Source organism: Strigops habroptila, chromosome 16 (genome assembly GCF_004027225.2).
Source record: "Strigops habroptila isolate Jane chromosome 16, bStrHab1.2.pri, whole genome shotgun sequence".
Taxonomy (NCBI): Eukaryota; Metazoa; Chordata; class Aves; order Psittaciformes; family Psittacidae; genus Strigops; species Strigops habroptila.
The window spans coordinates 6,127,912-6,229,589 of record NC_044292.2 but is presented as its reverse complement, the minus strand read 5'-3'; the positions used below and the strand labels follow the sequence as shown (position 1 = coordinate 6,229,589).

Below are 101,678 nucleotides of genomic sequence, written 5' to 3'. Positions count from 1 at the left end.
GAGAAAGCATTATGGTGTAATGCTGGGATGGAGCAGTGCTCTGTCTCCTCCAACCCTCTTCTGTGCTGCAATGTGAACGGCTCTAGAGCGGATGGATGGATTGTGGGTTGGTCCTGCTGCAGAGAGGGGAAAATGGCATTTATTAGAAGGGGAGTATCTTTTTCCTTTGGTCTCATAGACTAGTGCAGCTTCCCTGCCGCTAGCAGCAGCCCTCCTGGGGGACTCACGCCTTTTCCCTTGTATTACATCCTTGCAGAATTTCTCTGAATTTCTGGTCCTAAGGGGTTAAAGCAACCTATGTCTGCAGACATACCCATTAAAAAAATCCAGGTGCCCCCCAGTTCTTTGACCAAGCTCGGCGACTTTCCCTAACCCTGCCCTGGACCAAATCCCTGCCGGCCCTGAGACCCGGTGGCCCGGGAACCTTCCCGAGCACCGCTGTCCAGCATCTCTGCTCAGTGCCTTGACCCGCGTTCGCCTCATCCCTTGAGGACGCGGTTCCGGGGGCTGCCCGGCGCACTTGGGAGGAATGGGGGGGGGCTGAGCCGACTCCGTGCCGGCCCTTGCGGGGAGCGCAGCACTCGGGGCCCCGAGAACCGCCCGCCGGGGGCTGCGGACCCCCCCGCACGGCGGGGCCGGAGCGGGTGCGCGTCCTGCGTGCGCTGCCCGGCGCGGCGGGTGCTCCGCAGCCCAGCGAGAGTTAACGGCGGAGCCGCCTCTCCATTGGCGGCCGGCGGAGCGGCTGCGGAGCCCGCGTTTATAACCGGCGCACGGGACGCCGCAGCCCTCCGCCGGCACCGCGGCTCGGCTCCATGCCGCGGCGGCCGGCATGCCCAGCCTGCTGCCGCCCTTCCTCGCCCTGCTCTGCCTCGGGGCGCCGGCGCCCGCCCTGAAGGCACCGCCCGCCGCGGGGCCAGACGGGTCCGGGTCGGAAGAGCCGTGGTGCCCCTACAAGGTGGGGGCCGAGGGAGCTGCGGGGGGGCGGCTGTGCTTCCGCACGCCGGCCCGCGGCTTCCAGTGCCAGGCGCGGGCCTGCCGCGCTCACCGCTCTCCGGGCGGCGCGCTGGTGGCCAACGTGCTGCGCAACGGCAGCGTGCTGCTGCAGTGGGGGCCGCCGCGCCCCGCCGCCGGCCTCCGCGGCTTCGCGCTCAACTGCTCCTGGGACGGCACCTACACGCGTTTCCCCTGCGACAGCGTGGAGCTGGGCGCCGCCTGCCGCGACTACCTGCTGCCCGAGGCGCACGGCAGCGTGCGCTACCGCCTCTGCCTGCAGCCGCGCTACGCGCCGCCGCGCCCCGCGCCGCCCGCACAGTGCGTGGAGTTCCGCGTGGAGCCGGCCGCCATGCGGGACATCGTCGTCGCCATGACGGCCGTGGGGGGCTCCATCTGCGTCATGCTCGTCTTCATCTGCCTCCTGGTGGCCTACATCACCGAGAACCTCATGAGCCCGGCGCTGGCCGGGGCCGCGGCCGCCGCTCCGCGCCGCGCTTAGCCCGCAGCGCTGCCCGGGAGCGGAGCGGCTCTCCTCGGAGCTCGTCCAGGGGACGGCACGGGGCGGGGGGGGGTGGCTCCAAACTGCGCTCGCAGCCAGGGCTTTCCATTCCCAAACTTGCAGGATTTGGGTTTTCCTCACTATTCGGAGCTTTTCTTCCTCGCAGGGTGGCTTTTTAGCCCTACGTGGTTCCTGAACTCGGTGGATTGAACGTAAAAGGTCCACAAGTGCCAGGGAAATGTGTGTTTTTAAATCAAGCAGCAGATCTCACAGAGGGCCTGCTTGAGAAGACAACAGAACACCCCAGTTTTAAGCCTGAATCTCCTCGCTTGTAGACATGCGCTTGAATTTTTTCCTGATGGGAAATGTTGTGTAAAGGCTGTGGGAGAACAGACCGGTTCCCACACATAGCTAAGTGGGTGTTTGATCCAAAGCCCACCTAAATCTTGTGACTTAAGTGGGTTTTGTATCGTGCCTTATGCTGCTGACAAATTCTGGGACCTGGGCTGGCTGCTGTCCGAAACAACAGGGGTTTTCTGGTCAGCTTGAGCGACCATCAGCATCTTACACCTACTCAACCCGCTTTTCTCCCATTAGAACTGTCATAGCAGTAGTTTTCACAAAGGGCAACGCTAAAGGGATAAATTTAGCCTGAAAATTCTGTTTTGTTGTGCAAGTATAATCTGATTCTTAATTATAAAGTAAGTACAGTGTGAGCACCATCACTGCCCTCCAACATCCCACCTCTTAGGAATGCTGCGTGCAGCTGCGCTGACCTAACAGCATCTTAAACACAGAACTCAGTGATGTTGTAGCCCAGCGTTTTGAGCGTAGGAACACTCCCTGTTACCTGCTCACCTAATGCTGTAGTAAGTAAGGTTTTAGCCATACTCTAGTATTAATTCTATTGTGCCTTAGTGCTGAAAATTTGTCCCCTTTATAGCAGTATCTCTGTTCTTGTAGTCTTCATAGACAACTGTATCTCCCCTGGTGTTCTTGTCTCTGAAACTAGTGGTTGTTGGTTGTTCGGTTGCTTGGGGTTTAAAACCCACAAACTTAGGCTGATCATTACTTGAACTTTAATATATACCCAAAATAGAACCGGTTACTATCTGAGAGGTATTTATTTAGTGAGCTAGTTTTTACTAAGTGTTGTTTGTGTGTAGTTGACTGCTGTAACAGAAAATGACTTTTTATCAGCAAGCACCTAAAGCTAAAGTAGGGGAACAGCTTTTCTGTAAAGGGGTACTGTTATTAAAATACGTCAGTATTGTATGCAATCTGTTTGTGTAAATGTTCATCCCTGGTGAATGACCCCCGTGCTTCTCTTTGTGAAAGTAGTTTGTGAAGTAGAAACTTGCTAGTAGAGGGTAAATATAGAAAGTGTATGGAATCCTTCACCAAATGCAGTATTTGTACTAATAATCCCTTCAATAATGTGAGAGTGGCTGAGAAACCGAAGGTCTATGTTTCATCAGGCAAAAATACCTTTTACTCATGCATTATTCTTGCTTTGTTTTCTTTCTCACATGCAGCTGACTCTAAATTTAACAGTGTTCTCTCTGTATTAACTCGCTGATGTACTTGATTTAAGCAATATCGAGCAACGTGGCAACAGGAGGATGGTGTCCTTCATTGCTATTGAAGGACAATGTCATCATTTTTACATGAAGACAAATTGTACCTAGTGGTTTTGTTCAATGGATTTAAACACAGAGTAACTTTGGGGCAAAGGTCTTGGGTCAGTCTTTCCTGTAGCCAGTTCTGCACAGGGCTATTAGAGCAGCACTGATTTTGTATATCTCTGTCAGCTTCTGTCAACCAAACATTACTGTTCTGTTCTTCATCTTGTTGTGAACTGCCAGATGTGAAAATGAAATGTATAAACAATGAGCTTTGTACCACCTTGGCATTCACCTTAATAAATGAAGAGAATAATGAAAAGAAATGAAGACATCACAAATATTTAATGGTTCAAGATCTGGTTTGACTCGAAGTGAGCAAATCTGCCCAAAGACTGGTCATAATGATATTTATTCCATTGCCTACTGTAAAATTACAACAACATTAATGGGAAAATGAAAAGAGGTTTATTCTCTGAATACTTGGTTTTTGTTTGCGAGAGGTTTAGATGACAGTAGTTCAGGTTGGAAGGGACCTTTGGAGGTCATCTAGCTCAGCCTCCTTTGGGACCAGTGTCAGCTTGGGCTAGAGAGGTCCATCTGGTGCAGCTTAAAATATTCTTATCAGCCGGGAGGTCACAGCGCCTGGTATGAGAAGCTCCTGATTTTATGTGTCAAAAAGCAGGGGAAAGAGGCACAACACTCAAGATGATCACTTCAGTCTTTCAGATGTTGGAAACCTTGTGAAATTTTGTATGAAAACTCACTGACCCAAACCCATTCATTACAGTAGCCAAGTGCCTTTGGTTTGGAACATAAATGATCCCTATTTGACCTTTAGCTCCTAACCCCATCTTTGTTACCAATTCAAGCTACTTCCTTTTGTGTGCAGCCACCGCTGTTCATTGTGGTAACACTGATGTAAGTCTGAGGAAACCGAGCACCAAATCTAATTTACAGTTCTGAATGTGACTGTCTTCTATAGACACTTCTGCAGGTATCAGTAGGATACAGTTACCTGCTAAAACAGCAGCTGGCAGATAAACCAGAGATGTTATTTGTAGTCATCTCACATCTTCACACATCTATCTCTGTGGATTGCATTGCAGCAGCATGCTGGGCAGAGGAGAGACAAGACCAAAATAGTAGACAATGTAGATCCTGATGGAAGAAATTCTATAACTCTCTAAAGGATTGTTTTTATTATTTTGTTTTTCCTTATAAATGGGATGTGTGAAACACTATCTCACAGTTTCTCATTCATTTTCAGTGGATTAAGGTTTAATTTGATGTATCTTGGTGTCTGGAAAAGAAAAATCAGAGTATTCCCTATTTCATTTTATGTGATATTAAGCAGAGAAGTTGCTGACCCATTGATAACTGTGTTTTTTCCTCCATCATGAGTATAGACATTTCTTTTTGGCAATAATGGGAAAATCACATGTACAGAGACTTGCTTTTAATTTGACTCCCAGAAGCCTTTGTGAGACTGCACAGTGAAAGAAAGCTTTATCCAGTATTTGCAGCAATTCCGCAAACATGCAGAGTACCTGGTGGAGTTACCATCAATCCTGTAATCAATCAATCAGGTGGCAGTATGCTGATTTATAAGTGCCAAGAAGCTGGCTGCTAATGCTTTGGGGAAAAGTGGAATTAGCTTCTAAGGCAACTACTACGTATTACTTTACAAGTACCTGGCTATTAAAAATCCATATGGTATACATATGGTTCTGTGCTTGGTAATTTCCAGCCCTATTTCTGCAGGAGTTCAAATAGAGTGATACACTTGTTAACAAGCTTTTTTTCCCTTGCTTTGTGCTAAATATGAGCAGCCAAGTTCAGCCTGACCCGAACTTTGAATCTTCTGGAAGAAACAGTCTGTGCCTCAGGCAAAGAATCTCTCTTAATTCAATTATGATGGGGGTTTTTTTGTGGGACATGAAAGGAAAGGCTGGTTAGCTTGATTTAGAGGTGCAATGAAAGCTGGTATTTTGCTTCCATGGAGACCCGGAGTCTTGCAAGACTTCAAACTACTGTTCTCTGCCAGGATGTTCCAAAAGAAAGGTTAGGAAGAGGGAGCTGAAAGGAGGAAGAAGTGGCAGGTAGCAGTTATCTATGTCACATTCCTCTTAAAGGCTTAGGAATTACAGTAGTGATGCTTGGATGGAGTCTTTTTAGCCTGACCAAATCTACCCTGACTGGTCTTGCTTCATCATAGATCTGGTCACTGCATCTCCTGTCTTTATATATTAATCTCATCCAGGAAAAAATTGTCCCAATTCCTTGTTTTGTTTTATTTTCACCCAAAAGAATCAGATTTTGATGCAGAAATTTTCATATCACATATTTGGCTTTTAAAATTCACTGGCAGTATTTTCAGCCTGCTTTGCCAATACATATTTACATTTGATTTAAATTTTATGTAAATTTGATCATCATTTGATGCCACAGTGTAGTACAGTATTTATACAACGTGCCAAGAAAGCCCCTCCAAAAGTGATTCTGGTGGGAGACTTTTCCAGAGGAGATCTCTGGGCATTGGATGCATAGACCCTTTGTAAATGTAGACATAACACATTCGGGTAACTACTAACTAAATATTCCAGAACTACCAGCTGATTTGCAGGGTGCCTTTGCAGAGTAAGAAGTAACAGAAGAGCCGGCATTGCAGCCAGCAGGAATGGCTGAGAGGAATGGCTGACAGGAGACTTGGAGCAAGCGGTTTTTGCAGAAATGGCCGAGCAGAAAGACAGATTTCAGTGCAGAGGGGGGAAGGATGGGTGGGTAATGCTGAAGAACAGCGAAGGAGAAGAAGGAAAAACAACGTTTATCCGTGAGGGCGGCAGGCGCTGAGGGAGGAAGGGGAAAGGCTTTCCTCATGAGGCGCTGAGGGGGCGCGTTTAGGCGGGAAACGTGAGGCGGGAAGATGTGAGGGGAGCGGTTTGCCTTAACGGCTGAGGGGAAGATTCTGTCGGGAAAGTCGAGGGAATACTGAGGAAAACAATGGGAAATTCAAGAGGAAAGTGGGACAGATTTTTTCAGGCGCTGAGGAGGGCCAGGCTTCTCAGCGAGGTGCTGTGGAGAGAGCGGCGGGTTGTGTGAGAGGGTGCTGAAAGACGGGAAAAGGCTTCGTTGGAAGAGCTGAGCTGAGGGAGAGAGAAACGATCTGTCGGGAAGCGCTGGGTGTGTGAGGGAGGAGGTGTTCCGTAGGGAAGTGTCCCCACAATGGGTTGTGGGGAAAGGCTTTCTGTGGAAGGTGCTGGAGGGAAAAGGCTTTTGTGCAAAGCATAAGGGAAGGGAGGAAAGAATTACCTGGGAATGGGGAAAAGTATTAATGGGAGAGCGGAAAATACTGTTAGGAAGCACTGAGGAGAAAGCATGCCTTTCTGGGCACAGGAGGGGGATGGGGAATAGAGTTGTTTCTTCAATGTCCTGATCTTGTCTCGTTTATTTGTCTTGCTCCCAGTTCTTTTATACTCAAGAGATAAGCTTCCACCTCACCAATCTGCTAATGTGCTCTCACTGCTCAAAAGGACCTTTTCTGGAATGAAGGAGGAAACTTCTGCATCCTGCTGAAGTCTTGGCTGCTCATCTCTCCTGTTTCATTTCTCAAACACTGCAGAGTACCAGAGTGCAAAATTCCATTATTAAGCATAACGAAAAGCATATATTCTTTTGCATTATCTTCTACAGTCCTCAGCACTGAGTTTTTTGGGCACAGACGTGAAGATGCGATTGATCCGGGCTGTCAGACCCAATTTATCTCTTAGGGGTGATTCAGCTTTCAATCCAAACGCTTTTTAACCGGGATCTGTCGTCATGGCCCAGCAAAAGGGACTCACTGCAACATTCGGTTGCCATCTAGTGCCGAGAAGGAAAACTGGCCACAAGACTGTTTTTCAGGAATAAAAATAGATTGCTTGAATTACATAGTTCTGAAAACAAGAATTACATTGACTGGCAAACGGGAATTACATTAGTGTGAAGTGTGGAAATAGGGCACATTTTGGAAGAAGATGGGAAGACCCAAGACCTTACATTGTAAATTTGAAGCAATTTCTTTCCGGATGTTGGAAAATTGCCTGTGTACTGAATGAGACAGGGTTGTCTAGCAGCTGAGTTAGAGGACTTGGAACTGGGGGCGACTAGAATGTATAACCTGAGGTCACAGCAAATTGCTGCATTTCTGTGTCTGTGTTTGGCATGTGCAGATGAAACCTAATAGCACGTGAATATGTGTACATGTGCCTGAGACTCTTTGAACCGCAGAAGTAGTAAGAGAAGCTGCTGTTGTCTCTGCTGGGATTATTTAGATGTTGTATTCAACGCAGAAAGAGCCACAGGCTGACACAGCAGCAGTACAAGGCTGTGGTTAGTTGTGAAGACACTAATCCAGACAGGTATGTCACGGGACATTTCCTACATCGTTCATGCTTGGTTTACATGAGGCATGTGAATGTTTATCCAGTAAAATACTATATATATGCCCTTGTTGACAGTAGAGTAGTACAAACCCACAGCATTTAATGGCGGTTGATAGCAAAGCTGGACCTTTTCTCACAGCCACCCCCTGTTGTGCACCAGCCCTAAGGTAGTTTCATACAAGTGCCTTTCTCTGCTTCACAGCTGCCCCTGTACCAGTGGAAAACACCCGGTAGCTCCATCAAGACAAAGTTTTATCATTTAGGGATAAGAAGCTGTGTGCTAATAGCTGTGTCCTGTGGGAAATCAGAAGGTGGGTCAGGAACCGTTTGTGCAGCGCTGTTTCCAGCCTCTTGCTCCACTTAGAAAACTAGGAACGCGGCTGGATGGAAGGAAATAAATGGAGTGCTTGGCTCCGGGTCGCCAGGGAACAGCCGTGTGGTGACTTTTCTCCCCCAGCAAGCGGCTGACAAGTCAGGTGGTGTTTTTAGTTCAGCAAGATCCACGAATTCACGCTAAACGATCTCCTTGCTTCGGTGCACACTTAAGCCCGCCGCTTCTGCCCGGGAAGCTCCGGGGGAAGCGGTGTTTACTGAGAGGAGCCCTGGGCCTGCCCATCGCCGCTGGGCACAGAGGGATGCGAAACTGGTTGCGCAAAGGATCGGGGCCGCTCCGGAGGCGACACCCGCCTCCAGCCGGCCCCGCCCCGCCTCTCGCTCGGGGCGGCGGCGGCCCCCGCCCCTGACGCCCGCTCCGCGGTTGGCCGCGGCGGGGCGGCGCGGCCCTGGTGACACGTCCCGGCACCGCCCGCCGCCGCGCTCTCGACGCCATTTTGTGCGAGCCGCGGCCGGGGCCGAGAGGGTTTGGGAGCCGCAGGGAGGGAGCTGGGCTCTTCCCTGCGCCGCCATGCCTTCCTCGCCGCTCCGCGTGGCCGTGGTGTGCTCCAGCAACCAGAATCGTAGCATGGAGGCGCACAACATCCTCAGGTAAACAGGGCCTGCCCGACCGCCCTCCGGCCGGCGGCGGCGCGGCCTGGCCCGCTGCTGCCGGGCCCCGCGACTACGTCTTAGGCCCCGGCGGCCGCCTTCCGTTGCGGGCCGCCCCTCCGGACCGCATCAGGGTCGCTTCTTTGGCCAGTGTGGTGCGGACGCTGGTTGCCGCGCTTGCCCTGGAGCCGGGCTCGAGTGGGCTGTCAGAGCAGCGGGGCGCCGCGCCGGCTGCGGCCCGAGCCTGTGCTTGGGGCCCGCGCCTGGCCCTGCTAGGCCCACGAGCCTGGGGACTTCGTCCTGTTTGCATCCGGCCTCGTCCGGACCCTGCTCCAGGCTGGGTTCGCCAGAATGGCCGGGGCGGTGGGCTCCAGATCCAGCGCTGCAAAGCACGAGCTGGCGAATTCGATAGGCGCAGAACAGGCCCCGTGTTTCGGCATCTGGAAACTTAAATGCTTCCGTCCACCCCGAGGCTTTTTTTTCTCTCTCTGTTTTTTTAATGCGTATGAAGACTGCAACCGCTCCATGCACTGAAACCTTTTCCAGTTGCAGGAAGACTGGACAAAGTGTGTAGTTCAGAATACTAAATGTCTTTGAGAATATGAGGGTCCATCTGTTTAGCACTACAAATATTTTCAGCTTGGCTGAATTCAAAAGAGGGGAGGCTGGGGACAGACTGATGGGCAGGAGAGACCTAAACCTTGTTCTTAAGCCTTCCATATACACTGCAGGAACGTGATGATGTTTTGGTTTTGCTACAGTTACACAGCATACCATTCACATTAGGAGATACATACTGCTAGCATAGTAAGCTGAACCACTGCGTGTAAATTGAGTGCTACATTTTAAATAAAACCAGCAGCCTTGAAAGGAATAAATAATAGAAGCATCTGGTCTGGCAGCCATCTTACTGTGAGCAGCGTATGAGGCTCTTAATGCTCAAACGTGGCATCAGATGTTACCGGTAGTAGTTCGATGCAAACACCGTGTTACCAGTGGCTGTTTCGGGGGGAAAGGTGCTATTTTCCTATTGGTTTCTTTCTGCTGATAATACTGGAGCTGAGTTTGAATCGAAACCTGAGTACTAAGGACAACATTACGTTTACTTCTAATGTCTGGCCTTTTTCTTCCTCTCTGTTTTTGCAGAAGTAGATCGCTTCCGGTGTGACTGATGTTCCTCTGGCAAATGTGACAGGGAAATGTGGTGGTGTTTTTTAAAAGTCTCTTCTTCCTTACGACTTTAATTCAAAAGTAACAAAACATTTGCATTTGGAGAATGTTTATTTTCAGTGACATCCTATGTAATTATAGCAACAATAGCATAAATAGCAAAACAGAGATTAATTGCTCTTCTAAAGAAATAACTGGCCCACACAATAAGAATGGTCATTTGCCAGTGAATCTCAGGGAAAGGCAGGCTTTGAGCCAATGCAGGCTTCAGTTCAGGGTAATCTCTTGCTCTGTGTTGCACTGTAGTTGGAAAGAACACGATTAAAGAGGAAGGAAGGTTAGGAAGAAATGAATCTTAAAGGTATTTCTTAACAGATTACAAGACTTTAAAAGATAGGAATCCTATAGAACTGCAGGTGACTTTGGAAACAGATTCTGGAGTCCAGCCTTCAGTGTGAACATCTTAATGAACATTCATAAACAGTGCTTTGTAGTGTGCAGCCTAGGATCTTGCAGAAGTATTTTATATGGGCTTTTAGTTTTGCAAGTACTTTTTTGTTGAGGTGATTGTCTTGAGTCTTCTAGGTTTCTGTAATGCTGTAAGCCAGGTTTCAGGATTAACTCCTCTGGTCTATTCAGTGTTTTAATGAATTACAGGTTTTAGTGAAGCCAAAGTTTTCATGTAGAATTTTATCAGTAACTGTGCTTAATCCCTTCTCCAGTTTATAGAGAAAAATATATATCAGTAAGGTGAGCTTCTTTTACTTTCCAAATGTTAGGCCTGCCTAATGCCTACCAAAAGTTGCACTGAATTGGATGCTAATGCCTTCCAAAGCAGAAATGGTCTTGCAGAAATGTCTGCATTTTAACTTCTGATCCATTTATAAAACATAAAATTTAGCCCTCAAATAGAACATCCAGATGAAATGTTCCACTTACCTGGTAGGCATTTCTTGGAAGTATCTGCAGCCCATCACTTCTTGCTTTTATGTTTCTTCTTGGTAGTTTATTCTCTTTAATGTACAATCTTACGAAGTGGTTTAAACAGGCTTGATTTAACATCTCCATGTACATTTTACAACATCCTGGTGGTCTTTCTCCTTTGGAATCAGAAAAGCAAACCTGTAATCCTTCCTTCACACACTTCAGCAGTTTGGGGGGTGGTGGTGTGTGTTTAGGTTTATTTTTCTTTCTTTCAACTTGTGCCAGATAATAAGAGTTACTTTTTTTGGACGCTTACAGACTTTTTGTCCTAAATTGCAGTGGTTCATTCCAGCGATGAGTCTCATTTCCAACCTGAATTTCTCACTCATCCTTTCTGTACTTGCTGTTTCCATGTGGCCACTTGTGCCTGTGGAAAAGAAGCCCATGTGCTGGATCTCTTTCTTATCTACCAGTTTCTGGTGCTATCTCGTCTCAGTAGTTCCCATGTGCTTTGTAGTGTGCTTACATATTTTCTAATTAACTAGGTTTTAAACATTTTGTTCTAATATTCCAACAGAATTCAGAGTGAAGGTCTTTTGAGGTTTGTTGATAGAATTGTTACCATCACCATAGGGGTATTTTGAGACATTAAAGCAAGGGAAAAGAGGAAAAGCAGTAAGGGCCATGTGGAAAGACATAATTCTTCCTTAAAAGCTGTCAAACTGGATGTCCATCTCTGACCAGTTCCTAGGTCAAATCTTACTCATCCAACATCGCTTGCCATTATAAGTGTGATTATAATTTGTGTGTAGGGTTTGGTTTGGGGTTGGTTGTTTTTTTTTTTGGCTATACATTAAGCAGACTTAGGCCACAGTTCTACTTCAAACATAGCAGAAGGTAGAAGACTAGCACTACTCTTATTACCAATCTGTATTATACATCCACTTTGACATTGCTGGTTGTGTATGTTTATTTGGGAGTACACTGATGGCCTTTAAAAGGAAGTTATCATTTCAAACTCTCCCAGTGTGTAGGAGGTGCTCTGATAACTTTGTATTTTCAGGCTCTTAAGGTATAGATACCATATCTCAGTCTCCTGAGTTCAGGGTCTCTCTGTTACTGCTGATAATGAAAACATGAAGGATACTGATACATGCTCAAGCTACATAAATGTTCCTTTGTTTTAGGAAACGAAGTGTGTTAAGTTAGGAGTGTGAATGAGATCTGCAGTGACAGTAACTAGATTTAAATACTGAAACCCTCGTAGCTGAAAGTTACATTTCGTATTGGTGCCAGGATTTGTAGTTCAACACTGACCACGTAACAGAATTTGCAGCCCTCACAGTTGACGTAAGTCACTAGACAGCTTCTCCACTGACGTTATCTGTCAGCAGCTGAATGCAGTGAGGTATTGGAATTTGTATTCCTTGATTTTAGAAAGCTTAAATTGTATTAATAAACCCTCAAGAAGAAGGAAACGTTTTAACACTTCTATATTAAAGCACTTCCATTTGACAGCCTATCACTGACAATGCGAATTACAGCAAGGTGTTAATGTTTTAAAGATTTCATAGTCAAAATCAGTTAGGAGTGCTTGTGCTCCTGCTGTTTAGTACTGTGGGGCTTTTTTGGGGGGGGGTTGGTTTGTTTTGCGGTGTTTTTACATTGAGTGGCACAAGGTATTTTTGAAATGATCTACAAGGAGAGGGGATTGATGCCAGTTATTTTCCTGCTACGTGTTATGGAAGGGGATGTATTAAAATTAGTGATTTGTCCTGAAGATCTTCACCACTCCCAGCTGTGGTGGTCCTGCAGGGTTTGCTGCTTTTGCTTTAGTGTTTAGTAATAATTATTACTGGCCATTATAGGAAGAGAAGCAACTCTGTCGTGTTAGTTCTTTGTTAGTGTAGTCCTGTGTTGATCTTTGCTTTCAGCAGCAGTCGTGGCCCACATTAGAAGCAGTATTTGCCGTGAGCTCTGGGGTTCTTTGGAAGGTAATGCAGTGACTGTTTACAGGTTCTTCAGTTAAAAGTCTATAAAACTCATGGGCACGTGAGTAGTGCAGGTGATCTCATTGCAGTGAGCTTTGGACTTAAAGTGAGGTGAGCATACCTGCTGAAAACGAGATCTGTATGCTCTATTTACTCACTATGTTGGCAGTTTACACACATTTGGTCTTAACCATGTTAATAGAAACACATTCCCAAAATCTTACAGCATTTACAGATCAATGTTGAAGCTTCACATTTTCAGGAATCAGTGCTAGGACAGGGTAGCAGTGTATCTTACCCTTTACTATTTGTAGTAAAGCTGATGCTCATTATTTTCCATCTTCTGGGTAGTTTTGCTAGGCCAAGAGCAGCAAACACCACATAAACATTGTCTTGTAGGAAATGTTCATTGTTAAAGGCTGTGTGCAACATGACAACAGATCCTTAATGACTCACTAAACTAGATCTGTCCAGCTGCTTAATAAGAGCAGGCTCTGTTGAATATGGTTCTGTGCATTCTTCCCTCTCCTCCGCCCCCAACTGTTGCAAGAAATGTGTTGAAACATCTTCAGAACATTTCATAATAGTACAGCTGGTGCATGAACAGTGTAAAAGCTGCACCCTGGCAACTGCTAGTGTCAAAGCATGAAATTCCACATGAGAAATGCATATTGCTCAATTTGAAATAGCAGTATTTTAGCACTGCCGTTTCTTCTGTGTGTATCGTGGCTCTTTCCACGTCCAGTAGAAGAGTAGAATAAAAACTTGGGTCTGGAAGTATTGCAGGGAAGATAAATGGAATTTTGTTGATGGGGGTGAGGGGCTGTGGGTTGTGTGCTTGCTTTTTCATTTGACATTGTTTGCTCTTTTCAGTCTCTGCTAAATCACTCAAAGTGTGAGTCTAAAATGAGATTAAATTGTGGTCTTGACCTGTTTCAGAAGTAACATCATCATTACGAAGCCAGATGTTTTTTACCATGTGACTTTGTCCATTAGGCCACCAGAAATAAATATCATTTTTTTCCTGTTATTCAACAAACATATTGCAATGTTTTTTAATACTACTGAAGGATTTGTTGAGGGTCAAGTAACTGTTTATAGGTTAATCAGAATGTTTTAGCATTATCCCTAAAGACAGGCAGATTCCTGCCTCTTGTTTAATTATAATTATTAAACATATAATTGTTCATAAGAATGGAATGAAGCTCTCCCTGGCGTTAGCTACCAGCCAGCAGAATACCTGCCCCACTTCTGCAAATGACATGGCATATTTTTCAGTTCACTTGAGGCACACAAATGTTTGTACTCAGCTAATTAAATGACATTAGAGGTAGTTTTGGCAATGTAGTGAGGGGAATAATGTAGTTAGTCCAGCAACTTAGCAGAATACATAAGTATTGAGTAGTTGGTATTGTTACTTTCTTCTATCAAGACAAAGCCATCGCTGCCTATACTGTGTTGTCCGAGAGCGAATACAGAACACATGCTTGTTGCAAATCCAAGATGCGTGAAAGCGCAAAAGAAACATCCGAAATGCTGTGTACAGTAATTCTAAGAAAATGTAGTATTTTATATAAGTTTTCTTTGGAAGTGGTGTGTGAGTTTCGATGGTAACTGCAAAGACATATGCACATTGGGTACAATTGGCAACTTAGCTGATGAGTTGTCCATTTGTTTGGTTTTGGCTTGGCTGATTGCTAAGAGGTGTTTCTAAAATTCAGTATGCATTCTTCAGTACTTTGATGTGTAAAGTTCATCCAGTCTAATTGCGTTTTCTCTCCCCCCTTCCCTTCTGTCTTTCAGCAAACGAGGATTCAGTGTCCGATCCTTTGGAACAGGGACTCATGTGAAACTGCCAGGACCAGCACCGGACAAGCCAAATGTTTATGATTTCAAAACAACATATGATCAGATGTACAATGATCTGCTTAGGAAAGACAAAGAACTGTATCCCTGTGGCATGGCCTCTTTAAAAAATCCAATATGGTTCATCATTGAAAGGTGTAATTCATTATTTGGCATTATGCATTAGGAATATATAGTTTCTTGACTGGAGAACTTAAAATGTTTTAAGTTTATAGGAGTTTTTTTTTTTTTTTACAGTGGGCCTCTAATGCTCCCTTGTAAATTGCTGCTGAGTTACAATGCACACATTCAAAATGCTCTTTTGTAGTGTGTTACCATGTTTAGCTCTTGAATGAAAGCACATTAATACCATCACAGATTGTCCATTACCTCCAGTGCACTGTGGATCATATTTTCTCAGTGCAAAGACTGCCCTGATAATGGATATGTGAAGAGCGACCACCTCGCCATTAGTGTTGTATTTAGCTCAAACTGCCAGGTAAGGTTTCCTGTATACTTTCTCTGGGAGAGAGGATACTTTCATTAAAGAGCTCACCCTTCTCACTGAGAATTTCTTGATACATTATTTGATCTATGCACTAAAAAACCCAAACCCTGTAGAATATGATAAAGACCGGGTATAGGAGAGCTCAATAACATGTTTAATCCTGAACAGCAGAGGTGATCAAGGTTATTCACACTACTTCAACCCATGACTAGTGTCCAACTGCATGTTTAAATTGATTTTTCATTTGGTTTTAAGAAAACCCACAGACTTGGGGGACTCATTCTAGATACTCTTTCCTCAACAAGGGATCTGATTTTAATATTATTTTGCAATGTTAAATATGAAAGAGAAAACTTACCCAAAATAAGGGATACGCTGAATTTCTACTTAAAAGATAGAAACCCTTTAGAGTAAAGAATCCCAGAACTGGATCTTGGGAATTTAACAGAGCAGCCTCTGCACTTTTTAGTGCTGCAAGGTTTTTCTCTAAAATCTTGGATATGGCCATCTGGAGATCCAGCAGGAATGTTAATATGGTTTAAATATCTTCATTGTGCTCAAACAGCCCAGTTTTCTCACATGGTTGGGGGGGGGGGGCGAAGTATGGAGTAAGACTAAACAGGTTGTCAGAGACTAGAAACCTTGGCACGTGGTAGAAACTAGTTCAAGCTGTACCCTAGGAGTCAGCAAACCCAGGAAAGCTCACTCTACAGTTGTTGGGTAGCACAGATGATACTGTGGCTTACTCAGCAAATTCTTTGTTGTATTTGCTGACTAGAAATAGTCAATTTGAGCTCCTGATACTCCAAGGGTGGTGAAGGCCTTTCCACTGGGCATCAAAAGAGTCCTGTTAAGAAGGGCTGGGCTGTTAATTAAAGCTGTAGAGCACAGTGAGAAGTGATGGAACATTGGAATACCTTTCTGCATGATGTTCCGCACAAATAGTGTCCCTTGCAGGGTGTTCGATTCCTAATACCTAAGTAGAAGTCATCTTAAATAGAAAATCAAAATATAGGGTGTAGTCTTAACGAATCACATGTGATGTGCTGGGGTGTTTGGGGGTTTTGTCCGTCTGCCTACAAAGGAAAGGCAAATCTTGCAAACCCATCTTAAGGTGTGCCATATCTTGATCAAAAAAATTGCTTCGAGAGGAAATTATTTGAATTGAGAAGTAATTTTGACAAGTGCTAACGACTTGTAAATTCCTTGTTGCATTCCTCATTGCTGCTGTACTGAATATGGTAATGCTTTGAGATAAAACCACCAAAAAAACTACCTACTCCCCCTCTCCCCCCCCAGCATATTTTGGAGTTACGATTTTTGTTCTGCTCCATGCTGGAGATAGTTGCTGCATTCCCCAAATGTATTTGCAGTGTTACAGTTAAACCTTTTCTCAAGATAAAAGAAAGCAAGTTTAAACAATAGCTGTTGCAAGGGAAACAGGGCAAGAAGAACTGCCTCTACATCTTTTCATTTTTGATTCTCGGATAATACAAGTTAAGGTTTCCAGAGTGAAGACTGTCAGTACAGAAAGCAGCTCCATTGCCAGAAATAGGTATTGAGGATAAAGACTTCTACAGTAACCAGAACCAGCCCTATTCTCATCACGGGGTTGCGGAGTAGGTTTTTTGTGAACCAGGGTCATGGGGGCTCTCAGGGGGTTTTGGGTGAGCATTCCTTCATAGAGGTGATGGGCAATGCAAGTGCTACCTGCTGAAGGGTGGGAGGGTCTGCTCTTCTGATGGGCTCTGAGTAGGATGGAGAAACAAAAGGTGTGGTTCTTCATACAGTTTAGCAGCTTGTTCTGTTCCCCACCCTTGCTTCCATCAGCTCAGTGGAGATGACTCAGCTGTAGCCCTTCCATGGGGTTTGAAATAGTATTTCTTGATGACAGCTCTCTCTGTGTTCCCGTATTCCAGTGGGAGTGCCTCAGGAGTGATGTCCTTCGTCCAATTCTGTATGCCAATAGGGGCCTAAAGATGCTAAGTACTCCATGAAGTTATGGCTGCGAGAAGCTTTGAATGTTCTCTGACCAGCCAAGTAAACGACCCCTGTTGTAGAAACCAGTAGTCTGGAACAGAAATGAGCTGCTGCAGTGTTGGATATTAGAGCAAGGTTAGGGTGAAAAGATTCACTGGAACTCTCCTATTCGCTTGTGGAAATGGGGGAGAACTATAAAAACCCACTCTGCAGAGACTAAAAGCACCTTCATTGCAGTAATTAGTGAAATACAAGCTGACATATCTTGAAGGCATATGTTGAATTTCAGAAGCACAGGAATAAGGGATTAATGGAGCCAGGCGTACAGATTCAGTTGAGTAGGTGGTTGCAGTGTATCTAAAATGGAATTACTTAAGCAATTTAAGATGTGGTAGTTAAACCTTACAGTTAAAATAAGTATCCACATCTACCACTGCATCTTTAGAATATAACATTTAAATTCCCCAAGTCCTAATAGAGGGCTGTGACAAAGCCATTTAAGGCTGTTCTGAATGTGACTTTTGGATTCTTTTTAAAATCCTCCTTTTTTATTTCTAGAACAGCAGAGGGTTCTACTGCTCACCTGCAGGAGGCATGACCACACTCTGTGGTTATCTTTGGGGCTCTGTGTGTGTAGTACAGATACACTACCTTGTATTTGCATGACCTCTTTGAGGACAGGCCACTGATCACTTGCCCCTTCCAGCTGTGTAAAGGATTTTAAGGACTTGGTTCTAATTATATGGTGGGGACTTTAAAAATGAAACAAAAAATAGAGGAAAACCTAGTGGACTTTGCCTTCAAGTGAATGAAAAAACTAGTCAGGGAAGGAACTTTGTAAATGCCACCTTAAATCTGTGACAGCAGTTGCTTTTATCCTCAGGGATAGGAACTGTTCAAATGGAAATGTGACCAGAATTCTGCAGCAGGAGCTGCTGGGTTCTTTATCAACATTAACTAACTCAATGATTGATCGCTTTTATCCCTTTCTCAACACTGATCAATGTGGGACCCTCAGCTGGAAGATCCCTAATGATTTCCATAGGTAGGATTTGTAGGCAGCCTACCTGTGCAAGCTTGGCCTCCTGCTCTGGTTCCTACTTTAACCTCCTCTTTTAATTTCACCTGATATCTAACTGTAGATAGGATTCCAGTTTTAGCTCCATAGTTACATGATGATACAAAATTGGAGGGAGGGGGTTGGAACATGCCTCCAGAAGTTACTAAAGGTGTGCTTCAGTTAGAACAAAAATGTTTGGGAAATGAAGCAGCAAAACTGGCTTGGTATATCTCACTCAATATCTAGGCGATCCGGATCTAGTTTTCTCTGTGTGAACTCCATCATATTTAAGCTGGATGGCCATATGGGAATGTTTGTGCTATTGCTGATGTGTGGTGGTTGGTTGGTCGGCTTTTTTAATAGTACCCTTCACATTCAGGACAAGTGGAACGGTTTTTCTCTGCTATATACAGACCTCTTTGCCAGGAAATGTTTGTGGCATTATGGTCTTTCCATAGCTGATGGTTATGCCTCGTTTATCCCTCATCCTTCCATCTTCCTGAGATGATGTTCTCTATTAACTGGTGAGATGTGTTGTGGTAGAACATCAGTAGAAGAAAATGTCTTGACTTTGGAGCAAGTGTAGGTTTGAAGGGACTGTGTACAGCAGTTCCAGAATTAAGGGGAGTAGGAATCTGAGGGAGGTTCTGACACACGGGGTCTTCATAGGGTTTAGATTAACAAATTGGGAATCTTTATTTCCCTACAGAAGATGAGGAAGGCCAACAGAAGTACATTGTTGAACTGGCCTTGCTGTAGAACTGTGTAGGAGAGAGATTCTGTGCCTTTCCCAGAACTTTTCAGTCCCACTTGAGACACCATCTCCTGTGCCCACAAAGAGGAATAAACACAAAGAGGATTGGGATAAGCTGAGAAGAGGGGGCACCCAGCAGCAGTGAGGCTTTACTGAGGAATAATCTGTAGGGTGGTGATGAAGGAGGATCCTTTGGTGCTGAAGTCAGGCATCACTGCAGTTTGGCTTTTCTTGCAGAGAAACTGCATTTCCTGTCTTGGAGTCAGGCTTAGCTCCATGCAACAGTTGGAGTATTAAGTAATCTCTTCCAGAGGGTTTCCTCTGCTTTCCCTTAACATCCACATCTCTAAAGTTTTTCGGTTATGTAAGATCTTCTTTCCATTGGGCTTAAACTTTCATTTCCTTAAGAGGGTTCTAGTATCAAATAAGATCTTGGATCTTGCTGCTTAGTTGTGCTTTTCCACTTTCAGAAAGTGGCATAAGATACCGATACCAGATGATTCATGGCCCGAGCTAATGAGCGCAGGCACTGATGGGGAAAAGCTGTTGGAAGGAAAGTGGGCAGCGACAGGAATATCTTGCTCTGAACCACTTCCCAGTTTCTTTTGAACACCATTCGTTTGTTGCAGAAACTTCTGCCACCTGTAACAAAGCTCTAGGATCCATAATACTTGAGTAGTAATTCCTAACATTTCTGGATCATTGAACTATCCTGGTACATGGACCATTTATATTGGACCACTTTGCTGGAGGCTGTGTAAAGCAATCTTGAGTTGCTTGGTGGGGGAAGTCACCACCGTGTGGGGGCACAGGAGGACTAGTGAGATGTGTGAGCATCTGCACCCAGCTTGTTGGGGCCATGTAGCTTAGGCTTAAGGAGTAACTTAATGAAATTCCACTTCAGGTAAGCTCTTTGTGCATGTATGTATCTTACCTTTCCATATGGTTTTCTTCCTGGATTTTGAACCAAGAAACACTTGTCATCTTCTGTTCCGAGCTATCATTCCAGTGGTCAGTGGGAGAGCAAGTGAGAGTTTGGTGCTTCATCGTTTTTGTTTAATGATTCTGATCTTTACAATTTCTCAGTACTGCCAAAGATACAAATCATAGAAACGAACCATGTCAGTCTTTTCTGATAATCTACATTGGAGATGGCTTATGTCACCTGCTTCTGTGAAACATTTTGAAAGCTCACTTCTGTGTAGCTTCCCACATAGCATGGCAGAAAACATCTCTCAGCTGCTTACAGAGGAGCGCTTTGAAAACTTCTAACAGGTAGAAACGGAAGATTGTTTGGATGCTTTGGATGTGTTTGGAAACATGCTCAATAACCCACATCTTGATAGAAGGAAGATCAGAAAAAGGTGAAAGGTAAGAGGAATCCAGATAAGGTGGCTGTTACCATTTTACACTGGTCATACTCCTTGTACTCTTAGAGTGCAGGCACGTGCTTCAAGTGTTGGCAGAATTATTTGGGTCACTGTTGTGTGAAGGACAGCAGATCTCCTTCTATATTTCAAATAGAATTGTTTTGGCAGTTGGGGATCCAGGTGCCAGATTTATTCAAGTGGAGTAAATACAGCCAGGTTTCAGCAATGGCCCAGCATATAAAGAAGCATTTAGCATGGAAATTGGAAGTCTAGCATGGGAATGGCAGGAGAGGTCTGTGCCAGTTTCTTATTTTCCTTCTCTGTAGAAACAAGTTGGCTGACACAGCTGTATTTATAAAATCCCACTCAATGTAGAGAACAGTTACTGGCATGGAAATCTTGTTGGAAAATCTTGTTTATGTGTGCTGCTCATGTTCATGCAGGAAGTGTCTGAAGGGCTTGATATCCCAGGTAGAGCTCTGGCAGCCCTGAGAAATTCATATGCATGAGAGCTCTTGTCAAAAAAAGCCTGCAGTAAGTTTCTGAAAGTCAGCAAAAGGAGGAATTTACTAGAAATACACATTTAGATGCTTATCTTCCCCAAACGTGCTGTTGCTGCTTTATGGGATACTTTATTTTGACTGATTTGGTATGAGGTAGTGAAAGTAGTGTTAAAATCAAAAGTAGTATTAATTACTGAAATCCACTTTCAGGATGTGTGAATTAAGTTCAGACTGCCTTGCTGCCATGTACCTGTGATTGGCATAGCACAGAGATCATCTAATGAAAACCCCTGAAGTGACTCAAGTGCTGTATTTTGCACAGGTAGTAAGTTGGGGTTGAAAGCAGAAGCTGTTCCAGCTTTGTTGCTGCCCAGTGACAGAACTGGCAGCCTTCAGGATCTTTGGTGCAGGAACAGAGCCATCCTAATGACCCGTGTGAGTGTTTGCCCATGGCACACAAGCTGTGTCTGTGTAAGCTTTGCAGAGCTGGTTGCTACTCAGACTGTGGATTAACCACATCCCTCTGTTCTTCAGTCTCCTGTTTGTAGTGTTGCACTAGAAGACCTCATCCAGCATGTTTCTTGCTCTGCATGCTGCTGTTTGAAAGTGGCCCTGCTGTCTTCATGAATGTGTTCTCCAGTTTCCCCAATGTGTTAAATGAAACGGCTTAATTGATTTCAGTTTGTAATGCTTGTGTTTGGCTTTATCCGAGTTACTCTCTCCAGCTACAACTGTTATTTACTTGAAAATTACCTTTGAGTTTTGCAGTACAAAGCAATGGCAACAGCAGAAACCAATTTGAAAATAGTTGTTGCAGACCCTGTTTCTCTGAGACATGAAATGCAGTGACTAATGTTTTTCTCACAGACATGTCTCCTCACAGCTACCTCAGTGCTTCCCCCCACCCAATCCTACAACATTTGCTGCTCATCTTCTGAAATCTGGCACTTGTTTCTAAGCCTGAGAAGAGCATCCAAAAGTCAAGTGTGATACTTAGGAACCCTCTCACTTGCCTGCTGGTCACGATAATGATTTCTGTATTCCTTTGTTACATGTCCATGTCATGTACTGGACTTGCCAGTACTGTGAGCTGTCTTGCCAAGTGACCAGACACTGCAGATTCCAGCAATCCAAAGCAAGCTCCTCTTTCACACTTGGATCAAGTGCACAGGGTTTGATGGCATAGCCAAACATGCCGCATCTTTGAGGCCGTCTTGTGTTCTATCTCTGGTATCCCTTCAGTAAGTCTGTGATATCCCTTCTCCAGCTCTTTGGCAGTGGACTTGGCCATTGCTCCCATTCTTTTCCTCTTTGACAGCTTGTAGTTTTACAGTTTCATCCTCAACTACAGTTTCAGCTGTTCAGCACTGACAAGTCATTGTCTGTCTCTTGAGCTCTAGGCTAAACTAAGGATGTTTGGTGCTTTCAGTGATGTGTGGGTATGTAGCCTGCAGCTTTGGAGCCCCACCAGACTTGAGGAAAAGTCAGCAGCTGTGAAAGCCTTAGGGGTTTAATCTAAACACACACATACATGTATTAAATAAGCGTAATATCTTCATCAATACTTTATTATGGGATATCCTTAAGTAAACTGAGAGAATGCACAGTCAGTAACAGCAGAAATAGCTGGGGGTAGCTGTCTATGTAAGAATGAGGAACAATGCCATGTCTATTGGCAAAACTCAACTTGAATTACACCATCTCCTTTTTATACCAAGTCTTTCCAACACTGAGTTGTCATGCATACATTTCATTATGTTATAGATCTGTTAAGCATAGTTACTCCAATAAAGGTGATACCTGAATTGGACTCACTTTAAGAATGTCATGCATTTACTATACCAATAGTTTGCAGTAGGTCATAAATGGATGGAATTCTGAGCATGGTAGTGTTAAGAAGGCTGTTGTGGCCAGACAACAAAGCAGCACTGAAAGTCAGGGGAAGATTTTGTGAGTACCTTCTGAAGAAATGACTGCTGAAAGAAAGAGCAGAGGTGCAGAGGGCAGGGAGCATGGAGCTGAAACCTGTTGGAAGGAAAGCAGAGCCTCACTTAATGCCTCAACATCTGGTGCTATAGTGGAAACCATTAATAAGTTGTCTTATCTTTGCATTCACCTGAGATCAGGAAGAGAAAGAAGCTGGGTTATGATTATGCATTAAAAACAATGATGCAGATCACATCCCCCTGCTTGCTGCATGGATGGTATGCTGTTCTTTTTCCAGGTGGAAAAGATTCCAGAGAACCAAATATGAAAGTGTCATGAATCTTAACTGCTTATTTCAGTCTCCTTTTATAGGCAGATGGACCCTTGGAGGAAAAAAAATAGCTGCAAGTTGGCAGCAGCAAGCTCGACTGTGTGAAGCAGCAAGCTTGACTGTGTGGGTTTCCTGAATATGCGTAATCCTGTCTCCAAGCTCAGTCAGGAAAGCTGGGGGACAGATGCCAGCAGTGTTATATCCTAGAAAGGGAAAAAAAGGAACCCAGAAAACTGTGTGGGACGTTGTGGATTTTTTTCCCTTGAGCTGCATGATGTAGAAATGAGGCCTGTAGAGCCCAGGCAGGGCTCACCTTCAAAGTGAACAGAGAAACAGAACCAGATGTTTGCCAGCTGTTTAAAAATGGCTGTTGCAGTCACTTTCCTGCTTTGCAAATAACCAGAGTTCTGCAGTTGCTACATTGAGGTGGGTTTTTTCCCAAGCATGACAAACCCAGTGAGAGTTTTACAGGGGTGCTGGTGTGCAAGAGCTGCTTGTGAGGTAGCTTTGGGCTATAAAAGACAGTTCTTTATTGTATAGGGAGAAATCTTTTGGGAAAGAAGATAAAAGGCTTGGGGGGGACCTGAAGAAAAGAAATGCAGTAATAGTCAGTTGGCTGAGAGAGAATTGACAACATATTTGTGATAAACAGCCTATTGTTCAAAACTGAAATGTTCTTAAGAAGTTAAAGTGCAATGGTGCAGACACATAAAAGAACTGAACACATTTTCCATATCAAGTAGACTCTTACAGGTAGAAAGATGGGTTTAATTTTGAATGGAGCTTAAACAGTTGAAAGATTTAAAAGCTCTGGAGGCCGTTTGCTTGAAAACTGTTCAAGAACACTTTGAAGCGTAAAGATTAGCAGGGCCAGATCTGCCCAGGGCAGTAGAACCGAGATACCAGAGGGGGACTGCAAACAGGGAGAAAAAGTTGTTGGCCTTTTGTTACAAACGATTAGGACTGTTCTCTGTAAAGAATTAAGATACCTGCTAGGTACGTATATGGCCTTTTCAACAAGGAAATAAGCCAAGATGACCTCTTACATATATGCTACTAATGGTGGAAGGTTTTTTACTCAAATTCCTTCTGTTATCTCAAGAAATTAGGCTGTTATCCTTACTGCTATTTTAATTTAAAACTATATACTTAGATGGCTAAAAATACTGCTGCTTCAAAGCAGGGAAGAGATGCATCAGTTTCCAGGCTCTCTTATTCAAAACCTTTCCTGGTATTCCTCATTTACTCAGAAAACTTTGCCCTTACAGTGAGTTTGGTTTTGGTCAAGTGAGTAGATTTATGTGACAGTCAGCCCTGGTGTGCTCCTAATGAACTGGCATGTCCTGGAAGGCTGAGAAGACTGGGATAAGTGAATCCTGTCTGAAAGGGGGATACAGGATGTGAATTTGGGCCTCAAGGTTACAGTACCAGCATAAATATAGCTACCAAGCAGCATAACAGATTCCTTTCACACAGTGACTGAAGCTCTGACAGGCACAAAGTCAGTGTTTTTCTTCATTCCCATTTATATATATCTTGGGATATTTTTAAGGGACTATGCTCCTGTGATTTATTTAGCTTTCTTTGGAAGCTCAGTTGCATAAAGCTGGGGCTTGAGCAGGACTTCATGCAGATGTGCAGTGGACAATGGAAACACCATATAGCTGACTTTGAAGATAGAGGCCCCTGGAGTGAGGGGCAGTGACTTAAATGAATGTAGGACATTCTGCTCTCACAAACAGTGAAGTCTGTGTCCTAAGCATTATGGATATAAAAATAGTTGCCCAAGGAAACTTGTTTTTCAGAGGAACTCTGCTCTTATGAGGGCCTTTAAAGCTGTCTCTGCTGTTGTACTAATGACAGTGACAGGGCTCTGAAATCCAGAAGCTGCATGAATTACCCTATGGGCATTGTGCTGCCTCCTTAGAATCTATTTTTAGCAGTCACTGATCTTTATATTTGCAAACATAAATGATCTGGCTTTAAAGGTACAGTAATGATTTGACTTGTTCTGGTCATTTGCTCAAAAACATGACTTTTCTTAAAGTAAAGGTACTTTACTTAACTCAAGCAACTTCAGATACACACAGAATGGGATTTTACACATGTTGGACAGAAATAAGAGAATCAAGCCACGACCAGAAAGATTCCAGAACTGCAAAGATGTTTTTGATTTGATCCTAACGTGTGAAGAAAGAGTCTATGATCAAGTAGTAGAAGGTAAGGACCTTGAACTGATAAACCAAGTTAACTTTGAGTGCTCCCCCACCCCCCCAAAGTCCTTCACAAATCTGGAAACATCTCTCTCCTCTGAGTACTGCTGCTGAACACCAGCAGGGACATGAGCTCGCAGTTCACTGACGTAGACTTTATGTACCAGAGAAGTGGTGGCTGAATACTTATTTCTCAAAGATGCTGGTGTTGTCAGCTACACAGAATGTGTATGTGTGGCAGTTACAAGGAAATGGCAAGCATTTGGAGAAACTCAAATACAGTTTTGCTTGGAAAATGCTCATGGATCTAGAAAACTAGCAAGTTGTGTGTGATGAGCATTCTTCCACCCTTGTTTGATGGAGAAATGAAGTCTAACCTGTGTTCCTTATGCCATGCCTTCCCTTCCCTTCTCTGCAGACTTTTGATCTACCAAGCAGTTTATCCACAATAAAATTTTCCTGTACAGGTAGAGAAACTGTTCTTGAGTGTGGTTTACACTCTGCAAACATGCTGCAGCTTCACCATTATAAGAGTCAGTGGGAGATACGCCAGAAGAATCTCAGTTGGGGTTTGGGTTGTGCATGAAGACAATGCAGCAACCTCGATGTGAACTCACTGAAAGTTATGAGGTTCCAGCAGTGATTGAGCTCCTGGGCTGAGAAGCCTGTCTCTCTCTGGAAATACAGGCTTATGTGAGGTTTAAGGTGTTTCCTTCACTTTGAAAGACCAGCCAACTGAATTAGTATCATGCACACAATTTAAAAGGCATTGCCTTTTCAGTCCTTAGTGGTCATGTCACAAGCAATACAGAGCACGATCCGTTTGGGTTTCTGCAAGCTGAGCAATTAGTGTTCTGGATGTTTAAGTAAGTGAAGTGTTTGAAATGTATTAGTAAGTTCTGAGAGCAACTGCCCTGGTACTTGAATGGATCCTCAGCAAGGAGAGCATGTCTCACATAGAAAGCAGCTTTCACTCTAATGAGTATCCTGAGGAAGGGGAGGTGAAGAGCAACCACTTGCTAATGTTCCAGTGGTGCATCTCTCTAAATTCATGATAATGCCCAGTTGACCAGTGAAAGGAAGAACCCTGAGTGGTTCTTAGACTCAAGAAGGAAGATGTGCACAATGTCTATGTACTTTTAAAAGTCTTATGGATACTCTGTAAAATATGATACCATTCCACCCAAAAGTTTGCTGTTACATGTATTTTGTTTTCAAATAGATTTAAATTCCAGAGAGCAGGAGACATGTCAGCCAGTACATGTGATCAATGTGGACATTCAGGATAACCATGAGGAGGCAACGCTGGGTGCATTCCTTATCTGTGAGCTCTGCCAGTGTGTAAGTAGAGAGGGCTCATTGCCTACGGCTTCCTTGGACCCAGCTGACTGCACAGGGGTTGGGCTTTGCTTAGTAATCTTTAAAGATGCTGCATATTGCAAAAGTGAAGTAAAATCCTTGTCAAAAGATATAAGTTTCCAAATTCTTGAGGTTATTTTTGGAGCTGTTGTGCAAACAGAGGAATTGTGACCGAGTTCACGGCTTCCAAAGTGGACTCTCTGTGTGTGCATTCAAACCAAAGCACTGATGAAAAGCAGTATCACAGAGCACTGTGTGTAACTATGGCACAGGTCGAGCCTGTACTCAAAACACTGTTTATGGGAAAAACAGTGTTTCAAAAGCAGTTGTGATACGTGGGGTTTAAACATCAGAGTTGCATTCTGAATCATGATACACTTGGAAAAACATCCTATGTAGGTGTATTTTGTAGTACCACTCTTGCATGTATGATGTGGAAGAGAAGAATGGTGCCTTCTGTCATCCACATTCAGGGCCCTAGTCCTTGAAGACTGGAATAAGCTGCACACAAAGCAGTTGATGTAACCGTCAGGAGACCAGAGGAAGGATCCGAGTCCTTTTACAGTGTTCAAGTTGCTGAGTTCACCTATTTCAGTGTGGCAGTAGGCTTTGGTTTTTTTCACTCTAGCCTGTTTGATCTATTCTGGTCTTAAATCCCTTCCAGATTCAAAAAGCCTAAAAGAGTTCAAGGACTTGCAATTTCAACCATCTGTTCAGTGTGCTTGTAGCTATTCTGAAGCTTCCATTTGTTACCTAGCGAGGATGGATGTTGCCTACTCAACAAAGTACTAGTTAAGTGCCAGTTCAGTGGGTTGGAGGAGGAAGGATATGCAGATAAACATGATGCAGAATATATGTATATTTGGGAATCTCACTAAAGCACCCAGTTTAGATTGCACAGTAAGCCACAAGCATTGAATTATTACAGTTTTCTAAGCTACATCATGTCCTTGGAGTCTGGTTGCTTAGTATTTTTTTTTTCTCTTCTAGATACAGCACACAGAAGACATGGAAAATGAAATAGATGAGCTGTTACAGGAATTTGAAGAGAAAAGTGGAAGGACTTTTCTTCATACTGTCTGCTTTTATTAAAGCACGTCTGTCTATTAGGCCTTAATAGAAATGAGGGAAGCATGTGTTTCAAGTTCTGACTATACTGTATTTTCCTGGAAAATGAATATTGTTCTTTTTGGTTTAAAAACTCCTTTTCAGTGTCTTTTTGTTTTGTTTCAGGTATTCTGTCACAGGGAGGCAGAGATACTGGTTGGCGTTGTACATATGAGATGATTAAAAAGTATACGCAAAGGCCGCCTATTTAAAAATGCAAATCAAGTTTTTCTTTAAATCCTACTTCAGTTATTACAAGTAGGGTTTTAATTATAAAGAGAATGTTCCTTGAATATAAGTTTATAATGGATTTTTCCAGCTTACAAATTTCTTTTATTTCAGTTGTGCTTTTCTGGTTTTTATTTGAATGTGACAGAATGGCTGAACTCCGTGAGGATCTGAATGGAACAATATAAAAATGAGTATCTGTATATTATTAAAGTTGGAAGCATCCAATAAAACTGAAAACCCTGGAAGTTTGTCTATTTTCAAAGCAGCAGCTAAGTGTGACTGTTGTCTGGGAGGTAAAACACACAGTAGCTGAAATAGCATAAGAATATTTGTTCCCGGTGTCTTGGTAGTGACAACAGGAAGATCTTGATGGGATTCAAAAGACCCAAACTGCATCCTGTGTTCAGAGAGGCTGTGGATTTGGGCAGCTCCTAATGATTTCTGATCCTGTGTTGAACCAAAGTGAGCTGCTTTCTCTGCATGAATTTTAGGGCACTACCAGGAAATCTTTTGGGGTCTTAATCACTTTTGAATTATTGTGTGTGAAATTAATAAGACCGTGAGGCTGGAACTGTAGCAGTCACGGCCAGTTGCGTAAATGTCTTCTATAAGGAAGGGGGGGAGAAATGACAAATTCCACTGTCAATAGAAATAGTTTAAAGTGTTTTTTACTGAGTTATCTTTTGAATAGAAGCATTTTCCTCCCATACAGCAACAGTAAACGTGCTTGTCACAGCTCAAACTCGAGAAACTGAGTATGTGTATACAGAGCAAAAGGTCAGATTTGTATTTAGCTGATGGAAGTTAAAAGTGAAAACAAACCAAATCATTAGACATTCAAAATGTGAATGTTAATATGTTACTGCTTACAGGCAAGAGCAGATCTTACAAGTTTTGTTAAAGGAATGTGTAAACAACGTGGAGCAGATGAGGTCTGGGTGCTCTTTAATACTTGGATATGTGAGGACAACTTTTTAAATATGTTAAAAGTGAAGTAGCATGAACTGGGCTTTGAGCTCCTGACTTCTCTCTTATTCTGTCACAGGCCTGTGACATCACATGAATCACTTAATTTACCTTAACTTTAATTGTTTTGCACATGTAGGAAGTTAATGTGAAGTATTTTGCCTCGATTTAGGGCAACGTTACCCATCTATGTGGACAACTGCTGCTGTGTATGCAGTAAGTTATATGGCAATGCTGCTTAACCTCTTGCATTCACATCTGTTAAAAGGCATCTGCTTCACACCTGAAATCTGAAGGTCTGTATCTGAAAATACTTCTTTGCAGTTGCAAATCCTGAAGTCTGTTGAGTCAGGCCCCCAAAAAAACCTTATATGTCTCTCTGCCCCTGGGATCTGGGGATTGGCTGTGATTTTGTCTGCCTTGGGGGAAAACTTAGACCTCTGCCAGCTCAGTCCGTGTCCTGGACAGTGTCCAAATGGGTCGTTGCATCATACTTGGGTCCCAGGAATGTTTAATATCCCTGAATTACCTGTGCTGGTTTTCTTGTCTGTTAAAAATACTTAAAGCAAAAATTTGGTGTAGAGTGAATGACTAGAATAGAACAGTTAGGGGATGGGGAGCTCAAGCAGCAGCTGGGATAAGGTTTGCAGAGTTCAGGTTTTCTGGGTGGCTTGTCCTGTCCCATTTCGTTTCTGGAGACTCTCTATCTGAAGGATTTCATTCAGCCTCCTCTGCTTCTGCTCGTTTGTCTGATAGCATTGCTTGTTTCCATGGGGATATTTACAGCCAAAGGAAGAAGATGGTTCTGTAAGGACTGAACTGCTTTAGTCGATCTCTTGAAAAAGATATTTCAAGCAAGAATGATACAGAGTATTTTGAGCAGAGTTTTCCTTCCCTGTACAGTGTCAGTGCTGAAGTCTACTCTGTGCCAAGGTGAGAGTTAGAGTCTTTGAAAATGTTTTCTGCTTTCAACTTAATCCATCCTAAACAGACCTCTTTGTTGTTATTTTATAGAAATGCAGTACAAACCCAAACAGGATGCTTTAACCTGTGTATATGGAGATTTACAGCAGTGTCATTTCTATTGCATAAACTTTATACTTTCTACGTGTGTAATTGGCAGAGGATTCTGGTTGCTGTAGTGCCAAGTATTCATTAATAGAACTTAAGTTCACTGCATCTCCTCAAATGAAATGAGAAGTCTTGATCTAAAACCATGATATAACATACAGGATGTTACAGAATTGTTCTTTCCATCCTAAATATTCTGTTCATAAGCAAAACCAATGCTTTGAGCTGGTCACTTGTCATTTTGTTTCTTTACCAGTGTGTGGGTGGGTGGATGGATGGATCACTGACCTGGCTGGACAACCAAGTATTCTGAAAGATCTGCAGTCCAGTTCAAAGCATTTCAAATTGCTGTGAGCAAAACTGCTTCTTCACCTAAAGCTGTTGTTACTCTGCCACATTACTTCTCATTTAACTTACAGCTTAGTGAAAAATGTATGTATTTATATAGTGGCTTTGTCTCTATAGGCTTTGTTTGTATTGAAATCCACAATGAAGCTCGGTTTATAAAGAATCTTATGGGGTCCTAGTCTTGTTTAGGAGAAATATATTTATACACATACAAATATATATGTGGGTATAAAATAAAGTTATTTTCTGTGTCAAAAAGAAATTCCAAGAGAAACTTTGGTTTAAAGGAAATGGGGGAAAAGAACGTATCTTTCCTTTATATGCCAGCCTCTTAAGAGTGGGGTGGCATATATATGCTGATGATTGCTTATCCCTGCCTTGTAGATACACTGACACTCCTTTTGATAAGTATTAGTACTGAAAGTTGGTCCATTTCTTTTGAAGTCCTCTTAAAAGTCTTCTTAAGTCGTCTTCTTTTGGCCTTCTTCCTGTCTAATGAATGAAGGAAAGCAATGAAGGGTTTAACACCTTCTGAACAGAGTGTGAGTATTCAGAACTTGGCTGTGATGGGAGAGTGCTGCTGTAAATGAGTTTTCTGCTGTCGAGGCTGCTCTCACATTCCCATAAGGCTGGCAAAGGTGGCTTCAAAGTGTTTTGTCAGCATTTCTCTCTTTTTTTGACTGTGAAAGGCCACATTGATTAACAAACAGCATCTATTGAAGTGTGTTTGTAAGGTTTTGCTCTCTTCCTGCCACTTCCTGTGTGGGCAGATCTTTGCCAAGAACTTCTTGAGGTTCCCATCTCGCATCCCAGCCCTCTGCTGATCCTGTCCATAAGGTATGGAGCAGTAGAGCACTGTTCACTTCTAGTTTGCAGCCTGTTTTTCTTTCACCCAAATCACTCTTAATTTTGTGTCCAATTTCTGGGTTTCTTGTCTTGCTTAAGACGTTCATAACATTCATGAACATTCTTTTGTCAGAGACATCAGCACATCTTTATATGAATAAAAAAACCCTGGTGATTTAAGAGCACTGCTGGTGTCTTATCTCTAAAGTTCTCTGCTTGTTGGCTTCCTTCATTTGCTGGTAACACTCAGTGCACAAAGTGGTGCAGATAATGCAATCAGGCTGCATATGGTGGAGAAGAACATTCCTCCCTCGGTTTTGATATTGCTGGATCTGACTGTGCAAAGATCAATGATCCCAGTTAGATTTCCCCAATGCAGCAGCCTAATTAATTTGTTGCTAGGCAGATTACCCAGCTTCAACTTCTGTTTCTCATACATGTAGGAGCTTAGAAGAAGGTATCAGTTAAGGACACACGTAAATGTTTTTACCAGAAACTGTGGAAAGAACAGGGGAATAAAAAGTGGAGTATAGAGAGCGTATAGGATGTAGGTTCTTATGGAAGAAATGCTAGCTCTAGTTCTTGTTTAGACTCTATATCTGGCTCCTATGAGCACCCCAGAATGCCTGTTGAGGTCTGCTCCCTTCAAGAGGAAAGTAGAGGGAATCGGTTCCTGTGGCTTGTGATAATATTCCTACCTGGACTGCATACTCACAGTGCAAAGCCAGACCTGAGGTGGTTCCCATATAGGTGTCTCTGATCTTTTTTATCCTTTTATTGCTGGGGCTTAGAAGATATTTTATAAGGAGGGAAGGATATGTTCACTGTCTGCCCTCAAATGCTAGAGGCTGGGTGGCAGCACCAGGTCATTCTTGGGTTAAAACAAAGGAAAGAGGCAGCTGATCCCTTGTGGCCAAATACTACCCAGGTCTTGTAATGTGGCCTATGAACTTGTCTGCATGAGGATAGTGGTGACAGGACAACGTGGGACTTGAAGCCGAACAGGAGCCAGAGGTAGCGTGGATGTGGATGCTTGTTTCCCAAAAGGAGCAGCTTACTTCTAGTGATATTAAAGCGATTAGGAACAAGTTTAACAAATGTGTTGTAAACTATTGTGGTAGGAACCCAAAACTGAGCATTTCTTAGCACCTACAGTAAAAAAATCAGTCTTTGCTCATGCAAGTGTAATGTCACTTTGCTCAAGTACAGTCAGTCCCTGCTGCCTCTTCGCATTAGGTGGAAGTTCCTAGAGAAACTTTTCTCAGCTTTCTTTCCCTGAGACATTCGAATGTGCTGAACACCATGCACAGCCTCGGGTTCTTCGTGTGTCTCTAACCAGGCTGTGAGCAAGCCAGAGTTCACTGTGTGCTAGTGCTGAAGGGATTTCAATGTTGCTGGTTTGTTTCTGCTGAACAGCCAGCCTTCCAGTGCCTAAAAGGGCAGGCAGGAAATCTGGAGAGGGATCTTCATCAGGGACTGTAGTGATAGGACAAGGCGCAATGGGTTCAAACTGAAACGGGAGATTTAGGTTAGGTATAAGGAAGAAATTCTTTACTATAAGAGGGTGAGGCGCTGGCACAGGGTGCCCAGAGAAGCTGTGGCTGCCCCATCCCTGGCAGTGTTCAAGGCCAGGTTGGACACAAGGGCTTGGAGTAACCTGCTCTAGTGGAAGGTGTTCCTGCCTGTGGCAGGGGTTGGAATTGTATGAGCTTTAAGGCCCCTTCCAGCACAAACCATTCTGGGATTCTCTGACAAAACCTTTCCTTGGTGCCCCAAGCCCAGCTGAGAGCTGACCCAGCCCAGTTTGTGGTGATGGCTGGAAGAGCTGATTGACTTCAGTTACACAAAATTCCTTGACACTTCCCTTCAGGTCGTCCATTCTCTCCTGTGACTTCATTTGGCTGTTACTTTAAAAATGCCTGTGTTTTCTACCACTGGCAGAGTAACCAGCTGCATTATCTCTGCATTACTGAGGTCTGCATTCAGACAGTAGGAACCATCTCCTCGCTCAGTAAGAAGTGACAGCAGCTCAGGGAAGAGGGAACCCTCAGGGGTTGGATGGGATCGTGGTGATGGGCACCTTCCCATCCCTGCTGCTCTTTGGCTTATCAAATGCTTCATGTGTGTGACTTCATTTAAGCAAAAAAGATCTGCACTGCAATCTGTGCTCTAATTTGAGGGCACCATTTAGTGGTTTTAATTGTGTGACAGTATTTTGGTATTTTCAATACCCGGTAGTAGGTTAATGACTGTTCCTTGAAGAATGGAGTTTATATAACCCAAGTCATTACATAAGGCAGCTGGTTGTGGCCTGAGGAACAGAAGGAAAAACAAACATGTGAGGATGCAAAACCCAGAGCAAGCAAACTCCATGCTGATGACCCTGAGCAGCCTAAACTATAAATGATACTTGAGTTCTAGCAAGGTGAAACTCACCTTGAGGAAGGCTGAGGGCTGGGAGATAAAGGCACGACACGATGGCCATCAAGCTCTGTGCTACCACGCATTTCCCATGTGGTGGCTACGTGGTTTACATTAAAACAAACAGCAAACAAACAAGCAGAAACTTATTCCTGTGCTCTCTTATTTTTCGCAGAGCTCCGAACCATGGCCTGAGGTGGACTGACCCAGTGGTGAAATAAAACCAGAGGAGAACCTCAAGCACAACCTTTTGCTCAGACCTTCGATCTTAGGTTTGATAGGATGATGTAGTGTGGGGTAGTTTTAGTTCAGTCCCAAAAGTGAGTGGGTCTCCTGCATCCACATCACCCCAGCTATTCTTAGGGTGCTGAGATGTCCCAGGAGATGGTGGGCAGAGGCGAGAATCATTCCTGGCTCTGATGCCAAGGAAGGGCTGGGCGCCCACAGCCTTCCCTGGGTGCCCTTTTGGGCATCTTCCTTGGGGCAAGCGCGTGCTCGGGCCTCGGGATGAGCAGAAGGGGCAAAGGCTGGAGCTCCTCCGATGGGACCGCGGCTCTCGGAGCGGGCAGCGGCTGCCGGAGGGAGTGCGGTGGCACCGAGGCTGCGGTGTCCTCCTTCCCCGCACCCCCGGTTTGGGGGGGTCCCGGCGGTGCCCCGGGGCCGGCCCCGGGCGGGAGGAAGGGCGGGGTGAGGATGGCGTGTGGGACTCGAAATGCGGCCAAGCGCCGCTGCCGGGGCTTCTTCGCTGGGGAAAAGCGAGTGTGTGCGGGGCGGGGGGAGCCCCGCACGGGCAGGTCCGCAGCGCCGCCGCCCGCCATGAGCCGCTCCCGGAGCTTCGCCTCCCCGCGTAGGTAAATGCCCGGGGTGGGGAAGGGGCGGCCGGTTCCGTGGGGTTCATCCCCCTCCCCGTGCGGAGCCACCCGGGTCCGGAGCGGAGGGGGGGACGGGCCGGGGGCTGCCAACGCGGAGCCAAGCAGCGAGGACACGCAGCCCCGAGCCGGGAAGGGGAGGGGGGGGTGGTGGTGTTCGATGGGTTATTTTTGGGTGGCGTTTTTTTGACGTTTGAGGTATTTATTTATTTATTGTATCTTTTTCATTGCACCGATCGGGAGGGGGGTTGATTTCGGCGAAGAGGATGCAATGAGGCTCCCTCGGACTGGGTGATTTTTGCAGCCTGCCTCCTCCTCCTCCCCTAGCCTTCCTCTCCCCCCCCGCCTCCCCTCTTTCCTCCCCGTTTTTGGCTGGCTCGCTTTCCAGTTGCTGCATGAAGGGCTGTGCTTGTGGCGGTGCCTGCCCGCTCCCGGAGACGTGGCGCACCCCCCTCGGCCGAGGGGAGGCCGGGGCCAAAGAGAAGGGGGGTGGGGGTTAGGAAGGGGGGGGGTGTATTTTTTTATGATTATTTTTATTTTTTATCTATCACATTTGTCCTAGAAAAATAAAAACATAAAGGGGGCAGGGCGCGGGAGCCCGCGGCATTCCCGGCGCGGGGAACACGCGTGTGTGCGGGGGGCCCCCCGCCGCACCGCAGCGTGCGGGCGCCGAGCGCGATGCGCCCCGGGCTGAGCTCTGCGGAATAGCGCGGCCGCCGCTCGCCGTCCGCGGGCTGGACGGACCCGACCGCTGGCAATTCCCTATTGATGTCCATGAATGCAAACACCATGATTTTCATGATCCTGGGCGCCTCTATCGTTATGGTAAGAGATTTTGCTTATTTCCCTCCCCTCCATCCCTCCTCCTCTTCCCCTCCCCGCACTGTCCCTCAGCCTGTGCACCTCTGTGTGTGTGCGCGTGTGCATGTGCCCCATTAAACACCAAAGATTATTTTTCTTTATGACTGCTTCAGCCTTTGGCAATCAAACTCGAGTCAATGTTTTATTCCATCATCCAGAGTTGACCAGATGCCTTGGTTATGGGCTCTTACAGGCAATAGCTTGCTTGATGGACATGAATGCGTTGTTGGACAGATTTCACAATTACATCTTACCGCATCTGAGAGGGGAAGACCGAGTTTGTCACTGCAACTGTGGAAGGTAAGTTCCCTGCATTAGAGCTCTCACCCGGCCCCCCCAGCCCCTTCCCACCTCATCCCATTGGAAAGGCACAGTGAGGTGGTGGCCAGCGGCGGGGTGCTGCTGGCTGGGCTACCATCTTTGCATTCTGGCTGTGTCTCACCTTCCTGCATGAACACGGAGGGGGGGGGTGTTTGGTTTTTTTACAGAAGAAGAGTTTTCTGAGGGCCTGGAAGTCCATTTTCCTTTGTGTGCATGTTGTGTATGTGCATCTGGGAGCCCTGGGAAAGTAACTTTGATTTAAACGCTCGTGATTCTGCTGTTGTCGTCACTGGCTGCGTTGTTTCTCAGTGTGTTTGTGGTCCTGGTGTTGCAGTTGGTGGCTTAAATGGAATGGGTGTTGGAGGTTCTGTGTCCAGGAAAGAATGTTGCTGTCTAGGACAGAGTCACTTTGAGGCTTTGTAGTCTTTGATCAGCTTTTAATTCTCTGTGGCTTTCCTCCTGAGAGTTGTGATGGTGCTGGACAGGGGTAGCTGTGCTGTGCTTTGTGGAGCATTGAGTTAGCTCAGAGCGTCGGGGTGGATCCTGTGCCAGGAGTGATGCCTTTGCTGCGTGCGAGTTTATGACTGGACAAATACCCACCTCTCCCCACGGCTGTTTGGCAATGCTTAATCCTCCTGAACAGGGTTCACTTCTTGAGTCGTGTGTGAGCGCTGGAAAGCTCAGCTGGGCTTTGGCTGCTCTCCTGTTAGAGCCTGGGGACTGAGTGCTGGGGGTGAATGTCTCTCTTTGCTATGGGGCTCCTGTCAGTGATCCCTTCGAGGCCTTATTCCCCTCCTGTGCCTGGGTACTCGCTGCCTGCTGCTGCTGGAGAGTTTCTTCTCCGTGGGGAAGTAAAGCAGCACAAGGCTGTGCCAACCAAAGGACGTGCTGGGGGAGCCCTCCCCTGTCACATCCAGCATTCAGATCGAGCCTTACCCCTCTTCGAGCATCCTCTGGAACCAGCTGCATCCTGTCTCCCTGGTGTCGCATCCCTCTGGTGTCCCTGGTGTGGAAGCTAATCTGAAACTGGAATGTGTATAGTTTAATGAAGGGAAACTGCTTTGCCCTTCCTCTCTGCTTCATTCACCCACGGCGATCGTTACCTTTCTCCCCATGGTTCCTCCTCACGCTCCTGTGGCAGAACAGCAGAGAAGGTACAAGCCTCTAGGGCCAGATGCAGCCAGGCCTGAGGGACCTGGTGAGCAAACCCCCAGTACTGACTCCTTGGGCACCTCAGGCACCCTGTGTTGGGGTCAATGGGGAAGACTGTGGGCAAGAAACATCCACAGCATCTTTGGCTTTATTTTTTGGCAGGGATTGTCTTTTTTAAGGTAACATTTTGGAGTCATCTTGATGTTTTTCACTAGTTTAAGAGTTTTCCTCTGCCTCTTCAACCCATTTCCCTTTTTGCTTGTTGCAGCTGTGTTCAGAGGTGGTGGAAATTGGCTGCTGGTAACAGACTTACACACTGGAGTGGCTGAGGAGCGTCAGGTCTCACTGGTGGTGTTGGCAGTGTCCCCTCTGCCCAAGGCTGAGGAGATGGCAGAGACCCTCCTCTCTCCTCTCACTGTATGTCAGTAGAGATGCTGCTGAGCAGGTGAATTAGCCATGGCCCTCTCCCTGTAGTTAGGTCCTTTCTTAGAAAGAGCACAAACCAGCTTCCAAATTGTCACACATGAATCTGAGAGGAGGCAAAAAGCAGAAGTTTACCACTTACCTTAGGTGTGTAGAAGCAATGGCTCTTGCCAACAGAAAGAGCATGCCAGTCTCTGCCCCTGGGCATCACTCTGGTGAGCATGAGGGGTGGTTTCAACATGTTCGTGCTCTGATGGAGAAGACCCTTGCACAAAGCATCACTGTGCTGTGGGACTTGGGTAGCCTCGTGCTAAAGCTTGGTCTGTGATCCTCATTGTGAGCTCTGGCTGCTGCTCGAGTGCCAGTGTTTTGAGTTCTCTGATTTATAAGGCAGGTGATGGTGAATGTGCCTTTTTGTCAGCTGTCCAAGTGCTCTGGGTGCAGCTCTTTAGTGCACATAGATGAGCCATAAGCAATTCTGCCTTGCACTAGGCAAGGATGCATCTGTGAGCAGTGGTGCCAGGGATTGATACAGGACTCTTCATTTGCCAATAACCAAAGGGAGTCCTTGGAGGAGGGAACTGGCTGCAGTTCAGTGTGTTGCAGGAGGAATGGGGAAAATGAGTAAATGGTGCAGAAATGGAAGGAAGAACTGGAAAAAATTAAGATTGATGTGCAATAGGCTGAGCTGCTGCGATGACTGCTCTTCCCTCATGCCCTAGTCTAGGTCTTGGTGTCACTGACCCCCTCTAATTCATTCAGAAATGTTTTCCTACTCTCCTATCCTGGTTGTATCCTTCCTCAGGGTATCGGAGTGGACTCCTTCCCCAGGAATGGTCTGAGCATTCCAGGCTGGACTGTGAGTACCTGGCCTTGGGCATCCAGTGCACAGCAGGATGTGCTCTGCAGGAGAAATCAGAATCTGCTCTGAGCTCATGTTGGTGTGAGGGGCTGGGAGCTGCTGCCTTGCTGGTGGTGGCTGTGGACAGCCAGGGCTGACGCTGTGTATCTCAGTGCCAGCTGAAGCCAGGTGTGCTGGGGATGTGGGGCTCTACCATGTCCCACCTCATCCCTGCAAGGCTCCAGGGAAAAGCCCAGACTTCAGCCCTTGGCTGTCCCTGCTGCTCTTTGATGCTGGAGTGCCCTTCCCAGGCAGAAGGCTGCAGGCAGCCCTGGAATCCTGGCTCCGACCATGGCTGCAGAGGGGCAAAGGCAGATGTGTCCATTAATGCATCTGCAGCTGGATCTCCATTCCTGTGGCAATCGGATGGGGGCCTGGCTCTTTTCAGCTCCCTCTCCTCACTGTTTTCTGCCCACGCTTGCTGCTCCCCCAGGAGGGGTGTCTGTCTGGGATATCCCTTCAGTGTGGGTCTCTGGTGGGAAGCTGGCAGGCAGCAGCATGAGCTGTGCCATGGGGTGCCCCAGGCTCTGCCCAGGTTTTGGTGGCTCTGGGCTCACCAGAGTCACCTGTGTGCATGGACAGCAAGGCAGAGTGGCCTGGCTGCTCCTCAAAGAGCTCTTCAGGTTGCATGGAGGCTGTGGTTGTGGTCTCTCCTCATGGTCAGTGAGGTCTGTGCCCATTTTCCTCTCCATGGGCCTAGCAAGAAGATACCAGGACAAGTGGAAGGAAGTGATGGCTTATGGCATCATGCCTGCTTCTTCCTGAAACACCCTCTGCCAACCCTTGCCTCATAGACAGGGCCTCATACCCTGCAGCTGGGGACTATACTTTGAGGTTTTATCATGGTCCTAAGCACTTGGCGTGTGACTGGGGAGAGTCACTGGGGTCAAGACATTTGGGGAAGAAACCCATTCCCATCTTCAGGTGCTGCCTAATGCTGGACACTGCTGCCCTTGCTGTGCACATCCCTGTGGGTCAGGCTCACCAGAGCGGTTTGAGGTTGGACCTTTTCAGGTCTGTGATGTGGGAAGGGAGTTGTGGCTGTGCTGCGCCAAGGTTTGAGGTACCGCCTGTGGCTGCAGGGACCAGACCCCTTGGTTGGCTGGGGGTGATGCTGCTGGAGTTTCGTGTCCAAGATGCCCTTCTGCCCAGTGCAAACAAGCAGTTGGTCAAGGCTGGTGCATGTTTGTGGTCTGTTCAGAGCCATTCTTTCCAGTGTGAGTGAGCCTGGGCTGGGCAGTGGCATTGCCATTGGAGTGGTCCCACTCCCAGAGCGGAGCCGGATGGTCCTTGTGCTGTGAGTGGGAGCAGATATGCTCATCTGTGCAGGGGGAGTGCTGCTGTTAGGCTGGACCGGGGCTTTCCCACTCGAGCCAAGGAGGCCAAAGCTGCCAGAAGCCCTGAGGCCAGTCAAAGTGCATCCACAGCTGCTTGGTGGGAAGGGGAGCTCATGTAGTGATGGTGCATGGAGGGAGAACATCAGCAGAGACAGAGCTGGCCCTGGCACCTGGTGCTGACACCAAGCATGCACAGACATGCTGGTATGACAGGGACTGTTCCTCTCTTAACATCTGCCTTCTCGCTGGAGGAAGAAGGGGTGACAGCCTCATTTACACTCCTGCTGGCTCCTGTTGATGCTGTGCAGGAATGTGCCTGCTGGAGCAGATCCCTGGGGGAGCTTGGCACTCCTTGTCCTCAGCATGTGAAGATAGTCAGGCTGTCCAAATCACTATGTTGGGGCCTGCTTGCATGCAGGCGGCTCAGCCCCTCTGGTTGGGGATGTACCTATTCCCAGTAGAGAGCAGGACTATGGGGCACTGCAGGAGTGTGGCACTGCCCTAGCCCGAATGTCTCTGCCCCAGCCAGTAAAGGGTCCTCTCTGGAAGCAGAGAGCTGGCAGGAGATCAGGAGCTGGGTGATGTCATGCAAAGGAAAAACACCAAAGGGCGTCCGTGGAGGCAGGGTGAGATGGAGAGAACAGATGACACCTGCATGGAGCAAGGGCCGGCCAAAACAGCCTTGGGGGGCTTGGAAGTCCCGTGCCTGGGAAAGGACAGGGACCTCAGGAGCTCTGGCACGTCCTCTCCTTGCCACTGACCTTCTGAGTGACCTTGGCTGAGTCTTTCCCTCCCAGACAGTGTCTCTCCCCGTGAGCTGGGTTGGAAAGGACTGAGAGGGGTGTCAGCCTTACCTGATGCCAGCACCCTGCAGCTGAGCTGCGAGCCCATCTGTCTGAGGGGTGCTTCAGCCCTGTTCCCAGTGGGCTGGGATCCAGGATGGAATATCTCAGGACAAGGCTATGCCAGACCCCTCCAGAGCAACTGGTGCACATGGAGTCCCCGCAGTGCAAGGGGCTGCTGCTTCCCAGGAGCATGGCAGGGCACAGGGTGTTGATGTGTGAGGTGGCTGTTCCCTGGGGCTCTGCCCTGGTGCTGGGTCACCAGCAGCACCAGTGACCAGGGAGGATGGCTGGTGGTGCTGGAGCTGTGTTATTTGGTGGCATCAAGGGTTTGGATAATGCTGCTCTCTGGGCTCTGTCCTGGGCTAGCAGCACTGCTCTTGGGGGTACACAGTACATTTTTGCCCTGATTCCTCCTTTCCCAACCACTCGGGACAAGTCATTAAACCTCTTTGTCCCCACATCCACTGTGGATGTGCTGGGAGTGCTCATTGCCTAGTGCTAGAGACCTCCAGGCCTTTCTTAGCCTTCTAATAACTGCTACAGTGCCAAGGGTCCCGAGGAGGTGTTGTCACTTGTGCCATGGTGCCATCCGCACTGGTCTGCAGACTGGCTTTGCTGGCAAAGGCTGGGAGAGGCTGCTTGGCGCGTTTGGGAAGAGGCTGCAAGGTCAGACAGGGATGCAGAACAAGGAGGGCTCTTTGCTTCCCTCTAGCTCTGCTTGCAGCCTTGTGTAGGGCACGCCTGGGTGCTGGCTGTGCCCGGGGGCTGGCAGCAGGGCACGATAACCCACATTCCCCCAAACCCTGCTGCTGCTGGAGGTGGGGAACGGGTCACTCCAGGCTGTGACAACTGCAGCGTGAGCCTGGGAGATGTGACACGTCTGCTGAGGCTGACACCTGCCTGGGAGGGAGCCGGAGCATCAGCGTGTGACATCCCCATGGCAGGGGAGCAGTGGAAGGTGTGGAGGCAGCGATGGGCTCTTTGCATCTCACACGACAGCTCAGCAGCGCTTGTTTTGCAGGCTCCGTGCTGTGCCTTGGCTGCAGCAGCCAGCACACACACAAGGTCACTGGAAGGGACAATAGCGCTTGGGGCAGCTCTGTAGGGAAACTTCCCAAGGCTCTGCTCCTCCTGGCACAGAGGAGGTCTCCCCCGTTTGTCACATAGACCGGGAAAGGGGACAGGGATGCTGCAGCTCAAGCACACGTGCACAGAGACACTGCACTGCCTTTGTCCTGCAGCTTCAGCTTCTCACCTGAGCCTGGTGCTGGGCATGGACCAGCAAATCCAGTCTCTCCCTTGCTTCAGGCCACCACCAGCCCCTCCTGCTTTCGAGGCTGTTTCTGGCCTGAAGAGGGGTTACATTTACTTCCCTACCATTACATCAGCTCCACCACACCAAGGGTGGGCATCACTGTGAGGTACTGCTCAAAGCGCACAGCATGTGGAGCGGGGTGGCTCATGAGTAACCTGGTAGGAGTAATTTGAATCCTGGTTCTGTTGTGAACAAGTGGTACAAGCTTGAACTGCCTAGGAATTAGCCCTCAGGTTACGTGGTACATCTTGTTCTTGTGAAGAAACACGGTCAGGGCATGGATTTACCTTTGAAGGACCACATGTACTTTGTGACAGCTCTGTGCTGTGAACCCCAGAATCCTCACACCCACGGCGAGGTCTGGCTGCTGGCTAAGGGCAATGCAAGGCTGAAGGAGGTTTTTGTCTTCTCAAAAGCCTTTGGTTAGTGAAACAGGCACTGGCTGGAGGGTTAGGTCAGCCCCTGGATGGCCACGTTCTGAACACAAGGTTTGGCCAAAAGCATTTGCTCCAATAGATGCGTATCAGAGCAAATAAATATGTATACTCATCATATCATATATATCTCATCATGTACATATATATACAGCAGCTGCTACAGCTGCCCTGCCAGGATGTGGTCTCCAGCACTGTCTGCCCTCCCTGGAAGTGCACTGGCCTGGGGCTGGGGGTGTCTTGCACCCACGTTATGCTCAGCATAGAGGTGATACGTTCCCCCACTGGATGCAGCCCCCAGAGCCATCCAGGCCACGTTCCAGTTTCCAATTCCCTTGGTGCACAGTGGGGACACTGGACCTTTGTGCACTATTAATAACGTGCTGAGCTGATGTACCCGTGTCTCTGAATCACTCCTCTAACGTACCCAAGGACTTGAGCTGCAACAGAAAACTGTTGCACCAGCAAGAAAAGTCCATCTTCCCTGAACCTTGCTAAACCCTTTCCAGTGGAAACCTGGGATTGGCATTCCACTGCACAGGACTACTCTGGTCATGCGGGGTTCCCAAAAACTGCCTGGAAGGTGGCAGGGCAGGGCCTCAAGTGTTTTCCTGGGATGCTTCAGTGACAGGAGGGTTTTCTTTTAGGGAAATTAGTATCCGGGATCCAGCTTTGATGTCTGAGAGTTGGAAAATTCAGTTGCCAAATCCAGACAGGCCAAAGTTTCTGCTCTCTGTTGAATTTTGCCTCCCATGTATTGCCTTTGGACTTCTTGGTGGCTCACCATACAACAGGGCTCACTCCTTTCTCCCATAAGACTTCAGGCTGTACAAGCACAGGGGTGACACAGGAATGCTGTGAGGACTGAATCCTTCCTTATGGAATGCTGGAAGCCAATGGTCTCTTTGTGTGCCCAGCCCCAGCCCGTTGTTTTCTGTCTGCCGCATCCCATTGTAGCCTCTAGATCTAAGTGACCTACAGACCCAGACTCATTGTGCTGTGGATCCTGGAGAGGAGAAGGCTCAGGAGGGATCTTAATGTATATAAATACATGAAGGGAGGGTGTAAAGAAGGCAGAGCCAGGCTCCTTGCAGTGATGCCCAGTGACCGGACCAGACACATGGGAGGTCCTGCTTGAACATCAGGAAACATGTTTTTTCTGTGAGGGTGCCTGAGCGCAGGGACAGGATGTGCAGAGAAGTTGTGGTCACCCTCCTTGGGGATGTTTAAATGCCATCTGAATGTGGTGTTGGGCAACTGGCCCTGCTTGAGCAGAGGTTGGACCAGATGACCTCCAGAGATCCTTTCCAACCTCAACCATCCTGTGATTGTATGGAAGCTACAGCACAGAAACAGGGACTCTGAGATCACCAGGCTTTGGGGCCAGTCCCCTGTGCATGGGAAGGGAGCTGCAAACACAGGAGGAGTGTCAGGCCCTCACTGCTTCCCCCAAGGTGCCATTCAGCCCAGTGGTGACCAGGGGAAGCCAGGAGAGCTGGAGGAGATCCCACTGCAGTGTGCAGAGTCAGCCTGCACCGGGGAGAGGGACGAGGCAGGGAAGAGGTGACTGTGTCCCTTCCCTCAGTGCTCTGCAAGCAAAGAACAGGAGCTATGAAGGAAACAGGGTGTGTGGTAAGAAAAGCCTCTTGTGAAGCATGAGGAGAGTCCCATGTTCCTTGCACATGTGTGTGTGTGCACATACAGGAGCGCTACAGGCACATCCCTGCTCCTGAGTGCTGGGAGAGGTTTGGCAGTGGGAGAACTGTGCTCCAGGACTCTCTTCTGCTACAGACCCTCCATGAAAACACCTCGTGTGGAGAGAGGTCCCCATTCCTAGGAATGGGCCTGTCCTGGATGTGTGGGAAGTTTTGCTCTCTCAGCCCCAGTGATGCTCTGCATGGGGAGGCTTTATCTAGCCCTGGGGGTTGTGACACAGCGATACAGAGGAGACACATCCCAGCTCCTGCTCAGGCACTGCTTGATCATTTCAGTCCTGGTTTCTGGAGGTTTTTGTGGACTCAGGCTCTTTCTGTACTGCAAGAAGCAAAAGGGATTCAGTTATAAGATATCCCTGGCAGTGATGGGAAGCATGGCACATGGGAGGTATGTGTGAGGCTTGCCTTCTCCCCTTCTGCAAAGCTGCTTGGCTATGTTCATTAAATTAATGGGACCCCTCCCATTCATGAATAAGAGCTCCCTTTTTGGGAGCCTCCCTCACAAAGCCTCTAGATTGTTCCCTACCCAAATTAAGACATCCCTGGTTACAAACCAACCAGCAAGAAGCAGCATGAGCAGGGCCTGCCCTAAGCCTTTGAGATCACTTTGAGCTGCCACCGGAGCATCTCCTTCCTGCTACTGCCCCAATCTAGTCCCTAGTCCTGGGGCCTTTGCTGAATGCAAATGGGGAGCAGTACCAGGCAGCCAGGGCATGACTAGATGGGTTCCCATCCACACCCCATGGCACCAGGTTGTCCACCAGCCCTGCTCTGCTGGGAGCTGGTGCCTCTGGTGCAGGTGGCCTCCATTAAGTCATTGCTGAGATTAGGGCTGTTTTCAGTAGGTTCCTTTGAGTGGAGGCTTGTTTGTGTAAATATTTGGACGTTTCTCAGGATGATTATGGAGCAACCTGCACCTCATGCATATTCAGAGGCCTCCAGCGATCGCCTCCTCTCCTGCATGTGGGAGCAAGGCTGGGTCCGTGGATGTGGGAGAGATGTGTGTGTAGGTGATGCTGGTATTGGCAATGCTGAGGGAGCCCATGTCACTGTGTCCTGTCCTTGAGCCAGCCCCTGCCCGAGCAGTGCTGCCCCCAGAGCAGGCAGTGGGAGGAGGTACGGCGGCTGAGCACAGAGCCTGGGCAGCCTCATGGCTCCTGGCTGCTCTCAGCGAAGGTTAAGGGCCATTTAAAGCAGATGCAGAGGCTCCAGAGCAGCTTGCTTCCAGTTCTGCTTTGCACCCTGCATCCCCCATCATCTGGGATCCTCCTATCCCACATGTTCAGCCCACACGGACCTGCCTTACTTTTTCTACTCTACAACTCCCCCACTCCATCCCTGCCATTTTCCCGCTTTTCCCAAGTTAACCAGAGTCTTTCAAGCAGTTCAGTATCATCCCAAGCTTGGTCTCCATCACCTCATTGCACAAATGAACCCGGGGGAGGCTTCTGGCTGCTCCTGTGCTGAGATTTCTTGCTATCTGCTACAGGCAGTAACTGCTGCCTGTTTCTTGACAAGGGTAAGGAAGGATCCACATCCCAAACCACCCCAGCCATGCAGTAGGAGAACCTGAGATGGTCTTAGAGCTTGCATGACTTTTTCAGGAGCGGTACACTTCAGGGTCTCTGCTATCTGCTCTCTGAGGATGAATTCAAGGCATGCTTTTAGGTACTACCTCCATGGCTGTAGACATGCTCTGCTCTAATATAGAATCATAGAATCCCAGACTGGTTTGGGATGGGCAAGACCTTGAGATCATTCAGTTCCAACCCCCTGCCACGGGCAGGGACACCTTCCACTAGAGCAGGTTGCTCCAAGCCCCTGTGTCCAACCTGGCCTTGAACACTGCCAGGGATGGGGCAGCCACAGCTTCTCTGGGCACCCTGTGCCAGCGCCTCAGCACCCTCACAGGGAAGAACTGCCTTATATCTCCCCTGTTTCAGTTTGAACCCATCACCCCTTGTCCTATCACTACAGTCCCAGATGAAGAGCCCCTCTCCAGCATCCTTGTATGTGAAACAACATGTGAAAGAGATGATTCGTGTTTTGCCCTGAGGGAAGGGACACTAAACAAAGCAGCACCTCCTGGAGCAGCCCCATGAAGCCATCAGCACGGGCAGTGCTGCAGAGAGAGGACTTCTCTCACTCCTGTGAGGCACCACGTTCCGATGGCGCTTGCAGGGTGCACGTCTGCCCTCAGCCTGTCTGTACTCACAGGAGCAGAGCGTTCCTGACCTCTGCCTGCAGACATGAAAGCATTCGTGCCCTTTACATCTCTGGGGAGTGACAACTCCAGCCTCATGCTGCCCTAAATATTATCTCCCATTTTACAGATGATGGGCTTAGGCACAGAGATGTGTCCGGAATGCGACACGAGTCCCAGGCATGATTTCAGGTTTCTGTTCTTCCCTACCTCACTCTTTGCCAATTCCTCTGCTGACTTAAGCACAAAAAAGCCAAAATAGCACTTCTGCTCTCAGGGATGCTGGTAGGAACTCAAAGGAATGGTGTTAAACCAGCCATGAGAGCAGGCGCTGGATGGACAAACTCTGCTCTTCTCCACTGATGCTTTTCCTTCTTTCTGTTCCCTGCAACAGGCATCATGTCCATTATGTTATCCCATACGACGGGGATCAGTCAGTGGTGGACTCCTCAGAGAATTACTTTGTGACTGACAATGTAACCAAGCAAGAGATTGATCTGATGCTGGGACTTTTGCTGGGCTTTTGTATAAGCTGGTTTCTGGTGTGGATGGATGGGGTTCTCCACTACGCAGTGCGAGCCTGGAGAACCAGCCGACGGTATGGTAAGTGCAGCCTGATGGGCTCCCTTCTCCCCCCTCAATCCCTTCCCTGTCCTCTGACCCTGGTGGAAAGGGAGGAGGTCGTCTTGTTCCATGGGGATTTGGCCTGAGCAGCCACATCCCAGCCCTCTTTATCCAAGCAGGAATATTTCCATGGATACAGCCAGATCCTCGCCTTGAGGGCTGTGCTTTGGGAAGTGTGAAGTATGTGTTGGTGCAAAGGGGGGGTTGATGGAATCCAACATGTTTACCCATCAGCAGGCTGGCAGATGGTGGCTCTGTGTGTCTGCACATGTGGGCAGGATAGTTTCAGGCCAGACAAAACTTCCCTAAAATCTGGATTTTTCCATGCATATAATTTGCAGCCAGGCACACGCTTATGGATTGCAGCCTCTGGTTGTTTGTATAAACTGGGAACAATGTGATGGCAATGACAGACACTGCTGTGTTGTGGCAGGAACATGTCAGCTGAGGGTTCCTCATCCTCACTGCTGTTCCAGATGTGTCTTCTTTTAAGTAGTGACATCAGCCTGTATGTTACTGTGTTAGCTGTACTGGTTAGTCTTCGGACCAGTTAGTTGAACTAACATCCTGAGAATGACCAACAGATGCACCTTCGGAGGCCCTCTCTGCCCTCTGAGCATCGACATCCCAGGGACTTTAATGGTTATAGGGGGAAAAAAGACAGAAAAACTATTAAAATAGCAAATTACTTGAAATTCCATAAGAGTGTACCTACAAATCTCAGCCTCTAACTCTGACTGATGGTGGCTGTTAAAGTACAACTCAGAGGAAAAGGAGAGTGAGCAAGAGAAAGACGTATCTGTAGGAAATTCTAACTAGGGAAGGAGACAATCTCTTTCTAAAAACTCAGATCAAAATGCTATTAATTCCTCATTAGTCTTCCCAAATCCCCAGCAGCTCGAGCAGCTCCCGAAGCAGCGCTCTCCTGAGGCTGTGCTGCTGGCATTGCCCAAGCAGAAGGCTTACTGCCAGGGTTTCCAGTGAGATTAAAGGTGTTGGAGCCACTCTCGAGGCTGGGACACCTGGTTGTCACCAGACCACCCGTGGCTGTGATCTCATCCCCCTCATGAAGTCAGCAGGGCCTTGGGTGAGATGCTACAGTGAGTGCAGTGATGTTGCTCTTTAGTGCCTTTCCTTATGGAGTGGTGAGCCATGGTATCACCCTCTAACCTGCCTTCTCGTGAATGATACTGCATAGACTTTTAGTTTTAATAATTAATGGCAATGCTAGTAATTAATTTAGTGTTTAAGCTGAATGATCTTTTTTCTTTCTCCCTCTGCATGCATATTCTAAGGGTTTAAGAAGAGGTTGGCCAATATGCTGTGCAGATACATCTTTACACAGAATGCAGCTTTACTTTGCACCCAGCTTTTTCCTCCCTTAGCAACCCTGTTGGCAATGCCCCTTCCATGATGCAGAAGGCTGACACCCCTTCTGCTCTGAGGCATTGTCTCTTCGTGCTGTTTTAGGGGTGTTGCACCAGCCACATGGGCCCAGTCTGCTCTTAAACCAGGTTGGTTGTGCCACAGCTGTGTGCTTGCGCTGTCCCAGCTCTATTAACAACCCTGTGTCCTCACAATCAAATATGTGGTAGAGGAGACCCTCCTCATCTGATCTGTGGGTGAGATTTTCAGTGGGACATGATGTCTCTTTCCAGTAAAGGTTTTTAGATGCCTTGAACTGTTCTGTCCATAGAGAAAAGCACGTGCTGGTGTGCTGGGCTGGGTGCATTTCACTAAAGACAGGCTGAAAAATCACTGGGTAATCTGAAGCTAAATAATGCACATTGAGCTTTTAGGTATTGCCTGTTCATTCAAACCAACTATGCAAATCCAGCCGTTTTAAAGGCAATAAGCAGAAAGGATACCTATTTCTTTGTTGAACAAGTACCTAAGCCAAGATTTCCTTCTAAAGAAAGAAATGATGCTTGTGACTGAGAGCTTGGGGCAGGGGGAGTACAGAACACTGTGCTGGTACAGGATGGAGAGCCCTCCCTGAAAGACGTGAGTACCACTGAGCAGTGACTCAAAGTCACATTGTGGCCTCATCAGCTTAAATTTTGGTCTGTTTGAATAACCTATAGCTCCTTCCTGATGGAAGAGATGGCTTAAAATAGAAAATATTCCTTAGAAACTCAGATGTCAGATTGTACCTCTTGGTAACTGCAGTGCTGGTCAGAGCAGTCACGTATCACCTCACGCTGGTTGAAATAGTTCAACTTCACACAACTTATTGGTCGTTGGGACTTGCAAATTCTCCTTTGTGGGTGTATTCCTGGGTGGAATGACCCAAAGCTCTCATGACACTGAATGGCAACTGAAACATTACTGCAGGGAAAGGCTCATGGGCTGGGAGCTGACACTGGCTGTGGCACAGAAGGTGGTTTGTGCTGCTGTTGTGTGAAATTGGCCCGTGTTCCAGAGGACAGAAGCAAGGAGCTGGGGTGGAACAAGGGTGATGATACATGTACAGCTTGGTCCCCAGAGCTCCCTGCCAGCCACGGCGCCGAGCAGCAATCACTGTGAGGTTACTGCCTCTGCTGAACCTTGTCCTCACTGTCAGCCTGACATGAGAGTGTGAGTAAGGCACAAAGAGGGCTGGAGAATAGGGTTCAGCACAAAGGGTCGGTTCCTACCACGAGTGGGAAGCTGGGGTTTGCCTGTTCTAACTCCCACCCTCACTGTCCTGATGGGGCTCTTGAAACAAGCTGCTCCTATAGCAGGCACAGCCAGGGCATGTGCTGCCTGCTCAGGGTCATGTCTGAGGGGTGGTGGATGTGATCATGTTCAAGGCTACAGCCAAGGCATGAAACCTGGCTGGAGAACAAGGGCCTTGCCATTCCTGTCATCCCTCATCTCCCTTCTCCTTTCTGCCTTCCAGACAATTCCTGGTCTTGGATTCCCAAATTTTGTAACTTAAAGGAGTTCAGAAAACGTCACCACAGGCAGTACGAGGAGGCGACCGGGAACATGGTGCACATCAAACAGAAGCTGTACCACAACGGGCACCCCAGCCCACGGCACCTCTGAGGAATGCCTTCCCCTCCAGAGACTGCAGTGAGCTTTTAAAAAGGACTTTGCTCTTCTTCCAGGGGAACAGCTACAGGTTTGCTCCTCTGTGGAAGCCAGCCGAGGACACAATTTTACTCATCCATCTCGTGTGTCCCTGTGGCACACCAGGATGCACAACTAAGCCAGTCCTGGATGCTACGCAGCCAAGACATTGCACTGTGTTCCACATTTTATTGTCAGACTTGTGTATATATGTAAAAAGCAAACAGACACAAAAAAAGAGAAAAGAGATTTGCATTATACTTTCAACCCCCTTTTCCTGCCATCCACGGCTGTCCTGCACATCCAGCTACCCGACAGGGAATGTTGGCCGAGGGTATGGAGCTGGGACAACATGAAGAAGATGCAGAGTTTCTCATCCAGGAGCTCAAATCCCCCCGTTTCTTTGGTCCTTTGGCTTGGTTTTGCTCTGCTCTGTTTCTCCCCTTGCTAGAATGGCTTGGCTGGGCCCAGGTTTGGAAGGGGACTGCTGCCTGCTGGTTGTGAAGGCACAGTGTCCCTTTTGCTTTGGTTCCTGGTTTGGGGAGTTGCTGTGGGGGAAAGGAAGTCCTGGGAATATATAACTGATCTGTTGTTTGCATTGCTGTACACTGAAACCTGCCTTAAGCAATCCAAGACATCTTAGCACCAGGGGAACAGTACTATAAGGGATCAGTCTGTCTAATGGGGCTGGTGCTGCCTGGTTCCCACCACTTTTATACTGGTGGTACCTGGCTGATGCCAGTGCTGTTGTTCTTCACCAGTGCTGGAGAGGAGTTGCTCCTGGTACGGGGGGAGAAGTGTATTGAGTTGAACAATGCTAGATCTGACTTGCACCCTGACCATACCCCTCTGCTGCATAACCACCACCCACCCCTTGCCTGGAGGAAAGGAGCTGCTCTCCCCTCTTCTTAGAGGGTGAGCCTGAGGCCCTGGTTCATACCACCTTAGGAATGCTGCTGATGCACTGAGAGGGTCCTGTTACCACCCTCACTCTTCCTGCACATGAACAACCACCTTCTTCTTGTGTTACTGCTCCGAGCTGAAATAACATCAGCAGCAGGCTGGGCTTGGCTTGAGGCACACAGAGAGATGTGGGCCTGAAGCTAAACTCATCCACAGAGCCCAACGTCCCCATAATGGATGGAATCAAAGTGTGAGGATGCTCTAACATGGTTTTGCCTTTGCTTCCCCTGGTCACAGCTTATGTGGGGGTTTCAAGGTAGCTCTCAAGTGTCTGAAACCAACCTCAACATCCAGAGACCTCCTTCACTTGCAATAAGAGATGCTTGAACATGTCGATAAAGCCCATGTGCACTAGGCAGCGTGGTGGTATCTGACTCCTGTAGCAGTCATGTTCTGCTGCAGGAGAGAAGCAAATGCCCCCAGCCTGCATTGCTTTGGCACAGGCTGGGCAGCAGACAGCAGTATCCCTGCTGACTGCAGTGGGTAGCCCTGAATCCCAGTCATCTCTCCTTCATTCATCATTCTGTATTGAGTGGGCTTGTGTTTAAATGGGGAAAACATCCAAAACAAAAGGATTATGAATATTACCAGAAACTGCTGTTTTCTTCTACGGATTCCTTGACTCTGTCAATGGCCTCCTATTGTCTGATTGCAATGGCTGTGAAGGGAAAAGGACACCATCACTACCTGCTCTCTCTCTCCCTGCTTCACCTTCTGTGTCTTGAGTTTGTTTTTCATTCTCTCCTATGCCCAGGATCAGTTATTTACAAGCCCCAAAGCTGGCCAAGAGCCACACATACCTGTTTGCCATTCCTACCTTAGCTATTCCCTAGTGCCTCTTGTCTTGGAGCCCCAGTCTGGGCCTAAATAATTGCCTGGTCTATACTTATGTCTGTCTTGTCCTTCAGGACTTCCTCTGGTTGTAACCTCTGCAGCCACTGTTAGTACCTAAAGAATGACTTTTCCTTAAGCAGCTCCTTTCCAAGACACAGCCTCGCAACCACCCTCCCTGTATGAGCTGTGGCAATGTGGGCTCATCCTCAAGGGGCATAAGCTGCAACCTTCACTGGAGTGTTGCTCATGCAGTGCCAGATGAGGTCTGGCCAAGCAGCAGTTCTGTTTGTGATGGCACACACTTCACTGACAGCAAAGAACAGGGACCATGTTACACAGCACATACATGTCATGGGCATGTCTTCAGATGGGATGACATTTTGCAGGGGGGAACATTCTGTCATGAGAAGGACAAATCCTGAGTCTCTGGACTGGTTGCGGGATTAAAAGCACTTTAAATACTCTTTCCACTTGGGGCATCTCACAAGAGAGACTTAAAGTTGTGGCCTAAACTCAGACTGAATTGAAAGTCTGGTTCTGCCCTGCTCTAGCAACTGACCTTAGTTGAATTATCATTAAATAGGAGCCTTCCATCTGGAAAGAGTGAAGGGATGGTTAAGTCTTATCCACACCAGAATTTCAGAAGAACAGGAGGCTCTGGAATAGAGGGAAGAAATCTTACATGATATTCCCATTGGTTAAGAACAGATTGGATTCAACCTGCTGTGTCAGCAGTTATTACCCTCTCTCTTGTTTGCACTTAGTCAAAACATCAACCAAAACATCCTCTTGGTGCAGTTGGATTTACTGCGAGTAATTCACTGGTCTTAAATTCAAAGAAATCAGAAATATTCTCATAGGACAAGGTTGTCCCAGCACACACTAAACCAATGGGATTAATCCTGGGGAACTGACCAGGGCTTTGATTCTTATCCTTAACGAATAAGGGACAAAGTTCCTTCCTGTGCAATAAGGTCAGGTCCTATTCCTGACCCAAGAGATCTGGTGCATCTTCTGTGCAGGGAGGATGTCAAACAGCTTAACGGAGACACAAGGTCAAATTGTTTGAGGTGCCTTTTCCTCCGAGTTTAGGAAGCTACTGTAGATGTGACCCTCATCATAGAGATCAGAATATGCCAGTTGCTGGGATGGGATAACCTTGCACACCGAGTAAGGCTGCAGTGATGAGAGGCCAGGTTGGACAGGGCTTGGAGCAACCTGCTCTAGCGGAAGGTGTCCCTGCCCATGGCAGGGGGTTGGAGCTGGATGAGCTTTAAGGCCCCTTCCAACCCAAATCATTGTGTGATTCCATGAGATCTCCCTGCACAGGGGCAGCCCAGGCCCCATATGCCATTTAACCTGTGGTGGTGTGCAGGAGACTCTTGTTCCCAACAGCCAAGTGTCTGCCATGTCTTCTCTTTGGGGAACAAAGCCCATGGAGAAACAGAAGGTAAAAGAGGCAGCAGCTTGTTGGGTGTTGCAGAACCCCAGTACCAGCACTGCATCCTGCTCTCTCTCTGCTTCACATCAGCACTCCTGTCCCTACCCCGTCCTGCTTGAGGTGTGAGCCTCACCAACCCTGTCTGATGTGTGGTCTCTTGTTCCTCTGTCCAAGTGAGGTTGCTCCTGTTGCTCGCAGCACGGTTGTCTGTAGTCTGCTGTTGCACTGTCTCCTGTGCATGTGTTCGTTTTGCTTTCGTCTGGTTGTGGGGGTGTTTTCTCCTTGTTTAATTGTCTGAGATGTTCTAGTGTTGACTCGTTTGTTGTTCTCTTGCCTCTGATCCAGTCTTCACACACAATCAAAAAGAACATAGATTGAAACAACAACAACAACAACAACAAACCCCAAACCCAGCAACAACCCCGAACAAGCAAGGGTTCAGCTGGGAGGAAGTGACTTTGGCATCAGGGAGTTGACACAACAAGGTCAGGGCTAGGCAAGCGCGTGGTCAGAACCTGGGCAAGAGACAACACAGGGATGCAAAGCTTCCAGCTGGCAGCTGTGTCTGCAAAGGCAGCTCCATAGGGACAAAGGAGTGGGAAGCGTGCGCCACGTCTCAGCACTCATCCAACCAGATGCTTTGAGGGAGGCTTCTGCAGCCTCGGGTAGTGGAGGGGGGGGTTTGTGCCGCCTCAGGAGGGGCTATTTTTAGAGCAGAGATGGAGCTTAAAACTACATCCAGAGCTGGGATTGGCATTGGGAACGTTCTCCTGCACGTTTGGTGTGAGGAGCCCAGGTTCGGCTGCCTGCACCCCCAATGGCTGCGTGCTGGTGGCTGGGATGTGCTGCAAAGGAGAGGTGTGGGAAGGCAGGAAGAGAAAAGCAAAGGCTCATGGAATCCATCCTGTCGAGCTGTAGCTCCTTGTTACCAGCACTGCTGAATAAAGCCCTTACCCCTCAGTGAGGTCCCTGAGGGTATCATGGAGCTAAACCCATTCCACACCAGCCTCTTTCTGTTCTTACCACCTCCTTCCTTCTCAGTCCCAGTCCTGTGTGTGGTCACTGCGTGTCTGTGTGTTTAGATCCGTGTGTGTCATCACGTGTTCACTGCATGAAGCCCATTCCTCTTCTTTAGAGCCTCCCCTTCATTTCACTCATGTCTTTCCCAATGGGGTTGCCAGTTCCCATCCCCTCTCCAAGCTGAGCCCTGGGATTTCCATGGAGGGGTGACACCAGAGGGATGGCTCATCCTGTGAGGCACTAAGCACCCGCAGCTCACAGTGACCAAGGCAGTGGGAACCCTTGGAGGGCAGAGCACATAGATCAGGAATAGGTTTCAATAGTGTTCTGCAGTGGGAATACAAGGACAGAACTTGGGAATGCTGTTTTCCCTCTTTGTTGATCCTTCTTTACTTTGTTCTGCACTCAGACCAAGTTTGCATGCATCAGACAGGAAGAGCTACCACACGTTGATACTAACAGGGAGGGAGATTATACTCTGCTCCGAGTCTAATCACAGAATAATCTCTCCTGTGGTTGAAAAGCAATAATGGCCAATTTCTCTTATCAAATACACTTGCCCAGGCAAAGGTCACCTCCAGCAGTGTGTGCTGGGGGGTGACAGTGCTGTGCTGAGGCGAAAGGGAGCAGCAGAGAGCTTGGGGGTGGCGGGAGGCAATAGAAAAAGCACACTGTGATTTCCTTTGGGTCAACGAGCGAGTGTGTTTCAGCCATTCTTTCCCTTTCAGTCAGATGTTTGTACAATAGAGGAACCACTTCAGCTCCGGAACCTTCAGCCCCGTCCTTTGCTGTTTGTCAGTAAAATAGTTTTTTGCATGTTTTGCATCTGAGTGGTTTTTCCAACCCTTTGGGGCGGGTGATGCTCCTGGCGGGGGGGGGGGGAGCCTGGACGGGTGCTCAGGGCACTGCAGGGCACCAGCTTTGGGGAAGGGGTTTAGGAGAGGAGGAGGCACAAGCACGGCTTGGATGGTGCAGGGGAAAGCTGTGCCCAGCCTTGCTTTGTGTGTTCTTTCCCCCAGGTTATGTGACATTCTAGGACACTGTCCCAGATTTTCACCTCACTGGGAATGTAGGGAAGCTCTAAGGTCCAAAACTGATTTAAAAAGAAAACATGTTTTGCTGTTAAAACCAATTCTGGGTGCAAGCTGCCTCCGGAGGGGAGTGTGGCTTCTCTTGCCTATTGCCTGCAAGGGTAAGCACGAGAGGTGGGTGCAGGAGACCTGGGAGAGGTTGGGCTCATTTCCTATTCTAACAGTACCAAAATCTGCCACCAGGAACCTGTCCTTTGACGTCCTTCATCCTGCTCCTTCCTCTCCTGGAACAGGACCTCACATACACAAACAGAGCAAGTCTGACACTGAGTTGAACTGAGTCCTTATGCACAAAGATGCTGATGTACAAGTTGTTCTGCAAGTCTGGGCACATCTTACTCAGGCTTGGCGACGACGCTACATGAAAGCAGAGCAGCAACAACAACCCCAAACCCAAGCAAAGAACCCCCACAACAAGCATAATGCCCACAGCAGCAGCAGGAGAGAGATAAAAGCACCCAAGCAGCAAGGCAGGGAGCTGTTGTCATGGAACTGATTGGTAGTTGCAGGCACTGGCATCTCAGATTATGTCTGGGCGTGAAAAATAGCCAGCAAGAGAGACAGACGATCTGATCTGCTGAGGTGAGAACAGTGAGAGGCAGGGCAGAGCTGCAGGACAGCCTGGGCACTTCTCTGAGCCACCTGTGTGCTGCTCCCCTTACAAAACTAATAATGTCACACAGGCTGGTGATGCTGCAGGAGCTTCATTGCAGGAGACGCCATTTATCAGGAGGTATCACCTTGGGTAAGGCTGAGCTGCCTCGAGGAATCAGGGGAAAGAGAAGGAAAAGGACTGCCCCAGTTCATGCAGAGCAAGATCTGACCCTACCTGTCCTTCACCATGCGCCCAATCTGCTGTCGGAGCTTGATAGGAAGAGACAACGGGTAAAGCTTCCTGGTGGCACTTACTGAGCATCCAGTTGATTAAAGTCCTTTGGTTCCTCTTCTGCTGCAGCTCAGATGGGCGAACTTTGCCTTATCCCGAGGCCTGAGTGAATCCTGGGGTCCAGCAGAGTACCAGGAGCCTGTGGAAGCACTGACTGAGGGATGCACATCACAAGAGGCCTGGAGGTTGCAGGAGAAGCAGGGTGGGGAGGGGTGTCCCCTGGCAGAGGACGCGCAGACCTGGCAGGCTGCTCACCAGGGAACACGGAGACAAGCACCCACGGGACTTTGCAAGCTCTGGCATGTTTTAGTTGGGATCCCTCCAATAGATCCCCATCACTCACATCCAGGTGCCAGCAGCAGTCACCTGAGAAGATGGGCTGCCTTCCATCAGCGAAGAACCTCCTGGTGCAGCAAGGGCAGAGGTTGCATTACAGAATGCACAAATTCATCAAATTGGCCACTTTTCACATAAAAAACCACATAGGGACAATAGTAATATTGTAATAAAATGGGAACAGCCACAGACAGTGGATGATAAAAGAATCTGAGTGTTTCTTCTCCATCCAAAACCCAAACACAGGTGGACAATGCACACTGGAACTTTCCTCCCAGTGTATCACATTGAAAAGTAAATACTTCAGTGATGGCAACAGAGGATGGATAGATGGCCACGTCGTAAATCTGCCTCCCAGCTGCCGTGCTGGAGCCCAGAGCACGCTGGCAGTGGCAGGGATGGGGGTGATGGATCACTTGCTCATCCATCTGCTCTTAGATTTGCTCTCCAATAGAAAATACTATTTTAGTAAAGTGCTATTAGCTCATAACTCAGCGGGTGCCATGGAGAGAACCTCAGCCTGGGGTTGCTCCCCTCCATCCCTGCGTGGAGCGTTATCAACTCGCACGCTGGGTGCCACCTCCACAGGGACATCATTCATCCCGTGGGCTGACAGCAAAGCGAACGTGCCGAGGAGGCTGGGAGGGGTGTCAGGGCCCTGCATTGAAATCGGTGCTGAGGCAGGGGCTGAGCGGTGACAGGTTGCCTTTTCTTTCCTTCCCTGCCGCATTCCACATGAGCCGCGGCACTGACAGCGACTGGCACAGCCATTCAGCAGGGCATGAAATCACCCAGCGAGAGGGGCAGGGAGTCTCTTTTCAGAGGCAGGATTCAGAGCTGGCTTCATCAGCCCAACAGGGCACATGATGTGAAGGAAGGAAGAGTAATGTGCAAGTAGTGGGAGAATGGATGGGGAACTTTATTTCCTGTCACCATTAAGAGAAGCAGCACTTTGAAGCCTGACATCTACAGTAGTTCCAGGCTGCAGAAGTGCAGAGCACATCAGCTACCCTTGTTCCCAACATTCCCTATGCTACTAACCAGAGCACAAGGATGTTGAGCTCCAACAATGGGATTATTTGGCTGGAACCTATCCCACCAGCTCCCAAAACACTGTCAGGGAAGAAGAGGCATCAGCTTGTACAAGCAGAACCCTGTGCCACTCGCAGTGCAGTGGGAAGAGATGGAAACAACTGGGTTGGAGGATTGGACCCAAGCAGAACAAGTTGTCCACATCACCTCTGCCACTCCTTCCTCATTGGGGTTTGATAAGTGATTATCCATAGTACTGGGCTGGTGCAAACAGACCTTCTCCTGCTGCCGGGGGTAGAAGTGATGGTGGACTTCCAGGCATTGCATTAATAGGGATGTCTCTGAGGGGGACAGGGAGATGTGCCTGCTCTGCACAAAGGCTGCTCTGGCAAGGAGGAGGAGACTCACTGTGCATTTCAGACACAGAGATGCTGTCCCATCCTGCAGAGAGGAGGAAACAAGTGAGCTCTGAAGTGCTCCACTCCTGGGATTTCAACCAGCACCGGGGCTGCACTGAGCCTGCAACACAAAGCATGAAGAACACGGATGTGCAGAGCTCCAACCAGCTGATTGAGGATTCTGAGGGTGAAGGGAGGTCGAGACACACAGGAGCAGTTCTGTGTATTAAAGAGGCCTCTTCCTAGGAGTAAGTTCCAAGTATAAAGTATAGAAACGTCTCTATTTATCCCTCCCCCACTTTTTAAAGAGAAATAAAGGAAACAGGTTTCATTCAGGAGAGAGCATCATCCCCTGGGATGCCCAAGATGTGGAAAGAACTTTGCCCCTTGGGATACAAACAGCACCAGCTACTGAGCATCTCATCGCACACCAGAACCACTAAAGCATCCACGCGTTCCCAAAAGCACCCGTGCGTCTCTCTTCAACACACACAGCCCTTTCCACCGCACGAGGCCCATGCAGCAAAGCTCAGGTGAGGACAGTGACATCCATCCTTATGAGTGGCCATTAAAAGCCCTTGAAACCTCACTGAAGAGCACTTCTGTCCTGCAGCGAAGAGCGGCCCTGAGGGCAGCCCCTGCTCCCACTGTGCTCCCTGCAAGAGCCCACTTGCAGCTCATTGCCCTCCCAGAGCTGCAGTTCATCGCTGCTGCCCAGCACAGGGTCAGCGCTGCGGGACGAGCACCGCGCTCCCTCTGCTTCCGTGCAGGGACCTGGTGCAGTGTGAAGCAGGAATCACACGGAACAGCTGAGCCAGCAACTGCCTCTCCCACAGCTTTCCAGCAGGATTCTCTTTCCCAGCTATCCGCAGCAGCAGAAGCACAGGGGAAGGACAAGACACGGTACCTTTCCCCTTCCTCCAGCTCCTTTTGCGCTCATGGAGATGATTATGGAAGAGAAGGGAAAGGTATTGAAGGTGTATGTCACAATTGGAGATTTCAATCACATGAAATCAGGCTGCTCCCTCACATAAGGCATTAGGAAGGGGCTTTTAGCAGAGAGAGGCTCTGCTTCCCTCCCTTCCATCTCTTGGGGCTTAACAGCAATGTAATTCCAGTAAGATCTCAATAGGAAAGGGGAAGCCTAGAATCCTATAGTAAATCAGTGGACAACTACACCTCAGCTGATGGGGAGGGGGACAAAATGGCATTCAGGTTTATTTCAGTTTATTCAGCACACACTGGCTGGGGGATGCCTGTCCTTAACAAAGGAGCAGCTTCTAAAATGCACCTTCAAATTCTCCCTTGGCATCCAGGGAGAACATGAGAACCATTTGGAGAGAAGATGGTGGCCCAAGACAGTGACTATTTGCAGCCTCATGGGTGGTTTCATTCCTGGTGTCCCCAAGGCTGCCGGTTGTGAGGACCCTGGTGACCAGCCCTGTTCTGCTCCCAGGCTCACAAGCTGCTGTCAGGGTGCATCTCCCAGAGCTCTGTAACAACCACCAGTGGAACAGCCAGAGCAGAGGCTGCTGTCGGCTCCTGTCGGAGGAGAACATCTCAGCAGGGCGCTCAAGGGCACAGATCTGGGTCAGGCAAATGTGTTTGCACAGTGGTTACAGAGGGGCACTCAGAGCTCAGAGTTCAAATCCAGTTCAAACTTACACGCAGAGCAAATGTCACCTGGTCCAGGCTTGTGCATGACCTGATGATGGCACGTTTCTGTTGTTCCAGAAACGCAGCAGGACCCGTGTAGCACGAGCAGCCTGATGCCAGCACCAAGCCCCACTCTTCTCTCACTGTCAGACCATGCTGGACACGGGGATGCCAGGCACTGAGCATTGCCTACCCACCTCCTTCCAGAGAGACATCATTCTGTAGGGAATAAAGTGCCCAGGGCTGCTCCCAGACTGGCCGTGGCAGCAAGGACCAAGCAAACACAACATTGTGGCTGTGGAGTCACAACGGACCCATCAGAGCCTGGGGAGCAGTGGTTCCTGCTGCAGCTCAGCAGTGGCTGAAGGGTTATGTAGCATCCTGAGCAGTGGGAAGTGCCAGTTGCCATCCTCCAGGAGACCCAAGCACAGGGAAGGCAAAAAGGCAGCAGCCCAGCCCCAGCAGGAGTAGCCCCATCCCAAGGGAAGTCCCAGCGGGTATCAGCCAACCCACTGCGCAGCTACAGCAGCTCCCAAGTGTTGACTCCAAGTTAACCAGGTGCAGCGTGAACCCCCCCAAATACATCTCTCTAACACAAAGTGTGTCCCAAGTCTGTGAAGGGGGAACAAGAGAGGAAGGAGTGATGCCACACACAGAGATGTGAGCAAGGAGGTGGCTCATGGGCAGAGAGAAATAGCTCTGCTGGAGCCTAAACCCTGCGAAGTTCAATATATGGGAAAACAGGCTTGGACACATCCTGGGTTCCTGCAGGCCCATGCCACTGGGACACTCCAGAAGAGTGTCAAATGGCTGAAGAGGATTTGGAGTTTGGGTCTCTTTAACAGGACAGGACACAGACTAACAGAGTCACTGGTATTTCAGCAAGGGGGTCTTTTAATACAGTTGCTTCTGCCTTATTGAAACCAGTTTGTTTTCTGGTGCACTTTAAGCCACGAATCAGAGGCAGACTGAGGCAGTGCCCCCCCCTTGCACCAAAGGACACATTTCTCTCAACAATGATTCCACCAAACATTTGCCCCAAAGCCCCTCCCGGGTTCCTCCCATGCCCATGGCCCCACATGTGCGGCTCTGGAGCCTGCAGCCTTCTCACAAGGGGGCTCCTTTGGGGAAAGGCAGGAGTGGGTTTCTGCCAGCCTCTTTGCTTGCTTCAGCACCTTCTGTTTTCAGCCACTCCATCTTCTGTTTGTGTTGCTGCACAGCATCAGCTACCCGGGCATCGATCATGGCCTCTGTAAGAACACCATCCTCTGATGCATAAGCTGCAGCCTGCAGGGGCAAAGGCAGAAGAGACCTAAGTTACTGATGTGATCAGTGACCAATTCCTAGGATCAGTGAAGAGCTGAGGCTGGTCCCTCTCTTGTCTCCTTCTCCATGCACGTTTGTCCCCACACGACCTAAGACAACATCCAATCTTGTTCTAAGTCAGTGCTGGTACCCAGAGCCATCTGGCACATCATCATGGCAAAGGTATTCCTTGATGCACTCAAGTCTCTGTCTCTGAGCTACTAACAAGCACCTTTCCCTGCCTCTGGATTTCCTGGGAGACAAGATCTTTGCATTTGGAAGAGACAAGGCCACAGGTTCACACTGCTGAGCGTTGCCAGCAAGGGCAGGCTGCAGCCACACTTGGCTTGCTTCAATTTCCTCCCCTGCTTTAAAAGCACTGCACGTATGAAGCCAATAAAGAGTAATAGGTGCATGTGGTGAGTGAATGACTCCATCCAAGACAATGGAAAATGTTTAAACACTTACACAGAACTAACAGCAGTGCCAGGGTGAATAGGGGCAATGTGGCACCTCTAAAACCATGTCTCATGCGCATTCATCTTGCTTTCCTGGTTCATTCTGCTAGGAATCTCCTCTGCATCACTTCTGTGCTGTGTCAGCTCCCACACCACAGTGGGTCCCACAGTGGGACCTTCCCTTTTCTCCCTGCTCCATTCATACCCCAACTCCTGTCTCTCCAAGGCTGTTGTCAAATGAACACTTGCTGGAGAGGCAGCACAAATTCATCACGGCTCCTTGCAGAAAGGGCTGAGAGCTCCTGCCATCCTTGCCAAGCAGCCCACAGGACTGCCAGCAGCAACTCAGGGGAAACAGGACTGGTGCCACTGCTCTTCAGCTGCAGCAAAAGGCTTGTCACTGTTGTCCAAACAGGCAGGACAGAGCCCATGGACAATCTGCAGATGACAACACAAGCAGCAGTACCCTCCGAGCAAGGGGAGGATGCTGATGCTGTGAGCTGTGCCCATCTCCAAGGTAACACGGCAACTCCAAGCTACAGATTTCTAAATCTGGTTACTCCCTGTGCAAGTGCTCCTGTGGCAGCTCAGTCCTGTGGTTCCCTGCACGGCTACACTAAGGAGGAAGCCTGATGCTAATCAGGGTGGGATCCCCTCCAGCTTCTCCCGTGGGTGCTGCCTGTCCCAAACAGCCCCACACTTCTGTCCACAGCTCCATCACATCACAGAATGGTTGGGTGGGAAGGGACCTTAAAGCTCAACCAGTTCCATCCCAGGGACACCTTCCACTAGAGCAGGTTGCTCCAAGCCCCTGTGTCCAACCTGGCCTTGAACACTGCCAGGGATGGGGCAGCCACAGCTTCTCTGGGCACCCTGTGCCAGCGCCTCAGCACCCTCACAGGGAAGAGCTTCTGCCTCAGAGCTCATCTCAATCATGGATTGTCACAGGCCAACCCTCCTGCCCCCCTAATCCCGGTTGGGAATATAAACTGTGGCTTTCACGACAGGCTGAAGTGTGCTTCTAAGGGCTCCATCAATCATTAATGGTGCAAAACATCAATTACACGAAGCAATGAGGTTTCCTGCAACAGCACCACAGAAAGAAACTACAGTGTGACCACTTTATGCACCCACTGATGCAGATGGAAGACAAACCCCAGGATAAGCTCTTACACTGATGTGTAGCATCACGGTAGGGACTAGCCCAGCACAGTGGGTTGTATCTGCCTGTTAGATTAGTGCTGCCTCACTGCAGGAGGAATAATTATGTCAAGAAATGAGCAAAGAGTTACCCAGGTTGGTTTTCAGCCTCCTTTCCAGCCCCTGCTTGGTGGCCCTTCCTGGGGAACTGCTTAGATCACAACAAGTCTCACTGCACAACCCACATGGAACCACAGAGCTGGCAGGAGCTGGTTTTTACTGCAAGAAGCATCACATCCTCTGCACAGATCCTTCCCTTTCTAATCCTTCCTTAAGGCAGAAGTGACAAGTTAAGCTAATGCTCATACTTCAAGTTCAGAGTAAACACTGGCTGCAGGCAAGGAGAGCAGAGAAATAGGTCTGCAAACAGAGAATTCACTTTGCATAAAGGCACTTGTCCTCTGCAGCCAGCAGCAGAGCAGGAGGCATCCTGAATGCAATGAGGTTCCTACAAACACCAGAGGAACACTGTTCCCATCACCTGCCTGCTGCCACCAGCATTCATCACAACCCAACCCGCCTGCTCTCACCACAGTGCAAGTGGCACGGTGGAAAGGTGAAGCATCCCCTCTGACTGACCCCCTTACCCCCCCCAGCCCCCCTTGTGTTATTTCTTCTTCAGGGCATGACTGGGGACTTCAAACTAAAAGGGACCCGCACCCTTTTGTCAATGCATCCCTCCAGCCAGCAGGATTTGCTGGTTTATAACGGAGTGCTTTCCTGGGATGTGTGTTATGTGGCTCCATGGAACAGAGAGGATGTCTTCCCTTCCTCCTGCCACCGCATAGCCCATAAATTCCACTGTGGAAACTCCTGCAAAGCTGTGCAGTTCATGCTCTGTTGATTTTCTCAATGACTTTCTATTTATAGAAAGCCTTAGGCCCTGGCTGTCAAGAAAGCAAATGGGAGAAGCAGCTGGCCCTTCTGGGAGTAGCTGCACACACAGAGAAATGGTTCTGAGCTTCATTTGTATTCAGACCTACACCTTCTGCATGGACACATTTTAACCCATTTTGTCCAGTGCAACTCTTCATGGTTTATAACTCAAAACCAACGATGAAATAAGCTCAAAACAAAGTGTTTGGGGGGGAGTAGAAGGATGGAGCAGAGATGAAATGTATGGTCATCGAGGTTGGACTTGTCATTTCAGCCAAGAACCATGGTTTGGTTTAACCTGGCCAAACGAATCTGTATCCTTTGAACCACATTTATCATGAAAACAGCCTGCTCAAAACCCTAAAAGACAAGTACCCTCCAACATCCCCATTTATTTATGCTGCCCTTCAGCTCAGATCATTACAGGAACATTAAATCCTTCCCATAGCTTGGTCAGGCAGGTGAATTTTTGAGTATAAACGAGGTCCAGGGAGCAAAAAGGCATGGAAGTCAGTGGCACAAAAGGCAAAGCCCGACAGGAAACTCACCTCTGTCATTAACACTGGGACATAAAACTCCTGGGAATTCTCTGCAAGTGTTGCCAAAACAGTTTTCCAGAGATTAATACTTGGAATAGGGAAAGGTTGCTTTTCTGATGGTTTATCTAACGCATACCAATGGGTTTAAGGACAAGGTGCAGAACTAGGAAGTCTGAACACGACTCCAAACAGATCTGAAGGGAATGTTTAAGTGTGTAAATACATCTAATCCATGCTATATTCATAAAGGATTAGATACGGGGAATGGAAAAGCACAAGGACAAAAGGGAATGCTCGGTCTTCCGCAGAAGAGATTAAAATGGATTTCCAGCACACAGACTATGAGCTCTGCCAGGCAGTGATGTTTTCCCCAGCACTAGAGGTTACACCCTCTGCTTTTCTGTACCTTACGTCTTCTGTTTGGTAAATTCAGGACAAACTGAGCCAGACTGAAACAACAGTGAACTGGAACTTCATGTAAATGACAAGCAATCGATTTCAAACCCAGCTCATAGTGGAATTAAGCCTCTGAGAGCTGCAGCTACTGCTCAGGCTTCTAGTTTAACTGAGGTGTTTTTGTTCAGAGCAATATTGGCAGAGCACTGCAAAAACACCTTCATGGGAAACAATGTGAGGCCATGGGACAGCAGAGTGGCCATATGCTGCTGTTCCAGGTTAGTCCTGGTAAGAGCCAAGAGCCATGGTGGCTTCTCCTCCTACTGCTTCAGAACTTTGCTTCTCCCCTCATTACCTCTGAGGTTCAGCTCTGGCCATAAGAGACGACCCCAGACAGGCTAGGCAGAGCTGATGAGGATCCTAGCATCAAAAAACTCCATCCAGCCCATGACAAACACCTTCCTGAGCTCCCTGTTTGCTTCCTCCAGCATTTCTGCAGATCCAGGAATGGAAGCAGGAGTAGCAATGCAGATTCCTCACTGCCTTTCCTAGTAGTACCTGTGGTTCACGGGTGACTTGATTAGCTTTCATCACACAGAGGTTAGGACTAAAATTGCAAGCAAAAAGGCTCAGGTCAGCTTGAGGTAGTAGGACAGACACCACAGATGAAGCCTGCCACTCTGCTCCCTCTGCATTTGTGTCTCTTGTCCTGACACTGGCTGAAGTTTTGTTCCAAGATGTGTCTACAAGAGGTATAATGCACACAGACAGCAACACTGCAAAGGGGCTGTTGGAGGAATAAACTAATTAAGCAAATATACATTCAAAGCTGAGGTGAAATAAGTGACAGGCATGTTGCAATTAAACCTACACTTTGATGATTAGCTCCAAGTCATGTCAGGGCACTATGTAAACTGTGAATGCTCCAGCATTCCCAACCCATGGTTTTCATTAGGGTTTTGTGCTGTAATCTTCCCCAGAATGGGTCAGTTGAATTCATTTATTAAGCAGAGACCTGAGGCACATTGCATTGCAGCAGCTGTTGTGATGAGCCTAGCTGTAACAGTGTTGGAAGCTTAAATATCTCTAGACATAGTTGTTTCAAGTCTGCTTTGAGGAGTTCTAAAGCGCGCTAGGCTCACAACATCTGCTGTTTACCAGCTCTGTGAGGTGCTACTAAGATCAGAAACAGAACTGTTAAAGAGATACCATGTTTTTTCCTGTTCTTGGCTCTTCCTGCCCTTCATCTCCTCGACTCATGCATCATCTCAAACTCTCCCTGCCTGTGTTGTTAACTTGACATAATGCTTTGGGTGGAAGGAGGCGGGGGAAAAAGAAACTGCAGCAGGGAACTGAGTAGGAAGTCCTGATGTTCACCTTAACTAGAGTCACAGAAGAGGCTCCCTAAATCCTGAGGTTAAGCCCTTCTGTAGCTTCCCTATAGCTCTGCATACAAGGGGGACAAAACCGTAGCTTACAAACTGGTTAAAGTTCAAATGTGCCCTCATAAAGGTGCTGCTCACATCAGGTTATTTCCTGCATCAGCCATCTTTGGCATGTAGCATCTTGAATCAAAGGTTCAGTTTAAAAGGAGTTTAAAAGACCAACAGCTCAAGAGTTAACAGTCCTATCTGCAGTATATAACCACTTAGAGCTGTTGCATCCAGCTGAGGGAAGCCTGATAAGCATTTTCGTGAGCTAGTTATGCTGGTTCATACAGCCCCTACCTCCCCTGATCCACCCCTCAGATATGCCAGCCCAGCAGTGCAGCTCTGCAGTTAACATGCCTTGCCAAGCTATTTTTAATTCTGATCAGCTCCCTGACCCAGTTCACACTACAGCCACACAAAGAGGTATAGCAGTGCAATGAAACCATAGCTGCAAGGCAGGAATATGAGGCAGGACTAACACTGGCAGAAATGCTTGTTGAACTGCAGCATTAATCTTCCCCTGATCAGAGAGAGCGTTGCATCAGCTACAAGGCTACCCATAACAAGCTGTTAGTGCTGACCCAGACACAAAATACCAGTACCACTCAAGAGATCAACTTGGGTTAAGAGTACTTAACACACACATGCTTACAGAGAGGCTCTTAACCACACCTACTGAAGTGCCATTCCCTTAATGCTTTACATAGGCAAAACCAAAAGCCACATTTAAAAAGCAGTAGGCCAAAGATGTTTTAGTTTCCTAATGCTGACATACCTATGGGCAACAACATTAAGCATCTCTTCTACTGAGTTTCTTGAGCTGGAACATGAGTAATGGCCAGCATGATTTGCCCAAACCCATTGCTAACTCACCACAAGGGATTTCCCATTAAGTGATGATAAAAACTGCTTCTGTTTATGAGATGAGGCATTATGCTGATCTTCTGACACCCACCCCAGAGCAAGCAGCATTCTAGTATTATCATGTGGACATACAATGAAACTTCCGAAGTGAGACAAGATCACTCAAACCTTCCAGAAAGGGAAAATGGACCTAGAATCTGTGTGATAAAAGCCCTGCTTACCTGCCATGCCACAGCAAGCTGAGAGATCTCTCGGCCAGACATGCCCTCTGTCAACCTGGCAATCTCTGAGCACTTCTTCCCATAGTCAAACTGGGCCAGCTTCAAACGCCTAAAAGCAGAAGAACAAGGGCTGGTTTACATGTAGCCACATGTAAGCGTGGAGTGCGAGGGAATCGGAGGTAGGCTTTGTAAAGACCAATACTTACAATGAAATCAAACATCAGATTGGATCAATCAAGCAGAAAGATCCAGCCTGAGAAGTTGTTCTCCTGGGCCCAGAAAGCCCAATTCAGTGGCACAAAGAAATGTGCATACCTGGGTTAAGACCAAAAAGTACAAGACTGCACAGCACAGAAGGAAATGAGTCACTCGGGCTGATTTGTGCCTGTTAAGCCAAGCAAAGACAAGCGCTTGGATATGTGGAGTTCCAAGTGTTCCTGCTTGCATCATTGCCTCCAGTACAGTAACTGGTCTCCTTAATTTTAAGGGCACAACAAACCATGGCAATTCTAGGAAATTCGAGGATGGCATCACATCCTGTGACAGGATAGCCAGAGGCATCTCTCCAACTCTCATCTGTACTACTTGTTTAAAGTGGGTTTATAGTTGATGTGACAGAGTACACAGAAAAGGAGATGAAGAAAAACCATAAAAGAAAGAGAATCCTATGTGGTGGGAGAGTTGTGCAGGGGATATACTCACTGTTTGCCCTCTGTGGCTGGCTTCAAGACATGCTTATCAAAATACATCCTCACAAGCCGCTCCCGCTCGTCTAACTGGGGCAGATCGAAGTTCACCATTTCATCTATCCGGTCATTGATGGCCCAGTCAAACTGCTCAGGCTGGTTGCTCGCTAAAACAAGCATAAACCTGGAAGCAAGAAATGAAGGAAAGACTGAAACCCCTATAAAAATAAAAATCAATGAACCAGTCTGAACATTGGGAACTGCCATGGCCAATATCAATGGCATTTCATCACCTGAAGGTTCCTTAGGAACAGCTTTGTAACAGCATCTCAAGCAACATGCAGTGCTGTTTAAGCTCTTTAGAACTGAAGTAAGTTTAACCCAGTACTTAGCCTTCCATTAGCAGCCTTCCCCAGTCTGCCATAGAAGCTTAATTTACCACTTTACCTATAATCTCCCTCAAGTTAGGAATATCACAAACATGTACCAAGAGTCCCTCGCAGAGATCTCTGAATCTGAAACCCTGGAACAAGGCAGGACAATATGGAGCATGTTCTCTGGCACATACATATCTGCAGTTTAAATCCCGGTTTGGGGAACTGACTTCAAGCTGCTAACTGCACAGCATCCTGGAATCACAAGGGGCTGTCTTAGTCCTGCTCTGAAGGTATGAATGGCTGCCAAACAAAGCCAACAGCGTTACTGAAGCCTCAGCCAGCTCAACGAGCTGCAGAGCATTGAATGGACTCATCCTGGTCTAAGAACAAGGGGAATGTACCACTGCTGGGTCTGCGTATGGGAAGGTCACTCTTCAACAGCTGGTAAATTTGACTTGTTTCCTTCGAGCAAGACTGAAAACACATTCCTGCTACCAAGTCTAATGTGTGCAGAAAGAGGCATTCACAGTGGGCACCATAAACCAAGGTAGCTTGTTTTACCAAGCTTTGCTCCATGGTACAGATATGACAGCTTCCAGGTCCTGCTCTCTCCTGCTGCATTTTGAGGCCAGAAACCCTTTCTTTTGCTTTTTAGTGATTCTTCTTCCCCATGCCATTCTGCTTTAATGCTTTAATTGATGTTACCAGCTTAATAGTGCATTAGAATTTGAAATGGGCTTTTAACCACAGCTATTGGAATATTGACGTTCTTGCAGTCTATTTAAATCCCAGTCTACAGGGGGCTGTGTTCTTTGCTGTCATTCCTGAAGAGAACTTTGTCAACCCAAGAGCCACCCAGGCATAAAACTATCCCTTTTCTACCAACAAGGACTTCCCTCAAGCCCCTGCAGAAACACAGCTTGGATCAAGGATTGACATACAACCTGATATTCAGGCCTTCAACATTTCCATCATGAACATGACACAAATGAGCAAGAGATGCAGGCAGAGTCAGCGATCCAGCAAGATACAGAAAGTTCTTTGGGAAGTTTAAGCCAGCAATTCACAACACTTAATTATGCTGGTGACAATTCACTGGTAAAGTAACTGCTCCTCAGGGTCTCACCAAACCAGCTAGATTTACATGCATGATTAGACTTACTGAAATGAGCTCCCATTCATGGATACAGGAGTCCTTAGTGCCCTAAGCAGCAATGAGGCTGTTCAGAAGTTAAACAGCAGTGCATGACTCACAGGGACATCTTCAGCCTCCTAGAATGGCTCACAGTTGAAATTAGAGTTGAATTCAACATCTGACAAAATGACAGCCCAACTGTTTGAGTGGAGGCATCGCACCCACCAGCACGGAACAAGCATGCCCAGAGCTCTGCTGAGGCAATTTAACATCAGGGCAAAGAACTGTCCCCTCACACCCCCTGCCAGTCACTGCCTTGCAGCATGATTATAAACTGGGTCAAAACCATAACTAGATCCACAGCAACCAGACATCGCAAGAGTGAAAAAGGCTATTTCCTAGAAAAAGGGAACTATCTGAAGCTAAAGCACACATGTTGTTATTCTTAAAAGTTCTGCAGTTCCATCTTAACATCTTCATCACCTTTTGCAGATACAGGGCAAAAGACATTTCCAGAGATCAGGATATCCAGTTATCACCTTGGAGAAGTGTATTTCTACCTTAAGCACCACTTGTTCTGTGTCCTGCAGAACATATTTTGCCGGTATGTATTTATTATACTTATTCTTACAAACAGCAAGTACAACATTGTTTAATAATTATACTCAAGTCAGCATTTATAGAGCAATTCTATATCTCATTTCAGAAGAGACTCACTATCCTCCCAAAGAGAAAACCAAGGATCTTCCAAGGTTGTTGCAGGTTCAACACCTTGCTTCCTAGCAATCTATGCTCATTTTGGACAGGCAGATCTTCCAAGGCATCTCTCTGTGACAGAGGAGGGTACAGAGAAGCTACACACAAGCAACTATCAGTTATAGCTGCATTGGTTTTAACAAGTCCCCACACATGCATACATCTGTCAAGTCAGCCCTGCAGTCATCTGTGTTTAGCAAATCTATTAACAGCCATGAGGGAACCAGCTCTGGGATTCCTACATTTATGTGCAATGTTGCACACAGACATTCCGAGCAGACAGCTCATGCAAAAGAAACGGAGCCAGATTTAAACTCACTTGTCTCAAAGGCTCAAACCCACCACACACATGTGCACAACATGGAAAGGAACAGCAGCTCAAACAAGCACCAGCTGAAGCATTTTGAAGACATCATGAAACCTCCAGCCAGTATCAACCCTGCACTGATTTTGTGGCATCGATTTTCATGGGCCAAACCCCTTTGTTCTACTGAAAAGGGGATACTCTAGGCAGTTTTTTCCAAGTCCTTAGTAGCACGGATCATGTTTCTCACTTTTATTTATATACCATAGACCCTTTACAGACTTCTCTCAATACAGAGAAACATCAACTGCTGTAAGGGCTGAAACTGGATACTTACTTATTGCTGTGCTGCCCCGTTCTGTGCAGGAATGCATTTAAAGTTGCTCTGAGATCTTCACTGATTTTCTCCTGCAAAGATGAAATCCCAAGGAAAATCAACTGCTTGGGGACTTAAGACAGGTCACAGCTTTAAGCTCTATCAATACTGTCAAGCATTTGCATTACAGTAGAACCCAAAGCACTGTAATACCATGGGGAAAAAAGGATCAATCTATGCACCCAGGAGAAAGGTTATGGATTAAAGCTTCCAGCGGAGAGCTTAAATATTTACCCATAGTCATTCAGTGATTCTCTTGATTTCAAACCCAAGGCTCTAACCACTGGCCCAGGTGCCTTTCCCTGCTGAACACTGTTTTAGCTGGGAAGTCCAGTAAGATACTTACAGGAAGATAAGCCACAGCAAGGAATTCACTTAGGGTTCAAATAGCAGGTCCAGATTTAATGTACAATATAGTGACTGACTTTGAAAACATAAATCACTTGTATGGGGGAAGATGCTAATGTAGCTTTATTAATGTAGTGAACAGCAGTTCTGTTCTGAAACCCTCCCAAGATAAGTATCTGTTGGGACAAAATACAGGCCCTGCAGGGTACCAGCTCTGCAGAGTGAACAGCCTGCTCTTGTTTTCAAGATATGCCTCTTTCCTACCGCCCAGTCACCTGCAAACCTCCACACAGATTATGTCACCCATCCTTTGCAGGGAGGAATTCTCAAGTCAGCCTTGAGATGCTCATTCCATTCAGTTGAAAGATGCTAATGTCTTGTCTCTGCATCACTTCATTGGATGAGTAGGAAGGCACCTGCCAGTTTTAATCTTATGCTTCTTGAAGCTAGCTGATCATGTTAAGCACAAAGGCTGTTGGCTGACTAACTCTGCAGCATGGACAGCTAACAGCCATAGAGAAAGCACTTACTGTTGCCCTCTTCCGCAGAAACGCATCTGCTTCATCCACAAACAGCAAGAGGCTGTAAAAGAAAAGCACTACACAGTAATACGAGACAGGTAAGTGAGGCTCAAATGGCTCAAGAATTCTCCTGTCCCACTAGCAGGCACCCACAGTTGTGACCAGATGTCAGCCCAAAGGATCACACAAGCAAATTCATTTCCCAAGGCAGCATTTCTCAGCTAAGCTACAGCAATTTTCCCACTGCATGCACTTAGCCCATCCCAACTGTTAAGAGAGAAGTATTAGCTTAAGACACCTCAGGCCATAAAACTGACTCCAGGCCTCTGGAGTTTTGTTTCCTGCTGTTCAGCAGCAGACTGAACAGAAGCAATTCCAGGGCACACAACCTTCACCTCCTTCAGGCTTTTAAATATAGATGGGAGTGTTCATAGGCATGGTTTGGCAATGGGCTTGTGTCTAACAGTGCTGGTATGCTGCTGCCAACTTGGAGTAGATCTTGGAAATACACATCTGCTCCCCAAGTATTTGTGAGGGCTTAGTTTAGCATTCCCTCCTATTTAGAGAAGTGTGTGCAAGGACACAAGACAGGTACATAAGCAGACAAGAAATCTTGGTGACAATGGCAGCTTCCTGCCATTGTTCTTCTTTATACCATTCTGAAAGCCTCAAACCAGAGTCCTCCCCTGCAACCTGCTTTGTTATTTTGTGGGGCTTTTCCTTTCCAAACCACACCAGCAATAATGTGATGGTTTCATGACTGTGGAGAAGTGAATTAATAAAGTCAATGAATAATTCACAAAAATAAATTCACTTCTAACCCAAGGGTAGTGCTTTTCCCAAGAGACAAAGCATAGAAAGATGTTTATCAATAAGAGAACCAAGCTGCTCATAAAGCTGTCACAATTTGTATTACCTTCTTGCCTAGCTTCAAAACCAGTTTTCTTTCGAGGCATTTCAGGAACTATTAACATCTTTTACTCAACTCCAGCTTTTCTGCAAACATGATCAGCTGGAATCTCTGCAGAGAAGTGTCTTCTATCACAAGGGCTTTCAGCTAATAAAGCCCACACAGTACTAACAGCTAACACTGCTGGATATCCTGGATAAAACCTGCTTTAATACTCCAATGTTACTGGAAGTTAAAATATTGATGTACATGGGCACATGTAATCTTTGGTCATGACTTTCATAAGTGTATTTTAAGTGTATGAAATTGAAATGCACAGAATATCAGGACAGAGAATAAATTCAGACCCAGTGTTGTGAAAGAGAATTCCTTAGTGGAAACATCCAGTTGAGTATCCTCCTGTCAATTCCAAATTCTTTTTCTAAGCTCACTTACACCTTTCCTTCTATAGGTGTAAGTTGCAGAAGCTTAAAGAGTTTAAACCCTTAGGACATTTACTCTGCATATCTTGGGGGATTTTTAAAGGCGAAATAGAAACACTTTGATGATGAATGCAGCAAAGATTAAAACAGACACTGAAAGATAATGTCCATCTACAGCAATCAGAGAACACATAAATCACCCATTAGCCACATTTACAGAAGACCTGTGATCAAAACAGCACAAAACCCCAAACTGACACCCACTCCAAGTTCTCTATTGAATTTTAATATCCTGGCTGGACAAGCAACTCCTTGGCTACCTCTGCACTGCAAAAATCCATTTACACTACTGTGAACAAATTACATACTCTTCGAAAATGAAAGAGTCAAGATTAGCCTCAACAGGAATGCTTTTCTGCAGATGAAAGTTTGTTTTTGAAGGTGACTGAAAAAGCACAGCAGCTTGTGACTTTTACACCTATCTAATGCCTTTAGCATCTGTCTCCCCCTTATCTTCTTATTTCTTATAATTCACTACTTCTGTTTGAGATTCAGAAATAAACAAAAAGCAAGATTCAAACACTATCAGAGCCTAAAATCTGAGCAATTGCAACAGGGAACATAACACCCAGAGAACACAAACACCTGGTTGCACCTCCGTTCATGCTAAGTCTAACTGCTGTCAGAAAACTAATCACCATGAAAGCAATGTGTCTCAGCCTTTAAAAGGGCAATATCTCCACATGTCTGGTGAGATCAGCAGAGTTAAGCTATGACTGAAAACCTTTCAGTCTCTTAAATATTACTAAGCAGCACGAATTCATTCTAGGAAAACTAGGAGATATTATGCCTGGTCAGTATTGTATGATACTCCTTATTTGCGCAGGAGTATCACACAATAACAGACATTAGGGGTCTGAAAGACATCATTGCAGCGAGTTTCTCTGAGCAAGAAGCTACATTCAGGGTTGAGAGGAACCTCTACTTACCCTCTCCTACTGGTGTTTGCCCAGTCGAAGAGCTTGTGCATGGCAGTAACTCCTTCCCGCCCCATGGGGGCAACATCGCCACCCGTCATGATGGCATAATCCATGCCCGAGTGCACGGCTAATTTCTGGGAGGAAACAAAACCAGGGAGTTAAGCACTCTAAAATGAGGATAGAAATACAAATAGGTTATTCCTATCAGCGTGTTTCTCTGCAGAGGGTAAGTATGCTCTTAGAGAATACTAATTTAGTCACCCAGTGGAAGATTTAGCATCGCTCTGAATGGGAATGAAAGATGGAAGTTTAGACTTGTGGCAATGCATGAAATGTTAATGCTAAAGGCACTGCTGAGAGTGCTTAAACCTTTATCTTTAACTTGTGTAGTGTTTATTTCTTCCATTGTTTTCTTCATGGTCTAGTGTATAACAGGATTCTATCCTCTGCGAGACATTTAACTAACAGAACTCAAAATGTTATTTGTTTAAAAAGAAGTTAAAAGCCTGGAGTTAAGTGGTCAGTGAACCCAGTGAGTATTCAGGCAAAATAACAGACTTTTCCCCTTGTGTTTTCAGCCTTGTTTAGAGAAGTGCACTAAATTAACAGAGGTGGGAACGAGACAGCAGGCTGGTGTTGGGATTTCACAAGTGGCAGTCGCCAAGTGCCTTTCCCAGATGGAAGGGCTCTTCTGCCCACGCGTAGCACTAGAATCCAAGACACTGCACTAAGAGTTGATGCCCTTTCCTCCTTCCCCAACAGACACAGGAACACAATGTTTATGCAATACTACAGCAACAGATTTCAGACTAGGAGGGGTGCTTAGACCATGACGTTTTCAGAGCCCCCTGCAACATTCAGGTTGTCAGAACCTTGGCAGGGTTTTACCTTGGCAAAGAGTGTCTTTCCAGTGCCAGGGGGACCATACATAAGAATATTCCTGTATAGGCTTTTATTCTTTTTTGTATTTCTTGTTGCTATGGCAATGTCTCTCACACGTGCTTCTAACTGTGGCTGCAAGAAAAGAGTTAAACTTCAGGAATAGAAAGTACCAAGAGATGTGCATCTATCAGCTTCACAGATCAATACCAGTGAGAAGCAGGCAGCACTCCTGCAGTCTCAAGCTTTTAAGCCTTAACTTCAGCTGCTTATTACTTCAGATCAGGGCCATTTCCTATTCTGGGTCAGGATTTACTCAAAGTTCTGTCCACAGCAGAGAAAGCAGCAGTGCAGGAAGCAGCGCAGTAACTACTATAAGAAATGATAACACCTAAATATTCACTTCCTATTGGATGCCCTGGGAGGGATGTGTCAAAACATAAGTAACTATTTGCAGTACTAATTCTTTTGTAAGTGATAAACATTCATGTTCATACTTATTACTGCATTTGTAAAGATCCTGGAGAAAGCTATTCCTGCAGAACCATCTTCTCTCAGCAGCCTCAAGCAGCACTTAAATTTGCCTGATATCCAGGAATCAAATTCAGAAGCAGGCCTCATTAGCAAGCGAAGAACCATTCACAAGATGAGCAAATGCATCTGCTTCTTGGCTTTTTGGCTTACGAGCAGCTCTAGGTTCAGTAATCCTTAACTGATTACATGAGACAAGAGGAACTCTGTATATTAACGTGCTGACTACAGAGAAAAACTGCAGCACAGCAATGACTGAACTAAGACTTCCAGCTGCTTTGCACAGAGGATAAAAGGTTAACAGTGTGCTTAATGCATGTCACACTGAACACGGCAGTTTATTTATAGTCTCAGTGCCCCAAGGGTGCTATGACTCCGGAATTACTGGAATTACAGCTTTTGAACTGAGAGTGAGGAAACAGCCGTTCTTATTTAGATTCCACAGACATCCTTCACAGAGCAAGACAGCAAAATAGACTACTCACACTGAGAACAACTCCTTCAAGGGCATCCTGAGCCTTGCTGGTAAGACGCTTACCCACCTAGAGAGGACAAATTCAATTACAGACACACAGCAATCGACCACAATTTGACAACTCACCTGGACAAGAAGGTCAGAAGAAATGACAATGAGCTCAGCCCACCTATGCCCTAATAGTACGTTTATTCACAGACCCATCAACAACTCCCTGCCTGACACAATGAGCAGCAAAAGGAGTTCTGCATCCTCACAGCTGAGTGCGACACAAACCCAAGGCTAAACCTTACCATGATGGGATGCTTCAGTGCCTCCAGCACAGTAATGCGTGAGGTTTCTCTCACCAGGGAGGGTTTGCCCAAACGTGCTTCTATGTATCGCCCTGCTACTGCTGTGGCATTCTTGGCAGAGTAAACCCCCACTGCCAGCAGGGTTAGGCCAGCCACCTGCAGAGAAAAGGGGAAAGGATTAGGAAAAACACTTGGCAAGGAAGCTCAGTTGTGTGTAGCATGGCCCATGGTGGGGAATTAAGATTCAGGACAAATGCTGACCAGTCGGGGTTTATTTCTGATAAGGTGTTTTATCCCTGTTCAGACAGTCAAGGTCTCACAGTCCCTATTCATAGAGCATTTAGTGCTCTTGCAGCGTGAAAGGCAGAGGAAGCACAAGTAATGCATACAGTCATGTGTCCAGGAGTATGTACTCCCTAACCAAATGTGTGTGGCTTTGCAGACATTTAACTGAGTATATATATAGTACATAAATAACCATCAGGTTTTGCTACAAACCAGAGGTATAAACCTCCTATGAGAAAACACTATCTCCCATCATATGAACAAAAGAGACAAACGAGCAAGCTGCAGCAATGGCTTTTAAAGCAAGCAGACTTTTACTACAAGCGCAGATCACAGTCAAAAGCCTCAAGGACAAAAAGGATGGTGCTGTTCAATAAGCCATGAGACACCATCTGTTCAGTTTCACTCTGCTTAAATGTGTGACGTGACCTTTGTTTTGGGTGGAAACATGAACAGTTCAGAACTGTGAGTTCCAAGATGCGAAGAATAAGACCACCTGATTCATCTCAGTTTACAGACACGTTAGAACACAAAAGAGACTCCACCTTTTTAACAGCCTCCCTCTAAGAACAAGGTACCATGACAATGATCTCATGCACTCTTACATCTGCCTTAGAGGCATCCAGTACTAAGCAGTTATGGGTTGATACATCAGATCCACCCAGGCAGAGATCAGTATTTCAGCCTTTTGGACTTCACTGACGTTCATGTTACAAGACACAGCTTTAAGACTGCACCAAAAGAGGAATATTACTTCACTCTCACACTCATAGATCCACCCAATTACTATGCCAACTCCAAAATTCAGTCTGCTAACAGTGCCTATCTGTTTATCACGAAGCATCTGGCAAGGGAATGAATTTCTAACTCTGAAGTGAATTCCACTAAAAAAACCCCCAAGAAACCCCAAAAGCTTTAGGCAGAACCTTGTGGGCAAAGAGGTAGGAAAAGAGCAGCCCTTGCAGCAGGCAGGAAGAGCTGAAAATCCAATTTAGAGGAACCCTAAAATAACTGGCTAATTCTTACCTTACAGTCATTTGTCAAAGCAACAGAAAATAAAAGCTCCAGCTGTGCTATCTCCTTTCCAAAAATATACTTGCTTTTTAAGCTAAATGTCCCAAATTCACAAGACAAGAGCTTGTCAGAAGCAAAAATGACCATAATGCAGGAAACTGCTATCTGGGTCAAGAGAATATGCAGGTAAAAGCACCAAGCACTAATCTACAAAAGGCTTGGAATGCTGCAGGCATTCCAGGTACAGCCCACAGATGACAAAAGGGTCTGTTTAAAGCATGCCTTGCTCTCCCCAGGGCACTCAGGCAAAGTGGCTTTTGCATCAGTCTGTGTGTCTAAAACCAGAGGGTGGAGCAGATGGTGGTGACTGACTTAAAGGAAAATGTCCATTTTAACAAGCTATGATACCAAAATGCATTTCCCTGTAAAGTTTTGTTGGAAGTAGTAAACTAAGAAACAACTTAATGTCCATAAGAAGTCACTGCCATGCTCTTTTGCCCTGTGAAGAGATGTTGGTCCAGCTTTTCATCACCTTATTTTAACAGTTCTCTAAATGCTCTCCAGGCTACATCAAAATTAGATGTAGCCTAACAAAGGCTACAAGGAAAGTTGTGAGATGAGCAGCAAAGGGAGCTTTAGATCATGTCCTAAAGTTCCAGAGACTGGGAGTTAGTTAAACACATGTTTACAGACAGACTTTCCTGGAAGCTATAGATACATGTCACAATCTTACCGTGGCTGTAACTTTATCCCAGTCTGTTACAAAAGCACGGAATCCTTCCCCAAAGAGCATCCCAGCTGTCCTGTGGTAGGCAAACAGCAAGGCGAGCAGGAGAGAAAGGGATTTCAAACACTGAATTGGAACAATTTACAAGACAACTTTATAATGCTCTTCTTCAGAACCAGTCAAAGCTCATTGAGGGCTTGCCTGGGAACTGAAACATGAACAAGGATGGCAAATACATTGATAATCATCTGATGTCTACACCTGATCTGGGATTAAAGCCAGAAAAGCACTTGGCGTTAAGATGATATCAATTCCTTTCTTTAATACATTATTGGTGCTGAACTGTAATAAAGGCACTTAATTCTAAAGCTGCTTCTTTTTTAAATTAAAAATCTCAAAGGATCTAAAATGAACCAATTACAAACCCAAATGCCCACCCCTTTGCATATAAACTGCTTTATATCTTTATGGCCCACGTTCAGAGACAGAAAGAACTCTGAGTTTTCAGTGTAACTGAGTCTCAATCTTAGCAAATAAGGTTTGAAGTAATCTCTTAGAAAAACTACATAAAATTCACAACTCTAATAGCCTCTTTGGTTCACATTCAGATGCCAATGCAGCAAGACAAGTGAAAGTGAGTGTTCTCTTATATTCCTATTCTCTTATATTTCTATTCTCTATAATTCCTATCACTCAGAGTACAAGTGCGCACAAACTAACTTTCGCTATTCCTCAGAGCTTAGAGGAATAAACAGCAAGGTTTCCTACGTGAGGGTCCTGCACAGGCAAAAAGACAACCCCGTGCCCTTCTGCTTGCACATACTTGAGGGACTCCAGCACCGTCTGGCGATGCTCAGCAGCCTTGAGGCGGATCTGCTCCCGAATGATGTCCGCGTTCTCCCGCTCGGCCTTGGCCCGGGCTCTCGCCTCTGCCTCCACACGCAGCATCTCGTTCTTGTGCCGCAGCTCCATCTCTCGCTCGACAGTAGCTTTAGAAACCAAGGAGGGAGAGAAGAGGACAATCTTTTGGGCTGGCTTAATCCCAGGTGAAAGAGAGGTGTTGCTTCACCTTGGCTTCACAGCAGCCATAGCAGTAGACTTCAAGATCTTAATGCCCTCCCCCAAAAGACAGCCAGTACAGTGTTACAGAAGACAGACAAGTTTTCACCTCTGTGCTAAGAGGGATCACACAAAAAATAGGTGGCCTGCTCCAGAAGGCACACTGCAAGACAATAATCATGCTTCAGTTCTGGAAGTTCAGGACCACAAAAGTTGTTCAGGGCAAACTTTAGCCAGAGACAAGCTAGACCATAAGGGATAAAGCAAGAGAGAGGGGGAAAACACAGTGCTAGGCACTGCTGCTGCTCACCAACATGATTTCAGAGAGGAAGGGTGACACACTACAGATAGTGAAGGACAACCTTGGGCAACTTACTACACAGAGCATAACACACACTGCTTGAAAGGAAGAGAAGCAAAGTGGAGTTGCCTATAAAATGCTATCCCAAACAGACTTTGGAAGCTGTGGAATTTCAGACACACGGAATTGCGAGAGACACATTAAGACTGATGTGAATGGAGAATCAATGAGAAAACTAAGAACAACCCAGGAGATGAGATGAGAACTTCACAGCCAGCACCCTCCATCTCCAGCATCACTGCAAGAAATCCTGGCTGGGCCAGCCAGCTACTTGATACCTTACCATTACTTGTCAATGTGACGTGAACACATGACCCAAGGAGCCAAAGATCAATACACTGAACTGATCTGCCCACCCGCTCTGTAAATCACCAGCTTACCTCGCCTCATGGCCTCCTGCTTCTGTACAGACTCTTCCTGCTTCCTCAGATTCTCTTCATTAGCAAGTTGCTGCGGGCAGAGATGTCAGCAGAAGATGCATTAAAGTTGTAAGAACTCAGTCGAGTAGGTATTTGGGTAAGCTTAAGTACTACCAACGTTTACAAGAAGCTCAGGTTGAAGTGCATTCTTCCTCCCCCCATCTCCCACATTGATACTCTCAATCCCACACTCCTCACTGCTTTGTCCTAATTCCTGACCTTTGATTTGCCTGGCCAGCACTGCTGATGCCAAGGAAAGCAACAGATGAAAGCAACTGTACCAAGCATCAGTCATGTGGTGAGCAGGATAGGGCAGTTCCAGATCACCCCTTTGACTTAAGCAAGCTACTCTGCATCCCCAGCTGGGTTGGAGAAGGAAGTTCATACCTGCTGTCGCATCTGCTCATCATAGCGCTGCCTTGCCAACTTGTCCTGGTATTGGGCTCGCTTCAAAACAGAAAGGAGCATTCAGAATAGAAAGATTAGGCATTTAAGAGAGAACCTAGTCCTGAGGGACACAAAATGAAAAATAATCCCAGGTTTGAATACGAACAGGGCAAAGACTGGGGCAAAGCATCCTCACCCAGCACCAGAAATTCCTCTATGATGAGAAATCAATATAGTCTGACATCATTTTAAGATATCACACACATAAAAACAAAGAACAAGTGTTCCTTGCCCAGGCAAGGAGACTTACTTTACCAGGAAAAAACGTGGTTTTCATGTTACCTAGTTTCCTGTTACCTAGACTGGTGATTGCAAGCAATAGAACTGTCAAGATATGCTGCCCGTCAGATGAGCTGTTTCTGCTTGACTTTCATGTTCCTCATTAATTTCTCTCACTGACTTTCCACTGCAACTGGCAAATAAACCCACATCATCTACGCTCAGCTGAAAGCGATCTGAGGGCCCATATCCCCCAACAGAGACTCTGTACAAGGGATGATATTAGTCTCTAATCCAAACACAAACAGCAGAACAGCTTGTGGGTGATCTCCTCAACAACTGCAAAGCGTGGCACACCAGAAGTACATCATGAGCAAGCTTGCTCTGACTCCAAATGATGCTCTGTGAACCTAAGAGTTCAAGAGGTAACTCAGGAACAGAGCAGATGCCTGTGAAGCCTGTTCCTGAGCGGGCCCTATCCAAAGTCCAAACTCTGATGGGGTAAAAACCAAACAGCTTTAGTTATCTTCACAAGCTAGATGATTAGAATCAAGCAATTCCCTAATTTCCTATGCTCTCAAAGTAAAAAGTCACCACATGTGACCTGTTCACATAAAAGCTACCTTACATCTCCCTGACTGCAGTATTACTGCCACTTCAGTAACTCATGCTAAAATACACCAGAAAGCACCAACATTGCGTCACTCAGATTTGCATCACTTCTCCTCTTAAGGTATTTTTCCAGTCTAAAAGATGAAACTTGGAAGAAACAGGGATGCAGGCTACTGAAGACTGAAATCCAAATAACCTAAGAGACATGTCATTGTCCAGGCTTACACATATACTTAGTAAGCCAGTAGTCTTCAACCTTTGATGCTGTTAGACACGAGTGTATTTCAGCATGTTCCACACCACTTCCCTAAAAGTTCCTTTAGGAAAATTTCAAAGAGGCCACAACGAGTAACCGCTACTACTGGTTTCCTCAAGCATTTGGTAACAAGAGCTCGAGACAACAAAGCTACACATAACTACAAATCAAGTCCAACATTACAAAGCCAGATGGACTCAGTCTGTGAACTGCCCCACATCCATGGCTGCCCACAATCCCCTTATCCCCACCCCCAAAAGGGGCAATTAATGCGCTGTTGCCTTTTCGATAAAGGAGGACACAATCAAGGTCTCCCATCACTTGGCATTCCCTTACTGCTTGATGCTGTTTTGTTTCTTCACTGAGAGTTTTCCGCCTCTCTTCTGCTTGTACCCGTATCTGCTCATTCTTCAGCTGTTCTATGGCAGCCTCATACTCCTGTTAAGATAAAAGAGAGAATCATCACAACAGAGTCACCTATGGAGAAATGCTGGTGACAACTGCACAAGAAAATCCTGAGGCAGGCAAGCTGTACAGTGAATGAGTTCCAACATACCTTAAGCTTTGTTTGCTGTTCCAGCTGCAGGGTCTGCTCTTGCATCTGGGCAAGACTAAGAGCATCTTTTGCATGGCCTGAAATCGACAATGGCAGGAGATTATTAACAGTACAAATACTGTCAATTACTTTATTTAAATAATAAGTAAGCTTGGTCTCATCAACCTTCAGTCCAACCTGTCACTAGCTGAGGCTGCCTGGTGCACAGCTCTGAAGCCAAATGTTGACCCTCCCTGCCAACAGATGCTCATATAGAACCCCAGACTGGTTTGGGTTGAAGGGACTTTAAAGCTCGTCCAGTTCCAGCCCCCTGCCACGGGCAGGGACACCTTCCACCAGCCCAGGCTGCCCAAAGCCCCGTCCCGCCTGCCCTCAGCACTCCCTGACCTGAAGCCAACAGCTCTGCCGTGCTGACGAGCTGCTCCAGCCCCTTCCTCTCCCTTCCCAGGCCCCGGAGGAGTCGCTCGGATGAACCCAAACACCCCGAGGGCCCACCTCGGAGCCCCACAGGCCGCCGGGCTCCGCTCCGAGACCGGACCGGACGGGAGTCACCGCCTGCCCGCCGCCAGCCCCATGCCCCCTGACTCACGGGACGCGTCCAGCTCCCGCGCCGCCTTGGCCGCCCGCTCCAGGCCCGTGGGGTCGAAGTTGCTCCATTTGTCCTTGGGCGGCTGGCGGTCCCCGGCCGCGCCCCCCGCCGCTCCAGCGCCGCCCGGCAGGGACAGGCCGCTACCGCCGGCGGAGGCTCCGTCCCCGCCGCCCGCGGGGGCCGCGCCGCGGTTCAGCCCGAACAGCCACGACATGAGGCCGCGGCGCCGCGCGCACACGCGGGAGTGGGGGGAACACGAACGCGCCGCTCTCAGCGCGCCTGCGCGGCGGCGGCACAGGGGGATTCCTATTGGGCAGCGGCGCCGTCGCGCGCAGTGCGTCACGCTCACGGGAGGAGCCCGCCTTCTGATTGGTCAGAGGGAGGAATTTGATTGGCTGTGGAGGAGGAGAATGGGAGGGGCCGCGGGGCGGAGGGGGACGGAGGGCGGAGAAGGACAAACTAGAGCAGGGGGCGCCCTCCCTAGCAACGGGGGCGCTGGGGGGTTGCTAAGGGCGGCGCAGCCGACACGGGGCTGCGGCTGCAACGGCGAAAACAAGGGGAAAACACGAATAAAGGGGAATGAAAGGGAAAAGGAAGAGAATTAGGTGTAAAAATCACGGCTCTAAAGCTCGTGTGTGAAATCCTGTGGCGTGGAATGGTGTAAAACATAGAGCACAGCTCAGAGTATAACCAGCGATCAGACACTGGCCACGACAGCCAAGTGTCTGTCTTTAAATGTTCGTATTTCTTCCTAAATGCACACTTAAGTCCCTCAAAAAGTTCCCATAGAATGCGTGGGGTTAATATCAGACTATTACTATTAATAATAATAGTAATATAATTCACTGCTGGTGACCTAAGAGACTAATTTCTTGCTCTAAATATAAATAAAAAATAAATAAATCAGTGATATTTCTTTCTCTAAATAGACATATAAATAAATCAGTGATTCCATACTGCCATACATATATTTTGGAGAACCAGTGCAGTTGGCAAAAGCAGTCGATGGCTGTTACAGCCCTATTCCTCAAAATAATTAATCGTGTTTTATCCACAGTTTTCTAAGTAACGTCTTTAATCTCTTATCTTGGGTCAATGAATATATAGTGAATGGTTAATAACGATTTGATTGCAGTATTGCTCAGTACAAAAGGAAAGCTAAGCCCTAAACCACTGACAATTGCATTCACAGGCTATTTTCTGAGCCCATTTCACTATCTAAATCAGGCTCCTCCCTCAGCTTGTACAATCAGCACCAATTCCGAATTGGGGGAGTCTTTTCCTTCATCTTGGCAGTGGTAAAGGCATTCCTGAGCTTTCCCACCTGTGTATGCTGGCTTGTATTTCCTAGTGAAGTGTCAGAGTTAAGCTTGTTTGTAGCAGGCAATCATCTACTACAGCAAATTAAACACCTTTCTGGCTGACAGTAGCCAAGTGCAGATGGAACCTCCACACTGCTGTGAGAGATTAGCTACTGCATCTGAATTGTAGTTGTACTTTGACATTGCAGTGAGTCTGGATCATACACACCTTGGAGCAAGTTTCTGCCAAGTGACCACAATATCAAACAACATGGGAACAACCAGCAGATCCCACTAGCAACAAAAAGCTAAATCTTTAATAATAGCCAACAGTACATGCATCAGGAGGTCCCTAAAGAAAAACTGGAACAGCCTACCTACAAATATATAGTCCCCACACATAGAACTGAGCTCCTCCTGGGAGTCCTGATGGTTTGTGCTTTCACTCTACACAGGTGTTTGGGTGTCATATCCATGATATCAGTACAGATGAGATGATCAAACAGCCCTAGAAATCATTAGGCTTTATTAAAACAAGGTTAATCTAACTTACCTGTCCCACTGCAATGTTCATGTTCACAAACACTACCAGTTCTGCCAAGATTTAAGGGATATTTGCTCTTTGGCTCCTTGTAAAACAATTATTACTGGAGCTGAGACATTGAGACTGATGTATTTCTACTTGGATATTTGACACATTTATTTGGGGGAATTCCATGTAAAGCAGACTATGAAACCCTGGGTGGAATGCTTACTTACCAGTCATTTAAAATTGAGATGAATACCTCCCATAAGAACAAAAACTGCTCTTAACAGATTTGTCCTTATTGCCATCAAGAACAAAGTAATCATCCAGTAGCTCTTGTATTGTATATTTAATTGTCTTCAAAATGATGCATTACAATTGGGGGGGATGCCATGTTAATGCACTAATCAACTACGCAGGGAGCTATGCAGAATTACTTTGTCCTACAGCAAGAATGAACAAGATTATCTTATTGCATGAGAGATTCCAGAGGCTTTATCTTCCCCTCAACACCATCGCCATGAAGATTAATCAGTCACAAACACACATTCCAAAGGAGAACACAAATCATGTGAAATCTTCTTATCGAGTTAATGAATGACTTGCCTCCCTCCTATCCCTTTCTCCTCTACAAGAAGACAGCCCAAGGCAAAAGCTCCATAAACCTAGACATGATGGATTCAGCACTCAGGAGACAAGGTCCTCACAGCTTCCAAAGGAGCTGTTTTAAGAAGTCCATAAGGAGAGCTAACAGAGGGTTTGCAGGATGGAGAAACACTGTGTGGGGGCTCTCCAACATACAGCACAGCTTAAAAACACAGTTCCATGTGTAGGACAAACAAGCAATGAAGTTAAAATAGAGCAAGCATTGCTGAGGGAAGGTGTTCCCACTGATGTGGGGTTTGTTAGCAGAATTATATACGTGTCTTTACAGCCCTAAGCCCTCAATTTTGGAACCATGATGATCCAATGGCTTTGTTAATAGGTATGAAAAATTGTCCTTTCTTTCCCCAGCAACCCTTTCCAGAGAGTAGCTTTGTGACAGCAAATTCAAGCCAGGGGCCAAAGGGAAAGAATGAGAGTTACTCTTCTTCCCTAAAAACCCAATTTTTAAGTGTAGCTCAAGCTTAGCAGTGGGTGGAAGCCCAGGACAAGACACAAAAGATATGCTCGGTGTTTTCAGAGCAGAGGATAGAGCCTGGAATGATACTTACTGTCCATACTTAGTCACCGAACAGGCTAATTAATCTCCTGCTGGATGCAGGAATTGCATCCAATTTGATGAAACTAGTTGCAGGTATGCCACAGTAATACAGTGGTCATGACCCAGGCAGTTCTGCACTATGGTTTGGGGGTGTGTATTTGAAGGAGAAACAAATACCTGCTTTAGATGCTCTCGCTGTCTGGCTTTTCTTGGCTCACTGCTGCTCCTTGACTCAGCTGAAGGCTGAGAGCTCTAAAATAGAGTAACCTGCAGGGGAAGCAAATTCCCAAGTTTTTGAGCTTCCTGCTCTCTGACTGACACCAAACCCCAAGACAAATGACTTGGGGAAATGGAACCTTTCAAAGTCCATCCGGGATCTGTATGTCATTCCAGCAGATGAATTTAATACCAATGTCACAGGGAGAAGTGGAACAGCGTTGATGAGACTCAAGAATGCAGCAGGCAGAGTGTGAGCAAACTTCTCTGCTGGAGCCCTCTGACAGTGCTCATGCACCTCAGCATGGCCCTATCATTCTGTTTGTCAGAGTTCACTGACTAAACTCTGCCATAAACCAAAGCCCATCTGGGAACACTGAACTGTCCTGGCACTTTATAAAAGGCAGGATGGTTTTTATAGCGCCTCCTCCATGTCCTGGCCAAAGGCCAAGTGGGTTAACAACCTCTTTTCTTCCTCTTCTCAGAAATCCTGGTGGCTTTGACCCAATCTCCTCTGCATTCTGTACATTTCTGTTACTCCTCTTTCTGCTAATGCCTTTCCCTTCCATGCTATACTTTTGGGATGCCTCATTTGAGCTACCTGTAGAGTTCACTGGATGAGTTGGAGGAAAGCTGCTCTTTGTCAAGTCTCAGCTCCAGTGGCAGTTGACAGCACAAATGGATTTGGCCACGTGTAGTCTTTCTCTGGGTGCAGGTGCCCAGAAGGAAAGGGCAGGGTATAAACAGCCTGTTGTGAACATGTTCATAAGCTGCAGAAATAAAACTGCATCAACATTTAATAAATAGAGCACAGGCAGTAAGCAAGCAAGAGTGAGGATTCAGCACTTGGCCTTTGGTTTGTTATTTGTCAGGCATTGATATAAAAGAGGGTACAGATTTGGGATCTATTAGTCGGATTGGCTGTTCCATACTGCCAAGCCAAACCTTTAAGCTTTGGGAGAACTCGGCTGAGGGCAGCCTTTAGGCTTGACAACCAGGACATCTCAATGGACAGTGCAGGTTGGGAGATGATCTGTGAGCTTTCCAGTCCCCTTCCTGACCCCTCCTTTTTGTCCAAGTCTTTGCCCAAGCAAGATTCCTTGCTCTGCTGGGAATCAGTTCATTCCAGAGTCTGTCACGCTCTCTGTCTGTGCTTATATCCTTGGGCTTCGGTAGCTGGAAAGAACACAAGAAGTATAATGTCAGCTTTATCCATGCATTCTCCAACAGTGACTGAGTCAGAGATGTCATCCTTGTGGTCATTTCCACCACTCCAGCCTCTTGCTGGGAAAAAGGCTGTGCTCCTGCACTGTCACACAGCGTTTTTAGCTCTTGCTTCACTTCAGCCTGTCAAGAACCCTTTGTGTTTTGTGACAGTAAGTGGCTTCTGGGTAGTGGAAGGAAGAAAGATGTGTTGTGCCTCAGTAGCTGTGTTTAATCGCAGCTAGTCCCTGCCACGTTGAAAAGTAAAGGATAGCCAAGAGTTCAAGTAACTTTTAAACAGCACTTCCAATGCCCATGCCAGCTTTTAGCAATCATCCCAAAGTAAATGCAGGACTGTCTCCACTGCACCCCTTTTCTCCTGCCTGCAAATATAATGCCACTAGGAGGAGTATTGCTCTTAAAAACGGGGAAAAGACCCGTCTTTGGCAGTACCTTTGGGCTGGTAGCTGTGATGAAGCCCTGTTGGCAAGCTAACTGATGAGCACAGAGTACTTCAGCCATGAGGGCTCCTCTGTGTTGGATCTCCAGCACCTCAATGCCCTGCAGGACACTTTCCCTTGGCTAAAGTGCCCCAGGATTGTGCCTTGCACCCCAGCTCACCTGGCTGCATGTGCACCATGCGGCACAGCCCTTTGCCTGCCTGGTTCTTGTACATGGGCTTCACACACACTTTGTTGGTGGTGCCTGCAGGCAGGTCTGTGAGGAGCACGCTGTGGATCTGTGGTGACACACTGATGACAGACGAAGGGCCCGTCTGCCGCCGGCATCTCACTCTGTAACCAAGGACCTTCCCATCAGCAGAGTCCCAGGAGGCTTTCAGGGTGTTGGGGCCCATGTCTTCAAAGCGAAGGTGCCTCACTTTGGAGCCCTCTACAGAAAGAAGATGCATGTTACTGTGGCTATTTGTATGGAGTGATCCTTACTGCCTAACTCCTTGTTCCTCCTGAGGAGACCAATCAGCCTGGTCTTGCTGTTGTAAAGATGATAGTCCATCACTCTTTAACTTTGCTCTGGTACCAGCACAAAATGCTTTTGATGGCACTGTTAGGCACAGGCCACTCCCACACCTTCAGCTGCTGTCATTCTCTGAGCTCCTCACTCTTGAGTCCTGATAACAGCTAGATTTTGCCTCCTGCAATACCTTTACAGGTACCTCTTCAGAGCAGAAGCTTCTCCTGATGAAATTTCCACCCTTCTGATGCCAACGAACAGATACTGAGGAGAAAAGAATAAAGAAAACTGCCTTTCCCTCCTTAGGAAGATTCAGGGATCTCCAAATCTGTTCTGCTCGTGACTACACCAGCAGCTTGGCAGCATGCACCCTGTAATAGCAGTCATATTGTGCATGTCTCATTTTCTTTCAGCCCTATGCCTTATACATCTGCTCCATCCTAATGGCATATCATGTGTTGTTCATTGGAAAGCTGCAGCTTTCCCTTTCTCTCACCCCTCCCCAGTGACTGGGCTGAATTCTCTGGCTTCACCTAAAGGCAAATGATCTGTGCAAAGAAACAGGGATTTCAGAGACCCCTTGTGCCCATCTGGTTTCTGTCAGCAGCGTGCTGCTCACTCACCTTCCTGGGTGCATGCTTTAGCTGACAGGGATCTCTCCTTTCCTGATCTGTAGATCGCAGTCACTGTCACCAGGTAGGTTGTGTTGGCTGCCAGGTTCTCCACCACGGTGCCATTGTGCTCACCATCCACCTCCAGCAGCTTCACCGAGTTCCCAGGCAGTGGTCCATACAGGACCTGATAGCTGACCACACTGTCCAGGGTAGGAGCCCAACTCACATGGAAGCTGTGTGGCCCAGACTCAGAGATGAAAACCTGGGCTGGGCTTATTTCCTCTGAAAGCAATGTATAAAGATGTGAATGAGCAGGTAATTCAAGGCATAAGAACACAAGTTGCTATCCAGCATAAATCTGAGTTATTCTCCTGGCCCAAATGACTGCACACAATCTGCACAGAGGGGCTGGCTTCTGCTCCGAGTGCTCCCTCTTTCCTTCCCTCTTACACAGGGATTCCCCATCAGTGGATAGACCTGCCTGGAGAAGCAGCATCTGCCGGCTTCAAGAGCATTACTCTCCCTTGCTGCACCTGCAGCCTGAGGTAGGAGACAGGCATCTCCTTGTTCCCACAGCAGCTGCTCAAGCCACAAGAGTCAAAGTTCCCCTTTGGCAGTACCCCACAGAAGGCAGCACTGCTCCTGCCTGACCAGCACACTGGGATGGTGAGTAAGGACATGCACCAGCCTGTGCTTTACCCACAGTGGGCTCTCCACCTCAGCCCTGATAAATACTTGCAAGTTGAAGCTCCTGCCTTCTTTGCCCAGGGCAGTAGGCTCTGCTTTACTCTAGATTAATACATTCAGGGTATTGGAATGGAATTGGAAGGGTTGGATCTTATGATCATCAGACCTGATCCCCTGTTCTGGGCAGTCCAGAACATCTCTAAGTAAAAAGCTGCCAGTTGAGTGCCAGCATAAAGCAGCTCATTATATTCTGTCCTGACCACAATCATCTGCCTCCACCAATCAGACCATGTGGGATGCAGACCAAGGGCTGTCCCAGTTGTTTAGTTGTTAGTTATATATATATACGTGTGTGTATATATATATATATATGAGGCTCAGCACAGTGGAGACTTCCCCCTTGGTCACAACTATGCATATTTTACCTGCCAGGGTAGTAACCCTTGTTGTCTGGGGAGGGAAGTAGTGGATGTTGGATTCAGGAATGAGTGCCACCTCGTACGTAGTTTCTGGTGCAAGGTTGCTCAGCGTGAGGCTAGTGTGAGCCCCAGACACTTGATTTGTCCTCTTCCTTGCTAGATCATCTATTGGAGCATACTCTAGGGTGTAGTAGCCAGTTTCTTGGGAGAGGAGTTTGGGCCACACCAGGCGGAAGCTGCTTGAGGTGATATCTACTGCATGGAGCCGATTAGCTTGGATAACATCTGGAAGAGAAACAGAGGCAAGAAATCACACTACTGACATTAATAACAGAACATGGCACATCTGAAACACAGGCCCTTCTGGAGACGAGCCTCCAGCAACACTGGATCACAGCTGAAGTCTCCTCAGTGTAACCAAGCCCCTTCACAGCAATTCAGTGAACCAGACCCTCTTTGAAAGGTTCAGGAGCACAAAACGAAACCCTTGAAGCCAAGCATAAAGCTAAAAAATATCAAACACGTGTCACCTGGGGCAGCAATATTTGGGTTTTCACACTGCTCCTGCCTCTCAGGCAGACCCTTTCACTGAACAGAAAGCTCAGGTGTGCCTGCACAACAGGCTTCAGCTCAGGAACACTGCACGTTGCCTCCCAGGCATCTCCAGCCACAAACCAGTTTGCCACAAGCCTCCAAGTTGCTCTGTAAAGCCCCAGCTTTCTCTGTCCATTCTCTCTGCTTTGTCCCCTGTGCTAAGGCCAAATGGGTCTGGTGATGTGCTGTGGCAGAGGCCTGGCATGGACCATGCCCCTGCCCATCCTGCCTTGTACCACCAGGAATGAACCTGGAGTGGTCCAGCAAACTCTGGGCAGCCACCATCACCCAACAGACGTCTGTGAGTTGCTGTTCCTGGCCAAGCAGGCAGCTCCCCACACTCAGCAAGACTTCACCATGTACCCAACATGGCAAACAGCCCTGGCACTGCCTGTGGCAAAGCTGGAGACTCAATTTGGGCATCCAGGTTCCCGAACTCCATCAGTCAGTTCATCCCAAGCTCCCTGTGGAATTCACCCCCTAGTGAAACCAAACCCCTACGTTTTGCCATGTATGTGGAGCAGCTCAGAGTGTGAAGCAGCACATTTCTCCCTCTCCCTGCCTGTACTCAGTGGCCAGGAAGAAGGGGCAGCAGTTGGGCACTGTCCAGCTGCATTCATCCCTGCCACAGTCACTCCCTGCAGTGTTTCACAGAGCTCCATTGTTCTGTGACATTCAACATTCAGAGCTGCTCTTGTGCTATCTCACCTCTCTCCCCCCTTGCACAGAGGCTGCTCTTCAAGGCTTGTGCTACCTTTGAGTTCTAGAGCCCAAATACAGACAGCAATACCTGTCCTGTTGCTCTGCAGGCCCCAGCTTCCTCTGCCACTCAACCCCTCTGACACATGTGAGCCCACCTTGGGCAGAATTCCACTGTTCTCTGGTCTTCCAGAGGGACAGAAACACACAGGAGGTTGTTTCTAGCTCCAGGGAAGTGGCATATGAAGACAAAGACGCTCTTTTCTTTCTTGAAGCATGTTTAAAAGCACCTTGAGCCTTTAAGAAGTGCATTTGCTCTGCACAGTCTCACTCTTGAAACCTTAGGATAGTACCAAGCTTAAACACTTCAGAGTATTCTAAGTAACTCTCACTGGCTGTGGGTTACACATCAATAAAGGGAGGCACAAGTCTGCCCAGATCTGCAAGAGAACAGGGGGTATCCCTGTGCCCCCAGACTTGTCCTGGAGAAGATGAGCTCTCCTCCTCCCGGTCCCTGCCAGCTTCCCTGTACCAATACAGCAGGCTCACTTTTTCCTGTGAGCTGTTCCTTGGCTGTCCCAGGCAGGCAGGAACATTCCCAATGTCCTGCCCGCTCCCAGCCAGCAGCACTCCACCCAGTGAGAGCTTGGAGGAGGCAGCACCACAGGGCCTGGGGCACTGCCCCCTTCTGTGAGCCCCACAGCTACCAGTTGCCAAGCCACAGAAGAACAGGGAGCACAGGAACGGCCTCAGCACCACAAGTCCTGCCAAAAGCTCAGGGAAATGAGTGAGTTTGGAGGCAGGGCCCAGGGAGACAGGGAATAAATGAGGCAGATTGAAGGGACACGGTGCAACACCTGAGCGATGTGCTGCAGGAAGCCCACAGCAAATAGCTCGGCTGTTGTTGCCAGATTGTGGATACCTTGAGCATGTAAAGAGAGCAATAAACCCTAGAAAGGAAATGCTCATGGTATGCTTCACAGCACCTCCTCATTCCCAGAGGGAAGCAGCAAGTTCATCTCTTGTATTAGATGGTACCTTCCTAACAACACTCAGAGACAGCCTGCGACACACTCGCCTTCTACCTGCACCTCATGGTGACTTGAAACACCATTTTAAAGCCACATGAATGCTGGGGAGGTCAAGATGAGACCCACAGGAATGCTGCTGCTTTCATGATGAGTGTAAGAAATGCAGCCAGGCAGCAGATGAGCCTGTTCCAGCCCTGGGGACACGATCCCCTCTCTGCAGAAGCTTCAGCTGGGACTTGGGACAAATCACTTCTGCTTCATTGCTCTATTTCCATGCTTTAACGTGGATGGGGTCAAGGTTCTGATGCTGGGAAGGGGATCACACTTCTCCGTTACCAGGGTGGACATTCAAGCCTGAGATTACTCCCTGTGGTCACCTGCTTATGTTCTGTGCTAAGTGAGGATGTCAGAGGGCTCCAGGCTCAAAGCCTTCACTGCAGCTGAAGTTCTCCAGGACCTTGGTCCAGGTCAGGAATGTGTTGCCCCGAATATGGACGGGAAGTGGCTGATGTTTTGTGACTGCTCCCAGGTAGGCTCCTGCAGAACTTGGCTCAGAAGATGGTGCCAAAGGATGGAACAAGTCAGCAGTTGTTAATTCAACTGGCTGAACGGAGAGCAAGTGGGTGCTAGCACAGACCCTGATGTCAGCTCCAAGGAATGCCTTGGGTTGACTGTATTTGAAGGTTCTTCCTAAGAAACCTGGGATCATTGTGTTGGAGTATCTACGGAGCTGGCATGAAACACCTCATTCCTGGATAGGAGGTGGAGGGAGGAGAGCAACTCTTGACAAAGCTTGTTTGTGCATTACAAAAGGCTTTTCAACAGTAGCAAGAGATGAAGACAAGACAGCAGTGATAATAAACCGGTCTGGGCCATTCCAGAGTTGGAAAGGCCTAATTTCTGCCTGCCAAGGATCCTGGCTATCCCTGCTATCCCAGGGGCCAGAAGCAGGAAGGGAGTGATGAGGGCTGCCTCCTCCAGACAGGGAAGAGTGGACACGTGTGGCTTTATTCAGGTTGATTCAGGTGATGCTACCAAAGTCTGATGTTACCAAAATCCAGGCACCAGCCCCTGGATTCATGTGGGAATCTCACCTTCCATTAAAATCCCAGACTAGTAACTTCTAGACCTGGTGGATGCATGGAATACTGCCCTTGGGCACAGCAGAGTGCTCATTACCTTTGCAGATCTCCAAGTGAATCTTGTGCTGCAAAGATATGCAGGTGACTTCTCATTTTGGGATGCTCCTTTACACCACCTGGATTCAGGATGTGCTAGAAGCTGAAACAGCCACTTGAGACAAAGCACGTGGGGTTGTGTGGTGTCTGGTCCTGTGGCAGGGCTGCTGGTGCGGCCCCATGCTCACACAGGGGAGATGTGGATGAGTGCAGAACATAGTCCCTGTGTGTGATTTGTTCAATGATCACTGGAATAGGAACTGCTCCATACAGAGGGTTTGCAGAAAGGGTTACTTGGACACTCCAAAGCCAGCTCTAACCAACTCACAGAGAAGCCAAATGAGGAATTAGAACAGGATTTCCAATGGAGAGTGAACCTCCTGAAAAAAAAATCAATGGAAAGTCTGCAGAGTCATAGTAACTCAGCTTTCCAAACAAATCCAGAGGGATCTGGGAGGCAGAGGCAATCACAGGCACTCCCACCGTGCTGGCATTCAGGAGCTGCAAAAAGAACATGCTCTGTGCAGTGCAGCATGCAGATTAGCATGAGGTGTTCCTCTTGGCTTCCTCATGCCTGTCTTCTGGCCCAGATTAGGGCTTTGGGTCTCCTCAGAGCCCTCCCTGGATGCTTTAAAGAGCAGGATTGCTGAAGGTCAGCTCTGGCTGTTCCTGCTCCCTGCACAGCAACGGCCACAACCACATTAGCAACACAGAGGTGGTGGTTGGGCTGCTCAGCCTAACGAGGCAGGGCTGGGGTTTTCTTCCAAGGGCTGTGCTAGCCAAGGCAAGCTATAGATCTGGCAGATGGGGAACACGTTCCAACAGGGGATTTATGGAACAAAACCATTCCTCTCCTACAGTCTTAATGCTGACAGCAAGCACCATCCCTAATTGCTCTTTGTGAGAGCAACTGCCAGATACTTGTAGGCAGGAGTTAGACACCTCAGTGTGTGCCAGCCACTGTGCTAACACACAATGGTGTATGTAGGGCATCGGATCTATCCTAGACAAGAGTTTGAGGGAGCTGACAGGAGCAAATCCTTCCCAAGCATGCACACCTCATTTTGTGTGGGCATTCGTGTCCTCCGCCTCCATCAGATGGCTCATAGCCAGAGAGCATTATAGAGAACACAAATCACCCTGAACATAAAGATCAAGCTCAAGGGACTTGGGTACCTTGCTCCCAGCCAGCAGCCTTTGCTGGAGTCTATTCATTGCCTGTTGGGGAAGTCTCTGGTTAACAATTAACCTGTGCAGGTGGAGGCATTTCCATGCTATGCTTGACTCACATGGATGTCTGAACAGTTTCAGTTCAAAGCCTTGTGGGGTTTTAAGGAATCCAGGTAATACACTGCCTAAAACTCCTTCCTCTATTAACAACTGAGCTACAAGTTCATCTCAGTAACAGGTCTGCAGAAGGGAATTTGTCCCAGTCAGTTATGGGACATTCCAAGGGGAATAAAGATACTTGTCCCAGACCTCCTAAAAGGTTTGGATTATACTTGGACCTATCGCATTGTGGACAAAGCAGCCCAGTTTGCAAGGGCAGCAGTTGTGGGTCAGCATGACCATTGTGTTTAGGGGATTGCCTGCCCTGCAGAGCCAGGCATTAGCTCACATCCAGCCATGCTGCAAGCTCCCACTGAGCACAACCCAGCCCCGCTGTACCTAGGATAGAATCTCGCAGCTCTTTGGTGATGATGGTTAAATCATCAACATCCACAAAGTGCAGGTGCTTCTCAGGAGGCTGGCTGGCAGCAGCAGAGAGCTCCAGGTAGTTCCATCGTCCCGTGCTGACGATGAACACTGTTACTCCCATGTCCTTCAGCAGCTTCATGGGTTCAGAGATGTCATCAGTGGAGAAACCATCCGTCACCCAAACCAGTACCTTGGGTACATCAGGCCGGGCACCAGCTTCATTACTGAAGAGCTTCTCCTTGGCATAGGAGAGTGCTTTGCCTGTGTTGGTGTCACCCATGAGCTGCCGAGTGTCCCGGATGGCTTGTTGTAGAGAACCACTGGACTGGTACCGGTCAAACGGGAACTCCATGGTGGGTGTAGTGCTGATGTGGATGATGCTGGTCTGGACATCTTTGGGGCCAAAGGTGAAGGGTTGTACAAGGTCCCACATGAATTCCTTGACCCTGGAAAACTCATAGTAGGAGACGCTGCCAGAGCTGTCCAGTAAGAAGAGGAGATCCCCCTCTGAGTTGGAAACAGAGGGCTGGGGACCTAGTAAGGGAAAAGAGAGGGAGGTGGGTTAGTGGAATGGTGTGGACCCAAAGCTGCACAGGCATCTGTGTAGAAAGCTTGGTCATAAGTCATAGAATCATAGAATCAAGTAGATTGGAAAAGACTTTTAAGATCAAGTCCCACCTCTACCCCAGGACTGCCAAATCTCAGCATTCAGTGAGACTTTTGCTGGGTAGAGACTTCAGGATTTGCTCCTTTTTATTACTATTATTTGCTTGTAGTGTGAGGGCTCCCGGGCTTTATTCCAGGAGCTTCTCACCCCATCTCCCTGGCACCCCAACATCCCTCATCGGGCAGCTTTGCTTAATGCTAACACTGAAGCATTAGCCAGAAGTTTGCCTGTGATCGCTCATAAGCTAAATTATCTCAACACCTGCACTGCACAAACATACCAAACCTCAAGACAGGCTTTCCAGGCACAGGTTATCAAACCAGCACAGATAAACTGAAAGGCCAGAGCAATGTAAAGAGGCAGGAGCTGAGGCACAGGAATCAGGGTAGAGTTAAAAGTACAACCCACAAGTCCTGGATCCTGCTGCAGAAAAAGAATGCCTCTGAGCTACATCAGCTTGCTCTGACACCTCTTGTTACACAACACCACGCTGAGCCTCCGTACTTGCTGCTCCAGGCTGGAGGTGGATGTGTTCCAGGAGTTGGGAACATTCCTCACCAGCCTAAGCCAGCGGGTCAGTGCCCTGTGCCAGGGAGCAGCCTCTGCCATCCCCTGCTGCTGCTCTGGCGCAAGGAGCTGCAGCCCCAAGAGAAAGCAGCAAACTGCTGGTCCCAAGCAACTGCCAAGGTCAGGAGCAACGTTAGAGCCTAAAGCAACTCCCAGGTTTATCCCACCTCACGGCAATGGCAGCGCCTGGAAGAAAAACGAGCTGTATTTGGAGAAGAATGGAATGATAAAGAAACTCGATGAGGAAACCTGCTGGCTCTGCTGTCCCAGGAGAGGCGGCTGCTTCTCAGAACTGGCTGCGGCTCGGTCCACACAAGCCTGGCAGGAAGCTCCTGATTTATACCACTGCTGGCAGGGAAGCCTGGAATGGAGGGACTCCTCCCTCCAGCACTTGCTAAAAGCTAGGCTAATCTGATGTTTTCCTGCTCTTCTGAATACATATTGACCTCCTCTCCCAGCCAGTCTTAGGAGCAGCATCTCAAAGGGGCTCAAGATGTCTGGGACGGGGCTGCAGAGACCCATTTGTGCAGAAGAATGCAGTGTGTCAAGAAGAACATGCTTTGAGGGTGTGATCTGGCATCCCACTCCATTTCACTCATTTTCTTACCATTTCAGTTAAACTGCTGCATGAGAAGCACATAGACATAGGGGACTCCTCCTTCTACTACTCTTAAAGCTTGAGAGATTTACAATAGCTGGAATATCAGTAGTGAAGTTGGAATTCTATTCACCACCACCCAGCTTTTGAGGTGCAAGAAGGGAGAAAAAGCCTTGGACCAAAGGTTCCTGCCTGCCCTTTTGGGCTCCTCTACCAGTGAAGGGATCAGGAACACGGCGTGGCCAAGCAACATGGGCTCTGGAGCACAGATGGAGCTGGCGCAGCACGCAGTGGAGTGCTGGAGCCATGTAGGAGCCAAAACCATGAGGCAGTAGACAGCTGAATGGAAAGGCTCCCAAAATGTTAATAGCTCCAGGGAGACCTCATGCAGACGCTGCAGAAACCATGTCAAGGCAGGCACAGGGATGGCAATGAGCCTGGCAGAGATGGGCAGGGATTGCTAAACCCTGTCTGGGGCACCACTCCAAGAGGCAGATATGAGATGGCAAAGTCAAGGCGAGGGAAAGGAGCAGGGCAGGGGGACAGTGAGTAGGTACAAGGGATCTGCTGTGTGTCCTGACTGTTAGGAGTAGGACCTGCAATCTATGTGGATTACAGCCCATTCTGCATGACCCAGCACAGCTCAGCCCTATGTTAGACACACACCCAGCAACTTGGCATTCAGAGCCCAGCAGAAAATAGAAGTAAAGTCCAGTAAGCAATCCTCCTTGCCCATAGCAATGTGCAGTTTCATCACCTCATCACACAGATGAGCTGAACCTGCGACCTGCAGGTCCCTGCCACTGGTTCCTAGAGCTCCCTGCCTCCTCATGGCATTCCAGCAGGGCAGAGCAACAAGAGCTTCTGGCTGCATGAAGCAAGTCACACACATGCAGCCATGGCTTTGTGCTTTCCCCTCCACTGGAGGAAGTACAAGCCACTTATTTGGCTGGAAAGCCATGGGGAGAGATCTGGGCACAGGGATTGCTGCCTCCCAGGAGGAAATCACCGTTTCTCCTCACCAGGTTGAGAAGTGTCACTGGTTTCCCAAATGCTGCAACAAGTGGCTGTGAAAGCTCCCCCCCTGGCAGGGCAGGGAGCAATGGCCAAAGGACATTCATTGCTCACAACTGGTACACAGGCTCACAGGTACCAGCACTCGGAATTCACCACAAGGGAGCAGGCACAAGCAAAAACCCCTCCACTGCCAAGCTACCTGCATAGGGGAACACAGGGGTGAAAACCAGCATGGGACATCTGCTCAAGAGAGAAGAACAAAGAGTAGAGAGCCATGGCCCTGTCAAACTGCACTCTTGGCTTTCCCCTGCAGCCCTGGGGCACCAGGAGAGCTGGGTGTGATGTTAACATCCTCTAAGCACTGGTTTGACCCATCATCTGTTGCTGGAAATAGGATGAGGAAATAGTCAATGAGGAGGCTCTGCAGGAACAGCCACACCTTGGCACAATGTTCTGCCTGCAGGGTAGAAAGCACTGGTTAACAACTGGTTAACAACTGGTTAACAACTGGTTAACAGCAGCAGCAGTTACGCTGGTGGGCAGGTATATGTTTTGGAGCTAAAGGACTGTCTGTGGGTGGAGCAGGAGGCTAATCCTTCATACAGGCAAATACCATCACACTTACCTCTGCTTAACACTCAGCCCTGCCTAAGATGGAAACAAATTCCTCCCATTTAGGTTTTGTCAGCAGAAAAGATCCATAAAATACCTAGAGAAAGGATCTCACCACATCAGGAGCGTGGCAACGCTTGTGAAGTGACTGGGCACTCCACCATCCTTCCCTTCAGGTTAAGGTTTTCAATTCCTCATCTTTCTTCCTGCTCTTTGTCCTTCATCCAATACAAACATGCCAGCCGTGCCAGAGGTGGGGCTGCTGAGGTTTGTTAGCAGTAAATCCCTGCATTACGCAAGCAGATGCTGTTTTCAAGCCCTTTCTTTGCTTTACAGAAGGAAGATCTGCTCTTTGGCAAGAGGACAAGTGAAGATTTCTCACTTGTGGTGAGGTTGGGAGAGAAGGAACATCCATTTGCACTTCCCTGCCTCCAGAACTGCTCCTGAAGAGCTGAGGAATGACTCTACAGACCTCCTATCATTGCTGCTGCTGTGCTCCAGTGCAGGGAGCAGAGCACATGGCAGTATCCTGTTGTCACCCTCTAGCTGACACGTGGTCAGTAGACGCAGATCAGTCATGCAAAGAAGTGTTTTGAAGGGAGCAAAATATCACCATGGATTCATGGCATTGCCTATTGAAAGGTTTGGCTTTTCCAAGGGAAAAGCAGCTGGTCAGACTTCCCTGACACCGAGATGCTGACAGGAGACATCCGCTTCAAGAGATCCCTGTGCTCTCAGCTGGGGCCTGAGCACACGCCTGACGTACACAGGGCTTGGAACTTGCAGAGCATAAAGGATTTAACAGCCAAAACCAGATCATGTCCTGTCTTGGTTAACTATGCTTGAAATTGTTTGTCTTCCTTTCTCACTGTTTGGCCATGCAAGGGAAAGAGTTCTATCATGAACAGAGCCAGGTCTGGAGGCTGAAGAACACAATCTGTGCTTCCCTGTGGCCCCCTGGGATCGCAGTGAGAGGCAGGAGAAAGGCACTGCCTCCCCAGAAAGGGGGTATCCCACCATCCGGGAGGTGTTTTACACTTAAAACCATGTCAGCGAGGCCTGTGCCATGGGGAGCAGCTACATCACCTGCCTAGGTAAGGAGCTGAGCCTCACCAAGCAACATATACTGGTGTGACTAAAAGCCCAAGGTGCCTATGCAGGTTCCAGCTCGTCTGTGCCACAGATTACAGGCTGCAGGTTGAGAAATGGCCCTTCAGACAAATTCCTCTGGCAGGAAGGAAGCTGGGTTACCATCTCTTATGATCTTTTCAGGAGTTTCACTATCTCTGCTGTTTTATTCAGAGCCTCGGGAGTCCTGGAATTGTGGAATTGTGCCAGGTACTGAGCTGTGCTTCGGAGCTCAGTAAGTGCAGGGCCCTCTACAAAGTGCAGATGGAGGAGCTGTGTCTGATTTTTGCTTGCTGCACCCACACAGACAGCAACATCCCCATCATTTACTGCTGATGCTGGTCCAGAGTAACCAGGTAACAATACCTGGTTCATTTATCAAAGCCCAAGCTACAAAATGCTCATACTTTACACTGATATAACAGAGATCTGAAGCTGGACCCAAACAGGAAAGTGGTGGAACTGATCATGCAATGCTCTGCCTTGACTTTGTGCCTTTTGCACTACATCAGTGGCCATCACCCTGGAAAAGCCAGTCATTCCTGAGCATGGAGAAGCACCACTGGCCACCAGTAGCTTCCTCACTTGGTCCACTGCAGCCTAGGATAAAGCCACAATCATTCACACTCAGTCAAGAGCTTAGGAAACAGAGCTACGAAGATGCATCCCTGCCTCTCAGAGAGTTCCTGTCACTGTGTGACCACAGCACAGCAGCTCAGCACCTCCAGACAAGAGCTGCCCATGCCCAGGAGCCCTGCCAGCCTGGCTGTTTGCTCAGGGTGGCTTCAGGGAGCACCTGGGAGGAGCCCAGGAGGCCCCACATCAAAGCTGCTGGGGATGGCACCTTGCCCACCCGCAGGTTCATTTCCTCTGAGGGTGCTTGGCAGCCTGCAAGCCACAGTCAGCACATCAATAACACAACACACGCAACTCTGACCCTGGAGCAAGGCACAATCCCTCCGGAAAGCCTTGGCTTGCTTTTGCACATACTCTGAAGGTCGGGGCGCTCTTCTTAGCCTGGGCTGGGGAATGGCCACATAAACTCCCATGGCAGCAGGAACACAGGACAATAGGAATAACTGCTGCCTGTGTGGGCATTGAGCATCGTGCCAATGCCAGAGGCAGCAGCACCATTCCTGAAGCAGCCTGTGCCACTGGGGGACAGAATCCAGCACCCTGTAAGGGGATCCGAGCAATACACAGTCTGCTCTGCTACCAGCAGCAGAATCAGACCCCAGCTGCCTGAGCTGAGGACCTCCTGTCCAGATGGACAAGGGGTTCCGTTCTCCTTTCACACTGGATTACACTGCCCAGGTGCAGGGAAAGCCAGATGCAGCCAGCAGAAGCCCTGCAGTTGAAAAACAGAACCTTCTGCTTGTGAGCACAGTAACTGCATCAGCTCAGCCATCAGGATGTGGGCTAAGTGTTCTGCCCAGTGCCACAGGGCAGGAACCAGAAGTGAGACATTCATCTCCTCTGCGTCCCTTTCCCCCCCATCAGTTCTGCAATACTGACCCACAGCCATTCTCCCTGAACAGTATCCAAGAGAAAGCATTTTAAAGAGGAAATAATGATTGAATTACAGAGATTAGCAACAGAACAACAAGACAGGTATAGTATCAATCACTACTTGTACTTCTCTTAATGTGCCTCAGTACACAGGTAAGAGTGAGGAATGAGGACCTTTTCCATACAGTTGCACTAAACTGCAAGTTTCTGAAACAGTTTCTGCTACTGGAAACAAGCAAAAGAACATACACGTATAACCATACACCTAAAGCAGCAATAGAACCTTAGCTTTTATTCTGAAAAGGCTTTATGAGAAGCTCTTAAGGACCAGGAGGTATTAAAAGCGGGAGCGCTAAGGAACCCCCTTGTCTTTTTAGGCACTCACCTCTCTCAGGTGTGTTCTGTCCCGCAGCAAACTGCAGCCACAGACCAAGAGAAAGCACTGTCTTGGCCAACATAGCAAAGTCTGGTCCTGGGCAAACTACCTTAAATCCAAAAGCTCGGCTCTGTGAAGGCAGATGAAAGGCTTAAGATCAGTCATATTACGTGCAAGGATCCACCAGATCCCAGGGTGCCACTTCTACGTTGCTCATGCCTCGAGATCCGGCTGCTTCTTTATGTGTGCTGGGCTGTCGTGGAAGCTCTGGCTCCTGTAGGCAATTTTCCTTCCCCCCCCTTTTAAAGTCATAAATCCATCTTGACAGGAATAGCTGGAGGAGAGGCACAAACAGCACCCCTGCTGCTGCTCCTCTCCCGACTTCAACGCGCCCCAGGAGCGTGGATTCGGTCGCAGGCAGCCTGTGTGCAGCTGGGCTGCTCCGAGAAAGAGATCCCTATAGATAAAACTTGGGCCCTGCAAGACACTGGCAGCGGTCCAGCTACTGGGAGGGAAAAAAAGCAGCTCAGAGAAATCCAAAGCTGCTTTGCTCTGGAATGAACTAGAAGAAGGAAAACCACATATATAGAGGAAAGAAGTAGACAGGCTGAGGAGCCTGCCCTGCCCTGGGAATATTGGCTAATCTGCTGGGAGGAGGCAGGCTGAGCACTCCCCAGGTCCTAGCGCTACCCAACGTGTGTCCCTGCCCCTGTGCTGCCCCACAGGGGGCGAAACACGAGGGGTACAGCAAACTTCTGAGTCAAAGGGGACTCACAGGGCTGAAATAAACCTGTGACCGATCTCTGACTGGATGGAGGGGCAGAAGAGCTTCGCAGTGAGCACATACTAAAGACGTTCCATCTTCACTGGCATGCACCT

At 47.6% G+C, this 101,678-nt stretch overlaps 5 protein-coding genes across 7 annotated transcripts; 3 read left to right on the top strand and 2 right to left on the bottom strand.

Moving 5' to 3' along the window:
* The first annotated feature begins 801 nt into the window (after positions 1-801).
* Positions 802-3,467, top strand: FNDC10 (fibronectin type III domain containing 10). The gene has a single exon (XM_030507993.1). The coding sequence runs from the start codon at positions 830-832 to the stop codon at positions 1,490-1,492; it is 663 nt and encodes a 220-aa protein (XP_030363853.1). The 5' UTR covers positions 802-829; the 3' UTR covers positions 1,493-3,467.
* Positions 3,468-8,148: 4,681 nt separating this feature from the next.
* On the top strand, positions 8,149-30,338 carry SSU72 (SSU72 homolog, RNA polymerase II CTD phosphatase). Its single transcript, XM_030507692.1, has 5 exons — positions 8,149-8,522; positions 14,411-14,554; positions 24,965-25,104; positions 26,320-26,438; positions 27,447-30,338. Exons 1-5 carry the CDS (start codon positions 8,443-8,445, stop codon positions 27,546-27,548), a joined length of 585 nt encoding a protein of 194 aa, XP_030363552.1. The 5' UTR covers positions 8,149-8,442; the 3' UTR covers positions 27,549-30,338.
* A 3,689-nt stretch (positions 30,339-34,027) lies between these two features.
* Positions 34,028-54,579, top strand: TMEM240 (transmembrane protein 240). Of its 3 annotated transcripts, none has more exons than XM_030507841.1 (5): positions 34,028-34,297; positions 34,878-35,140; positions 35,370-35,476; positions 46,217-46,425; positions 49,328-54,579. In XM_030507841.1, exons 2-5 carry the CDS (start codon positions 35,084-35,086, stop codon positions 49,474-49,476), a joined length of 522 nt encoding a protein of 173 aa, XP_030363701.1. In that variant the 5' UTR covers positions 34,028-34,297; positions 34,878-35,083; the 3' UTR covers positions 49,477-54,579. The 3 variants fall into 3 exon arrangements, 2 of the variants coding, with proteins under 2 accessions (XP_030363701.1, XP_030363700.1); XR_003994585.1 differs by having other exon boundaries at positions 34,065-34,297; positions 35,335-35,476; XM_030507840.1 differs by lacking the exons at positions 34,028-34,297; positions 34,878-35,140 and having other exon boundaries at positions 35,161-35,476.
* A 5,449-nt stretch (positions 54,580-60,028) lies between these two features.
* ATAD3A (ATPase family AAA domain containing 3A) lies at positions 60,029-82,310 on the bottom strand. The gene is made up of 16 exons (XM_030507754.1): positions 81,984-82,310; positions 81,395-81,471; positions 81,175-81,276; positions 79,692-79,751; positions 79,266-79,335; positions 78,289-78,454; positions 77,472-77,541; positions 75,440-75,595; positions 75,157-75,213; positions 74,150-74,275; positions 73,271-73,395; positions 70,959-71,010; positions 70,042-70,112; positions 67,149-67,316; positions 66,447-66,555; positions 60,029-60,444 (listed from the first exon to the last, which is right to left on the bottom strand). The coding sequence occupies exons 1-16, from the start codon at positions 82,195-82,197 to the stop codon at positions 60,265-60,267; spliced, it is 1,803 nt and encodes a 600-aa protein (XP_030363614.1). The 5' UTR covers positions 82,198-82,310; the 3' UTR covers positions 60,029-60,264.
* A 1,483-nt stretch (positions 82,311-83,793) lies between these two features.
* On the bottom strand, positions 83,794-101,330 carry VWA1 (von Willebrand factor A domain containing 1). Its single transcript, XM_030507753.1, has 6 exons — positions 100,809-101,330; positions 94,296-94,859; positions 89,132-89,410; positions 88,029-88,301; positions 87,055-87,324; positions 83,794-86,406 (listed from the first exon to the last, which is right to left on the bottom strand). The coding sequence occupies exons 1-6, from the start codon at positions 100,879-100,881 to the stop codon at positions 86,366-86,368; spliced, it is 1,500 nt and encodes a 499-aa protein (XP_030363613.1). The 5' UTR covers positions 100,882-101,330; the 3' UTR covers positions 83,794-86,365.
* Between the last annotated feature and the right edge of the window lie 348 nt (positions 101,331-101,678).

Excerpts from the sequence above, each read along its gene's own strand:
- FNDC10 (XM_030507993.1), top strand. The coding sequence starts at position 830 with ATGCCCAGCCTGCTGCCGCCCTTCCTCGCCCTGCTCTGCCTCGGGGCG.
- SSU72 (XM_030507692.1), top strand. The coding sequence starts at position 8,443 with ATGCCTTCCTCGCCGCTCCGCGTGGCCGTGGTGTGCTCCAGCAACCAG. Across the intron at positions 14,555-24,964 it reads CTTAGGAAAGACAAAGAACT|ATACACACAGAATGGGATTT; the intron begins GTATCCCTGTGG and ends AAGCAACTTCAG. Across the intron at positions 25,105-26,319 it reads CTATGATCAAGTAGTAGAAG|ATTTAAATTCCAGAGAGCAG; the intron begins GTAAGGACCTTG and ends GTTTTCAAATAG.
- TMEM240 (XM_030507840.1), top strand. The coding sequence starts at position 35,241 with ATGTGCCCCATTAAACACCAAAGATTATTTTTCTTTATGACTGCTTCA. Across the intron at positions 35,477-46,216 it reads TGTCACTGCAACTGTGGAAG|GCATCATGTCCATTATGTTA; the intron begins GTAAGTTCCCTG and ends TCCCTGCAACAG. Across the intron at positions 46,426-49,327 it reads GAGAACCAGCCGACGGTATG|ACAATTCCTGGTCTTGGATT; the intron begins GTAAGTGCAGCC and ends TCTGCCTTCCAG.
- ATAD3A (XM_030507754.1), bottom strand. The coding sequence starts at position 82,197 with ATGTCGTGGCTGTTCGGGCTGAACCGCGGCGCGGCCCCCGCGGGCGGC. Across the intron at positions 67,317-70,041 it reads ACGGGGCAGCACAGCAATAA|GTTTATGCTTGTTTTAGCGA; the intron begins GTAAGTATCCAG and ends TCTTGCTTCCAG. Across the intron at positions 66,556-67,148 it reads CCAGCCACAGAGGGCAAACA|GCGTTTGAAGCTGGCCCAGT; the intron begins GTGAGTATATCC and ends TTCTGCTTTTAG.
- VWA1 (XM_030507753.1), bottom strand. The coding sequence starts at position 100,881 with ATGTTGGCCAAGACAGTGCTTTCTCTTGGTCTGTGGCTGCAGTTTGCT. Across the intron at positions 89,411-94,295 it reads GCTGCGAGATTCTATCCTAG|ATGTTATCCAAGCTAATCGG; the intron begins GTACAGCGGGGC and ends TTTCTCTTCCAG. Across the intron at positions 86,407-87,054 it reads CATGGTGCACATGCAGCCAG|CTACCGAAGCCCAAGGATAT; the intron begins GTGAGCTGGGGT and ends TGTTCTTTCCAG.